This window comes from Pristis pectinata, chromosome 31 (genome assembly GCF_009764475.1).
Source record: "Pristis pectinata isolate sPriPec2 chromosome 31, sPriPec2.1.pri, whole genome shotgun sequence".
Lineage (NCBI taxonomy): Eukaryota > Metazoa > Chordata > Chondrichthyes > Rhinopristiformes > Pristidae > Pristis > Pristis pectinata.
This window is the reverse complement of record NC_067435.1, coordinates 408,526-552,704: the sequence shown is the minus strand read 5'-3', so window position 1 is coordinate 552,704 and position 144,179 is coordinate 408,526. Positions and strand designations below refer to the sequence as shown.

The window sequence follows — 144,179 nt, the reverse complement described above, 5'->3', positions numbered from 1 at the left end:
ATCTCCTGAGGCTCCACACAGATGACCACTCTGATCTTCTAGGGGACCAATTTTGTTCCTTACTATCCTTTTACTCTTAATATACTTGTGGAAACCCTTCAGGTTTACCTTCACATTATCTGCCAGAGCAACCTCACATCTTAGTTGTCTTCCTGATTTCCTTCTTTAGTATTTTCTTCATTTTCTATACTTGTTAAGTACCTCATTTGTTCCTAGTTGCCTATACCTGCTATACACCTCTAACCAAATTGCCAATATCCCTTGAAAACCAAGGTTCCCTACGCCTGTTAACTTTGCCTTTAATCCTGGCAGGAACATAAACGCTGCACTCTCCAAATTTCACCTTTGAAGGCCTTCCACTTACTGAACACATCCTTGCCAGAAAACAACTTATCCCAATCCACTCTTCCTAGATCCTTTCTCATTTCCACAAAATTGGCCTTTCTCCAATTCAGAACCTCAACTCGAGGACCAGACCTATACATACCCATGATTAACATGAAACTAATGACATTATGGTCACTGGACCCAAAACATTTGCCTACACACTTGTCACCTGACCTGTCTGGTTCCCTATAGGAGATAAAGTATTGCATTCTGTCCCATTGGTACCTCTATTGATTTAGGAAACTTTCTTGAACACATTTGACAAATTCCAAGTCAGCCAGCCCTTCCAGTGTGGGAGTCCCAGTCAATGTGGAAAGTTAAAATCCCCTATAACCTTCTGTTTCTTACATCGGTCTATCTCTTTACAGATATGCTCCTCCAATTCTCTAACTATTGGGTGGTCTATAATACAACCCTATTAGTGCGGTCACATCTTTCCCATTCCTCAGCTCCACCCATATGGAGTCTGTAGACAAGCACTCCGGGCTGTCCTGTCTACGCACAGCTGTGATATTTTCCCTGACCAGTAATGCCACTCCTCCCCCTCTATCACCTCTGAAACAACAGAACCCCAGAACATTAAGCTGCCAGTCCTGCCCCTCCTGCAACCAAGTCTCATTAATAGCAGTAATGAGATAATCCCACATGCTAATCCACACCTTAAACTCATTTGCCTTACCTACAATACTCCTTGCATTGAGAACATTTCTATCATGTACAAACCTTTGACTTCTGTCGATACCTGCAGTCCTTGCATGACCTTTCCTCCTCCACCTCACTATCTGCTCTAACACTCTGGTTCCCCTCCCCCTGCAAATCTCATTTAAACCCCCGGAGCAGCACCAGCAAACCTACCCAGAAGTAGGTTAGTCCCACTCCAGTTCAGGTGCAAACCATCCTGTCAGAACAGGTCCCACCTTCCCTGGAAGGAAGTCCAATTGTCCAGAAACATGAAGCCCTCCCTCCTGCACAATGTCCTTAGCCACATAATCTTCCTATTTCTAGCCTCACTAGCTCATGGCACAGGTAGCAATCTTGAGATTGCAACCCTGGCAGTCCCATCCTTCAATTTTGCACTTAACTCTAAACTCTTCACAGGACCTCCTTCTCATCCACATCATTGGTCCCTACATGGACCATGACATCTGGCTACTCACCCTCCCTCCTGAGGATACTGAGAACTCAATCCAAGATATCATGGACCCTGGCACCAGGGAGACAACAGACCATAACAGATTCTCAATCTTTCCTACAGAACCTCTTATCTGTCCCCCTAACTATCAAATACCTCATCATTACTGGTCTCCTCTTTTCCCTCCTTCCTCTGAGAGGAGGGTCAGAAAGGAAGGAAGGAAAAGACCTCTCTACAACTTGTCCCTGGTAGGTCATCCCCACCAACAGTATACTTATTGTTGATGGGAACAGCCACAGGGGTGCTCTGCTCTTTCTGTCTATACCCCCTTCCCTCTCCTGACAGTCATCCAGCTACCTGCCTCATGACTTTTAGGGGTGACTATCTCCCTGAAACACCTGTCTATTTCTGCCTCACAAATGATCTGAAGTTTATCCAGCTCCAGCTCCCTAACTCAGTTTATCAGGAGCTGCAGCTGGAGGCACCTTTTGCAGGTGTAGTCATCAGAGAAGTGTGCTGTCACTGACTTCCCACATACTGCATATGGAGCACTCAACTGCCCTAACTGCTGCCTTCATTACCTACTCCTAAGATAATTAAACTCATGAAAGGAACTTACCCAGCCTTACCTCAGTGGGAGTGGGAGTGGGAGCGGGAGCAGCCCTCCTACCCTGAGCCACTCACACACTAGCTGCTCCTCTTCAGTTACCCCTCCTTTATATTTGTCCCTGCCAATTATCTCAAGTACTCACTCCCTCGAATCAACCAATCAACACTCTGTTTAACCCTTCAGTTGCCCTCCACGCTCCTTTTAAAGCACACTCACCTCAGCTGCTTCCCAGCAATCAGTGCTCTCCTGAGCCACTCACTCCTGGAAGTTCTTCTAACACTAGTTCATGACCTTCCCCCACATCCGGGAAGGACAGGATGCCAGGGAATTGTGAACAGTTTCATGGAAGAAGACAAGTCTGAACATGATAGTTGCAGAGGGGTGTGAAAGCCTGCAAGGATTCTCCTCAACTGTCTTTTCCCAGTTACCAAGAAGCTTCCTCAGACTCCCAACGTAGATTCTGTCCATAAGGAACAATTATTTTAATTCATGTTTCAGGATCTGAGCATCACTGGCAAGGCCAGCATTGATTCACCATTCCTAAATTCCTTGTGTGGCTGTTAGAACATTTCTAGAAATTATGAATTGCTAGAACATTTCAGAGGACATTGAAGAGTCAAGCACATTGTTTGGTCTGGAGTCACATATAGCCTGGACCAGGTAAAGACCGCAGATTTCTTCCCCGAAAAGCCACTAGAGAACTGGATTTTTTTTTACCCACATTTGGGGAGGTTTCTTTTGTAGCCATTGCTAATAGTATTTTCCAAATTCTTGGTTCTACCACTATTGAAGTGGGGTTTGAACTGAATCCCTGGATTATTCATCCAGGCCTCTGGATTACTAGTTTGATGAGTTAACCTCTGCACTGCCAACATACCTTCAATAATAGACATGATCTTCACCTGAGTAAAAAAAAAGTAGAGTATGTGGGAAAATACAAAGACACCCACACTGGTGCATGAAACAGAAATGCTGTTAAATTGTGGGAGATTGGGGAGTGTTGTTGTTCAAAGGGTCTTGGGTATGTTGGTACAAAAGTCACTGAGGGCTAACATGCAGGTGCATCAAGTGATTGGGGCAATTGAGCCTTTACCCTGAGAGGGTTGACTACAGGATGTCTTAATGTAGTTGTACAGGGCTGTGGTGAGTCTGCACCTGGAGTATTGTGTACAGTTTGGTCTCGGACTGAGTGGACTGGGTTTGTGTTCTTTCAAGTTTAGAAAAGTAAAAGGAAATCTCATTGAGGCTTTCAGATTTCTTAAGGGGCTTGACACGTGGAGAGGATGTTCCCCCTGGATGAGGAATCTACGAGCAAGGGGCACAGTTTGAGAATAAGAGGCAGGCTGCGATGAGGAGAAATCTCTTCACCCAGAGGGTGCTGAATCTTTGGAATTCTTTACCTTGCAGGGCAGTGGAGTTTCAGTCATTGAGTTCATTCAAAAACCTGTCAACATTTGCTTTGGACGTTAATGGAATCAAGAAATATGTAGACAGTGATGGGAGACGGTGCTGGGATGGAGATCAGACATAAGTGGGAGTAGGAGTAGGCCATTCAATCCCTTGAGCCTGCTCTGTCATGCAGTCTGATACTTTCCCACAATTGGATCTTTTTTTTTGTAATCATGACTGATCCCAAATTTCTTCATCCACTTTCCAACCCTTTCCCATAACCCTTGATTCTCAGTTATTAGAAACGCATTTATCCCTGCCTTAAATATACACCAGGACTCCACCTCCCCTCCCAGCTCTCTGTGGCAAGGAATTCCCAAAGACTCACAACCCTCCTAAAGAAGAAATTCTTCCTCCTCTCAGTGTTAAGTGGGCACGCCTTATCCTGTATTGACCCTGTTACCTCTCTAGGGTACGCACTTACATGCCGAACAAAAGACTCTAAACCAAGGTTTAGTACAACTTAATCTTTATTAACACTTGAATTACTGAGCATGTATGTGCACCCCTGATTTCTAACACTGGGAGGGAATGAGGAGATGTTATGTTTGTTCTTTATCAAGAGACAAACTTTGTGTGGGTTTAACATCTGAACATTTTTATTAACCAACACCAGACAGCTTGCTTTCCATCTCTTTTTATAGCCACTTCATGTTTTCCCATGTAACACCTTGCATTGCCCACTGGGAACTGTAGTTCTTTATTATACCTACAGAATAACACATGATAACACAACTAGGAGCATAAGAAATAAGAACATAAAAAATTAGAAAGTGTTGACATTTGATCCCTCAAGTCTGCTCTGACACAATGAGATCACAGTTGATCAGTTATTGGTTTGAGCTCCACTTTCCTGCCCACTTGAGAGATCATATGTAAAGGGACAGTACACTGTTAATGGCAAGAGTCAGAGTTCATGAGTCAGGAAGTTATGTTGCAGCTTTATAAAACTCTAGTTTGGCTGCATCTGGAATATTGCATTCAGTTCTGGTCGCCTCTCTGCAGGAAGGATGTGGAGGCTTTGGAGAGGGTGCAGAAGAGGTTCACCTGGATGCTGCCTGGATTAGAGGGTATGAGCTATAAGAAGAGGTTGGACAGACTTGGGTTGTTTTCTCTGGAGCAGCAGAGGATGAGGGGAGACCTGATAGAAGTGTACAAGATTATGAGAGGCAAAGATAGGGTAGACAATCAGAGTCTGTTTCCCAGGGTGGAAATGTCAAATACTAGAGGCCATGCATTTACGGTGAGAAGGGGAAAGTTTAAAGGAGATGTATGGGGGCAAGTTTTTTTACGCAGAGAGTGGTGGGTGCCTGGAATGTTCTGCCAGGGGTGGTGGTGAAGGCAGATATGATAGAGGCATTTAAGAGGCTCTTAGATAGGCACATGAATGCACAGAGAATGGAAGGATATAGACTTTGTAAAGGCAGAAGGGATTAGTCTAGTTAGGTATTTAATTACGTTTAATTAGTTCAACAGAACATTGTGGGCCGAAGGGCCTGTTCCTGTGCTGTACTGTTCTATGTTCTATCTTCAATGTTCTATTTCCCATTACCCAGGATTCCTCTAAAATCTAAGAATTGGCCGATCTCAGTGCTGAACACATCCACTGACCTCACCTCCTCAACTCTCTGGGGGAGAGATTTCCAACGATCCACAGCCCTCTGAGAGAAGAAATTTCTCCTCATCACCTTCAGTGGGTGACCTCTCATCCCGAGTTTAAGTCCCTTTGTTGTAAATACCCTCACTAGGTGAAACATCATCTTGGCATCCATCCTATTACACCCTCTCAGAATACTGTATGTTTCAATACAGCTGAATAAACTCCAGGAAGAAGAGGCCCAACCTGTTCCTGCATCTCAGGAATAAACCGAATGAAGCATTTCTGAACTGTCTGCCCTGCCAGTACATCCCTGCTTAAATAAGGAGACCAAAACTGTATCATCCAGGTATGGCTTCACCAGCACCCTGTTTGGAGGCTGCCCTACCATAATGCTCCATCCCAGTTCCAATAAGGGCTGACAGTCCATTTCCTTCCCTGATTACCTGCTGTACCTGCACACCGACATTCTGTGTCCCACCTCTGGGGACACCCAGCTCCCTCTGACCATGGCATTCTCTGGCCACTGGCCATTTAAACAACATTCTGCTGGGCTCTGGTGATCTGGAACCACCAACCAAAATGGAGAAGATTCAACAGTAATCTTCAAAATGGCCCTAGAGAACGATTTGGCCTGGAAGACAGATGGGAGCAGGGAGCAATTGGATGGTAAAGCCACAATAGACCAAATAGCTTCCTGTTGTGCTGGAAGTTTCTATTTGGTTGCGATTAGGTTCATTGGGGTGATGTGGAAAGTTGACTAACCAACAGCGACTGGTGACACGGGGTGATATGATCAGTCCACTTTAGTTTGAGAGTTTATGGGACTTGTGGACGAGGTTTACAGATTGCAGAATGTAAATTAGGCCACAGTTCTCAGCAATGGGCTCAGCTAAAATAGGCTGCAGTTAAACCTGATGCACCCTGCTCACATTTCTCACATGGAGACTCATGATGATGATCTAAATATTTGTTCCCAGGACTTGGGTGTTGCTGGTAAGGCCAGCTTTTAGTACCACCCCGAACTGCCCCTGAGAAGTGCTGGGGAGCCTATGCCTTCACCTGCTGCATTCTTTCGGATGGTGGGGCTCCCACAGTGCCTCTGGGCTAGAGCACTGAGGGAGGGATCTCTGGGTTAGAGCACGGGGGAGGGATCTCTGGGTTAGAGCATGGGAAGGGGTCTCTGGTCTGGAGCATGGGGAGGGGTCTCTGGGTTAGAGAATGGGGAGGGGGTCTGGGTTAGAGCACAGGGAGGGGTCTTTGGGTTAGAGCACAGGGAGGGGTCTCTGGGTTAGAGCATGGGGGAGGGGTCTCTGGGTTAGAGCACGGGGGAGGTGTCTCTGGGTTAGAGAACGGGGGAGGTGTCTCTGGGTTAGAGAATGGGGAGGGATCTCTGGGTTAGAGCACGGGGAGGGGTCTCTGGTTGGACCGCTGGGTGGTGTTGGTGAAGCGCTGCTCAGCAACTGGAGCTGTCGATGTAACAAGCCTTTGCCCAATCAGTCTCAGTGAACGCACTTGTACAGAGCACATCAGCTGGAAGAATCTCCCCAAAGCTCAAACATTCTCCCTGTCAGACAGGTGATCGACAGCGCATCAGACATGGCCATGGCTTGTTTGGTGAGGCTTGGTGGCCGGGTGGACTTCTGGGATGTCCCATGGTCCTGTGCATCAGTTTGAGACTGAGGGCCCTCTTGCTATTTGCATTTTAATGCTGCAAAATACCTTATCTCTAGAACCAATAGAAGCCCTGATATCTGTGCCATCTTATCATATCTCTGAATGCTGCAATGATATATAGTCCCACTCATCCTGACCTCATCAGTGCGTTGTGGCTCGGAGTTTCAATGGCTCCTTCAGGGTTTAACTTAGATTCCCGTTGACGTGGCTCGTTGTTGCACCATTCCATGTGGCCTGTGATGTTCCCACACATCTGAACAACTATAGTCTCATGGTGTTGTGTCCCAATATTGGGCAGATATATCATTACACACATTGAGAAACCAACCTTTGTCTGTGTAGGTATGTGGCTTGTTTCCAGGAGTGCGTGAGTCATGTGGCTGGGTGCAGTGTAACATTGCAGCTGCTGTTCTGATAGAGTGATCTCTTTGTCTCCACTGCTGATCGTTGCTGCACCTATCAATAAACTGTAGTTCCCTAATACATTATGGAACTTCAGTGGGAGGCTGGCTCATCCTATGGCTCCTGTATTGACTACATACCCTCTGACTTTGTCTCTTCTCCCCAACAAGGGGTTGGGTGCAGGGATGTGAATCATCGGGAGAGCCAGTGCCAGGGAGTGTGGCTGGGGAATTGCTGAATATTAGGAGCTCTCCTCAGGGAATTGGCCCTCACTTACTCCAACTGAGTGAGAAATGTGGCAAAAGAGGAAATATTATGTTAACCGAAAGTGGGAAACTCCAGGAATGTGCAGGAGTCAAGGGGGAATGGGATGAGCTGGAGAAGGATCAGATGGAATGTTTGGATGGGCTGGGATGGGATGGGCTGGGATGGCATGGCATGGCATGGGATAACATGGCATGGGATGGGATGACATGACGTGGCATGGGATGGGATGGGATGGCATGGCATGGGATAGCATGGCATGGGATGGGATGGGATGGGATTGGATGGGATGGCATAGCATGGTATGGCATCCCTGGGATGAAGTGCCCTCCTGTTGACGTGTCAGACTCTCTTGTTCTCTGCTGTGTTGTGGCTCCACATTTGCTGCAGGAGAAGTGTTTGGTGATGGAAATGTTTCCATTCTTTATCAAAGGTGACATTTCCTCTGTGACCCGAACATCGGTTCCAGTTAATCCACCTACTCCCACCACCAAAACAGACATGTTGCATCTGTCAGCTGATGGAGACAGGTAGTGACAAAGACGTGAATTGAACAATTAACCACAAACAACTCAGCGATGCTTGATGTTGCATTGTGGTGAATATTGAGGTCAGAAAGCGTAGGCAGTTCACTTGCACAATATTTACCTCAAACGTGTATCTTTAATAATTTTCATTATCCTGTAGTTATCAAGATAAGCAGAATTAAAGGTTATGACATCAGAGCCGTCAGTGACACATGAATGTGCTGAACAGACATCTTTCGAGCTTGCTCCATACCTGCTGCTGGTGATGTACACCCCCCTTTCCAGCTCCATCCACTCACCATCTCCTGGGAAAGGTATAAAAGGAGGGGAGCAGCATGGACCCAGAGAGTTTTCAGTTCCCTGGGATAGTACTGACTGTGTATCACACTCTGTTACAGACAATAACTCACCCAGACAAAGGCAAAATCCAGGTCCTGCCACAAAGACACTGACCTTCTACATGATGCAACGTTCCACCGGCCAGCTTCCACCTCAGATTTCACTCACAGTAAAAGTATAACATGGGAGAAGGCCATTCCACCCATTGTGCCTTAAATACGATCTACCTACCTTAACCCCACTTCCCACCACTGGGCTTGCAGGTCATGACCTGCCACACACACACCCAGGTCCTGTCTGAAGGTGATGAGGGTTTCTGCCTCTCTCACACTTTCAGGCAGAGAGTTGCAGACCCCACCACCCTGTGGGTGAAAACTTTGACCTCTAATCCTTCTACGTTTACTGTAAAATTCTATCCCTCAGCGTTCAACCCTCTCCTGAGAGAAATAGATCCCATTTATTCTGTCTGGACCCCTCAGGATATTATATGCCTCAATGTTTTCTCCCCTCAATCTCCTCTGTTCCAAAGTAAACAGTCCCAGCTTGTGCCATCCTTCCCCCGAGCTACAGTTTTCCAGTACAGTTAATCTCGAGTGCAATCACATCTTTCCTGGAGCACCAGTGTTGTACCTTCCTGATTAAATTGTGTGCCTTGGCAAATAAAGAAAGAAACATAGAACAAAACATAGAGAACATAGAACAGTACAGCACAGTACGGGCCCTTCGGCCCACGATGTTGTGCAAACCTCATCCCTATTCTATCTATCCCCCTCTCTCCTTCACCTCCCATAATCCTCTATTTTTCTTTCATCCATGTGCCTATCTAAGAGTCTCTTAAATGTCCCTGTTGTATCAGCCCCTACCTTATAGAGCTGCAATATTATCTCTATGCTCTAGCACTCAATGCCCCGACTAATGAAAGCCAGCACACCATACACCTTTCTTAACCACCCTATGAACTTGTGTGGCATCTTTGAGGGATCTATGTACTAGAACCCCAAGATCTCTCTGTTCCTCCACACTGCTAAGAATCCTGTCATTAACCATGTACTCTGCCTTCAAGTTCGCTCTTCCAAAGTGTATCACTTCACACTTTTCCAGATTGAACCCCATCCACCACTTCTCTGCCTAGCTCTGCATCCTGTCTAAATTCCGTTGTAACCTATGACAACCTTCTGCACTGTTTACTACACCACCAACTTTGTGTCATCTGCAAACTTACCAACCCACCATTCCACTTCTTCATCCAAGTCATTTATAAAAATCACAAAGAGCATGGGTCCCAGAACAGAACTTCTATTTTCTAGATCCCTATGGAACACCACTAGTCACTGATCTCCAGGTCAAATACTCCCCTTCAACAACCACCAGCTGCCTTCTGTGGGCAAGTTAATTCCGAATCCACTTAGTCAAAGTTCCATGGATCCCATACCTAATGCACTTCTGGATAAGCCTACCATGGGGAACCTTGTCAAATGCCTTGCTAAATCCATATACATCACATCCACTGCTCTACCTTCATCAATTTGTCTTGTAACTTCCTTGAAAAACTCTATTAGGCTCGTTAGGCATGACCTGCCCTTCACAAAGTCATGTTTACTATCCCTTATGAGACTATGCATCTCCAAATGCAAAGAAATCTTGGCCCTAAGTATACTCTCCAATAGCTTGCCCACCACTGATGTAAGACTCACAGGTCTATAATTCCCAGGATTATCCCTTTAACCTTTCTTGAACAATGGAACGACATTTGCCAATCCTCCGGTACCACTCCTGTGGACAAGGAGGACTCAAATATCATTGTTAACGCTCCAGCAATCTCTTCCCTTGCTTCCCATAGTACCCTGGGGTACATCCTGTCTGACCCCAGGGACTTATCTATCCTAATGCTTTTTAGTAGCTCCAATGCTGCTTCTTTCTTAACCTCGACATGCTCCAACACATTCGCGTGTTTTACACTAACCTCCTCTTCATCTAAGTCCCTCTCCTCGGTGAACATTTAAGCAAAGTATTCATTCAGGACCTCCGCTGCCTCCTTCACCTCCAGACACATTTTTCCTCCCTTACCCCTGAGCGGTCCTACCCTCACCCTAGTCATCCTCTTGTTCCTCACATATGTGTAGAATGCCTTAAAGTTTTCCTTAACCCTACTTGCCAAGGCCTTCTCATGCTCCCTTCTAGCTCTCCTAAGTCCCTTCTGAAACTCCTTCCTGGCTACCTTATAACTCTCAAAAGCACTGACTGATTTTTGCTTCCTAAACCTCAAATATACTTCCTTCCTTCTCTTGACTAAAGCTTCCACCTCTCTTGTTAACCATGGTTCCTTCACCCTGCCATCCTTTCCTTGTCTCAGTGGAACAAACCAGTCCAGGACCCCATGCAAGTGGTCCCTAAACAATCTCCACATTTCTGCAGTGCATTTACCAAAGAACATCTGTTCCCAGTTTACACTCCCAAGGTCCTGCCTAATACCATCGTAATTTGCTCTCCCCCAATTAAGTACTTTCCCATATTGTCTGCTCCTATCCTTGCCCATGGCTATGCTAAAGGTCAGGGAGTTGTGGTCACTATCCCTGAAATGCTCGCCCACCGAGAGGCCTTTCACCTGACCAGGTTCATTGCCCAGTACTAGATCCAGCATGGCTTCTCCTCTAGTCGGCCTGTCCACACACTGTGTCAGGAATCCTTCCTTCCTTTCTTTCTTTCTTTCCTTTTTCAATCTTTTTATTAAATTTCAAATTAATACACATAACAATAGTGATTATACCCGTGGTGCGAGGAGATCGGATTACAATAGTAACAATTGACATATACAAACACAGGGAGTAAAATATATAACCTGAACCTCCCAATCTCTTACTAAGTGAACATGATACAAAAGAATTTGAAAAGAAATTTAATTATATGTAAAGAGAACCCCAAAATTAAAAAAAAATAAACAAAAGCAAACCAAAAACTTCAAAAAAAAAAGCTTGACTGTTATTTCTTCGGTTGAAAAACATCATTATGTCGTTAGCTCCGCTCCTCGATATTCAAATAGAAGGTTATTGAAAGGGATTCAAAAAAGGCAGGGATCCTTCATGTACACACCTAACAAATTCTGCCCCATCTAAACCTTCTGCATTAAGGAGGTGCCAATCAATATTTAGGGAAGTTGAAGTCACCCATGATACCAACTCTTTTTTTGCACCTTTCCAAAATCTGCCAACTTATCTGCTCCTCAGTGTCCTGGTGGCTATTTGGGGGCCTGTAGAATACTCCCAATAGAGTGATCGCTCCCTTCCTGTTTCTGACTTCCACCCACACTGACTCAGTAGTGGATCCCTCTATGATGTCCTCCCTACAGCTGTGATACTATCCCTAATTAGCAATACCACTCCCCCACCCCTTCTACCTCCCTCCCTATCTCCTTTGAAACATCTAAACCCTGGAACTTCAAGCAGCCACTCCTGCCCTTGCGACAGCCAACTCTCTGTAATGGCCACAACATTGTAATTCCATGTACTGATCCATGCCCTAAGTTCATCACCCTTATTCTTAACCCTTCTCGCATTAAAGTAAACACATTTCATCCCATCTAACTGACTGCATTTATGCCCTATCCCCTGGCTATCCTTTCTCACCTTCTCTGTACACATTGCATCTACTTCATCTTATCCATCAACTAGTCTCTCTGGTTCCAATCCCCCTGCCAACCTAGCTTAAACCTTCCCCAACAGCTTGAGCAAACCTGCCTGCAAGGACATTGGTCCCTTTCGAGTTCAGGTGTAACCCATCCCTTCTGTACAGATCACATCTACCCCAGAAGAGATCCCAATGATCCACAAATCTGAACCCCTGACCCCTGCACCAACTCTTCAGCCACTCATTAGTCTGCCTTATCTTCCTATTCTTTCCCTCCCTGGCACGTGGCACAAGCAGCAATCCATGATTACTACCCTTCAGGTCCTGCTTTTTAACCCTTCCTAACTCCCAAAACTCGCTCTTCAGGACCTCATCCCTTATGTTATCCATGTTGTTGGTGCCAATGTGCACCATGACTTCTGGCTGCTTACCCTCCCCCTTAAGAATGCTGTGCACTCAATCTGAGACATCCCTGACCCTGGTATCTGAGAGGCAACGTACCATCTGGGAATCTCATTCTTGTCCACAGAATCTCCTGTCTGTCCCCCTAACCAATGAATTCTCTATCATTATCGCACTCCTCTTCCCCCCCCCCCCACCCCCCACTGCTGTGACCCGGCTGCTGTGGCTCTCCACCGGTGATTCATCCTCCCCCAACAAGATCCAAAATTATATACTTGTTATCGAGGGAAATTGTCACCGGGATATCCTGCACCGACTGCCTGTTCCCTTTTCCCTCCCCTGCTGGTCACCCAACCACCTACATCCCGCACCCGACGTGTAACTGCCTCCTGTTAACTCCCATCTATCATCTCCTCAGCTTCCCGAATGATCTGGAGTTCATCCAGCTGCAGCTCCAGCTCCCTAATGCGGTCTGTAAGGAGCTGCAGCTGGATGCCCTTCCTGCAGGTCTCCCTGATTTCCCACATCCTGCAGGAGGTGCAGACTCCTGTCCTGACTGCCATTCCCACTGTTCTATACAAAGAAAATTACCAATAACAAAGAAAGAAAGAGAACCTTCCAGAAGAAACCTCCGCTCACCTATTCCGCCTCTTTAGCCAAAGCCTCTTTAGCCAAAGCCTCAGCTCCCCACTCCAACACTGACCACTCCCATAATGGCTGCTCCACAATGGCCGCTCTGCTTGACCCTGACCTCTTTGCCTTGGCAGCTGCTGCCTAATTATCCTATTAGCTAATCATCGGGCCTATCAACTCACCACAGCGACAAGAACTACAAAAACTGGCCTACCTTTTTAAACTGCTTCCCGCTCTCATTCTTGCTCTCGCTCTCACTCTAGTTCTCTCGATACTTACCACAGCAAATGAGACTTCCCGCTCCCATGCTCGTATTACTCACCACAGCAACACACTCTGTGTGCCTCTTCAACCTCCTTACTGACCTGTCCTGCTAACTTTGGATCTGAGGTAGCAGGACAAACCACTCCCCCCCATTTCTTCATGTGACTCAATATCCCCCCATTCCTGGATCTTCCTTTGCCTAGCCACCTAGGCAACCTTTCTAGGTTGCGTCCTGCCCCCATGCTCCCTTGACACCACTTACCTGCCACTTGCCACCTTTCTACCCAAGTCCAGACAGTAGACATCCTCCTAAACTACTCCTGAATGGTTCTCCTCCTGAATGGAGCATCAACACACCGACTGGTCTCACCTGTAACCTCTGCAAACCTCCAGGCCTCCAACTCTGACCTCTCATGCACCCCTCTCCTTCACCTCAACACTGGAGGAACATTTTCTTTTCATTGTTCCTTCTAGCATTGCCCCACTAAACCTCATTCCTCTCATTGGTACAGTTGGGCTTCACAGGTGCTATTTTATCCCCATAAGCTCATGGGTTCAAGTCCCATTCCAGAGTCTGGGACAGATAAACCAGGGAGATACTTGGATGCAGGACTGAGGGAGGCCAGCTCTGTCAGAAGGGCTACTTATTGAGTGATGGTAGCTGTAATCTGTCTCTGGCCTATAAGCATCAAAGGCCTTATTGCCTTATTCCGAAAAGCAGGCCACTGTCCCTATTGTTCTGTCCAATACTGACCCTGCCCAACATCAACAACACCACTGAAAGCAGAACGTTCAGCAAGTCAGGCAGCATCTGTCGAAGGAGAAGAACAGTTCATTGACCGTAGGCATTAACTATTTCTCTCTCCACAGATGCTGTCCACTCTGCCAGGATCTTTCCAGCATTTTCTGTTTTTATTTCATTCTTTCCACGTCTGCAGCTTTTTGATTTTTAATTACACATCTGGGGATTTCCTCTGTTGGTTGTGGGATCTTGCTGTGCAAAGATAAGCTGATTTGTTTCCTGCATTACAGGAGTGACGAGACTTTCTTTGGGATAATCTGACAGGAACCATCTGCAAATTATTCCCCTACCTCTGTGCCAGTGTGGAAAATACGAGGCTGCCCACCTTGGCAGATCCAAATAGAAAGGTTGAAAAGTGTGGTGTTCAGAGGGGTGGGGTGACGTTGTCCACACATCACTGAAACTTATCATGCAGGAAAGCGAGCAAGTGGTATACTGGCCTTTACTGGAAGAGGCATATGGGTACACGAGTAGAGACGTCTTGCTCCAATTATATGGGCCCTGGTTTGATGGCACCTAGGAGGTCTAGTCTGGCAGGTCTGGTCTCTGAGGGAGGATGTATTTACAGTGGCAGAAGGTTCATTGGATTGATTCCTTGGTTGGTGGGCTTGTCAGATAAGGCGAAGTTAAGAAGATTGGGTCTGTAATCTTGTTGAGGAGAATGAGAGATGATCTCATGAAACACATAAAATGTCTTCCAGGGACAGTTGCAGAGTTAACGTTTCCCCTCTCTGGTGTATCCAGAAACAAGGGTCACTCTCTCAAGGAATTGCTTCACCCAGAGACTAGTAACTGGAGGCTTGTGGAGGCTCGGTCTGAACATACTGAAGAGAGGTTGATAGATTTTTGGACACTGACAGAATCGGAAGAAGTAGAGTCAGTACATGGCACTGAGGTAGATCAGTCATGACCTTCCTGCTTGGTGGAGCAGCTGAATGACCTCTCTTGCTTTCTCTTGAAGGACTTGGGTAGAGCTTCCTGATGATAAAAACACCAGGTTTTGGCCCTCAGTGGGACATTGCAGAGCAAGAGGCACTCTGAGTGCTGGGATCTGGTACAGAGGGAGCTGCGTCCTGCCCCCATGCTCCCTTGACACCACTTACCTGAAATAGAAACTTTGTTCGGCTTCAGTGAAACAGCAGCCAGCTGAACCACAGAGCAGACGAACTTCAACAAGCCCAGCATGGTATAAGTAAACCTACATCCTAACTTCAACATTAGCAGAGTCTTGCATTTATACACTGCTTCCTCCTACTTCAAAGTGATTTGTCTTCACACGTGAACCTTTTGCAGTTTAGTGACTGTCGTTACTGAGGCATACTTAACCACATGTCAGTCACCTCACTGGGGCAATTCTCCCCTGTCCCATCTTCTCGGTCCTGTCCAGCTCACCCCAGGGGCTGTCTCAGCAATGGCTGACACAGCCCGGTGCTGTCCACCAGTGTTGTCCGGTGATGTCCTCAGGAGGTGGACCAGATATAACTCCTGTATCACCTGCCCCATTCCACCCCTCAGCTGCAGATCCAATAGTTGTCACTGCACAGCAGTTTTGTTCATAAACAGATGCCTGGTCAGAATCATCCATTACCCTCAAACCCAGACACAAACGGGGCTGCAACTGAAGCATAAAACCTCAACTTCTGCAGATCTGAATAATGAAGGTAAAAATTGCTGGAAAAACTCAGCGGGTCAGGCAGGATCCATGGAGGAAGAAACAGAGTTAGCATTTTGGGTCCAGGACCCTTGCAGAGGTCATGGACCTGAAACCTTGACTCTGCTTCTCTCTCCACAGATTGACAGATTGAGGACATCCAGTAGTTTCTGTTTCTGTTACAACATGGGAACCAGTTATTGTCCCTTAAACCCAGCTAGAGTGTGGGGAAGGTCAGTCCCTTCAACCCCATCAAATATTGGTCATCCAGTAACCCTTAAAGGTGAGTAGGAAAGTGTATTGTGAAGAGGAGATCATGAGGCAACCAGGGGAAACAGATAAAGTGAGTGATAGAGTTATGCAGCATGGAAACAGGCCCTTCGGCCCAACTGGTCCATGCCAACCAAGATGCCCATCCAAGCTAGTTCCATTTGCCAGTGTTTGGCCCATAGCCTTCGAAACTCTTCTAATCAAAGTACCTGTCCAACTGTCTTTTAAAAGTTATTATTGCACCTGCTTCAACCCCATCCTCTGGCAGCTCGTTCCCCACAGATACCACGCTTTGTGTAATAAAAGTTGCTTCTCAAGTTCCTCTTAAATCTTTCCTCTCTCACCTTAAACATATGCCCTTTAGTTCTTGATTTCACAACCCTGGGAAAAAGACTGAGTGCACTCACCCTATCTATGCCCCTCATGAGTTTATTCACCTCTATAAGATCACCTCTCAGTCTCCTACGCTCTAAGGAATAAAGTCCCAGCCTGTCCAACCTCTCCCTATAGCTCAGTCCCTCAAGTCCTGGCAGCATCCTTGTAAATCTTTTCTGCACTCTTCCCAGTTTAATAACATCTTTCCTATAGCAGGGTGACCAAAACCGAACACAATACTCGAAGTACGGCCTCACCAGCGTCCTGTACAACCACACCATGACCTCCCAACTTCTATACTCAATGCCCTGACTTACGAAGGCCAGCATGCCTAAAGACTTCTTCACCACCCTGTTTACCTGCGACTCCACTTTCAGTGAACCATGTACTTGTACTCCAAGGTCCCTCTGTTCTACAACACTCCCCAGAGCCCTGCCTTTCACTGTGAAAGTCCTATCTGGATTTGACTTACCAAAATGCAACACCTCGCACTTATCCAAATTAAACTCCATTTGCCATTCCTCAGCCCATTTACTCAGCTGATCAAGACCCCTTGTAAGTTTTGATAAGCTTCTTCATTGTCCACTATACCACCTATATGAGCAAAGTGAGCAAAGCTCTGTCAGATGGAAGTAACGTGGGAACATGGGAAACTGTCAGTTTTGCCAGGAAAAATAAAAACCATATTTTCTAAATGGTAAGAGATCGTAGAGTTGTGAGAAGCAGGGATCTGGGTGTCGTAGTGTATGATTCACAAAAGTGGTGTTTAGCTTAAGTTTAGTTGGAGTTTAATTCAGATAAGTGCGAAGTGTTACATTTTGGAAAGACAAACCAGGGTAGGACTTTCACAGTGAATGGTAGGACCCTGGGGAGTGTTGTAGAACTGAGGGACCTAGGAGTACAAGTACATGGTTTCCTGAAGTGGCATCACAGGTAGACAGGGTGGTGAAGGAGGCTTTCGGCACGCTGGCCTTCATCAGTCAGGGCAGTGAGTATAGAAGTTAGGTTGATATGTTGCAGTTGTACAAGATGTTGGTGAGGCTGCATTTGGAATATTGTGATCAGTTTTGGTCGCCCTGCTATAGGAAAGATGCCATTAAGCTGGAGAGAGTGCAGAGGAGATTTACGAGGATGTTGCCGGGACTCAAGGGACTGAGTTATGGAGAGAGGTTGGGCAGGTTGGGACTTCCTTCATTCAAATGTAGGGGAAAGAGTGGTGATCTTATAGAGGTGTATTAAATCGTGAGGGGCATCGATAGGGTGAATGCACACAGTCTTTTTCCCAGGGCTGGGGAATTAAGAACTAGAGGACATAGGTTTAAGGTGAGAGGGGAGAGATTTAATAGGAACCTGAGGGGCAACTTTTTCACCCAAAGGGTGGTCAGTATATGGAATGAGCTGCCAGAGGAACTGGTTGAGGCAGGTACATTAACAATATTTAATAGGTACTTGGACAGGTGCATGACAGGAAAGGTTTAGAGGGATATGGACCAAACACAGGCAAATGGGACTAGCTTAGATGGGAATCTTGGTTGGCATGGACCAGTTGGGCTGAAGGGCCTGTTTCCGTACTGTATCACTCTATGACTCCAAAACTAATATGGAGAGGAAAAGAGTAATTAAGGAAGCAACAGAATATTATCATTTTCACCAGGGGAACTGAGTACAAAGTAAGGCAGTTAAGCTTTAGTTACATTGAACATTGGTGAGGACACGCCTGAAGTACTGTGGACAACATTGGTCCCGTTATTTAAGGTAAGGTGTTAATGCATTGGAAATATCCATTACCCCTACACCAAGGTAAGATTTGTGGCCATCTGTTAGCCTTGAACTATTAATTCCACCTTGAAGTTAGATACAGTGGATGCAACAAGCATTACCTCCCCAGACCAAGAAATAACATGGGAACAATCCATTACACCTTGATCCCAAATACAATAAGCTGACCACCTATTAACTCTCAAACTCAAATAATATGTGTGGACCTTCCATTGCCCATAGAAGCCAGATACAATGTGGTATATATCCATCATCAGTAAACCCATTTACTGTGTGGGGACAATCCATTATCCCTTGAGCTCGGGAATGATACGAGGACCATCCACCAGCCGTCACTGAACTCAAAAACAATATGGGGACCATTAATTATACCTTGAACCTCGACACATTGGGGAGAATAAACCCCATATGAGGAATATCCATTAAGAAATATATTTGGACACAATGTGGGACCCATCCATTATCACCTGAACCCTGATATTAATTATGGATCATTCTTTACTTCCCAACCCTGGTTATATCATGGGTGCCATCCTTTTCCCCCATGAGCTCAGATACAACAGGTGAGTCTATAAAAGAAGGAGCTGAGCTCTGTACCATCAACATGTCCAGGAGATTGAAAGTGCTGATGGCCAATGAAGCAATTTTGAAGTGTGGTCACTGTGCTGTGGGCACTGTTGACAATTATTTTGTTTCTGAGTTTGTGGTCTTCCTCGCCTTCCAGGAACTTCTTCATTTGTGTAGCCACACAGATGGGGAGGTGAACAGTGGTTTGAATCAGGGCTTGAAATGTTGCACTCTTGCTAGTTGTGAAGTTTGAACCTTTAAAGAAACAGCATGGTGCAAGGTGGCACATAGCTTCAGTTCACAACTTCATACTTAGCCAATGATAAGCAAGACTGGACAAATGGGGTAGAGTTTGCTGGTTCACTTTGCAACAACCAGCAAAAGCCACAGCAAAGGAGATCAGTGTTTGTGATTATATCTAGACCAGAGGAAGAGGTTAAAGAAACTCTCAAATAACCCAATCTTGTCAATCTTTCATCATTCTAAATAGGTCAGACCGTGTTTTAAAATTGAAGGTTCCAGGAAAGTGAAAGATCAAAAATAAATTAACACAGAAAACCAGACTGTCAACTCTCCTGGGCTGGCAGTGGGAAGGATCAGCCAGGAAGAAGTTTGTGGGGGCAACACCTTCGGAAGGGAATGGCACACAGGTCGGAGTGAGGTTCGACTTTCAGCTGAGATGTTACCCCTAGACCCTGACTGCATGTTCAGGTAAATACAAAAGATCCCAGGACATGTTTTTGGGGAACGACTGATTCTTCAGTACTGTCTGTGGCAGCTTGCTGTGCACATTTTGCTGGCTGTGCTTCCTAGATCAACTGAATGTCATTGGCTGAAAAGTACATTGAGCCCATGGAATAACTGCCTTCTGTGTTACTGGTTCCTCCAATGCCAGTAAAGTCCAGAGTGAATGGCCCGAATTCTGTGCCCCCGACCTCTGTCTCCGATCCGAAGATGTTCACCATGCTGACAGGAGGCAGTTTGCTGGGATCTGTTCAGAACTGAGATTCCTTGTCAAGGTCTTTGCTTGAGGTGACTCACCTGGAGAGTGAAACACCGTAACTCCCACTCAGCTGAGCACAGTGTGATATAAACACAGCTACCCCACCTCAACAGCTGGAGTAGACTCAGAACCAGAGACCAGCTGTAGCTCACTGATGGATGGGTGGTGCCCACACAGTACCAAGAGCAGAGTGCACTGAGACAGAATTAGACGGTGTGTTTCTATGATGAACATTGACACCATTGTTCAATCAGTGCCCTTTATCTGTATGTGATGTTGGTAACTTGTCCAGAGTTCCAGATTTTGCCTTGGGATATCCCCAGAAGTAAAGGGCTCCAGTAATGACCCAGAATAAAGTGCATCACGGCCCTGAATGTGTGTGGACATGGCCAACAGGAAGTTAAATTATGAGGAGAATTTGCATCAAATGGAAAAATGTTAAAAATTAATATAAAAATAAAATCATCTGAAATACTTAAAACATTTTTAAAATCATTAAAAGCATTAAACACAAAAATACCAACCCTTCCTCACATGGTAACAACTCCACTCACAAGCTGGGCTCCCTGAGTGAAGAAGCAGGAATTTTGCCAGATTTTTCTGGCCGTGTGGAGATTCCAGTGGATCTCTCAGCAAACGTGAGTGGAAGTGGTAAACATGCAGACAGACTCCTGGTGAATTGTGGAGTTGGAAGAATTGCCTGAGGATACCCGAGCCCAGCACGAGACAGCTGTTCCCACCGGGAGGAAGATAAGAGTTGGGGAAGTTGCATTTTTAATTACTTGTGTTTACAGTAATGCCTTAAATTATTTTAAATGTTTTGAGCATTTCGGGTGATATCAGTTTGTATTTTTTAAACAACTTTACGTATTATATAATTTTTAATAGCTTTCAAAGCTTCTGCAGTATTGTGGTTGAAATCTGGAAGGTGCTGCCTGAGAAGATGCAGGTGAGAGGAACACTCACAACACTTACGGAATATCTCGAAGAGACTTGAGTCACCAAGTGTAGAAAGCTATGGATCAAATTCAGGTAGGTGGTACCAGTAGAGACAGTGGTCGGCATGGACATGCTGGGCCGAAGGGCCTGTTTCTGTGCGGTACAACTGTCTGACTCCATTAAAAAACCTCAACAGCTTTCACAGATGACAAAGGTAGGGACATGGCTTTACCTGTGGATGACAGGACTTGTGGGTGTGGTGTTTTTTGCCCCAACTACGTGTCCCGATTATGTCACATGAGGCTCTGACCTCACCGATTCAGTCCTGGAGGCAAGCGAGGAACAGGAGAACCCAAGAGGGGTGGGGGGGGGGAGGGTGGTGGGGGGAAGAAGAGCAACAAGACCTTCGCAAGCAGTGCCATTGGACAGTGAGTTCCTCATGGAGCAATGCCATTGGCCAGTGATCCCCTCAGTGAGCAGTGCCATTGAGCAGTCAGCTCCTCACTGAGCAATGCCATTGGACAGTGAGTCCCTCACTAAGCAGTGCCATTGGACAGTGAGTCCCTCACTAAGCAGTGCCATTGGACAGTGAGTCCCTCACTAAGCAGTGTCATTGGACAATTGTCTAATCTGTGTGTTTAAAATACTTATAGGGTTTGAATGGGTAGATATGAAGAAATAAATTATTTTGAGGGATAATCAACACAAGTTTTAAGATTCCAAAATGCTGGAAACACTCAGCAGCTCAGACAACATCCATGGGGATACAAGCAGTTGACATTTCAGGTCATGGACTATTCACTGCATGTTTTATGTTGCAGAGAGGGGGAGGGGGAGAGAATGTGGGCAATGTCTGTGGTATGGAGCAGACCAGAGTTGTCAAGTGACAATCTGTAAATAATTGGCAGCTGGTAACAGAAAAGAAAAACGAAACAGATTGGCAGTTATTCTGTGGAGATAGAGATAGATAGCTAGATAGTGAGAGAGAGAGAGAGAGAGACAGAGACAGACAGAGAGACAGATGGAGGGAGGGAGGGAGATGGAGAAAAGGAGAGAGAGGGAGAGAGGAAGAGAGAGAGAAAGAGAGAGGGAGAGAGGGAGTGTGAAAGAGAGGGAGGGAAAGGGAGGGAGAGGGAGGGGGAAGCATTGTACTGAAATTGTTAAATTCAGTAGTGAGTGGGAGAGCTGCAATGCAGCCAGACAGGAGAGGAGGTGAAATTCCTCCAGCTTGCACTGGACATTGCTGGAGCAATGCAGAAGGCTGAAGTGAGAGAGGTGAGTGTGGGTGTAGGACTCTGCTGGACAACACTGGAAGACAGCACTGAACCCTCCTTCCAGATGCTTTGGACAAAGATCTGGAAGCTGGTTCTGTTTCCAGTCGGACACACTGAGGGCTGATCTCTAGACCATACAGAGGATGCCCTGATCTGGGAAAACCCTGCAGATGGGACAGTGTCCATCGCTCAGGTCAGCCCTCAGAGCAGAGGACTGGAGCTTTGGTCTGGTGAAGTGACCTCATTGCAACTAGCTGTGAGTCATAGAGCCATACAGCACAGAGACAGGACCTTCAGCCCAAATGGTCCATGCTGACCAAGATTCCCATCTAAGCTAGTCCCTCTTGTCCGTGCTTGGCCCATATCGCTCTATTCCTTTCCTATTCATGTACCTTTCCAAATACCTTTTAAATATTGTCAATGTACCTGCCTCAACCACTTCCTCTGACAGCTCGTTCCATATACGGACCACCCTCTGGGTAAAAAAGTTGCCCCTTAGGTTCTTATTAAATCTCTCCCCCCCTCACCTTAAATCTGTGCCCTCTAGATCTCGATTCCTCAACAGTGAGGAAAAGACTGTGACCATTCACTGTATCTATGCCCTTCATGATTTTATACACTTCTATCAGATTACCCGTCAGTCTCCTACGCTCTCGTGGTAAAGTCCCAAACTGCTCAACCTCTCTCCATAACTCAGTCCTTTGAGTCCTGGCAACATCCTCGTAAATCTCCTCTGCACTCTTTCCAGCTTAATGGCATCTTTCCTACAGCAGGGCAACCAAAACGGAACACAATGTTCCAAATGCAGCCTCACCAATATCTTGTATATCTGCAACATAACCTCCCAACTTCTATACTCACTGCCCTGACTGATGAAGGCCAGTGTGCCGAAAGCCTTCTTCACCACCCTGTCTACCTGTGATCTACTTTTGGAGAACCATGTACTTGTACTCCAAGGTCCATCTGTTCTACAGCACTCCCCAGGGCCCTACTGTTCACTGTGAATATCCTACACTGATTTCTCTTCCCAAAATGCAACACCTCGCACTTATCCGAATTAAACTCCATTTGCCACTCCTCGGCCCACTTACCCAGCTGATCGAGATCCCTCTGCAATTCCTGATAGCCATCTTCACTGTCTATGATACCACATATTTTAGTGTCATCTGCAAACTTACTAACCATGCCTTGTACATTCTCATCCAAATCATTGACATAGATGACGAACAACAATGGCTCCAGCACTGACCTCTGGGGAAACACCACCCAGGCCTCCAGTCCGAGAAACAACCTTCCACCATCATCCTCCTTTTCCTACCATCCAGCCAGTTGTGTATCCAGTTAGTCAGCTCTCCCTGGATCCCACGTGATCCAGAGCCGCCTACCATGCAAAATCTTATCAAAGGCTTTACTGAAGTATGTCTACTGCCCTGCCCTCATCAACCTTCTTGGTTCTTCTTCAAAAAACAGTCAAAATCATGGTACATGATCTCCCAAACACAAAGCCGTGCTGACTCCCTAATCAACCGTTGTCTTTCCAGATACTTGTACATCTTATCTCTCAGAATCCCCTCCAATAAATTACCCACCACACTTGTTAGACTTACTAGTCTATAGTTCCCAGTTTTTTCTTTGCAGCCCTTCTTAAATAAAGGCACAACATTTGCCACCCTCCAGCCCATCGGTACCTCAACCATAGATAACGATGATGCAAATATCTCAGCCAGGGCTCTCGTAATCCCGAGTCACGAAAGCCCCGTTGTGGTGATGAAGATGTGGGAGGTGAAACAGTTGACGACTCAGGAAAGTCAGGATCAGAGGCCCCACTAAGTGGGCAGCCTGGTCAGTGGGCATGTTTAAGAGGCAACAGTGGGAGGCAGCCAGAGCCAGGGACTCTTGGGGACAGTGGGTGGGGTGAAGAGTGGGAGGTAAGGGAGTCCATGAACAGAAGGAGAGTGGACAGAGAGTGGGGAGAGCCCTTGATGGGGAGGGGGGAGGGAAAGGGAGGCTCTGATCATTGGGTGGATGGAGATGGGACACTGGGCTGTGGGGAGGATGACAATCAGGTTGGGAGAACCAAAGGCAACCTGTGGGGAGGTGAGGGAACTCTACTCTTGCTCTGGCTCAGAAGGTGCTGAAACATGCTGACCACCCCACCTCCCTGTCTCACCTCACCCTATTCCAGCCTGGAAATCAAACATCACGTTAGTTACAGAGTTCGGCCCGACTTGTCCATGCTGACAGAGATGCCCATTTACACTCATCCCATTTTCCTGCATTTGGTCCATCTATTCCTTTCCTATCCATGTAGCTGTCCAAACACTTCTAAATGCTGTGAATGTACCTGTCTCTACTACCTCCTCCATATACCCACCACCCTCTGAGTGAAAAACTTCCCCCTCAGATCTCCTACAAATATCTCCTGTCTCACATTGAACCCAAGTCCTCTACTTTTAGACTCCCCTATCCTTGGAAAAAGAGTGTGACAACCTACTCTAATCGATGTCCCTCATAATTTTATAAACCTCTGTAAGGTCACCCCTCAGCCTCCTGTGCTCCGGTGAGAACAATCCCAGCCTATCCAGTCTCTCCCTGTAACTAAACCTCTATTCCAGGCAACAGCCCAGTGAATCTCCTCTGCACTCTCTCTACCACCACCACGTCCTCCCTGTAGTGTGGTGACCAGAACTGCACAATATTCCAAGTGTGGCTTCACCAATGTCCTGTACAGCTGCAACATGATGTCTCAACTCCTCTACTCAGTTCCCCTGCCTGTGAAGGCAAGAAAGCTACAGCTTCTCCACTACCCTATCCACCTGTGTCACCATTTTTAGGGAGCTATGAACCTGCACCCCAAGGTCCCTCTGTACACCACACTTCCTGCCATTTACTGTACATGTCCGGCCAGTATTAGATGACCCAAAGTGCATCACCTCACACTGGTCTGGATTAAGTTCCATCTGCCACTGGTCTGCCCAACTTTCCAGCTGATCCACGTCCCTCTGTATCCTTCGACAACAACCCTTGCCAGCTCCAACCCCACCAATTTTTACGTAATCAGGAAACTTACTTATCAGACCACAGACCTTCTCATCCAAGCCATTTAGTGTTACCTATATATATATATATACAGCACCATTCCCTGTGGAACACCATTGGTTACAGTCTGTTACTCAGAAAACCCTCCACCACTCCCTCTGCCTCCTATCACCAACATGTCCCCGATCCCTTGTGCCTTAACCTTCTGCACACCCTTGTCAAAAGCCTTGCTAAAGTCCACGTAAACCACCTCTACTGCTCTGCCTTCATCAATTTTCTTAGTAACTCCCTCAAAAAGTTCCATCTATTTGTGAATGCCCAGCTCCTCCACAATGGCCCAGTCTAAATACTTTAATCTCTCCCCAAACTGGCCCTGTTTGTCCAGGTCAGATGTGGGTGTTAATGTTAGATTAAGGGCTAGAATGAGTTGGAAGCTACACCTGATCATTCTCTGCAGGGATCTAACTGATACGTGTGCTCCCAGTCAGTAAATGGGGCCACCAGACAAAAGCAGAAACTAGGAACACACCACCAGCAGAATGGGCCAAATAGCCTCCTGTAAGTTTCTGGGGTAAGAAAGGACAGTGCTGGTTCTGCTGTGCTGAGATCCAGGATAAATATTTGAAATGAAAAGCAGTGCTTGATTGTTTTTTATCTTCCATCTGTGTTGAGGCCTTGCAGGAAATAACTGATTTTGTAGATATTGTTAGATGAGCTTTTATCAGACTGTTTCATTAACACATTTACAGATAATAATCTTAATTGAAAGGGGAAGTGCAGTTACTTTTTGAACACCTTCATGCCCAACATTGTATCTGCCAGTCACGGGAGGAAATGCATATTTATTAGTGAAGATGGTGAGACCTGACTTACTTACGAGGAGACAGGAGGGCATTCGGTCCACCCAGTTCACACCAGTCCCAGCAGAACAATCCCATCAGTCCCAAGCCTTTGGTCATTGATTGGGACTTGTGTGAGTTGGTCACCATGGGTGTTAAATTGACTTCGGTAACTCCAAGACAACTGTTGTTGCAGACTGGGATTGACAGTATGGAGAGAGTGATTTACCACGTTTCTGGCTCCCGTTCGGAAACTTGTCTCCTTGTCTTCTAGAACATTTTCAGTCTCCTTCATATCTTCGTTCTGCAGTAAAACTTTCCAAATGACACCAGCGCTGTCCTGGAGTGAGAACTTTATCCATAGGGCTAAGCATATGAGACTTTTTATTTCCTCACAGAACAACCACAAGGATCAGTGCTGGGACGTCTATTGTTTGTGATATATATCAATGATTTGGATGAAAATCTTGATGGGTGGATTAGCAAGTTTGCAGATGACACCAAGGTTGGCAGAGTTGTGGACAGTGTGAAGGACTATCAAAGAATACAGCGGGATATAGATCCGTTACAGATATGGGCAGAGAAGTGGCAGATGGAGTTTAATCCGGGCAAGTGTGAGGTGTTGCACTTTGGGAGGTCAAATGAAAGAAGGAAGTATACAGTTAATGGTAGGCCTTTAATAGCAATGAGGTACAGAGGGATCTTGGGATCCAGGTCCATAGTTCACTGAAAGTGGCTACGCAAGAGGATAAGGTGGTAAAATGGTGTATGGAATGCTTGCCTTCATTGGTAGGGGTGTTGAGTATAAGAGTAAGGTAGTCATGCTGCAGCTGTGTATCACATCAGTCAGACCGCACTTGAGTATTGTGTGCAGTTCCGGTCACCCTATTATAGGAAGAATGTGGAGACTGTGGAAAGGGTGCAGAAGAGGTTCACCAGGATGCTGCCTGCATTAGAGGATATGAGCTATAAGGAAGGTTGGACAAACTTTGGTTGTTCTCCCTAAAGCATCGGAGGTTGAGGGGAGACACGACAGAGGTTTTTAAAATTATGAGCGACATAGATAGTAGACAGTCAGAATCTTATCCCCAAGGTAGAAATGTCAAACACCAGAGGACCTGCATTTAAGGTTAGAGGGGGGAAGTTTAAAGGCAACATGAGGGGCAAGTTTTTTTTTACGCAGCGAGTGTTCGGTGCCTGGAATGGGTTACCAGGGGTAGTAGTGGAAGCAGGCAGTTTGGTGGAGTTTAAGAGGCTTTTAGATAGACACATGAATATGAAGGGAATGGAGGGATATGGATGATACACAGGAGGAGGACATTTAGTATAAGTTGGCATCAAGATCGGCTCAACATAGTGGGCCGAATGGCCTGTCCAGTGCTATACTGTTCTATGTTCCAGAGCCAAGTTCCAACCTCTTTTCCCTGAACCCATGCTGTTTAAAAGGGCCATGTCAGACAGCAATTTTGTCCTCGCTGAAATCTGTGACCTCCTGCAACCACAAAAATAACTTTACACATGCTGGGGTTGCTTTAAAGCAGGTAGCAAACTGTCATCAACAGGCTATAGAGAGTGTTGGATTCAGCCAGTTCCATCACAGGTACAGCTCTCCCCACCATCGAGGACATCTCAGGAAGGCGACCTCCATCATCAGGGACCACCACCATCCGGGCCATGCCCTCTTCTCGATGCTGCCGTCAGGCAGGAGGTACAGGAGCCTGAAGACCCACACCTCAAGGTCCAACAACAGCTTCTCCTCCACTGCCGTCAGGTTCTTGAATCCACCTGAAAAACCCCAACACTGCCTCGGACTGTATTTGTTTTTCTCTCCCTCAACTTGCACTGATATAGTTATGTTTATTTTGTTGTGTAAGTTGTGTATAATTGTTAATTTAAGTTTATGTTAACTTATGTCTGTAATGCACTGTTCTGCTGCTGAAACAAGCTATCTTTCATGGCATTTATACCCTGGGGATGTACACCTGTGACAATAAACTGGAACTTATAGGAAATTTCAGACTTGGAATAAACAGTCATGTGTGCTGTTGTGATGTACAGTACAGGAACAGGCCCTTCTGACCATCAAGTCCATGCTGACCATCAAACACCTATTTATGCTCACCCCATTTTTATTCTCCCCACATTCCCATCAATTTGCACCCCTCCCCACCCCCCCAGATTCCACTCCTCACTCCAACACTAGGGCAATTTACAGTGGCCAATTAACCTGCCAACAAACACATCTTTGAGATGTGGGAGGAAACTGGAGCACCCGGGGGAAACCCACATGGGAAAAGAGAGAACGTGCAAACTCCGCACAGACAGCACCTGCAATCAGGATGAACGCGAGTCGTTGGAGCTGTGAGGCAGCAGCTCTACCAGATGTACCACTGTGCCCCCAGTGTGGGAGACCCTGAGCTTGTTCACCACTGCAGTCTGAGAACCCAATCCCACACTGCTGTGTGTTACAGAGGGAGAGGAGATGGACAATTGAACAGCCAACAGGTTCCCAGTATATTTGTGGAGTTGGAAGCAGATCATCCCAGCACCACTGCAGGGGTTGCCCAGGGGAAGTATTAAGGGTCAGGGTGATGAATGAAATGGAACTATGATATTTTGGCCATTACAGGGACTTGATTGAGAGAGGGACAGGATTGGATGCTTAAAGGGGGGGAGGGGGGGATGTTGTCAATAATTAATCAGGAACAACATCACAGCTGCACTCAGAGGGGACATAATGGAGGGCTCATCCACTGAGTCTATATGGGTAGAATTCAAAAATAAGAAAGGTGCAATCACTCTGATGGGATTATACTACAAACCCTGTAATAGCCACCAGGATATTGAGAACAGATATGCAGGCAGATTAGGGAAAAGTGGAAGAACAGGGTGATGTCGTGGGTGACTTCAACTTCCCCAATATAGACTGGAACCTCCTTACTGCAAGAGGTTTAGACAAGGCAAAATTTGATAGGTGCATCCAGGAGGGTTTCTTAAATCAGTATTTAGATAGTCCAACAAAAGGAGGGGTCGTACTGGACCTGGTGTTGGGTAATGGGCCTGGCCAGGTGACCGATCTTTCAGTGGGAGAACAGTTAGGGAACAGAGACCACAACTCCTTCAGTTTTAAGGTAGCTAAAGATAAGGATAAGTATAGAGCTTGCAGGGGAGTATTAAAATGGAGCAGGGCAAACAACGAGACCATTAGGCAGGAACTAGGGAGAATTAATTGGGACCAGCTGTTTTTGGGCAAGTCCACATCTGAAGTGTGGAGGGTGTTTAAAGACCAACTGCACAGAGTACAGGGCACAGATGTCCCAGTGAGAAGGACGGACAAGGATGGCAAGGTAAAAGAATCATGGGTGATGAGAAGGTGGTGAATTTAGTCAAGAAGAAAAAGAGAGCATATGTGAGGTTTAGGAAGCTAAAATCAAACAGAGCCCTTAAGGATTTTAAAGAAGCTTGAAAAGAACTCAAGAAGAGAATTAGGAGAGCCAGGAGGGGCCAGGAAAAGTCCTTTGCAAGCGGGATTAAAGAAAATCCCAAGGTATTCTATACATACATCAAGAGCAAGAAGACAATTAGGGAGAGGGTAGGGTCCTTGACCAAGATCTTTGTGTCCTCTCTTGCCACAGGTGAGGTCCCAGAAGACTGTTGAATGGCTAATGTTGTTGCATTTTTCAAGAAGGGAAATAGGGATAATCCTGGAACTATAGACTGGTGAGTCTCACCTTATTGGTAAGAAAGCTATTTGAGAGGATGGCTTTGCGTGGGGCAAATCGTGTTTTACTAACTTAATTGAGTTTTTTGAGGAGGTGACAAAGGTAATTGATGAAGGTGGAGCTGTGGATGTTGTCCATATGAATTTTAGTAAGGTGTTTGACAAGGTCCCTCACGGGAGGGTCTTCCAGAAAATTAAGATGCATGAGATCCCATAGGGCAGTGATCGATGGGACTTATTTTGGCTGGAGGTCTGTGATCAGTGGTGTTCTGCAGGGATCTGTACTGGAATCTCTGCTGTTTGTGATATATATATAAATGACTTGGATGAAAGTATAGATGGGCGGGTTAGTAAGTTTGTTGATGATACAAAGATTGGTGGTGTTGTGGATAGTGTAGAAGATTGCCAAAGGACGCAGCGGGATATAGATCAGTTGCAGATATGGTCAGAGAAATGGCAGATGGAGTTTAATCTGGCCAAATGTAAGGTGCTGCATTTTGGGAGATCAAATGTAATGGGACATACACTGTTAATAGCAAGACCCTTAACAGTGTTGATGTGCAGAGGGATCTTGGTGGCCAAGTCTATAGCTCCCTGAAAGTGGCTGAATCATGATAGGGTGATAAAAGAAGGCATACGGCATTCTTGCCTTTATTAGTCAAGCAACTGAGTTCAAGAGTCAGGAAGTTATGCTGCAGCTTTACAAAACTCTATTTTGGCCATATCTGGAAAATTGCATTCATTTCTGGTTGGTCCGCTACAGGAAGGATGTGGAGGCTTTGGAGAGGGTGCAGAAGAGTTTCACCAGGATGCTGCCTGGATTAGAGGGCATGTGCTATAAGGAGAGGTTGGACGGACTTAGGTTGTTTTCTCTGGAGCGGCGGAGGCTGAGGGGAGACCTGATAGAAGTTTATAAGATTATGAGAGGCATATTAAGAGTAAACAGCCAGTATCTTTTTTTTCCCAGGGTCGAAATGTCCGATACCAGGGGGCATGCATTTAAGGTGAGGGGGGTAGGTTTTTTTTCACAGAGAGGTGGGTGCCTGGAATGCATTGCTAGAGGTGGGAGTGGTGGCAAGAATGACCGAGAGGCATTCAATAAGAAGCTCTTAGATAGGCACATGAATGTGCAGAGAATGGAGGACATGGACCTTGTGTGGGCAGAAGGAATTAGTTTAGTTAGGTGTTTAATTACTAGTTTAAGTAGTTTGGCACAACATGGTGGGCCAAAGGGCCTGTTCCTGTGCTGTACTGTTCTATATTCTATACTGTCCAAGAGAAGCAGGCTGCAAGGCTAATCCTATCATCTCTGACCCAATGTGTGACCTGAGGTGGAGGGAATGAGGAATGTATAAATTTAGACTCTTCTGCGGATGAATGAAAGGTTGGTGGATCTGCCATCAGATCCACATCCACCCATGGATGAGAGGGTGATGGGTCTACCATCAGATCCACATCCACCCATGGATGAAAGGGTGATGGGTCTACCATCAGATCCACACCCACCCACGGGTGAGAGGTTGGTGGAACTACCCTTCAGATCCATATCCACCCGCAGATGAGAGGGTGATGGCTCTACCATCAGATCCACATCCACCCAGGAAGTGAAGGGAACAGCTGTAGAGATGAAGACTCTGTGCTGTGCCAGCCTTGCCACCCAGCTCGGTCTGGGAAACCACCTGCCCATTACAGCATTCATTTCTCTTTGTGTAACTTGTGTAGTTGTTTATCAGGTCACTGAGGTTACATTTAAAACACAACAGCAGGGACTTGCCAGTAATGTTGTAAACCCAACACCCTAGCACTGTTTCTGAGAACAGGGGAGCTCCCTGCTGCCCTGGGGATGGGTACCTCCAACCAGCACCACAGAAAGTAATCAGCTCTGCCACAGTGGTGTGTGTGGGATCTTACTTTGCAAATCCTGCACTCTAACACTGAAAGCTCCTCCAGCAATGAAATGCAAGCTCTTCCTTTGACAAATTCTACTTGCTCTCTCTGCCCCACATTTGAGGGTTTCTCGTCTGCTGAAAATGATCGGAGTCAGCTGCATGGATTCATTGAACCTCTCCCCTGTTCCTGCTCAATACCCACCCCATTCAGACAGGTGTGAAGCAGGCAGCCATGGTCTCAGGAAGGCACGAGTCAACTGAAAACCCGGATCTTGGTATTCACACTTCTTATTTAAAGTGTTTTCAGCTTTGCCTTCTCCCAGACATGAATGATGAGCAATAAATCCTTCATAAAACTCCAAAGCATCACAGGTGGCCAGGAAAGACCCTCACTGGAACACGGGAATTTTGATCAGTGGATTGACAGTGTGGGATGGAGCAGAAGCTGGACTGAGACACTCACATCCTTGATCTCGAGACCAAAGCCATCCTTCCAGGGTGACTAACAGGGTCCAGCAGCTGCATTGGGTCTTTGAAACTTCCCAGTGAACAATGACACTGCTGAACCAACCAGCCAGCCAACAGAATATTTGTTCAGGAACAGGTGGGTCAGTGTGAGCTCAGGACCAGGGTTCAACATCTCAAACCCATGAATAGGGCTGAGAATCAGGTTGTACACAGCAGCAGGCAGTGTCTCAGAGAGAAGAGGGTAAAAGCCCCCAGGAAACACAACCCACTGAGGCAGGCTATGGGCACATTGGAAATGTTCATCTCTCTGCTTCTCACAACACACAGTCCGTAGGGGTTAAATCTTCCTGGTGAAAACCAGCTAATGGCAGAGCTGTGTGAACTGTTAAAGGCAACGAGGAATCAGGAATCCAAAAGTAAAATAGTGCAGCTGCTGGAAACCTGAAATAAAACCACAAATGCTGGATATACCCAGCAGGTCAGTCAGTATCTGTGGAGAGATGCAGAGTGTGGTCATTTTTTGTTATTCTCAAGCATTGACCACACGGCCAGTATCTCCCACCTCCACCCAATGACACACGCTCTCTGACCAATGACACACGCTCTCTGACCAACGACACACGCTCTCTGCCTTCTCTTCAAGTTGTTCCCTTTCTATATTTTCCAGTTCTAATGAAAGATCTTCAACCTGAAACCTTCCTCCACACAGACCCTCGGCCAGTGAACTGGCAGCTTGGACCAAAGATGCAGAGCCAAGTTCAAATCCCACCGTGCCAGATTTAAATTCGGTTTATAACTTGGAATTGGTTTCCTCTTGAACGAGGAGCAGCAAACTGCTGCTAGTGTGTCATTGGGTGGAGGTGGGAGAGATTGGAAGTGTGGTCAATGCTTACCTCTGTTAAGGGGAACAGTTTTCTACTACCTGCCCAACTATGCCCCTCACTATTTTGTACACCCTGGTGAATCTCCTCTGCATCTCCTCCAGAGCAAGCACATCCTTGTTATCCACTCCACCACCCATCAGGAAGGTCTGAGGCTTGCCTTTTCTTCCTTGAACAAAGGCCCAACCAGTTCCCCTTCAACACACACATTCCATTGGTGGAACTTGTCCTTGTGCTCAACAACCTCTCTTTTGATTCCACTCAGTGGCACAGTAGTGTAGCGGTTAGCGTAACGCTTTACAGCGCCAGTGACCCGGGTTCAAATCCAGCCACTGTCTGTAAGGAGTTTGTACGTTCTCCCCATGTCTGTGTGGGTTTCCTTCGGGTGCTCCGGTTTCCTCCCACATTCCAAAGACATACAGGTTAGGAAGTTGTGGACATGCTACGTTGGTGCCAGAAGGGTGGCGACACTTGCGGGCTGCCCCCAGAACACTCTACGCAAAAGCTGCATTTCACTGTGTGTTTCGTTGTACATGTGACTAGTAAAGAAATCTTATCTTAGATCAGAGGTGCAGCTAAAGGAACACACATGGGCCAAGCAGCACCTACCTTTTTGTTTGGATATGTGGACCATCATTGTTCCAGCTGTATCTGGGACCACTCCCCAACTCCCTCTCCAACATATTGATGACTGCATTAGCGTCACGTCCTGCACCCACACAGGGTGCTGACTGATGCCAACTTCCACCCTGCTCTCACATTTACATAGTCCACCTTTGGTGATTCCCTTACCTTCCTGGATCTCTCTGCTTCCACCTCAGGAGATACACTAGTTACTCCCATCTTTTACAAGCCAACAGACTCCCACAGCTACACTGACTTTCCATCCTCTTACCCTGCTTCCAAAGGACACCATTCCCTTTGCCATTTAACGTCATCTCCGTGAAAATGAGTGAAGTTCAGAGGGATTGAGCTGTTCCACAAAAGGTGAATCACAAAGGGTTAGCAGACAGGTCCAACAAGGCGGCAAACAGCTGTTGGCCTTTATTGCAAATGGACTGGAGTTTAAGAGGGAGGTTGTGTTCCCGTTCCACAGGGTGTTGATGAGGCCTGTGTACAGTTCTGGTCCCTTACTTAAAATAAAGATACAGTGACGTTGGATGCCATCCATTCACCAGGCTAATTAGTGGGATGGGAGAGTTGTCCCCTTCACAGGTGGGCAGCACCACACCTGGACGTCCCCTTCACAGGTGGGCAGCACCACACCTGGACGTCCCCTCCACAGGTGGGCAGTACCACACCTAGACGTCCCCTCCACAGGTGGGCAGCACCACACCTGGACGTCCCCTCCACAGGTGGGCAGCACCACACCTGGACGTCCCCTCCACAGGTGGGCAGTACCACACCTGGACCTCCCTCCTCCACAGGTGGGCAAATCACGCGGTGTTGACAGGAACCAGTACGGTAATCCTGAGAAACAAACACACCCCAACAACACACGATTGGTGGGAGACGCCAGCCCCAGCATTAGTAGGTGGTTCCTGTCACTGGGTCACATGATCTGAAGATGAATCTCCTGACCTTGGCAACAAGCCTGGGGCACACAGGGAAACTACCTCAATAGAGGAGTGTGGGGAATGGGGGAATGGTATCGATGTGAATGTTATGTGGATGGGGGGAAAGGCAGATGGGATGTGAACTGGAATCTGAACATGAGGTAGTGGTGGTAATGAAATTCCCAGACTGTAGGTTCTGGGTGAGTGACTCACCCGACTGAGATCCACCTCCTCAAACACCTCGACACATCCCAGCTGTTCTGTAGTTCCGTTTTTGGCTCTTTGGGAAAAGCCAGGACTTCAGCAGCCGTGGGAAAACCACTTTCCCCACACTCCAGGAGCAACAGAGAGAAACACATGTTTTTACATCCCAGGTGAAAGCTCCCTGACACAGAACCAAGGTGGGAAGGTGAACATATTCACAAAGGTGCTGTGGAAAGGGTGCCGTGGGAAGGATTGGGAGAATTAACCAAAGCAACACTTGTATCCAAGGGAGGTAAAAATCTCATGGAAGTGCAAAGAATATAGACCCAGAGATTTGAGAAGAGTTGGACAAACAGGGAGATGCTTAGGGCTATTTAGGATCTGCAGTGGGAAGAAAGGAAGGGATATTTAAGGATGTAAAGTGGTGGTGAGGCAGTACAGAGCAGGATCCCACTGTATGAGAATTGGGAGAGAGAGTGAGTCGGGTGGAGCATTGGCTTCATCATCTGACGGGCTGTGGAAGGTTTCTGTTGGATCTGTGAACTCACATAGGAGGAAGGCAGCTGGGACAGGCATCAGTGCACAGTACCAAGGTCCCAAAGACCCAACCAGTACCATGGCCGAGATTAAACCCACCAACACCATCGCCAGAGCAGTCTGTCTGACTGTGGCCAGTGCATCCTACTACCTTTGGAGACCCTTCAGTGGCTGAAAGTCCCTCTTTGAGACGTCACTGAGTTGTGAAATGAACGATCTCTGCCCATTTTGCTTTCGTTACTCACAGGAGCTGATCACTGGGTGAACAACAAGAGACTTCCCACCTGATGGTGAGACTTTCAAGTTTTCTGCTGTGGCCTTCGCACCACTTGTGGTTTCATGAGCTGATTTTGTGGATTTTGGGTTTTTTTCCCCTCTTTGAAACAGCTCCATGTGGTTTCCTTGTGCTTTTAAACTCAGTCAAAACTCTGTTTCTGGGGCTTTGCAACGAACAATAGAACAGCTGCCGTAAAATTCGTCAGGACAGGGTTTGCCTTTGAACTGGAGGCAGGACTGTCCAGTGATCATCCTTCACACAGCGGCTGTGAGAGGAAAACTGGGAGAGACACACAGCAGTGTTGGGGAGAGGGAAAAATTGTTTACCTGGAAAAGTAGAGGGACTGGGGAGAGGGGGAGGGAGGGACTGGAGAGAGGGGGAGGGAGGGACTGGGGAGAGGGGGAGGGAGGGAGGGACAGGAGAAACGGAGTGAGGGACTGCAGAGAGGGGGAATGAGAGACTGGAGACAGAGGGAGTGAGGGACTGGAGACAGAGGGAGGGACTGGGGAGAGGGGGAGTGAGGGACTGGGGAGAGGGGGAGTGAGGGACTGGAGACAGAGTGAGGGACTGGAAAGAGGGGGAGTGAGGGACTGGGGAGAGGGAGATGGGAAGAACCAGTTGGAAGGTAGAGGCTGGGGGCAAGCACAAGACAGACGATAGGCTTCAGGGAGAGCAGGCAGATGGGAATGTGGTGGTGTCATGTGTCAGAAAGCTGTGACAGAGAAGAGAGAGGAGAGGGAAGAGAAGCTGGAACTGGGATTGGTTTATTATTGTCACATGTACTGAGGTGCGGTGAAAAACTTTCTTGCATACCGTTCATACAGATCAATTCATTACACAGTGCATTGAGGTAGTACAGGGTAAAACAATATGGAATGCAGTGTCACAGCTACAGAGAAAGTGCAGTGCAGCCAGACAATAAGGTGCAAGGTTATAACAAGGTAGATTGTGAGGTCAAGAATCCATCTTATTGCACTAGAGAACCATTCAATAGTCTTATAACAGTGTGATGGAAGCTGCCCTTGATCCTGGTGCTATATGCTTTCAGGCCAACTCTTCGAATGCCAGTGAGTGTGTGGGGAGGTTGTCCATCCCTGATGGTGGCAGGAAGGGTGGGGTAGGCAAAGGAATGTCAGTGATGGGGTGGAGACCCTCCAGTCAGTCCTCTGGGATGATCCTGAGCTTCTTGTTACCTGTCACTTTACTTCTCCATCTGAGTCCCACACTGACCTCTGGCTGTCATCAGCTGCAGTGCACAGATGCAGCTCGATGTAGGTTCAAGGCACAGGGCCTCATCTTCTGACTGGGGATGTTGCAGCCCTCAGTAACCAACAACTTCAGATAACCAGGCATTCATGTGTGTCAGAACTGGCCGGTTCAGCTTAGCAACCTGAAACCTTCTCTGTTCTTCTCTCTCCACAGATGCTACCTGACCTGCTGAGTATTTTCTGCATTTTATTTTAGATTTCCAGCAACTGCTCCGTTCTATACCTCACTGTTTCAGCCACGAATTTTTGCCTCAATCATCTGTCTAATGCCCACCTCTTGCACACAGCTCTATTGCAACTAATGTCGTCACTGCCCTCCCTCAGCTAGAACCATCACCACTTGCTTCATTTGGTGGCACAGTGCTGCAGCTGGTGGTGCTGCTGTCTTGCAGCTGCAGTGATCCAGGTTCAGTCCTGACCTCACTCACCGCCTGTGTGCAGTCTGCATGTTCTCTCTGTTTCCTCCCATGGCACAGAGAAGTGGACGACGGTACGTTATGTGTTTACTATGTGGGTGGGTGGTGGGAAAATTGGAGGGGAGCTGAACACGTGTGAGAGGAAGTGTTATAGGGGAATAGATGGGGGAATGGGGCAAATGAGGGTGATCTGAGAACCAGCATAGACTTGATGGACCAAATGGCCTCCTCCTCTGTCAAGATAACATATAGATAATACTAAACTGTAATCACATGACAGTGATTCAGTCTCTCCCCTTCTCTGCAATTTACAAAGTTCGATTTTGAACTTTTCCCATGTCTGAGGTCAGTATCAGACACATTCACCTTTCTCCTTCAACAGATGCTGACTGACCCACTGAGTAATTCCAGCATGCTCTGTGACTACCTTTTGCTCCCTGCCACAAAGGCAATTCTGCAACAAATTTGTTCCTTGCCTTGGATCCCATGGACTTTAACTTTTGTACAAATCAGACCAAGCTTTTTGAGGTTATTAAGAAAATTGATGAAGGTGAGGGGGTAGACATAGTTTACCTGGATTTCAGCAAAGCTTTTCACAAGGTCCCGCACGGTAGGATAGCCAAGAAAGTTGGGCACATGATGTTCCAGATATTTTGGCAAACTGGATCCAAACTTGGCTTGGTGATAGGAGGCAGAGGGCAGTGGTGGAGGGTGTTTTCTGCCTGGAAGTTTGTAACGAGTGGTGTACCCCAGGGGTCCGTGCTGGACCTTTGTCGTTCGTCATAGATATAAGTGACTTGGATGAGAATGTCTGTGGTCTGATAAGTAAGTTTGCTGATAACACAAAGATCGATAGCGAGAATGGTTGAACTAAGGACACAGAGAGACATAGATCAGCTGGAAACTTGGGCAGACCAGTGTGAGGTGATGCACTTTGGGTCACCTAATACTGTCCAAACATATACAGTAAACAGCAGGAAGTGTGGTGTACAGAGGGACCTTGGGGTGCAGGTTCATAGCTCCCTGAAAATGGTGACACAGGTGGATAGGGTAGTGGAGAAGCTGTAGCTTCCTTGCCTTCACAGGTAGGGGAACTGAGTAGAGGAGTTGAGACATCATGTTGCAGCTGTACAGGACATTGGTGAGGCCACACTTGGAATATTGTGTGCAGTTCTGGTCACCACACTACAGGGAGGATATGGTAGTGGTAGAGAGAGTGCAGAAGAGAGTCACCAGGCTGTTGCCTGGAATAGAGGATTTAGATACAGGGAGAGACTGGATAGGCTGGGATTGTTCTCACTGGAGCACTGAGGGGTGACCTTATAGAGGTTTATAAAATTGAGGGGCATCATGCTACAGCTGTGCAAGGCATTGGTGAGGCCACACTTGGATTATTAGAGTCATAGTGTTAGAGCACAGGAACAGGCTCTTTGGACCAACTCGTCCATGCTGACCAAGCCATCCACCTAAGCCAGTCCCACTTGCCTGTGTTTGGCCCATATCCCTCTAACCCTTTCCTATCCATGTACCTGATCAAGTTTACCTCAAGCCCTTCAGTCCCAGTAACATCCCCATGAATCTTTTCTGCACCCTTTCCAGTTTAATAACAATCTTCCTATAGCTGGGCGACCAGAACTGCAAACAATACTCCAAGTGTGGTCTCACCAATGACTTGTACAGCTGTAACATAACGTCCCAACTCCTGTACTCAGTGCCCTGACCAATGAAGGCAAGTGTGCCAAATGCCTTCTTCACCACCATCTACTTGTGTCGCCACTTTCAAGGAGCTACATAGCTGTACCCCTCGATCTCTCTGCTCTACAACACTTTCCAAGGCTGGACCATTTATTGTGCAAGTCCTGCCCTTGTTTAACTGACCAAAATGCAACACCTCGCACTTGACCGAGTTAAGTTCCATCTGCCATTCCTCGGCCCACTTCCCCAGTCGATCTGGATCCTGTTGTAACCTTGGATAACCTTCTTCACTGTCCAACACACCACCAAGTTTGGAGTCATCCCACCGCATTGTGTGCAGTTCTGGTCACCACACTACGGGAGGGATGTTGTAGCGCTAGAGAGAGTGTAGAAGAGATTGACCAGGATGTTGCCTGGAATGGAGGGCTGTAGCTACAGGGAGGGATTGGATAGGCAGGTTTGTTCTCACTGAAGCACAGATTTAAGGTGAGAGTGACCATTTAGAGGTTCATAGAATTATGAGCAGCATAAATCAGGTGGTTAGTCACAGTTCAAGGTTAGGGGAATCTATAACTAGAGGATGTGGGTTTAAGATGAGAGGGGAAATATTTAAGGGAGATCTGAGGGGCAAGTTTTCCCATACAGAGGGTGGTGGGTACAGGAAAAGAGCTGTCAGAGGAAGTGGGAGAGGCAGGTGCAGTTTCAATGTTTAAGAAAGCATTTGGACCGGTTCATGGATAGGAAAGGAATAGAGGGAGATGGGCCAAATGCAGGATGGTGGGTTTAAAGTAGAGTGATATCTCGGTCGGCATGGACATGTGGGGTTGGTTTCCATGGTGTGCCAGTCTGTGACCAGGTAGAGACAGAGCTCAGCAGGAAGTCCGGCCCTGTTCCCCGGGAACTGGATACAGTCACCAAGGGAGGAGCAATATAAACACACCCACATTGTTTTGTTTAGGCCCAATGATCAAACACTGATCACCTTTCCTTCCTATTTAAGATAAGATAGCTTTATTAGTCACATGTACATCGAAACACACAGTGAAATGCATCTTTTGCGTAGAGCGTTCTGGGGGCAGCCCACAAGTGTCGCCACGCTTCCGGCGCCAACACAGCATGCCCACAACTTCCTAACCTGTACGTCTTTGGAATGTGGGAGGAAACCGGAGCACCCGGAGGAAACCCACGCAGACATGGGGAGAAGGTACAAACTCCTTACAGAGAGCGGCCGGAATTGAACCTGGGTTGCTGGCGCTGTAAAGCGTTATGCTAACCGCTACAACAAATGCCCCTTTGTTTAGTTTGGAATAATTACTGGAGTTTGCCTCATTCACTAGTTTTTATTCTGCTGAATGGTAATCTCAACAAGCTCTTTAACAGATTGTGCATTTCCTTTCTAATAGTATCTTTGCTCATTAGTCATGGTGCTCACCGTCTACCCTTCAACGTACATCCCTTTAGTAATCGGAAATGAACACAATAATCTGCCTTAGACATCCTTACTGTACTTCAACTTGACTTTTACTTTCACAGTTGGCTTGCCCTTTTCAGAAGTCCAATGTTCTCAGCTCTCAGTCTCATGGTTTGGGAGGTGGTTTTCAGTGGAACTGACACTGTGGTTCCCAGACAACAGGAGCAGGCAGCTGTTGATGTGAGACCCTGGGGCTGAATAACTGAAGGAAGCTGCACCTGGGCTGAGGCACGGTTCTCACACTCCTCCTTCTGCTCACTGGGCACAGGCTGCAACCGACTGCACTGAGAAGCACTACTCGGTGCCTGCAGTCACCAGGGATGGTGAACCCTACAACAAGCTTCACAGTTCAAAAAGCCACGACAGGAAATCCCACGTACCACAACACAGCTCCACATCTTCTCTGTTTCCCTCTCCACAAGCTCTGTGAACCTTGCGTCAGTGGTAGGGAAGTTGTTGGAGATTCTGAGGGTCAGGATTTATGTTCACGTGGAAAGGCAGGGACTGATTGGGACTCAGCAGAGTTTTGTGCAGGGAAGATCATGAGTTTGTTTGAGGAGATATCCAAGGATGAGGGCAGGGCAGTAGACGTTGTCTCTATGGACTTACTAAGGTGTTCGATGAAGTTGCACATGGCAGGCTGTTGCACCACTTGAACTTGACTGGAAATCTGTAACGAGTTTAAGTTTGTCATCTCCCCGTTTCCAAGAATGAAATGGGGCAGGTTGCTGGGACATTTGTTGTTTGGAATATATACAAATGACTTGGTCTGAGAACAAAATTAGTAAAATTAGTGGAGTCATAAAAAAAAATGAAGAATGTTGTTTAAGGATACAGCAGGATGTAGATCAGCTGGAATGTTGGGCGCAGCAGTGGCTGATGGAACTTAATCCAGACAAGGTACCTTGGGAGGTCAAATTCTGTCAGGACATCTAAGACTATTAGGGACGTACAGAGAGACCTTGGGGTATAAGTCCATAGCTCCCAGTAAGTGGCAATATAGGTGGATAGGGTACGGAAGGCAGCATTTGGTATGCTTACCTTCATAGGCAGAGGCATTGTGTATAAGAGTTGGGACATCATGAACAAAACATTGGTTAGACTGCACTTATAGCGCTGTGGACGGTTCTGGTCTCTACACCACAGGAAGGATGTCACAGCAATAGAGAGAGTGCCGGAGAGATTCACTGGGATGTTGCCTGGAATGGAGGGCTGTAGTGATGAGGAGAGATTGGAAAGGCTGGGTTTATTCTCACTGGGATGTAGGAGGTGGAGGAAGTTTATAGGAACCTTATGGAAGTTAACAAAATTATGAGGTGCATAGGAAGGCTAGATAATGAGAATCTATTTCCCAGGGCAGGGGAGACTAGAATTATAGGACATAGGTTTAAGGTGAGAGGGGAGAAATTTAAACGAGATCTGAGAGGCAAGTTTTCCCACACAGAGGGTGGTGAACATTTGCAAAGACCTGTCAGAGGAGGAAGTGGAGGCAGATACTATTACAATATTTAAAAAGCATTTGGACAAGTACTTAGATCGGAAAGGTGTAGAGGGATACGGGCCCAGTGCAGGCCAATGGGATTAGGCATCACGGTCGGCGTGGACGCTGTGGGTTGGAAGGGCCCATCACTGCTGTACAATCCTCTGACTCTGTACCAAGTCCCACCTCACACCAAGTTCTCTTCACCTACTGGCCTCAGATCTGCCAACTCGCACTGGATTCAGTTCAAGCATACCTCAATCTTAACCACTCATCTTTGTTCACGAACACTTCCATGCTGTAAACTCTCCCAGTACCACAACCCTCTGAGACCAGATTTCAACCCCCTATCAGTGGCGGTGCTGCAAGTACCCGCTCCCTGCTCTGGAACCCCTTTGCCTCACCTTCCTTTCACTTCTTAAAAACCTTGCTCTTTGAAAAGCTTTTAGTCATCTTGTCTGGGCATGTTGCATCCTGCTGACCTCAGTACTCATTCCTCCTTCAGTAGCTTATTTCCTTGGTATGTATTGGAACTGTTCATTTCCGCTACCATCTATCCGTGTATTGGCTCAGGCTTTCTCTATTAGTCTATCCTGACCAGTGGGTGTGTCCCAACACACACACACACACACACACACACACACACACACACACACACACACACACACACACACACACACACACACACACACACACACACACACACACACGGAAAACCACGCTGCCCCACTAAATCACTTGACCAGACTGATGCACTCCCTTGGCAACACTGGCCTTGCCCAATCACAGGTACTCCCCTTGCCCCAACCATCTCTCCCACTGGCTTCTCTGCAACGTAAAACTACCATTTTTATTTCTTTCCCCAGTTCTGTAAAAGGGCCTTCAACCTGTGAAGTAACTTGGGACATTTTACAATTCTAAATATATATAAATGTAAGTTGTTATTGCACCCAACTCCTCATGTGTGTGTGAGAGTTTGGAAATATCCCTTCACTTTCTCTAACTCTGGCATAGGTTCGTACCATCAACTGCCTGGATAATTGGTGATGAGGAAAGTGCTGTGTAGATCACCATCCAATGTTATGACCAACCACAGTGCATTTTAAAAGGCATTTGTATGTTCTGTGGTTTACCTGAAGACACAAGATCTCCCCATTTCCAAGAATGAAATGGGGCAGGTTGAATTTTGACATCTGCTGTAATTATCTTCAGCTCGTATTTAGATCAAGGGTTTTTCTTGAAATAAAGTGCACACTCTTTTTGGATTCACTTGTGGAGACCTGGACATCAGCAGCAAGGGCAGAATTTATTGTCCACCCCTAACTGCCTTTGAGACGCTGGTGGCAAAATTTTCAATCATATTCCTGACCATGCCTTGCAGATGGCGGAAAGGCCTTGAGATGGCAGAAGGTGAGTCACTCAGCACAGGATCCCCAGTCTCTACCTTGCTCTCGTGGCCGCGGTTTTTGTGTGGCTGGTCCAGTTGAGTTTCTGATCAAAGATGGCCCTGATGATGTAGATGCTGGGGGTCTCAGCAGTGGTAATGCAGGGAAGTGAGGGCTGCAAAGACACATGTGGTTAAACAATGGAGGCACCTTACAGGGGTCTCCACATTGAATTGTCATACTTGAAGCAGTAATTAGTGGCAGTGCAGGTGGGGTAGTGACACACTTCACCCTGACACCTGCTGCTGTGGCTCTAACGACTTTACTCAGCAGCGAACCAGTCATGTTTCTGGGGGTCTGCAGCTTGCTGTGGGGAGGGGACCCAAGAGTCAGCTCAAACCAAGAGGTCCATTGCATTATGTACAATACACACCTTCATGGGGTGTGGTTATCACTGGAATGGCAGTGTTTATTGCCCATCCCTAACTGACCAGAGGTGAGTGGGTTTCTGGGCCATTTCAGAGGGTCTGTGGTCACCAGTCAGGGTGAGAACAACAGATTCCCTCTCCTGAAGGACATTAGTAGGACCCAGCCAGTTAGGATCACCAACAGTGATTCCACATTTATTTAATTTCACTTTATATTCCACTGACTTCCTTTGACAATCATCACAGCTGGTCACGATTTAATGTCCCTGATATTCACAGATATTTCAAAGCTAGTAAACTTCAAATATATGTAGAAATAAATTTTAAAAAGTTAATTAAAACACATAAATAATTAAAATATTACACTGAAGAAAAGTCATTAATGAAGTCCTCAGCTTCCCCTGGCCACCCGACCCACAGGCAGCCAATCTCCAGTGAAAGTGGGGGCCTCAGGTTCTGCACCAGATCTCAGCACAGCAGTGGGACTGGAGGCAAGTTACCCCCCTCCATCCCTAGCCCACGTCTGGCCTCAGTGCAACCCCTTCCGCATTCCTACAGCCTGCTCCATGATCTGCCAACCCCCACTCACCCATCCCCAACAACATGCAGACAATCTCCCTGACCAGCAACACCCTAGCCCAAAAAATGAATAAACACATGTGTCCACTGGATTGAAGATAGATCCTGGAGCTGAAGAACTGGGAAGTTGGGAAGAATGCTGGGCTGTGTCTTGTTTAATGAGCTCCACCAACGATTCCTAAGCATGCCCCGATTCCTAATTGCCAATAGTTAAAAGATGTGATTGATTGCATGTTTAATGACTTTTATTTATAAAACAGATGTGTGTTTTGAACAGTGTTGGTGTTACACTGGGATCATTGACCGGCTGTGTTGGTTCCACAGCTGGATGTGTCCCTCCCACTTCCAGAAGGAGCAGATAGCTTCCAGTGACGGGGTCTGGGGTGTGAACGGTGAAACTCGGGCACCCCTTTCGGCCCATCTGTGGGAGAGACTGCCACCCAAGGACTGGGCCAGATCTGGCCCTTGACCTTCCAGCACTGGATACTGGTCAAGAGCAGATCCCATTGGCTGATCTCCATGTACTGTCAATACTGCAAGGTAATTGGCTGATCCCCACAATGACAGGAGTGCTTCACTTTTACCGGTTCCGCTGTGGATGCAAAGCTGGGATAAGCAGCGCCAGAAACTAAACACAAAAGGTCAGGAGAACATCGGTAACACAGCCAACAGCACTGAACTCGCTGGGTAGAAGCAATTAGGTGTTGCTGACTTCTTGGAAAAGCCATTAACCTTTTGTTGGCTCTTGAACCATTACTGTACAACATCTGACTGTTCGGTGACCTGGAGAACAGCAGCAGAAAGTCCTTGAGGAAGGTGCTTTAAGGCACTGGTACGGGCCTCTGGGTTTGACCGACGCCTTGTGTGTGCATCATCTTCTTATCATTTCAATCTACCTCAATCCATCCTGCAGTTCTTCTTGCGAGCCCACCGTCCAGTGTATGCACTGTTCCTGGTCACTAGGAACAATCAAGAAACAGTCTCTGGAAGTTTCCAGCCAAGGTTCCTCACAATGTCCATGACGATTTATGCTGTGATCCAGGCACAACGATCACAATAAAGTGCAGCAGCCCATATCCTGATCTGTCGGAAGGTGCTCAGTGTTCTGTGGCAAGGCTGTTGTTTGGCTTTGAAAGAAGTGAGAGCTGGGAGTTAGAGACACAATCAGGGCCTTCAGCTCAAACTCTCTGATCCTTGTTTCAAACTTAAATCACTATCACAACCAATACAGTGGGGGGGGGGGGGGGTGGGAGGGGTGATGTGAGGGGGTGGGGGGGATGTGAGGGGTGTAGGGGTGGGCAGGGGGGTGATGTGAGGGGGGTGGGGTGTGGACTGTAGAGAGATGTGCAACACGTACTCGTCAAGAAACTGGATTCAAGTTGAATCCACAAATGGCGCGGGGCACGTGGGGGGGGGGGCGGGCGAGGGGCGCGGGGTGGTGTGGGGGGGCGGGGGGGTGGGCGAGAGGGGCGCGGGGGGGGCGGGGGGTGGGCGAGGGGGGCACGCGAGGGGCGGGGGGGCGCGGGGTGGTGCGGGGGGGCGCAGGGGGGCGGGGGGGGTCTGTGCCACTGTAATGTTATTATTCGGTGTCCTGCAGACAACTCCCACCAGTTATTTTTTCCCTTTGCTGTTCCTCATCTCCACCCAGATGGACTCAACATTCTGCTCCCTAGATCTTGTATCGTCCCTCACTGTCGCCCTGATCTCATCCTTAATTAAGAGGCTACCCCACCTCCCTCACCTGCCTGCCTGTCCTTCCGTATCACCTGATATCCTTGGATATTCAATTCCCACTCATCTCCACCCTGCAACCACGTTCCTGTCAGCCACTAAATCACACCCCTTTGTACTGATTTATGCCAGAATTTCACTGACCTCGTTTTGAATACTATGGGCATTCAGATAAAGTGCTCTACACTCATTGTCCTTTTGTAATCTTTGTGTCCTTTGCATTTGACTTTTCTGTACTCCACTCTTGCCTTCCTCTTTTCTAATGTTTGCTCTGGTCTCTGCATTGCTTCCCTCTGTCTTTCTGCATGAATTCCCAAACCCCTGCCGTATTAGTTTAAACCCTCCCCAACAGCACCAGCAAACAATCCCCCGAGGACATTGATCCTGGTCCTACTCAGGTGGAGTTGCAGAGTTATACAGCATGGAAGCAGGTCCCTTGGCCCAACTTGTCCATGCTGACCAAAGTGCCTTCCTGAGCTCGGCCCATTTCCCTCCAAACCTTTCTTATCTGTGTACCTTTCCAAATGTCTTTTAAGCACTGTAATTATACCCACTTTTACCACTTCCTCTGGTAACTTGTTCCCTGATGACTGCATGAGTGCATCTCCCAAAATATGCCATGGCTCTGGTAGCAAAAACTCCAGCCCTGATTTGTACCCCAGTGAACCCAAACTCCACTACTGTACATTCCCCTGCCCCAATGCATGCCCCAAATGCTTTACCAAATTCATAAGGAGAACCTTATCTTCAATCTACCTCAGCTACTGGTGCACACTGGAAGCACCATGAGCAGGATTCACGACTGTGGGAATGCGTCCTCAAATGAGAGGAACCTCTTGGTTGGTGACATTTTGGGGGATGTCTGACACTGCAATTACTCACCAGCAGGAGATTCCAAGCAGTGCCGCTCGTCACAAGCAGCAAAAGTAAACTCAAAGCAAGCTCACATTTGCCCAGTAGATGTCACTGACACACTAAGGAACTACATGGTTAACTCCTGACATTCAAAACGGGTTTCTGGGACTGGATCTGGATTCACTCCTGGTGCTGGATTCTGATCCAGGTATGAACTGGTATGGTCAATATCCAAACTTTAGCCTCCAGGACCCATCAGCAGGTCCCTGGGACATCAACTGACTGACAGTCACTAGCGAAAGATTTTGCATTTCTGTAGCACCTTTCATCCCAATGAAACAGTTTTGAAGAATGACTACTACGGTGAGAGAAATGGGAAGTCCCACATACGATTTTGGCTGGAGCAACCTTTCCAAATATTACTAAGGAATTTTTTATCTTCATCTGGCAATGCAGATGAGATTTAACACACTATCCAAAAACAGCACCTCAGAACCTGCAGCACTCCCTCAGTTCTGCACCAGAACATCAGCCTAAATTTGGTGCACGAGTCTCTGGAGTGTGAAAACTGAACGTCCAATTTTCCATTCAACGACCAAGGCAAGGCTAACATTAAGGATTGGTTTGGAACACCAGGTTAAGCAATGCCCCATGCTCCAGAGCTTGGTGCGCCCTCCAAGGCAGAGAGTGCTGTGTGGGACCATTTCTTAAACGTGTACTATGGACCTGTCAGAATGAGGAAACAAACCTGCTTGGAGGAGATGTGCCTCTGTTGTAGACTGGTCATTGGCACCGAGGAACTGGCAGCGAACTCTGAGTATCCTGGGCCCTTTAAGCTGAAGGTTCCGGTGAAACATTTCCAATATTCCTCCCTCACCTTTAAAAACAAAATGCAAAGTTTGTGATGTGGTAAAAGGTCAGGATTTGCATTTTCCTTCCTTCCTTCCTCTTGTGTAGGGAAGTGCCTGAAATAATGTGAGGTCAGTTCACAAACAGGACCCACAGCATGAAGGACATTCAGCCCATCAGCCTGCATGCTGGCACTCTCAGAGCTTCCCAATGAATCCCATTCCCTGATCCTTGCTCCAAACCTCTGGATTTTTTCCTTTGAAAAGTTATGACAGAAACTGTATCTGAATTCCAGATCACAACTCTGACACCCTCCAAATGATTGATGGGCAGAATCTCTTCCCTCAATGTCAAAAGGAAATGTGAAAATAAACACAAGGGTGTGGGTCAACAGATGGGTCAGAGCGGGAAACTGAAGCCATTGGCAAAGATTTCAAAACCAGGGAAGGGGAAAGGCTGAGGGTATTGGAGGACAGTTCCCAGGACAGACTTTCTGAATGAGAAAATAAAATTCACTGGTGGAGGAGGGGAGGGAGAGGCAGGATAGGAGGGCAGGGAAGAGTGTTAGGTAAGATAAGATCTTTATTAGTCACATGTACATCGAGACACACAGTGAAATGCAACTTTGTGTAGAGTGTGCTGGGAGCAGCCAGCAAGTGTTGTCAGGCTTCCGGCACCAACATGGCATGTCCACAACTTCCTAACCCGTATGGCTTTGGAATGTGGGAGGAAACTGGAGCACCCAGAGGAAACCCACGCAGACACGGGGAGAACTTACAAACTCCTTACAGACAGCGGTGGGAATTGAACCCAGGTCGCTGGCGCTGTAGTAGCGTTATGCTAACTGCTACACTACCATGCAGGGGAGGGCAGGGGAGAGTGTTAGGGGAGGGAAGCTCAGACAAAGGCATTAGACTAGTCAGACAAACTGGGTCCTGCTCTTCAGTTGAGTTGATCACACGTATCACTGAGCACGTTTGGAACAGCACCAAACAAGACACCACGGCCAATGGATGGAAATGGAAGAACCACTGAAACTTCGCTGGTCGATCACACTGATATATCAGAGTCTCACAGTGCAGCACATGTCAGCGTCACAGTGAAGGGTGTATCACAGAGTTACAGTGAGGGGTGTGGGGGTGTATAAGAGAGTTACAGTGAGGGGTGTGGGGTGTATCTGTGTTACAGTGAGGGGTGTATAAGAGAGTTACAGTGAGGGGTATATCAGTATTACAGTGAGGGGTGTATCACAGTTACAGTGAAGGGTGTGGGGTATATCACAAGAGTTACAGTGAGGGGTGTGGGGTGTATCACAGAGTTACAGTGAGGGGTGTGGGGTGTATCTGTGTTACAGTGAGGGGTGTATCACAGAGTTACAGTGAGGGGTATATCAGTATTACAGTGAGGGGTGTATCACAGTTACAGTGAAGGGTGTGGGGTATATCACAGAGTTACAGTGTGGGGAGTGGGGTGTATCACAGAGTTACAGTGGGGGGTGTATCATTATTACAGTGAGGGGTGTATCACAGTTACAGTGAAGGGTGTGGGGTATATCACAAGAGTTACAGTGAGGGGTGTGGGGTGTATCACAGAGTTACAGTGAGGGGTGTGGGGTGTATCTGTGTTACAGTGAGGGGTGTATCACAGAGTTACAGTGAGGGGTATATCAGTATTACAGTGAGGGGTGTATCACAGTTACAGTGAAGGGTGTGGGGTATATCACAGAGTTACAGTGAGGGGAGTGGGGTGTATCACAGAGTTACAGTGGGGGGTGTATCATTATTACAGTGAGGGGTGTATCACAGTTACAGTGAAGGATGTGGGGTATATCACAGAGTTACAGTGAGGGGTGTGGGGTGTATCACAGAGTTACAGTGAGGGGTGTGGGGTGTATCAGAGAGTTATAGTGAGCGGTGTATGTAGCCCATACCTGTTTGTTCAGGAGACAATGCAGGATAAAGATGAACATTCCCTGAAAGCTGTTAATGACGGTGAATATATAAGCCATGGCGATGGTTTCTTTCCGAAAATGGAAAATCCCAAATATCCACGTACAGCCCAGGAGGAAAAGTTGAGCAATTGCTGCCAAGGTGAACGATCTGGTAGTGCAAAGGAAAAGTCAAATGTTTGTGAACAAGCCTGAATGTAGCAGACAATGCAACAATGGAGAGCTGACAGGTAGAGTTGATGAGGATCAATACAGTCATTGTGGTTACGTGGACTTCATGTAGTTTCCAGTAACGTATCTAACAGGGTTACCAGCTCACAGAAAGAAAGGGACACCGAGAGTGTGGACGTCTAAGGAATGGAGGGTTATGGTGAATGCTTGTTTTCCCCGATTAGAGGAAGGTGAATAGGGGGCACTCCCCAGGGATCAGTGTTGGGGCCATTGCTTTTATTGATCCATGTTAACGACCTGGGCTTGGTGTGAACGCCATAATTTCTAAATTGGCAGATGACAAAGTCTGGCAGTACTGTGAAGTACAAGGGAACAGTGATAGATTGCACCAGGATACAAACAGGCCAGTGGAATGGGCACATGCACAGGAGACAACACGACACAGATGTGAGCTGAAGCATTTGGGTAGGAAAAAAGAAAAAGACAATAGGGAATAAAGGATAGTGTTCAAAAAGGATTTCAGGAGCAGATGGGCCTGGGGCTATCGGCACACCTGTCAGTGGAAGTGGCAGGGTAGTTTGAGAAAGTAGTTATTCTGAGCTGTATCAACGAGTACAAAGATAGGGAAGTTATGCTAAACCTTTATAAAACACTGGTCCCACCTCAACCTGAGTATTGTGTTCAGTTCTAGTCACCAATTATAGGAAGGATTTGAAGGCATCAGAGAGAGTGTGAGGTTGATGAGGGAGAACATGAGAAGGATGGATCAGAGAGGCTGGGTCTGTGGGGAAGGTCTGATTAAAGTAAATAAAACAAAGGGTCTGGACAAAGTGGAGAGTGGGAAGCTGTTCCTGTCGATGGAGGCATCAAGGATTAGGGGTCACGGGTATAAAACAAAAGGGAAGAGAATCAAACCATTTAAGCCATTTGTGGGTAGAATCTGGAATGCACTGTCTTCTGGTGCAGTGGAGGCAGGTTCCATTGTGACCTTCAAAAGGGAATTAGATATATATATGTTGAGGAAAAATTTTCAAGATTACAGAGAAACAGCCAGGGATGAAACATTCGGATTGCTCTGGTGGAGAGCTGCTGTGCATGTGGGCTGAATGGCCTGTGATTCTACGAGAGGAGAATGCAGCGTTCCCTGCCGGCAGCCCATGTACCTGATCTTCTTCAGTGCAGGCTTATCTTTCTTCAGAGTTGACATCCTCTTTGCCAGCTTGCTCAGAGTTATACAATAAAACACGATGTTGATCTGAAAGTGGAGAGGTCCAGTTACATTCAGTCAGGGAATAAATCATCTTGTTTGATGCATCAGGAACCTGGTGCACAATGCATGAATATTTTATGGCTCCCAGGCCAAACACATTGCAGAATAGACACAGAGTATAGCTTCCCAGATCAGATGCAGCTTAACATTGATTGGAAGCAACCTTCATTGGGCTGTGTCTCTACTCTGTGTAGACTTGTACTTTGTCTGAGTCTATTAGCTTTTCAACAAACATTGTTTTAATTCTCCTGCGCTCCAGGGAATAAAGTCCTAACCTATTCAACCTTTCTCTATAACTCAGGTCTACAAGTCCCAGCAACATCCTTGTAAATTTTCTCTGCACTCTTTCACGCTTATTGATATCTTTCCTGTAGATGGGTGACCAGAACTGCACACAATACTCCAAATTCGGTCTCACCAACGTCTTGTACAACTTCAACATAGCATCCCAACTCCTGTATTCAGTGCCCTGATTTACGAAGGTCAAAGTGCCAAAAACTCTCTTTATGACCCGATCTATCTGTGATGCCACTTTCAAGGAACTATGGATCTGTATTCCCAGGTCCCTTTGTTCTACTACACACCTCAGAGCCCTACCATTCACTGTGCAAGTCTTGCCCTGGGGTTTGTCCTCCCAAAGTACATCACCTCACACTTGTCTGCATTAAATTCCATCAGCCATTTTCAGCCCATTTTCTGGCTGCTCACCCTCCCCCTTGAAAATGCCATGGACTCGATCCAAGACATCTCTGACCCTGGCACCTGGGAGGAAACATAACTTGCACACTTTAGCCTTACCTATCCATGATGAATTTCAAGCCCTAATGGCAATTATCGTCCATAATCTTTTATTTTAGTCCCATTCTCCCATCTCCCCAAAACCTATTGGACGCTGTTGAAATATTTTGTCAATTCCACTCATTTTTAATTTATGATTCCCATAAATTCAGCATCTCAATACCAAATAATTGGCCTGCACCCAGCTCTTTCCCACCAGCATGATCCTCACCAGTATAATGGCACACACCGGCCCCAGGAAACTCCATAGGAAGTGGTTTTCCAGAGAGAGCCAGCAACTGCAAATGGAAGGAGACAGACTGTTAGTAGGCACTTGTTCAGAAAGCCAGGTCTCACTGTGTCTGATGCAGAGATGGCTCCGATGGGGAGTTTGGCAAGAACACGTCTATAGACGTTGAGTGGCAAAGTGGGCACAAGGGGCTGAATAGCTGATTCATACTTTTGTAGCTATGTAACCACACCTGAACGTGTGGTCCCAGTGTTTACCACTGCTTCTGGTAGCTGAGTGTGTGTTGGAAGAGTGTGGAGATACACTCAAACCTTTATCTCTCAACAAAGATACACAGACAAGTCAGATGCTTGAGTTCTAGAGGCCAGGAAGCAGTCTAGGAATCCGCTCAGTTCTCACATAGTTAACCACCATTACGTGTGTACCACTCGATCCCACTGCGGGCACAGAATGAGCTTCTCTTACTTACTCTATCAGTGAGACTTCTATTCCTTTCTCCTGTCCAGATCTGGTGAGTTTGCAATTACTTCCAGCTAAAGGTATCCCACTGAAGAGGAGAGATTCTGAGGGGCAGTGGGAGGTGAACAAACCAACATTGGCTAACCAAGGGAGTTAAGGAGAGCTTTACGTTGGAGAAAGTACAAAAGGTGAGAACACAGTGGTGGCCCCGAAGGCTGGGAGAGATACAGAATCAACAAAAGAGAACTAAAAAATAATAAAGAAGGGAAAAACAAACTACGAGGCAACATTGAGAAACACAGAAACTGATAACAAGATTGTCTTTCTGTACATAAAACGTAAAATAGGTTAGGTGAACATGTCCCTCAGAGAATGAGGCTGAGGAACAAGGACATTAAAAAATGTTAGAATCAATTATTCAGGAGACAATAGTGGATCATTTGCAAAGTTATAATCTGATCAGGCAGAGTCAGTATGGCTCATGAAGGGGAAATCCCGTCTGACAAAATGATTGGAGCTCCTTAGACCACAGAACAGTACAGCACAGGAACAGGCCCTTCGGCCCACCACATCTATGTTGACCATGATGCCAATCTAACTATTCCCATCTGCCTGTACTTGGCCCGTATCCCTCTATTCTCTGCCTGTTCATGTGCCTGTCTGAATGGTTCTTAAACATTGCTATCGTATCTCCTTCTACCACCTCACCTGGCAGCATATTCCAGGCACCTACCATTCTGTAAAAAAATAATTCGCTTTGCAAATCTCCTCTAAACTTTCCCCCCTCACCATAAAACTATATCCTCTAATATTTGACATTTTCACCCTGGGAAAAAGATAGACTATCTACCCTATGTGTCTTATTATTTTATACACTTTTATCAGGTCGCCCTTAGCCTCTGATACTCCAGTAAAAACAATACAAATCTGTCCAACCTCTCCTTATAGCTAATACTCTCCAATCCTGTCAATATCTAGGTGAACCTCTTCTGTACCCTCTCCGAAGTCTCCACATCCTTCCTATAGTGTGGTGACCAGAAGTGCACACAATACTCCAAATGTGGCCTCACTAAAGTTTTATACAGCTGCAATGTGACTTGCCAACTTTTATACTCAATGTCCCAACCAGTGAAGGCAAGCTCATCGTATGCCTTAATTACCACGCTATCCACTTGTGTTGCTACTCTTAGGGAGTTATGGACTTGCACCCCAAGATCCCTCTGTACATCAATGCTCCCGAGGGTCCTGCCATTTACTGTATACTTTCGTCTTGCATTTGACCTCCCAAAGTGCAGCACCTCACACTTGTCCAGATTAAACACCATCTGCCATTTCTCTGCCCACATTTCCAACCGCTCTATATCCTGCTGCATCCTTTGACAACCCTCCTCACTATCCACAGCTCCACCAATGTTTGTGTCACCTGAAACTTACTAATAAGACCACCTACATTTTCATCCAAATCATTAATATATACAACAAACAGAGGTCCCGGCACTGATCCCTGTGGAACACCACTGGTCTCAGACCCACAATCAGAAAAACATCCCTCTACTACTAACCTCTATTTTCTATGGCCAAGCCAATTTTGAATCCAATTTACCAACTCACCATTGATCCTTTGACTCAATAATGTAATCTTCTGGACCATTGTCAACTGCTTTATAAAAGTCAATGTAAACAACATCCACTGTCCTACCCTCATCGATCATCATCGTCACTTCCCCCAAAAAACTCAGTCGAGTTTGTAAGACATGACCTCCCTCACACAAAGCCATGCTGACTGTCCCTAATAAGTCCAAGCTTTTCCATTTGAGAGTAAATCCTGTCCCCAAGAGTCTTCTCCAATAATTTCCCCACCACGGATGTAAGGCTCACCAGCCTATAATTTCTTGGTTTGTCCCTGTTGCCATTTTTAAAACAAAAGGAACCAATTTAGCTATTCTCCAATCTTCTGGGACCTCACCTGTGGCTACAAAGATCTCTGTGAAATTCCCAGCAACCTCCTGCCTTGCTTCCCTTGGTATCCTGTCATAGATTCTATCAGGCCCTGGAGAACTATCCATCTTAATGTTTTTCAAGATACCTAACACCTTTTCCTCCTTAATATCAACAGGCCCTAGAATATCATCACATCCCTCCATAACCTCACCATCATCCACGTCCTTCTCCTTGGTGAATACTGATGTGAAGTACTCAGTAAGGACCTCACCCACTTCCTTTGACTCCATGCATAAATTCCCTCCTTTGTCATTGAGTGAACTGACCCTTCCCTAGCTACCCTCTTGCTCCTAATATACAGAAAATGCCTTGGTTCTCCTTAATGCTACTTGCCAAGGACTTTTCATGGCCCCATTAAGCCCCCTTTATTCCTTGTTTACGTTTTTTTCTCAAGGGACTTGTCTGATTTCACCTTGCCAAGCTTTACATATACTTCCTTTTCCTTTTTGACTAGATTTTCAATGTCTCTTGTCAGCCAAGGTTGCCAATCTTTGCCATCCTTGTCTTTTATAATCACAGGAACATGTTGGTCCTGAAATCTAACCAGATGGCCTTCAAAAGACTCCCACTAAAATAGGTGGTGTCGTAGACAGTGAAGAGGACTATCAAGAACTCCAGGGGAATTTTGATCAGGTGGGTGGGCTGAGGAATGGCAACTGAACTTAATTCAGAGAAGTGCAAAGTGTTACATTTTGGAAGGTCAAATCAAGGCAGGACCTTCACATTGATCAGAAGCGCCCTGGGTACTGTTGTAGAACAGAGGGACCTTAGAGTACATGTGCACAGTTCCCTTAAAGTGGAGTCACAGGTAGACTGGGCAGTGAAGAAGACTTTTGGCATGTTGGCCTTCCTTAGCCAGGACACTGAGTATAGAAGTTGGGAGGTTATGTTGCGATTGTACAAGATGTTGGTGAGGCCACACTTGGAATATTGTGCTCAGTTTTGGTCACCTTGTTATAGTGCAGCAAGGATCTACAAGGATGTTGCCAGGACTTGAGGACTGAGTTATAGGGAGAGGTTGGACAAGCTGTGCCTTTATTCCTTGGAGCGTAGGAGACAGAGGGGAGATCTCAACGAGGTATATAGAATCATGAGGGGCACAGATAGGGTAAGTGGTCTTTTTTTCCAGGGTTGGGGAATTGAAAACTAGAGGACATAGTTTTATGGTTAGAGGTGAAAGGTTTAATAAGAACCTGAGGGACAACTTTTTGTTCACACAGAGGTGGTAGATGTATGGAACCAGCTGCCAGAGGAAGTGGTTGAGGCAGGTATATTAGATACATTTAAGAAGTATGCGGACAGGTATATGGATGACAAGAGTCTAGAGGGATATGGGCCAAGTGCTGGGAAATGGGGGTAGCTTGAATATACTCTATATCTTGGTCAGCATGGATACGTATGGGCCGAAGGGCCTTTTTCCTTGCTGTAGAACTTTATGCCTATGCCAGATTCTTTGAGGAAGTATCAGCTGGAATGGACAGAGGGGAAACAGTAGATGTAACAAATTTAGATTTTCAAAAGGCATTCAACAAAATGCCAGACACAAGGTCATTTTGTGAGATGACAGCTCATGGTACTGGAGGAGATACATGAGCACATACAGAGGACTGGCTAAGTAGCAGGAAGCAGTGAGAAGGGATAAGGGGTAGGGTTCAGGTTGGGATGCTAAAGGGATGAGTGGGATGCAGCTGTTAACAATACACACTAAGAGGAAGTAAATGAATGTACTGTAGCCAGAACTGTAAATGTTACAAACTGTGAGGAAGTTCCAACGTTTCAGACAGATATTGCTAGCTTCAGTAAATGGGCATATAGTTGGCAGATGGAGTATAAATGGGAAAGTTGAAGCTCTTCACTTTGGAAATAACAATAAAAGAGATTATTATTTAAATGAAGACTGCAGAAAACTGCCGGCAGAGGTGGTGGGGGCAGATACATCAGGGACATTTAAGAGACTCTTAGATAGACACATGAATGATAGAAAAATAGGGGGCTATGTAGGAGGGAAGGGTTAGAGAGATCTTAGACCAGGATAAAATGTTGGCACAACATTGTGGGCCGAAGGGCCTGGACTGTGCTGTAGTGTTCGCTGATCTATGTACTGTGCACAGATTGGGTTAAATGACCTACTGTGGTCCCGTGCATTGATGTTCTACACTTCACCCTCCCTTTGGGATCCTGATTCCACATCATAACCACACCCTGTATGAAGAACTTTCTCCAGAACACCCTACTGGCCTGAGAATAACTGGTTTTGAGCAATCATGTTGGTAGCAGCCTCCTTCTACAAATAACCTGGTGAAAGGAACAGCAAATAATAAAACTGCAGTTCCTGGACATCTGAAAGGAAACCAGAAAATGCTGGAAACACTCAGTGGGTCAGGCAGCATCTGTGGAGACAGAAGCACAGTTAATATTTCAGGTCAGAACTGGGAAAGAAAGATATCGTCAGCTCTAAATTACAGAGAAGGTGGATGAGGAAAACTAATTTATTTGCCCTATTTCCCAGTTCCGATGAAGGGTCTCAGTACTGAAACGTCAACCATTTCCCTCTCCACAGACACTGCCTGACCTGTTGAGTGTTTCCATTTTCTGTTTCTATTTCAAACAATTGTTCTTGTACAGAACCTTTCACCTTTGAGGACACCCAAAACACTTTATAGTCAATAACATAGGAACACAGCAAGATCCTATAAGCTGCAAGGTAAAAATGACCAGACAATTTGTTTTCAGTCAATAGTTAAGTCAACATGAGAACTGGGACACCTGGGTGATTTCTCCTGCTCTTTGAAATAGAGTCAGAGTTGTACAATGTAGAAACAGGCCCTTCGGCCCCTCACGTCTACGCTGACCATCATGCCTATCTGTACTAATCCCATGTTCAAATTTATTCCATCTCCCTCTATGTCCTGTTTATTCAAGTACCTGTATAGATACCTTTAAACGTTGTTACTGTTCCTACCTCCACCACCCCCTCTGGCAGCTTGTTCCAGATGCCTTTACCCCTCAGATCAGTGAATGTGAAACATTTACCCCTCTGGTCCCCTTTAAACCTCCTCCCTCTAGTTTTAGACAATGGGAATCAAACTCTGGATATCTACCCTATCTATGCCTCTTGTAACTTTATATACCTCTAACATAGTGCCATGGAATCTTACACAGTTACTTGAGAGGACAGAGAGGGCCTTGCTTTAATGTTTTGACTGAAAGGTGGCACCTCCCATAGTGCAGTTTTCCTTCAGTACTGAGTGCGAATTGAACCCATGATCCTTCAGCTCAGAGGCAGGAGTGTTAATGGTCGAGCCCCACTGACACTCTCCCCGACAGGAAGGTGGGCAGGAAGCAGCAAAGCTCCATCAACCATGATCACTGCTTCTCGTCTGTGCCGCCGTGTGTGTTCTTTCACGGAGTCTATCCAACTGCTCCAATAAACAGAAAGGAGAGGGAATGCAGAGAAGGCCACGGCAGAAATTTCAGGCAATCAAAGAGGAAGGATTCACTTCCCGGAGTTTCACCCTCACTGCATTGCTGTGAAGTCCAGTCATCAGTGCAGGACAAAACTTAGCCAATCAAGCAACAGCATCTGGACACACCTCTGTTTATTCTATGACACAACAGAGAACGATATCTTAAATTGGAATAAACTAACTTCCTCCCTAACTTTAACATTCTGACGCTCACTTGGTGTTACAACATTGGATGGACTTCAAGGTGGCTGATTATAAATAAAATCGTTTAGAACATCCTGAGGCCACGAAAGCTGCTTTCAATTTCTGGCAAAACTTCATTTGTCACTAAAAGTAAATACTCATATAAACAAGGCCATTAAAAAATAAACAAAGCTCCAGATTTAAATTCTTGATCAACTGAATTCAAAAATAGCTAAGATGTGTTATCTTTATAGAGACTTCGGTTAGACACACCATGGACAGTCCCAAAGTGACAGGAAGGACACATAGGCAATTTAATAAATGCACCAACAATTTACAGAGACAAAATTAGATACGATTCCAATCACCAGAAAAGAACAGCCCAGGGCTACATCATGGGGTGGCCTGACATCAAGGTTGCTCAGGGCCTGAGAAAGGGCCTTCAAATGGAGGAAGCATCTCGCAGTCACATCAGAAAGTCACACCTAATTCCAGTAAAGAATTCAGGAGAAATTTTATGAAGAGAGCAGGAGGAACAAGGAGTCATTCCCCCTGGAAATGGTTGAAGTGAAACACAAAAGTGGAGTGAAGGAGAACATGGTGAAGACCTGAGGAAGAATGGGATCTGGTAGTGGGGTGGAGGACACAGTGTCTGGAGGAAGCTGGGGTGGAGGCTGAATCACAGAACATATTCAAGGTTCAGAGAGACAGATTTTCAGATTACAGGAGCATTGGGAGTCATGGGGAACAGATAGGAAGTGAAGCCAAGACCTCACCAGCCCTGAACTGAGTGAATGGTGGAGCAGGATTGAGGGGTGGTGGGGCCAACTCCAACTGCTGTTCGTCCTGTTGTTAGAAACACCGGTACTGGTCTGTCAGCCTGACTCGGTGTTAAACGTGTTACATTTCTACCTCATATAAATGGAATGATACAAGTCACCAGGCCCATAAACTGAGCACACAGCCGAGAGATGAGTGAGCTGGGTTTGCTATGTCTGAATGAATGACCCAATCAAAGCCACAAGCTTCACTGTGCTGGTCGGGGCTGCGTGTCTCAGCACAGGAACAGCCATCAGTGGCCTGTGCATCGGTGGCTGTGTGGTTGACTTACAACCTGCCAGGAAGGAAGTGATGGAAGTGAGGAGTGCAGGCTGTCAGGCAGTGAACAAGGATGTAAGTCAGTTCTAGTCATGTGTGGTTTCTCCCTCAGGTTTTGCTGTCTGCAGTTTCAATCAAACCGCAAGAGAAGTTCTGCTGCGAGTTTTCTTTCACTGACATGGCAAAGGCATGGTTACCATGCTGTTACTTGATTACTGGTTACTTGGTTACTTAGTTACTGGGCTGTTCTCTGTATTTCCTTTTCAACCCTCTGCAGGATATCATATAATTTACAAAAGACGGGAAACTTGGAGACAGTGATGGGAATCGGCGTGGGTGATCTTGGGGTAAAGTAAAAGTACTCAGAGAACTCGCTCCTCCCTCCACCAACTGTTGCAAAATAAATGACTGGTTTACTGGGTCTTCATTAATAATTGGTATAAACTTTAAGCAGTGAACAGCAGTTCAGCAGTGCAAGGAAACAAAACAGCATCGTACGGACAAAGCTCATGCTAACATAGAGTGAACCAATTTTGCCCATGTTTCTGGGAGAGTTAATACTACCATTCAGGTTCACAGGTGTCCACATCACCCAAGTAGTGTCAATAGTATAACGTCCAAAATTCGTCTCCAGTCAGATTTTCAACATTGGTTTGAATCACGATGCACACTATTCATTACATAACACTCTGCTAAACAAACCTCAAGCAACCTGGGCCAAACCAAGATGCCAGTCACTACACTGCCAGGTGGCTTGGGCTGGTGCCCCACAAACCTTAGGGTCAGAAATGCCAGAAAAACTCTACAGAGAAATGGTTGTACGCTTGTCAAACCAAGGATGAGCAAAAAAGCCAGAGGAAGACAAAGACCTGGAACCAGAAACCTTCCCTCACAGCTCAGACCCAGGAAACAACCAGCCTTTCAAACCCCAACGATGAGCATTGTTGGGTCTTGGGACTTATTGCCTTTCAATTCTCCAATACTGAATTATCATTAAACTTCTCAGCTCCCCATTCACACTGTAAAGAGGCTGCAGAGGGTTGTAGACTCAGCTGGCTCCATCACGAGCACAACCCGCCCCACCATCGAGGACATCTTCAAGAGGCGGTACCTCAAGCAGGCGGCGCCTCAAGAAGGCGGCATCCATCATGAAGGACCCTCACCATCCGGGTCATGCCCTCTTCTCGTTACTGCCATCAAGGGAGAAGGTACAGGAGCCTGAAGACCCACACTCAATGACTTAGGAAGCTTATTCGCCTCTGCCATCAGATTTTTGAACGTTCCGTGAACACTACCTTGTTATTCCTTTTTTTGCATTATTTATTTATTTTGTAATTTATAGTAAGTTTTAAGTCTTGCCTTGTACTGCTGCCACAAAACAACAAGTTTCACAACATATGTCAGAGATAATATGCGATTCTGACTGCAGTTCTCCATTGTTTCTGGAGTTCTGAATTCTGTGCAAAAACAAGATATTTTAAAATTTACCTTCCATTTCCTTATTCCCCAACATAATTTTGCCTTTTGTTGTCTGCAAAGGGAGCCACAATAACATTCAATGGTATTTTCCCTTTTACGCACCTAACAAAGAATGTTTTCCAGCCGGTTTTATGTTTCTTGCTGGATTACTCTTGTATTCTACCTTCCTTCCCTGATAGGTGCCTTGCTCCTCCTTTGTTGGTTCTGAAATGTTCCCAGTCCTCGTGCCTACTGTTCTTTGATGATGTTACACAGCAGACCTTTCCTTTCACCTGATGCTATCTTTAACTTTTTCCAATAGCCACTACTTAACCACTTTTCCTGTTTTTCTTGTTGAAAATACTCAGCAGTACAGGTCACATCTGTGGGGAGAGTAACAGAGTGAACATTTCAGGTTGAAGGCCCTTTGTCAGAACTGAGAATAAGACAAGGAAGCTTGTAAAGAGAGGGTAGGGGAGGAGCACGGTGACCATGGGGGAGAAGCTGTAAACAAGGTTATCTGGTCACTGAGAGCAGTTAGAGAGTGAGAACACAGACAAAAGAATGCAGGAGTGTGAAATACAGAGCAGGAGCACATGCCTGGCGGGTCAGGTTGGGCACATCCTCCACTCCCAGAGAAAAAATAACAGAAAAAAGGCAGAAAACAAACACACGAGCTGAGCCAATATCACAGACAGAAATCACGTTACCTGAAGCTGTAGAATTCAAGCTTTTGAGAAGGCTGAAACGTGCCCAGGTGGAAGATGACGTGCTGTTCCTCAAGCTTGTGTTGGGCTTCCTCAGGCCTTCCGAACTTAATAGTGAATGCTACAACTTCAGGTAACTTGATTTCGGTCTGTATTAGTTGTCTGTCTATGATCGTGGCTCAGCTTGTTCTTTGTTTTATTTTCTCTGTGGGAGGAGGTGCCCAGCCAGGTCTACCAGGCATTTTGCAACTCCTACACCCCCCTGTCTTAGTTCTAACTCTGTAACTCCTCCCACTCACAAGGTGCAGGTTCTGCACCTGAAACGTTGACATACACTTTTTGCCTCCACGGATGCGGCTTGACCCACTGAGTTCTTCTTAGCGTTGTTTTTTAATTCGAGATTCCAGCATCTGTAGTCTCTTTTGTCTTCGGATAACCTTGTTTACAGCTTATCCCCATGGTCACCCTGGTTTTACTCTATCAGAAACCTTCCCTTTTGTCTCCTTCCCAGTTCTGATGGAGGATTATTGACCTGAAACACTGACTCCTATCTCCCCACAGATGCTGCCCAACCTGCTGAGGATTTCCAGCATTTCCTGGCTTTATTTTAGATTTCCAGCATCTGCAATGCTTTTTTTCATATATACTCATTATATGTGTATTAATTCTTTAAGTGCTGGACACTACTTGTTTACTGTCATCATTTTTAATGCAGTTTCCCAATCCACCAGTGTGCACAAAGCTTGTGCAATGAGCATTCATCAGTTTGCCCCAATCATTTATTTCACACCTTCCACTTTGCTGGTAACTGCCTCTGAAGTGCAGTCACTGGAGGGGAGGAATGAGGCAGCCTTGTCTGTACTCAGTGAGATCAGGGTAACTGGATTGTGTGATGTCAGGAACTAACACCATGAGGTTTGTAGGGAGAAGCTGATGTCTTGTTTAAAGTCACTCCAACGGTGCCATGTGTCCTCAGCACCACACAGGGGCTGGCCGTGGGTTCTGACACAATTCCCTGCTGTGGGACTTGCCTCAGGCAAGAGTGCCACCCACAGAACCCTGGCGGATTGCTCCTGACAGCTGACATAAACAAGGAACAGCTTAAGGAAATAAAGCTGGTGGGGGTTTGTATCTGGGGGGAGGGGGTGGGGGGGGGTGAGGGCAGAACTATCCGTGATGTGCTGCTAGTCAATCACACTTGCAAACACTTTTGCTCAGCCTTTGACAGTCCTGTAGTACTCACTGTTCAGGTGTCCCGTAGCCCTTCCTGAACACAGCGGCTGAGATCCCAACAACAAGAAGTGGAAGGCCATAGCCAACTGGGAACATGTGGCGCTTCCCCAGGCACCCAGCGTTAAAAACTTTCACCACCATGAGGTAGAGTTGGATGCCCTCTAGACACATCCAGGCAAACACGGTCAGGAAGAAGTAATGCAGGAACCCAGCAATGACGGCACAAACAACCTGGAACACAGAGCATCACAGTAAATGGAATGCCACCTCCCACCAAAAGGACAGGAGCAATGACATCATTGGCTGTCAGGCTGCCGGTGTGTTTGAGCAACACACAAAAGGCTGGAGGAACTCAGCGGGTCAGGCAACATCTATGGAGGGATGGACTTCACTTACCTATGGACTTTACCCTGGTGTGCTCAGTTGGGATGAGGACATTCCTTTGGAATGCATCTCAGCCCCACTCTCAGAAGTGTGTAAGCACCAATTCACGTGCACGGATACGGAAACACTCCCAGCAAAAGTGGCAGACCAGCACGCTCCTCGAACCTCTGCAGCATTCAGTCAGACAGTTCTGCACCACATCCTGACTTGAACTACTTGGTCCTGTAACCACAGAACCCTGGTCTGACAAACAACTGCTGAAACACTTAACTGACCCAGCCTGCCAGCTCTGGGGAAGAGAGGTACAGACTTCACTGCCCTTTGTGTGGGAAGGCTCCCTGAATAACCTGGCTGGAATTTTAAGGCTAGTCCTTCTCATCCTTCTCTTGAGCTGGTTCATCATACAAACATCCAAATTAGGAAAAGCAGACCACTTTGGTCACTTGAGCTGGCTCTGCTGTTTAATAAAGACTACTGCTGACTGCAATCTCAGCTCCATGTTCCCAAGTACCTGTGATAACCCTTCAGTTCTGATGAAGGGTCTCAACCTGTAACATCGACTGTTTATTTCCCTCCACGGATGCTGCCTGACCTGCTGAGTTCCTCCAGCAGTTTGTGTGTTGCTTCAGATTCCAGCATCTGCAGGATCTCTTGTGTCTCTGATAACCTTTCACCTTCCAATTATCAAAAAGCTATCTAGTGCTGTAAAAACCCCAAAGACTCTTCCTTCACTGCCCTTACAGGAAGTGTTTCCAATGAATCACCAACCTTTGAGAACAATTTTTGTCTCATCCGTCTTGAACAATGTCTCTGTTTTTAGACAGTGACTCCTCGCTCTAGATTCTCCAAGTGGAAACATCCTCCCACATCCACCCTAACAAAAATCCTCACAATCTTACACGTTTAATCAAGTCCCCTCTCACTCTTCTAAACTCAAGCAGATACAAGCTTAGCCTGTCCAACCTTTCCTCATGACAACCTACTCTTTCCATGCATTAGTCTAATAAACCTTCCCTGAATAACTTCCCATGTATTTACATCCTTCCAGAAATCAGGAGATCAATACTGTTCACAGAACTCCAGATGTAGTCTAACTAATGCTCTATGTAACTGAAGCAAACCCCTCTACTTTTGTGTTCAATTCACCCCTTAAGAAACAATAATTTTACAGAATCATCAAATCACAGGATAGTACAGTACAGTACAAGGCCCTTTCAGCCCACCGTGTCCATTCCGGAGGTGATGCCTATCTACACTAATCCCATTTGCCCTCAGTAGGCCCATGTCCCTCTACTCCTTCCTTATCCAATTACCTGTCCAAATGCCTTGTAACTGTATCTGCCTCCACCACCTCCTCTGGCAGCTCGTTCCATGGACCCATCACCCTCTGTGGGAAAAACTTGCCTCTCACCTTAAACCTTGCCCTAATCCTAGATTTCCCCAACCTTAGACTCTATCATATCTACACCCCTCATGATTTTATAAACCTCTGTAAGGTCACCCCTCAGCCTCCTACTCTCCAGGGAAAAAAAGTCCCAGCTTGTTCAGTCTCCCCTTATATCTCAAGCCATCCAGTCCCGTTAACATCCTCTTGAATCTTTCCTGCACCCTCTCCAGTTTAATCACACTCTTCCTACAGCTGGGTGACCAAAAAGGCACACAATACTCAGTGTAGTCTCACCAATGACTTGTACCATTGCAACATGACATCTCAACTCCTGTCCTCATGCCCTGACCGATGAAGGCAAATGTGCCAAAAGCCTTCTTCACCACCCTATCTACATGTGTCGCCATTTTCAGTGAATGATGTACCTGTATCCCTCAATCTCTCTGTTCTACAACACTCTCCAGAGCCCTGCCATTTACTGTGCAAATCCTGCCCTGGTTTAACTTACCAAAATGCAACACCTCGTACTTGTCCAAGTTAAATTCCATCTACCATTCCTTAGCCCATGTCCCCAGTCAATCTAGATCCTATTGTAATCTTCGAGAACCTTCTTCACTGTCCACTACACCAGCAACTTTGGTGTCATCCGCAAACTTACTAACCATGCTAACAGCATTGTCACCCAAATTGTTAATATTGATGACAAACAACAGGAGACCCAGTACCGATCCCTGCAGCACACCACTGGTCACAGGTCTCCAGTCTGAAAAACACCCTCCACTCCCACCCTCTGATTCCTTCCAGCCAATTTTGTAACCAATTGGCTAGCTCACCCTGGGTCATGTGATTTAACCTTCCTGACCAGCGTACCCTGTGATACCTTGTCAAAAGTCTTGCTAATGTCCATGCAGACAATATCTAGCACCCTGCCCTTGTCAATCTTCTTCGTTATCTCTTCAAACAACTCAAATTTCTGAGACACGACTTCCCACGCATAAAGCCATGCTGACTAAACTTTATCAGTCCTTTGCCTTTCCAAATGCTGGTAAATCCTGTCCCTCAGAATCCCCTCCAGTAACTTTCCCACCACTGAGGTTTGGCTCACCGGCCTGTGGTTCCCTGGCTTGTTCTTGCAACATCTGCCTGGTCTTTGCCCAGAAACTCTGCCTTACCATTGCTGGACAAAGTACAGTGACATTGGTTCTGACACTCTGCCTGCTTTTTATCCACACATCTTACAACTCAAATGAGACAGTTAATCAGTGCAACAGCTTACCTTGTTACTGGTCTGAGAAATGCCAATGAGGAACAAGAGCTCTGCAAGGAACAAGCAGAGGCACAAGTGGGCATGGATGGTGGTCCTGGTGCCTTGAATCGCCCGACACACCAAAAAGGTGACAAACGAAACAAAGAGACACACCAGTGAGATGCTGATTCCAATGTATGAAATTAGGCTGAGGTTCAGTAGATGCCAGGGATCCTGGAGGAGGAGTAAGTGAAGATCTTAACCACTGATATCATTACATTTCCACAATGAATTCACACATCTACAGTTTGTTTATTTTCAGAGGTTTGAAGATGCTGGAAACCTGAAATTAAAACAGGAAATGCTAGAAGAGCAGGTCAGAAAACATCTGTGGAAACAGAAACAGAAATGAAGTTTCAGGATGAAGACCTTTTGTCCGAACAATTCTGATAAAGGGTCTTTGACTTAAAACATTAACTCTGATTCTCTTTGTACGGGGACTGCCTGCTCTGTGGGGGCTTCCAGCACTTCTGTTTTTATAAAAATAGGTAATGCTGGAAATACTCAGAGGTCAGGCCGCACCTGTGGGAAAAGAGACAGGGTTAATGTTTCAGGCTGAAGAACCTTTGTTGCTCCGTTTTGACAAGGCGTCCCTGACCTGAAAGGTTAACTTGGTTTCTCTTCCCACACATGCGGCCTAACCTGCTGAGTATTTCCAGCACTTTCTGCTTTTATTTCAGCTCATTCCATACACCCACCACACTCAGGTCCCCTTTAAATCTTTCCCCTCTCACCTTAAACCTGTGCCCTCTAGTTTTAGGCTCCCCTACCCTGGAGAAAAGACTGTGACCATTCACCCCTCATGATTTTATGAACCTTTATAAGGTCACCCCTCAGCCTCCTTCACTCCAGGGAAACAACCCCAGCCTATCCATTCTCTCTTTATAACTCAAGCTCTCCAGTCCAGGCAACATCCTTATGAATCTTTTCAGTATCCTCCTTAGCTTAATCACATCCTTCCTAGAGTATGGCAACCACAAATGCACACAATATTCCAGACATGGTCTCACCAACCACTTGTACAGCTGTAACATGATGTCCCAACTCCTGTACTCAATGCCCCATCTGACGAAGGCCAGCGTGCCGTACGCCTTCTTCACCACCCTGTCTCTCGGTGTCACCACTTTCAGGGAACTATGTACCTGTAGCCCTGGGTCTCTATGTTCTACACCACTCCCCAGGGCCCTGTCATTCACTGTGTAAGTCCTGCCCTGGTCTAACTCCCCAAAATGCATCACGTCACATTTGTCTGAGTAAATTCCATGTGCCGTTCCTCCATCCACTTCCCCAGTTGATCTGGATCCTGTTCTAACTTTAGACAACATTCCTCATTGTCCACCAACTTTTGTGTCATCTGCAAACTTAATATTCATGCAAATCTTTAATATATATCACAAACAAAGGGGACCAGCACCGATCCCTACTGTCCTGTTCTATGAAGAGATCAAGTGTAATATATCCAGGTCTGCAGTTGATAGTAAGTTAGGTGCCAGTGTGGGCACAAAGAGGGGGAGAGAGGCAGGACAGATCAATGAGCGTGGAATCAGCAGACGGAACATGATGCAGAAAATATGAGGTTATTCACTTTGGTAAAGCACTTTGAAGGTCAGAGTATCATTTAAATGGTGATAGATTGAAGAGTGTTAGTGCTCCGAGGTGAATCTGAATACATCGAACTGAAAGTTAACATGCAGGTACAGTGAGGAAGGTGAATGGTATGATGGCTTGTGGTACAAGAGGATTTGAATACAGGAGAAGCCTTTCTCTAATTACATTGGGCCCTGGCAAGATTGCTTCGGGACTATTGTGTTTAGGTCAGGTCTCCCTACCCAAGGAAGGAAATAATTGTGACAGAGGGAGTACAGCGAAGGTTGATCCCTGGGACAACGGGTTTGTTGATTGAAGAGAGTTTAAGAAGACTAAGCCTGTACTCAACAAGTAGAAGAATGATACAGGATCTCAATGAAGTGCACAACATTCTGGAGGGCAACAAGGTAGATGCAGGGAATGTCCTGGTTGGAATATCTAGAACCAGTAGTCAGAACCTCAAAGTAAAGTTGACCGTTCAGGACTGAGATATGAAGAAATTTCTTCATCCATGCAGTGAATCTTTGGAACTCTCTCTTCAAGAGGACCGTGAAGGTTCAATTGCTGAATATATTCAAGATAGAGATCAATAGATTTTTAGATATGAATGGAATCGAAGGATTCATATGCAGGAAGTGACACTGCAGTTAAAGATCAGCCATAGCCTTGATGAATAAAAGAGAAGGTACAATGTGCTGAGCAACCTCCTCCTTCCATCACACCAACACATTATTACCAATTAACATGAATATGCACAGATTTCTGCCAGATTTCTGGTCACAGTTTTACATGTGAACATGCAACATTGCACATGTTCATACGTACTCGAATGGAGATTCTGTGGGTGAACAGTTGCTGCAAGTGTGGTTACATGTTCTGCTCACTACAGGGCATGTGGAGTCTCCAATGCAGCTCCCTCCCTCCCACACCCACCAGACCTCCTCCCACACAAGGACCTGTTGGTGTTCAGCTGTTGACCACATTCAGAGCTGTGACAAAGGGCCTGTTGCTCAGTTGGGATCTCACTGAACGAGCTGGCTCATGGAGCTAAATGGTGGACCTGCTTCTAACGCTCTTCATTCGTGCTCAGATATAAAACGGGAGGTGTATCAACAGACGAGAGCAATGCCCCAGGCAGCTTATTCACTTTGACGATAAGCAGAGCTGAACCCTGCTGACGCAGCACACCATACCTGGGTTTCGTATAGTGCCATTAGCACAGCAAAGCTGGTTAGGCGTTTACACTGGCACACAGTGTGCGTAATGTTAGCCTTCATCAGCCTGCAGCCCTGACGTGACCAGTGGCTTCTGCCCACCGTGTGGTTTAAAGCGACACACACCACCTGGACCCGGGGGTTCTTTGCCTGGATAAAGAGACAAGACCAACCGTTACTGCCTGGTTTTAAACCGAGAACTTCCACATTCTCCCACTCTTACAAGAAGATGCTGTGCAATGGAATAATCTCCCCAAACCACTCCCTTACGATCCAAAAGCCAATCACCCTTTTAGTTACTGAGGTCAGCAGAAGGCACAAGTGGTGTCATACAGCAGTGCAGGGCCACGCAGCAGTGCAGTGCCACACAGCGGTGCAGCGATGAGTGTGGTGCCATGCAGCGGTGCTGTGCAGTGCAGTGGTGCCGTGCAGTGGTACAGCATTGTGGTGCCATACAGCGGTGCGGTGTCATGCAGTGCAGTGGTGCCGTGCTGTGCAGCGGTGCCATGCGGTGGTGCGGTGCCCTTCAGCAGTACGGTGCCATGAAGCGGTGTGGTGCCATGAAACGGTGTGGTGTCACACAGTGGTGCAGCGGTGTGGTGCCAATGCAGCAGTGCGGTGCTGTGCAGCAGTGTGGTTCTGTGCAGTGCCATGTGGTGCCACGCAGCGGTGCAGTGCTATGCAGCAGTGTGGTGCTGTGCACTGGTGTGGTGCCTTGCAGTGGTGCCATGAAGCAGTGCAGTGCCATGCAGCCGTGCAGTGTCACACAGTGGTGCAGTACCGTGTGGTGCCCTCCAGCGGTGTGGTGCCATGCAGCGGTGTTGTGTAGCAGTGCAGTGCCGTGCAATGGTGCAGCGCAGCGGGCTGAAGACCAACCCACACTTTGTTAAACTCTGGCCCTGCTAACCGGTTTCACCAACACTGTGGGCTACATGGATGTGGTGAACTGGAGAGGGAGTCACCTCATGTCGAGGAGGGGAGGGTCATTCTGTGGGGGAGGGAGTTTAACACGTCAGGGATAATGTGTGGCTGGAATTCTCTCAGTGCCTTGGTGTCCAGCTCAGCCGACAATTGCTGGGTGACCGTGGTCTCCTTACAGACCAACCAGAGGACTGCAAGGTTGGCCAGTTTGACTCCTGGCAGCTGACGGTTGTCTGATGAAGAGAGATCAGGCAGAGTGGCCTGTATATTGCCGGAGTTCAGAGAACCTAAGGTTCTGCAACAGATAAACAGGGTGTGAGAGGCTGTTCCCGAGGTTGAAGACTCCAGAGCCAGGAGACAAACTGAAGGATGTTCAGAGGACGCCCCTCCCACTGCCATCTCTCCCCCCACGCAGTGACCTCACTGCACCGACTGCTCTGCCCCCCCCCCAACTGCACCGACCGCTCTGCACCTCCCCCCCCACACTGACCGCTCTGCACCTCCCGCCACACCTGGTCCGAGGTCGAGTACAACCTCCGGAGGGGTGGGCGGGGGCCGGCCTGCGATGAGCTCCCAGGGACAGGCTCCTGTTCAGGATGCTTCACTCACCTTCTCATTGTGGAAGGTGAGGTTGACTGGCTGATCCAGGGCCTCGTTGCTTTTACGGGTCGATGCTGCGGTGAGAACGTGCGAGTTTAGCTGCAGCTTCTCCTCTTGATCCAAGGAGGCATTCAGCACAGAGTCCATCTGGGAGAAGGCGATCAGAGCCACGCCAACAAACCCTGCCAAGGCAAACCTGCAGGTCAGCACTGAGCAGCGCCGCAGCCTGCTCGAGTCTCAGCTTCCTCGAAACCCGCAGTCCCAGGGAAACACAAACCTCCTGTGCTGCATTGTCTCAGGGAGATTGTAAACATGCCACAGCCACTATTTCTCAAAGAGAAAGGACATTGGACAGTGTCTTTACCAACATTGATCTCTCCATCAATATAACTATAACACAGAACAGTACAGCAACAAACAGTCCGCTGGAGGAACTCAGGGATTGAGCAGCACCTGTGGGAGGAAAGGAACTGTTGATGTTTCAGGTCAAAACCCTACATCAGGACTCCTGATTCGAGCATCTGCATTCCCTTGTGTCTCCATACAACAGCACAGGAACAGGCCCTTCGGCCCACCATGTCTGTGCTTACCATGATGCCAAATTAAACTCCCATCTGCATGTACGTGATCCATTGGCTGCATGTTCACGTGCCTATCCAAAAGTCATTGCCATATGACTGCTTTCTATGGGAGCTTGCTGTGCACATATTGGCTGCCCTCATTTCTTACATTCCAGCAGTGATCACGCTTTAAAAGTACTCTCTTTGTCTGTAAATTTCTTTGGGGCATCCAGGGCTTCGAAAGGCAGTTCTCTCTTTTTATTCCGAAGATCAAAGAGAAGAAGTCGGGGAGGTGCACTCACTTTATGGCCGGGAATCCTTCCTCGACCAACGTCACTCAGAGAGATTCGTTGGCATCCACCAGATTTCCTGTCACAGGGAATGCTGTGTAGATGCACTGAATGGGAAAGGACATGGCCGATGGAATATGATGTGGATAAACATCAGGTCACTATTTAGGTAGCAAAAATAGACATGCAAGTTTTTTTTTAAAGACTGAGAGACTGAAAGATGTTGGTGTTCAGGGTGACCTGGGTGGCCTTTGTACATTAATCACTGAAAGTTAACATGCAGGTTCAGCAGAGAATTGGGAAGGCAAACAAAATATTGGTCTTTATTATAAGAAGAACTGAGAACATGAGTTGAGATGTTTTGTTCAGAGAGAGCATCCTGGTGAGCTGCACCTGGAATATTTTGTACAGGCTGGTCTCCCTCCTCAAGGAAGGAGACTGAGCCAATGTTATCTCGAGTTTAGAACTGAGCTCACACAATATTCTAATGGGAGGCAACAGGGTAGGAACGAGGAGGGTGCTTCCCCTGGCTGGAAGGTCCAGAACCAGGCCTCACAGTCTCAAAACAAGGGATCAGAGATAACAAGAAACAGATTGGAGAACCTTTAGATAACTGTGGAAGCTCAGTAATTGGATGCATTCAAGAAAAAGGTCAATAGATTTTAAACATTAAGGAAATCAAAGGGTGCAAGTTTCCTGTGGGGAAGTGGTGCTGAGGTAAAAGATCAGCCTTGATCTTCATGAATGGTGAAGCAGGAATGAGTGAATGGAGTATTTCAGCTTCTTGCTCTTGTTCCTCTGACAATCAGCTTTAACTACGTGTTCAAGGAGGCATAATTATTAATGGTAAATGGAGGAGAAAGCACATGGAGGTGCAGTGACTTGCGGTAACAGTGGAAGTAGATGCCGGAGGGTAGAACAAATGGGACTTAAAAACCAGAACAGGACTAGCTTCCTGAGGGAGGAGCAAGTTGTGGGAATAACTTGCCACCATTGTCACAGAGCTGGCACAGGGCATAGGCCAAATGGTCTTTTGTACTGTCAGTTCTGTGAAACTGGCAGCTCTTCACAAATCCAGGGTCTTGGCTGAGGAAGGATGGAGGCTGAGGAGGGAGGGAGGCTGAGGAAGGAGGCTGCTCCGATGATTGGCATTAGCTGTCAATTGCCTGACCTTGGCCTCAGACTGTGTGGGTCTTACCAGGGTCTCCTCTGTCAGTGACTGCCCGCCAGTGAACATCCAGCTGGTTCCCCTTTGCTGACAGCGTTGCAGTTTCTGCAGCCGAAATGTTGCGATCCCGCAGAACTTCCATTTCAACTTCTGGTGAAATAAGACAACAGATGGTAAAGATGGGGGCAGCGGAGGGGTCACAGGACTGGGTGCCGTGTGTAGATGCCAAGCGAGGCAGGGGATACGGTGTGGCAGTGACTCTGAGGATCTGGTACCTCCCTGTCTGAGACCGCCGGCTCTTTATGCTGGTGTTTGAGAGAAATACTGTTATTTCAATTGCGTTTTCCAGCTTTCTGCAGCCTGAGTTGGCCTTCAGCAACGTGAAACGGTTGCTCAGTAACTTGCGACCTGTAGAGATCTGATCAGGTGTGAAATTAAAACATTACCCGATTCTCATCTCATCTGGACCTAACATAGTGGGTCTCCAGCGGACACAGGGTGGGTGGACAGGCTTGAGTGGCCTGTTTCTAATTTCATTTATCAAGTCTGATCCTAAGTCTAGTAACTTCTGCTTGGAAGTTTCCCCTTGACCCCCTGCCTTGACACATATTTGGGGGGAATATTTGTAATTTTTAATGGTCTTGTGTGGAGAACTATTCACATTTCCCTGGTGGCCAGGGAACCTTTAATTTAACCCTATGCCCCCAGTTTCAGACTCTCTACCAAAGAAAATAATTGCTCTATCAACTCAATTGGTGTAAGAACTCAGCCAGTCAAGCAGCATCTGTAGAGAGAGAAATCTGTTAACATGGCACTTTGAAGACCCTTCATCAGACTGAGAAAGGGAGAAAGAAAGTAACAGAAGGTGGGGAGGATGGTGGGTGGAACAAGGGGGATGTCAGTAGCCATTGAATGGACAGTTCAGCTCCTCAGTCTGTGGGACGTGTCGCTAATGTTGTGAAGTCAGGGTAATGTATAGTCTGTCCCCTTTCACTGTGGCCCCCTTAGCGCCCGAAGCCAGTGTTGCCCACTCTCCCACACTCATTACCTATGTTGCCGAAGGACATGTTCTTCTTTTGCTGATCCATCAGCGTGAACACCACGGCCATCACCGAGTTCTCCACCATCTGCAGAGACAATGCCAGTGCTTCTTGAAGTGCCTGAGGCTCCATGTTCTTCAGCAGTGAATGGTTTCCCAGCAGCTGATTTGTAAACGTTGAGATACTCTGCAGGATTTAAACAGTCCCATCAGTGCACCCACTAGAGACTCTCCTGCCTTTCCTGTCCACTCTAAGATTAATTCACTCACTGAATCACATTTATGAGGTGAAGTGAAGGTGATGTCTCCATCGGAAGGAACAGATATCAGGGTACCTGCAATGGTAGGTTGGGGGCGGGGATTGCAGGAGTTAAACATTTGTACCCTCAGGCCTGCTCTATTATTTAGTTAGATTGGCTGAACCAAACCTGGCCTGACCCAACAATAAGCAGTTCAAGCCCAGCACCCACAGCCATGCCAGATTTCTGCCACTCAGTGTGAGATAGCCTCTGCTGATTTCCTTCCTGCTTTAACCTGAAGATTGTTCCCCAGTTTCTCTGCTCCGCCCCAATGGAAGGAGTGGTTTAACCACACCGACACTGTCATCCAGCACTTTAAGCACCTCCATCAGATCACCCACTGACTTTCTCTTCTTGCGGTGAGCTCAGACCAAGTTCCTCATGGTTTAACTCTCTCAGCCTCAGGGCCATTCTGTGAATCTCTGTTGCACCCTCTCAGACCGACGTAGGCTGCCTGAGCTGTCATGTTAAACCCACCCAATACTCCAAGCTCAGTACAGCTGAAGCGAAGTTCCCAACCCTCAGCATTCAGTCCAACATTTCACTCGTCCCTTTCACTGATCCACCAGGGACTTAACAGACAGCAAAGGATTGTGAGCTCAGACCTTCAAGCACTTCAAACATCTCCTTTGTTTTGAGTCCCATTGGCATGGTGATGCAGTCCCAAAACTCACCAACACGCAGCAGCTGGCTGACTTTCTTTTGTAAGGAAGTCACAACTTCTGCAACTTTTTCTTGACGTCAACATTGCCCTGAAGCCTCACCATCTGTGAACGGCTTGACAGACTGCTGTGGGTGTACTGACCACAAGCGATCGACACCTGGTTGTAAAACTACAATGGAAAATACAACACAAACCCTGATGTGTTGGTACCGAGGACGTGACAGACATTTCACCTCATTGCCAGTGGCTGCTCTAGCTTTGTGGTGGTGGTCTCACCTCAGGGGCTGCAGACTTGTTCCACTTCTGGTGCAGCACATAGACCATGCTGCTCACCCAGGGCACTGCCAGAAGAGGCTGCATCTTTTGGGTGAGAAGGTATATCAAAACTTTGTCTTGTCAGGATGAGATAAGTGAGCCCACAGTGCAAGTCTGAGGATCAGGGGAGTGCTACTCAGTGCCATGGCCAGGGTTTAATCTCTACAAACATTTATCTCAGAGTGGGATCTTGCTATGTAACATGGGCTGCTGCACTCCCTGAATACAGCAGTGATTACAGTTGGAAATACTCCACCAGCTGTGATGGGCTGTGGGACATCCTGAGGTGACAAAGGCTTCATTGGAAACACACCCAATGCTCCAGCGCATGCAGTTTCTCTAAATCCCCACGCCCACCTCCTGCTGGCTGTTGGCTGGATGGAGCCTGTGGTGCACGAGGTCCCCAATCTGTACTGACCCAAGGGCACCTGTCAGCCAGTGCTTGTGAAAGGACAGTTTCAGCAGATCCGGTTAGAAAGTCCACTGGGAACATGAACACAATCGAGATGAAGTTCAGTGTGCAGCAATGCTTGAGCTCAAACGTGGGAACGGAGGCTGATTAATGGAGAGACCTGAGGAATTTATGCAATTATGAGAGGTGAACATTGCGAAGACCATTCCTTTTGTGGGTGAGATAGTTACTAATAAAACCAAACCAAAAAACTGCTGGAAATCTGAAATAATATCAAAAAATGTAGGAATCATTCAGCAGGTCAGTTGCATCAGCAGAGTCAGCATCCCAATTGTTAAATCTTTTGTTGGAGCTGGGAAAGAAGGAAAATAAATCCGTTTCAAGCTGCAGAGAAGGCGCAGGAGAGAGGGATAGGATGAAGAGAACATCTCTGACAGGTAAGGCCAGCGTTACTGTGGGGATAGGTTAAAAGGTCATCGAGTTAGTAGGCGTGGGTAGAGGGAGAAAAAGGAGTGAAAGCAATGAGATGAGTGCAGCTGGAATAAGAATACAAAGGAACACAAGGTGTTGCAAACTGCAGAGCTGTAGGAAATGCCCAACAGGGCAGTCAGGCTGTGCTGATGGAGAGAAAACCCCAACCAATATCAGATAAACATCAGTGGTGGTTGACCATAAATATAGGAGCAGAATTAGGCCATTCGGCTCAGCAGTTTTGCTCCCCCATTCAAATATGGGTGATTTTTTTCAACCCCATTCTCCCGCCTTCTCTTCGTAACACTTCCCCCTTACCAATAAAGAACCTATCAGTCTCTGAGGAGAAGAACGTAGGAAGAAAGAACTGACGGCACTGCGGCCAAGTTTGCAGATGATACAAAGACGGGTGGCAGGACAGATAGTGTTGCAGAGGCAAGGAGTCTGAAGAATGACTTGGACAGGTTGAGAGAGTGGGCAAAGAAGTGGCAGATAGAATATAGCATAGGGAAGTGTGTGTTTATGCACTTTGGTAGGAAGAATAAAGGTGTAGGCTATTCTCTCCCATTCAGAAAATTCAGAAATCGGAGATGCAAAGGGACTTGGGAGTCCTATTTCAGGATTCCCTTCAGGTTAACTTGCAGGTTGAGTCAGTAGTAAGGAAGGCAAATACAATGTTAGCATTCATTCTGAGAGGACAGGCACAGTAGTGTAGCGGTTAGCGTAACACTATGATAGTGCCAGCACCCCAGGTTCAATTCCGGTCACCGTCTGTAAGGAGTTTGTACGTTCTCCCTGTGTCTGCATGGGTTTCCTCCGGATGCTCTGGTTTCCACCCACATTCCAAAGACATATGGGTTAGGAAGTTGTGGGCATGCTATGTTAGCAACGGAAGCGTGGTGACACTTGCGGGCTGCCCCCAGAACACTCTGCGCAGAAAATGCATTTCACTGTGTGTTTCAATTTACATGTGACTAATAAAGATATCTTATCTCTTAGAATATAAACGCAAGGATGTACTGCTGAGGTTTTATAAGGTGTTGGTCAGACCATATTTGGAATATTGTGAGCAACTTTGGGCCCCATATCCAAGGAAGGATGTGCTGGTCTGGAGAGGGTCCAGAGGAGGTTCACAAGAATGAAAGGCTTACCATACAAGGAGCATTTGATGGCTCTGGACCTGTACTCGATGGAGTTCAGAGGGATGAGGGGGTATCTCATTGAAACCTACCAAATACTGAAAGGACTGGACAGAGATGGATGTGGAGAGGATGCTTCCATCAGTGGGAGAGTCTAGGATCTGAAGGCACAGCCTCAGAATAAAGGGATGTCCCTTTAAAACTGAGATGAGGAGGAATTTCTTCAGCCAGAGGGTGGTGCCACAGACGGCTGTGGAGACCAAGTCATTGGGTACATTTAGGCAAAAATTGATAGGTTCTTGATTGGTGAAGGGGTTAAGGATTAGGGGGAGAAGGTAGGAGAATGGGGTTGAGAAAATAAAATCAGCCACGTTTGAATGGTGGAGCAGACTCGAAGGTCCAAATGGCTTAATTCTGCTCCTCTATCATATGGTCTAACATGCAGGGACAAGTTAATGAACACGATAGGAATGATGGTCTGAAGTGTATTTATTTTAATGCATGAAGTATAACAGGCAAGGCAAATGAGCTTAGGCCTGGATTGGTACATGGAACCAAGATGTTGTAGCCATCACAGTAACTTGGTTGAGAGAAGAGCAGGATGGAAGCTTAGTGTTCTAATGTACAAATGTTTCAGACGTGACAAAGGGGGATGTAAAAGAGGAGGGGCAGTTGCATTCCTGATCAGGGAGAATATCACAGTAGCACTTGGGCAGCTCATCCAGTGAGACTGTATGGGTAGAACTCAGGAATAAGAATGACATATTCACTATGATGGGATTATACTTTGGGCTCCCCAAAAGGCAGTGGGAGATCGAGGAACTGATATGCAGGCAGATCATAGAAAGTTATAAAAACAATAAGGTTGTTGTAGTGGGTGATTTTAACTTCCCCAACAATGGCTGGGACCCCTTAGTGCCAAGAGCTTAGATGGGGCAGAATTTATTGGGTACATACAGGAGGGTTTCTTGAAACAATATGTAGATAGTCCAACGAGGGATGGTGCCGTACTAGACCTTGTATTGAGAAATAAGCCTGGCCAGGTGATCAAAGTTTCAGTGGGGGAGATCCTCGGGTGAAATGCTAAACTGGGGCAAGGCAAATTACAACAGTATCAGGCAGGAGCAGGGGGAAGTATATTGGGAGAGGCTGTTGGAGGATAAATCCACATCTGACATGTGGGAGTCTTGTAAAGGCCAGCTAGTCAGAGATTGGGACCAGCATGTTCATGTGATGATAAAAGGTAATGATGGTAAGGTTCAGGAACCTTGGATGACAAAAGATATTGTAGGTTCAGGAAAGTGAAAACAGACAAGGTCCTTGGGGAATATCAAGGAAGCAGGAAAGAACTAGACACTTTAGGGAGGTGGTGGGGAAGTGAAAAGTCAGAGAAGGGTGAGAGTTTCTGTGGGCTGGTTGGAACAGATGACATGTCCCTGTGCTACATATACAGTGTAATACCTAATGGTGACCAGGTGTCATCAATGTGTTGGAACAGAAGATAAAATTAGTAGAAAGGGATCAAGCTGTCCAGGGCTCGAGCCCAACTGCACGTGATGCACGTGATGAAGCCATTTCTCCCTCAGCTACACTCATTCAATGTGGCTCACACTGCTCACCTGGAGGTGCTGCTCAGGGTCAAAGTTCTCTTTGGTGCGCAACATTTTACACACGTCGTGGAGATGGAGAAAGTCCATGATGGAGCAAAATGGATCAACTGTCCCCTGCCCAGTGTCAGCGCCAGAGCCACCGACCTGCAGAGAAAAGTTCAAACCCGTCACCCTTCTTCTATAGATTGTGGCTACGCCTGACAGACATCTACAGCAACGTTACAGGCACCAGGCACAACATTTCTGTCACGTGTAATAGTGAAGAACATTGCAGCATGTGAGATAATCAGGGGCATCTGCACAATGTGAACGTTGAGGGGTCAGGGACAGACCTGCATCTTTACAATACAATCATTTCAATACGGGTGATGTTCGGTGGCCTTGTCGATCCTGAGGTGGGGATGGGCTGGTAGGATGAGGTGGTGGTCAGGGGCGAAGAGGTGGGAGGTGGTTACACCGCTGCAAGGAGTGAGTACGGAAGGAGCAGGCTTGCTGAGAAGTTTTGGAAAGACATTAGTGAGGGATGAGTTTCTGGATAACAAATTAATACAAGAATCGTGTTGTGTTTATTCTAATTAGACAGGGAGGTCTGTCGGTAATATTTTAATAAAAATCCTGTATAGAATGAGCTTGGTATGCAAGTGCTACAACTACTTCCTGCAGTTAAACTTTCCTGATGAAACAGTATCCTTCATTGAAAAGGCAAATGTTGTGAGAGAACGTGAGCCCCGGTGTCCATACCCAGTGTACGACTCCCATTTACCAGCACTTGCTCTGCAGCCTTGTGTTCCGTAGCAATTCAACTGCTTGTCCAGATACTTAAGTGTTGAGAGAGTTTAAGCCTCCACTATCTCCCCAGGCAGTGTGTTCCAAATACCAAGCACTCCCTTTTAGCTAAAGAGTTCTTCAGCAGATCCCCTCTGAATCTTTTACCTCTTACACTAGACCCATGCCCTATAGTTTTAGACAACTAGGCTATGGGGAAAAGTTTCTACCTATCTACCTGATGCCCCTAGTTTGGTATACCTCTATCTGGTCCCCCCTCAGCCTCCTCCACTTCAACAAAAACAAACTCAGCCGATCCAATCTCTCCTCATAACTGAAACACTCCACCCCATGCAACTTCTTCACCACCTTATCTCCCTATGCTGCCAACTTCAGGGATCCTTAGATTTGTACCCCTGTTCCGCAATATCCTCCCCAAGACCCTATGTCCATGTCCTGTCCTTATTAGCCTTCTCAATGTGAATGACCTTGCACTTATTAGGATTAAATTCCATCTGCTATTGCTTTGCCCATCTTATAACTAATCATTCTATATTTATCTAAATATCACTCTATAGTATCCAACTATCCTCCCATCAACAACACTCGAAATTTTGTGTCATCTGCAAACTTACTAATTATACTTTGGACATTTACATTCACGTCTGAAAAGTATATGACAAACGTGTCCCAGTGGTACACCACTGGCCACGAGTTTCCCATCAAAACAGCCCTCCTGTTAGAAAGCCAATTTGCCATGTACTCTTGGACCAGTTTCCTACATGGGACCTTGTCAACTACCTTACTGAAGTCCACATAGATTACATCAACTCCACTGCCCTCATCAATATATTTTGTTATCTTTTTGAAAAATTCAGGCAAATTGATCAGACAGGACCTGTCCCTAGCAAATACATGATGACTTTCTTAGATTTTCCAAGTGCAGACTAATCCTGTCCCTCATAATTTTTTCCAATAACTTCTCTACCTTCTTGGGATTGCCCAGAACTGTCAGACATTTATTGGCCAGTCACTAACTGACCTGGGTCAATCATTTAGGGCGGCACTGGAATCCCAGGGGACTTGACAGAACCTCTTCCTTGAAGAACACTGATAAACCCGTTGGCCTTTGAGAGAACAAAGTAATAGCCTTGAGCGTGGGTTTCATTTCCTGTATGACACGCTGCCTGTTGGAGGTTGGGTGCTGGCCTGCACCCCGAACCTGGCTGTAACATGGGGCCTAGTCACCCTCGTAATTACAGCTCAGATCGGGTCAGCACACAAAGAAAATCTCATACAGCAGTGGTGGATTTCTCGAACAAGCCGGTGTGTTCAGGCCCTGTTACAGTGCACCCCAGTGTACACTTTGAGTGAGAGCTTAAAGATACTCCACTGACGTAAAACACATCCAGAAATTTATAATATTTGTGTTACAATAGTTACGTGTGGATTTTACAAATTCAGACTAATTCATCAGGAACCTACTTTTCTTTGCAGGGAGTTACTTCTCTCTGCCGGACAGCCATTTCTCCCATTCTCTCTGCAACTGGTTGCTCTAATTTATGGTCTTGTTTTTCTGTCATGACTCTGTTAATCTTATGATCAACTCTCCTGCATTTAGTCTGAATTCCAACCCCCATTTGTTTATCCCTGCTCCTGCCAGCTATGCCTTGCTGTCTAAACATTTCCCTATCTAATGACCATTCTGCTCTTCTAACGTGACCTTCTAACTACTTCCACTATTGGCCAATTTCCCAAAGTCCATTCCCACTTTGTACTGCCCTTAGGTTGACCATATTACAAACTTTCCCAATGTTTTTCTGATTCCCCAGAGATTCCGTCTTCACCACCTTCTTCCCGTCACTCTCCTTGATTTTGGTACGATGTCACTACTGTTATAAAACAGCACCTCCTCGATTCCTCCATCACCTATGTCACAGGTATTATTTGGTTAAATACTTCAGTGTTCAGGATGTTGAGCCTTTGAAGGAATGGCGATGTATTTCCCAGTCAGCATGGTGTGTGGGTTGGAGGGAATCTCGGAATGGCTGGTCATGCCCTGTATCTTTGGTCCTTGTCCTTCCATTTGGTAGCATTTGTCAGTTTTGGAACTGTCGTGGAAGAATTTCCACAATGCATCTTGCAGTCATGGCATGCCAGCAGTGAGGAGGGAATGGTTGGGAGACTGAGGGAGGAAGGGGATTTGTTTTATCCAGCAATACATGCTGCTCTCCTGCTATGAGGAAAACCAAAGGGCCGTTTCAAGACTCACTCACAGTGGACAACAGTGTCACCTCCTCAGGGTGAATGAGAGGAGAGCAATAAATGATACCCTTAGCTGCAAATGGATCAAAATAAAGAAGTGTTAATGTGTAAGGGCCTACCTGCACTGACCCCATCTCCACAGTTACAGGTGGACACTTGTTAATGACAGCACTTGGGCAGTCAAATTCTAGGGAGAAACACAGTGGATTCACATTCACAGAACATTCACATTTTTCTGCAGTAAACTCTCAGATTCAAAGAAATTCAAAAAGCTATCAGAAAATTCATACCAGAATTACATACCCCAATAATAGTAATGTGGGGGTTAGAACTAATCTGGGAAGTAGAGATGCATGTAACAATGGTAATATAATAATGGTAGCTCTTAATCTGGGCAACCAAAACGGCAGTAATATTGTGGAGGATGAACTCATGGACTGTGAGAGAGGTGGTTTTCTAGATCAGTACGTCAAGGAACCAACAAGGGGATAGGCTACTGTGTAATGATGCCAAAAATCAACAGGTCTGAGGACAAGGACAATTTCAGAGTCAGCAAGGCACTAATAAGGCAAGGAAGGTGGAGTACAAGAGTAATCCAGCAAGAAAGGTAAAGGAGGATGAAAAATCTGCTACAGGGGTTTAAAAGGAAGACCAGCCAAGTTATTGTGGGTCTCCTTCAGATGGAAATAGAAGCAATAATATCAGGGAAAGGGGACATGGAAGAGAAATGAAACCAATAGACCGTGCCTGTCTTTGTGGTAGAGGGAGTAGAAAGAGAAAAGTACAGATTCAGGAGGAATAAACTGTAAAGCACTTACTGAGGCAGACATCTCCGCGCTGCAGTCTGCTGCCCCCAGATGATGAAATGAAGCCAGAGTTACAGACGCAGGTATAACTTCCCATCGTGTTGTTACAGGTTGCATTGGAGCCACAGGGGTTCAAAAGGCATTCGTCAACATCTGCAGCAAAGAGTTGAAGCTGATTACACTCAGCACTGACACCCATTACAGCTGGTTCTGCAGTACGCTGAACCACATGGGCTCCTAATGAACAATCCCATAAACACATGTGTTTCAATCTCAATCTTTGCTTCCAATCACTGGTTTTCTTCCTTAGTTTTTGACCAATCTCTATCTCTTTTGCACCCTGGAAGACACAGAGTCACCAACAGGTCTGGTGGTAAATTGGGTAGATTTCAGTTTTCAAAGACCAACCAGGTGAGTACATCAGCGAGAGAAACCTGCTCCACACTCCAACCCAAAATCCAGGCTGACACTTCAGTGCAGTGTAGAAGGAGCTCTTCACTGTCAGAGGGGTAGTACAGAGGGAGTGTCACACTGTGGGAGGGGTGGTACTGGGGGAGGGTCTCACTGTGGGAGGGGTGGTACTGGGGGACTGTCACACTGTGGGAGGGGTAGTATTGAAGGAAGGTGACACTGTGGGACGGGTGGTACTGATGGAGCATCACACTGTGGGAGGGGCAGTACTGGGGAGGGGCAGAGCTACTCTACCCCCAGGAGGGTCACTGATCTCTGTCACCTGTGACAGGAACTCTTTGCCTCTGAATACATTACTCGGAGCAGGGCTGGAGGTACCTTGATTCCCAGTGCACTCTTGGGGGAGGATGTCATGAAGCCAAGACCTCTTCTCCCTCCTCCCAAGCTCCGAAGCCAGTCTGTCTGCTTTTGCTGTCTGTCCTCATACCCCCACAACAGTGCCCATCCGAGGAGGTGTGGAGAAATGGCTGTGTCCTTCACACCAGATTTCCGTCCTCTCTGCTCTGAAGGCTCACTCCGAGGCACTGCACAGCACACTGCAGAAGCACCAATTGCTGAGTGGATGCTAGAGGTTTCAGGGGCAATATGGACGGGGTATGTGAATGGGCAAGAACACAGCAGATGGAACATAATGTGGAAAAGTATGAGGTCATCCAGAAAAGGTAGAAAGCTGGATGGTTTATAAATGGTTAGAGCTTGAAATGTGTTGTTGTTTGGGGGAGCTGGGTGTCCTTGTACATGAACCACTGCACATTCGTGTGCAGGCTACAGCAAGAACTCAGAGGAGGAACACCACGTTAACCTTAATTGTAAGAGGATTGAATGCAAGAATAAAGATGTCTCACTTCAATTATGCAGGACCTTGGTGAGACTGCACCTGGAATATTTTGTACAAGTAGTCTTCCTGCCAAAGGGTACACTTGTGAGACAGGGAGAGCAATCTCTTCAAACCCACGGACTGGGTCTACTCTTCATTGGGAGCAGCACCGTGATGTATTGGGAGCCCCTGATTCGATCCTGACCCCTGGCGCTAAATGTGTAGAGTGTCACTTTCTCCCCGTGACTACGAGGGTTTCCTTTCACATCCCAAAGACATGCTGTCTACTGTAAATGACTCTCCTGAAGGTGGATGGGAGGAGAATCGGGGTGTTGAGGGGCTTGGGAGAGAGAATAGGCTACAGGGAGATAAGGAGGTGAATAGGACTGATGGGATTGCCTCGAGTGCTGGTATAACCTTGGGCCACAGACCCTCCCTCAATGTGTGGCAAATAGGAGAAAAAAGATGAAATATGAGGGTTTAAGAGAGGTTAACGCTGAAACACACAATATTGTTACATGGTCTGCCAGGATAGATGCAACAGTGACGGTTCTCCACGCTGGCCATCTACAAACAGGTCACTGTCTCAAAATAAGGACTTGGCCAATCTAAACTTCTCAAACTAACTGCTTCACACAGAGTGACTCCCTTTTCACAACTTAAGTCTAAAATTCAATTGCACGCTGCTAAGGCAACACAATGCTATGCAAACGATACCTTATTAGTCAATCTTTCCAAACAGGATTCACCTAAAGGAGATTTTTAGCTGACACCAATTTTTAAAGCAGCATTCTTTCACTGTGGCGTGTTGTCGATATCAGTTAAAGCACTCTGCAGGGTTTGTGGGGACAATTTGTCAATTATTTAGCAACATTGCATGTCAGCCGTGACCCAGTGGTTGCATGTTGCTCCTGAGTCAGAAGGTTGTGGCTTTGAGTTCCACTCTATAGATAAACACAAGCTGCCTTGCTGCTGGGCCAGTTGTTCTCTGCACAAGATGCAAACCCGATACATATAGGGTTTTGAAAGTCAAGAACTGCAGATGCCAGAAGTCTGAAATAAAAACAGAAAATACTGGAAACACTCAGCAGGTCAGGCAGCATCTGTGGAGAGGGAAACAGGGTTAATGTTTCAGATCAAAGAAACTTTGTTGGAACTGGGAAGGAGAGTAAACAAGTTAGCTTTAAGCTGACAGGAGTGTGGAGGAGGGATCGATGAGACAAAGGGAATATCTCTGCCAATATTTTGTTGCAGATATGCAAATCTTATCGATGAAGTGTCATTTATTCCCATTTCTCCTGCTCTCAAGCACCTGCTAGTTACAAATGAGCAGTTTATTGGGCCATTTCCAAGGTAGTTTGACATTAATTGCAGCCCTTCAAAGAAAAGGTTGGGGAAATTCAGCAGACTCTTTTCCTTAAAGACACTTAGTGAAACCAGAAGGGTTTTCGCAACAAGTGTGGGTGTCACACTCATCATTACTGAGACCAGATTGCTTTTTGTACTTCAGCTTATTTTCATTAACTAATTCAATGCCATAGTAGAATGAGAACTGATATCATGGGGTCAGTTGCCCAGGAAGCTTTTCCACATCATATCTCCTTGAGGAATCCATGAACCTGCACAGTGCTTCAAGTTATCTACAGAACCATGGCATGTGCCAGACTTCTCTGAAAGGGCTCCCCTCTGGAGCACGCTTGACTGTCTCAACAACACCAGTTGGGGGTGTGGCAGAATGTCACAACATCACCTGCAAAAGAGGCCACCAAGTTAACATGTACGGGAGCAGGGCAAGCTCACCCAACCCCTCACCCACTCTCCGCTCACCAGCCACAACCTAACAGCATTAAAATAGGTTATCTGTCATAATTTCATTGGCAGTGTGTGGAATTTTGTTGTGTGCAGCCATGGTATCTAGATTTCCTACATAATAACCATCACTGTGCATCAAAAGCATTTTTCGACTTACCCAAGCTCTGGCGTTCTGAGGGCATGGGCGGTGCTGCAGGAATGCCCACAACCTGCACTCTGGGAATCCAGTGAGGAGACCACAGGGATGAGGAGAATGAGGAGACCACAGGAGGAAAGAAATGTCACAAAAAGAAAAACGCTGCCTGAAATTCTTCTTTAATTTAAGGCAACACTAGTGCAGTTGGTTGGACACAGGGCAGGTTATAAGTGTTGGACACAGTGCTTCCTGTCAGTTAGGGTTAGGGTTAGGTGGGTCAGTGCAGGACACAATGCAGGACACAGAGCAGGACACAGTGCGAGCCATCAGTGCGGGCAGTCAGTGCGGGACCCGGGCCGTCAGTGCGGGACACGGGCCATCAGTGGGGGCTGTCAGTGCGGACCGCGGGGCCGGGACGTCAGTGCGGGACACAGGCCGCCAGTGCGGGACGCGGGACATGGCTGTCAGTGCAGGACGTTAGCTGTCAGTGTGGGACGTGGGACACGGGCCGTCAGTGCGAGACGCGGGCTGGGCCAGGACACCGCCAGTGCGGGTTTGATCAGATACCAGACAATGATAACATAGAATACCTGCATCACTGAAGTGCTCGTTTACAGTTAAGATCTTGGGGACCCACTTTATTGAAGCACAAACACAGTTCAGATCAAGCTGTCTTCACCTTCCACAACACCTTCCCCTATCACTGTTCATCACCACACTGCCAGAGCAAGACCAGGAATGAGGTACTTACCCTCACATCGACTCCCATAGCCAGTAAAATTCGTCTCACCAGATGGTTGAACAAACCCTTTCTCACACACACAGTAGAAGCTTCCCTTGGTATTGTAGCAGCTGGCATTTTTGCCACAAATTGTTGGGCTGGTATAACACTCATCGTAATCTGTAACAGCAAACAGAGGCAGGAAACAATCTTTGAAGGCTGTTATCATTGAACAGTTTATTGTGTTTGACTATTGGGGTGGCCAAGATTATAACCCGTCAACATGGGAGACTCCAGACAATTTGACAGCACTGATCTCCCAGTGTACAACCCTGCCCCCGAAATCATGAGCTCACTGCCAGCCTGGTTGGTAGAAGTTGCCAGTGCATGACACAGGGTGGGCAGACAGGGCAGGTCAGTGTGGATCACAGGATGGGCAGTCAGGGCAGGTCAGTGTGGGACACAGGGCAGAACACAGGGCGGGTCGGTGTGGGACACAGTGCCGGACACAGGGCAGGAAACAGGGCGGGCAGTCAGGGCAGGACAGTGTGGGACACAGGGCAGGACACAGGGCAGGGCCATCAGCAGCTGAGGGGTTTTGGTTGGACACCCCTGCCTGGCTGTATAACTGAAGTAGGTGAGGGAAGTGTGCACACAATGGTTACTCTTTCTATTTGCTTTAACTGTTAATTGAGGGGGCTTTGGTGTTCTGAAACTGCAACTTTTGTAGTTTTTCTTTTTATTTTATTGCACTTAAGTGATTTTGAATGTTTGTGGATGCCAAACATATTCACATTCAATTTAAATAACAGCTTTGACACCCTGCATACCCGCCCGAGGGGTGTGGGTGCGGGGGGAACACCTCCCACTGTAGCTACACTCAGCGCAGTGCGGCGTACACGGGCTGGTCCTGTGTTGTGCTCCCCGGCCTCTCGGTGGAAGACTGTACCCAGGTGCTCCCACAGCAGAAGACCAATGCCCCCGGGGCTGATGTCTGGTCAGTGGAAGCTCCACCAAATGTTCCTGGGCTGAGGTGTCCTGGAAAATGATAGCAAATGATTTGGGGATTTTTGCCTTCCAGCTCTGTGACAGCAAGGTGAGCCTCCCAGTCCGTCCACCGCTGCACTGAGGCTTGAAGCCTAATGCTTGGCAAAATCCCAAGTGATTCAACATCTTGTGCTCTCTTAACTCAGCCACAGGTGCTGCGTCTGAAGGTGCTGCAAAGCACAGGGTCAGTACATAAGAAGGATTTAGTGCAGTGTTGGAACAGCTGGGCTTGCTTAAGTGGAATCCGTGTCCCAGCAAGATGAGAGGACTAGATGTGGAATCTGGAGGTGACAGATATATCACTGAAGGCTTCTGAGGCAGTTTGGAGGATACTTCAGCTGTGAAGCAGGTGACCTTCCTCAATATTTTGATGGGAATTCAAAGCACAAGTCTTAAGCAGGCAGATGTGATGATGTTCTTAAGGCCCAGTCAGGAAGGGAATGGGATTCTAGGATAGGTGACAAAGGATGCAGTCGGTTGGCAGTGAGTCAGGCGCCCGCACTACATTTCACATGGTGACTTCCAGTGAAAAGAACAGAAGAAAAACTGGAAGATGGAGGATGACAATGTCAACAAAACAAAAGAGCTGGTCATTGACTTCAGGAAAGGGGGCGGTGGAAATGCACCTGTCTACATCAATGGTGCTGAGGTCGAGAGGGTTGACAGCTTCAAGTTCCTGGGAGTGAACATCACCAACAGCCTGTCCTGGTCAAATCACATAGATGCCACAGCCAAGAAAGCTCACCAGCGCATCTACTTCCTCAGGAGGCTAAAAAAATTTGGTTTGTCCCCTTTGACTCTCACCAACTTTTACCGATGCACCATAGAAAGCATCCTGTCTGGATGTATCACGGCTTGGTACAGCAACTGCTCTGCCCAGGACCGCAAGAAACTGCAGAGAGCTGTGGACACAGCCCAGTGCATCACGGACACCAGCCTCCCCTCCTTGGACTCCTTTACCTCTCATTGTCTTGATGAAGCAGCCAGCATAATCAAAGACCCCACCCACCCGGGACATTCTCTCTTCTCTCCTCCTACATCGGGTAGAAGATACAGGAGCCTGAGGGCACGTACCACCAGACTTAAGGACAGCTTCTATCCCACTGTGATAAGACTTGAACGGTTCCCTTATACAATGAGATGGACTATGACCGCACGATCTACCTTGTTGTGACCTTGCACCTTATTGCACTGCACTTACTGTGTAGCTGTGACACTTTACTCTGTACTGTTATTGTTTTTACCTGTACTACATCAATGCGCTCTGTACTGACTCAATGTAACTGCACTGTGTAATGAATTGACCTGTATGATCGGTTTGTAAGACAAGTTTTTCACTGTACCTCGGCACAAGTGACAATAATAAACCAATACCAATACGAGGTCCTCTGACCGAAGGTACATTGTTGATGTCTGCTGTGCCATGCCACAAAATTCCACTTGGGTTACAACAGCTTTTCATTTTACTTCCCAGAGGTTGATAGTGTCATATGGCCAGAAGCAGGCCCTACAGCTCAACAAGCACCCACTTATTAACCATTTAATTGTCCCCATACTCCCATTAACTGCCCGCAGATTCTCCCACTCAGCTGCAGATGAGAGGAGTTTACATTGGCCAATTAACCTACTAACTTGCTCACTTTGGGACGTGGGAGGAAATCAGAGCACCTGGAGGAAACCCACACGGTCACAGGGAGAACATGCAAACTCCACACAGACAGCACCTGAGGTCAAATTGAACCCCTGTCGCTGGAGCTGTGAGGTAGTGGCTCTGCTGGCTGCACCACCCTGCTATCCAGGAAGCTGCTGCATTATACACAACACAACTGTAAATGCACAGCAGCACCCAGAACAGGCACCGCATGTTGGCACGGCACTTCCTCAAAATTCACTCACAGAGACCTGAGGCCTTTCTTGCAGAGGTCTTCCCTCATTACGGCCCTTTAAGTCAGAGACTTCAAGGGGATTTTTCTGACCAGGTCCCAGCCCATAGATTCTGGCACTGGGAAGCAACTTGGTGTCCCTCAGGTTCTCTATCACCAGACCTCAGCCATCACCCCACTACGTCTAGAACTCAACACGTTCCCAAGCATTGCAATCCTGTGCCACTCCCCCAATAGCTGGTCATGCCCCATAATTCCCTCCTCCGGCCCACTCCCACTGACCCACACCACTTCCCTCTCCAAAGTGAATATCCTCTTCATGTTTAGAGAACATAGAACATTACAGCACAGTACAGGCCCTTTGGCCCAGGATGTTGTGCCGACATCTTATCCTGCTCTAAGATCTATCTAACCCTTCCCTCCCACAAAGCCCTCCATTTCTCTATCATCCATGTGGCTATCTAAGAGTTTCTTAAATGTCCTTAATGTATCTGCCCCCACAACCTCTGCCAGCAGTGCGTTCCACGCACCCACCATACAGGTACTCACCTTTACAGGTAGACTCAGTAGGATCAGTGAATCTGTGATCTCCAGATTCTGAGTAAAATCCTTTATCACAACTGCAGTAAAAGCTCCCATTGGTGTTGTGACAGACCCCGTTGGCGCCACATGGATCAGACTGGCACTCATCCTTATCTGCGACACATAAAGAACAATAACCAGTCGGGAGGAATGAGTTCAATACCAGACTGAGTGAGTTCAGTCCTCTCCTCTCACCATTTTGAATGCAACCTCACACTGTGGGGTAAAATTCTTCACGTTTGATAGAATAACGAACTTCAGTAAAAATGAGGGTGCATTCTTAATTGAACCAATAATTGGCAAACAACTACTGAAGGGCACCATTAAAGTGACTCTCGAATACCGAATTAACAGGAACTAAAAACTGTTTAGAGTCAGAAGTTAAAAGAGTCACATTACCAAACTTTAGTGGTTCTTTCTGATTAACTACGTAAATTTAACTTGTGTTAGCTGGAATTAACATTCTCAAAGCACGAAAGTCAGCATCAATAACAATGGTTAGATGTGAACATTATCAGCAAAGCTTTTCATGAGGGTAAGGTGTAAGCAAGGAGGGAAGAGCGCTGGCCAATAATGTGAAGACTCTTGCTGACAGCAAACTGGGAGGAGGACAGGAGCTGGAAGAGAGGAGACGTGGGGCTGGAGATAAAACTAAGGTGCAAAGATTTCGGAAAAGGTGGGAATAGGGATGGTGGTGCAGGTGACTCGGGAGAGGGCACTGGATGAGAAGACTCTGGTCCAGCAGATGCTGTGGGTGAAGTTAAACTAGGGTAGAGCCAGGGAAAACATGCAGAGATTTTACTGAATTAATAATTCCATTTTGGTTAAAGGAAAAAAAAGATGGAGAACGGCCATGAGATTCGTGATCCCTCACTTTAAACTTCCTTAACTCGTCTTGCATCTGGGTATGTTGTCATCTTCTGGACAGAATACTTAATTCTCCACATTTAGGTAACTCACACTGTCTGTATCAGAACTGGCCATTTCTGGCTGTCATCAGTTTCTCCTTCTCCATGAATATAGCCTGGATAGTCCCACAACCCAGTGTGTACCATCCGCAACATGTCTGCAGTTATTCATCTAGGCACCTTGCAACCTCTACCACCAATTAGCACAAGGGCAGCAGATGCAAGAGAAGACCACCATCTGCAGGCTACCCTCTACGTGGCACACCATCCTGCCTTGGAAATAGATCTCTGGTCCTCTTCTTCTCTGGACCAAAACCCTGGAACTCCATCCACTGGGAACACTTTCACCAGAAGGATGGCAATGGCTCAAGAAGGCACCTCATCACCACCTTCACAGGACAATTGTGAACAGGTAATAAATGCTGGCACTGAAGAGATGCCCAAATCCTGAAAAGTGAATAAATAAAAGGGCTCACTTCTAATTTTGTGAATGATCTAGACAAGATAAGTTGAGAGAATTTGCACAGCCCCATTCCTATTCTTCTGTTGCCATTTCACAGGTACAGCTCCAATGTGGTGAGTTGTACAGGAAGTCTGCTACCCACTCCCTATATTTGGCAGCCTCAGGTCAACCTTCTTGTAACCTCATCACCCCAAGTCCAACTGCATCTGTGCAGTGAAATGGCTTCTGCTGTGTAACGGTGAACAAACCGCACAAACTTGTCCATGCATCTTCAATCCCACCGTCAATGGAACTAACAGCAGTGGGAAGCAGCAACAACATTCACCTTTTGGCGAAGAGGAGTTTCCTAACATTTCTCAGAGGGGTGGGGCGTGGGGGGGTGGGAAATCGGTCAAAGAAACCGACCGAGTGTCAGGAGGAGATTGGCCAAAGAGCTGGGGTTTAACCAGCATCTTAAAGGAGAAAGAGGCAGGGAAGAGAGTGATTCATTTCAGGCTTTTCACAAGGGTGAGATTGAGCTGGCCAATAGTTTCTCACCACAGGTTTTAAAGGTAGAATTTCTCAGGAAAGGTTGAAGATAGCAGCTACCACAGAAGCATGAGTGCTGAGATGGGGAAATAGGTGGCCATGTATCACAACCACAATGTTTAAGTGCAACCATCAAGTTCCAGGAGATGCATTGAGATAAACAGATGAAGTGGTGAGACTCACTGAGCAAATGCAGTAGACAAGGTCCAAGATGCTGATAAAGAAGAAAATGGATTGTGAGACCAGCAATCAGTCAGGGGGTGGAGGACAAAGAGAAAAGTATTCCAATGAGACCAATGGCCAAGGGTGTATTTGCACTCACCTCTACAGTAGGACTCAGTGAAGCCAGCAAATTTATAATCTCCGGAATGTGAATAAAATCCTTTACTACAAGTGCAGTAAAAACTGCCCTGAGTGTTGTGGCAGACGGCATTGGGCCCACATGGGTTAGAGACACATTCGTTTGCATCTGTAGAATAAGAGTGATAAACTGGGGAGAGCGGCTGGTGCTCAGAGTTAATACTGGCCCTTCATATCTCCGAGCAAATGATAGGGCCTTGCCTTATGATCCAGAAAGTTACAAGTTCAAATCCCACCTGGGAATTTAAATTTAATTCAATAAATACCAAAATAAAAAGCTGATGATATAAAATGTGAGATTGTCATAAAATGCTTCAATTCACTGATGTGTTCAAGAGGGATGTGCTGTCCTTCTTGGTCTGGTGTACTCAGACCCACGCCTATCAACTGACTCTCAGATGAAGGGTCATTAGGAAGGGGCAGTTGGTGCTGGTCTCCTCAGACACACTTGCATCCTGTGACTGCATATAATCCACCTGCTACCCTCCCTTCCAGCAGATCTACTTTATTTCAGGACTCCAAGGATCTTGTGCTCCATGTCCTTACCAACATGGCTTGCGATGTAGCAGTTATGCACAGTTCCTACCTGACTAAGAAACAGTGAGGTTGGTAATTCTACTGACCTACACAGAAGGTTACTGTCTTATTATTGAGCATCTGATTGGATATCAAGTCAAATCCTTCATTGCAATTACAGCGAAACCCTCCTTGTGTGTTTTTGCAGACTGCATAGGGGCCACACAGATTGGCAAGGCATTCATCCTCATCTGAAACAGAGAAAAAAATGTCATGAGCAGGGGAACAGGGTGCTGTGGTCTTGTAGAATTTACTTATACACAGCGTTTAAGTTAATATAACCTAACCCTAACAAAAGTGCTTGCCCGATGATCAAATTTAGTAAACCAAGTCTTGGAATTCAAAGTTAGGCAGAGACTAAAGCAGCACAGACCATTCAGCCCATTGTGTCCATGCTGATGACGACATACTCATCTATCATGACTCCATTTACCAGCGTTTGGTCCATTGCCTTCCATGCCTTGGTGATCCAAGTGCTCACCCAGGTACTGTTCAAATGGTGTGAGAGTTCCTACCTCCACCACCTTCTCAGGTAGCACGATCCAGATTGCAAGCAGGACTCTGGGGGAAAGAAACTTCTTCCTCAGATCCCCTCTAACTCCTCGCCTTCAACCTATGCCCTCTGGTTTTAGACACCTCCATTCTGGGACAAAGTTCCTTACTATTCATCCTATCTATGCCTCACTCTACCAATTCTCCCTCAGCTGAATCCAATCTGATTCACAGATATCCTTTAGGGAAGGGAATCTGCTGCTCCAAGGGAAAGGCTTTCCATTCTCCACCATTCTTTCCAATCCACACACTGTATTTGGTAGTTGAACACTTGTTAACAGGAAATGACTTTCCTAAATCAGCTTTGTCAAAGATCTTTATCTATTTACTGGGTCCACCTCAAACTCTCCTTCCTATCAAAAACTAAACACCACCTTCCACACTTTTTTCTTTATAACTCATTCTCACCCTGTTCCTGACTGCCATCTTTCTGTCTCCTTTTGGAGTTTCCATCCCACTATCCCTATAATTCTAGTTGTGTCTTTGTTCTACTTTGGAACAGTGTGATGATTGACACAGGAATCTGAATTTCCTTGCGGCCATAATGAGATCAGCAAGTATTGTTTTCCAGGAAACACCCAATTCCAGAGGTAAGCAACCATCAAGTTTGCAACTGAACCCTCCATGGCAGGGAAGCAATAGAGTTAAGTGAGGCTACAGGTGGTGGATTCAGGACAACTGGATGGTTGATGAGACTAATCTATGACAAAGATCAATCACATCTGGATTGCCTCCATCTGCACCCAATACCTTTCTCCTGTGTCCATGGGATCAGCAGGGACCATTTCTTGATCAACCAGAGATGCATCAGAAGCTTGAACAAAGAGTTGTGGCTTTGGAGTTCGAGAGAGGTCTAGCTAGTTTCTAGTAAGGTTATGTTATTTTGAATTAAAAGTTCAAGTCTAGAGCTCAGGTCAAACAGAGGTTAACAACAAAAGACCAAATTGGGACAAGGAGAGAAAGACTTCAAATCCAAAACGTTAATATTAAACTTAGAACAAAGTTAAATTTTAGGATATCATATATCTCTAAAAATGCTTATAACTCACCAACACATGTCCCATTGTCATGCAGTATGTACCCATGTGCACATGTCAAACAAGTGACGTATTGATCCCAAGTGGAACAGATATAAAGCACTAGGGAGCAAAACAAACAATCAGATTTGATAGATGATTATTGCAAGCTTTTCACAACTGTATTACGAGAGAACAAATTCCTCTGAATAGGAAGTTGCCAGCAGGTCAAGATGAGCGTTATGTGGAATGTGAACCATGACGTGGACCGGGTGGTTTTTGCTGTTGCACACACCAAGTAATTAAGTGTCCAATCAAATGCAACTCCTACAGTGTAGTACACAATTTATTTTTCCCTTGTGAGGTTCTTTGCCACCCTATTTTGAGCAGCTCTGTTGAGCCAGAGGTGGAATCCGCATCCATGACCCTCACTGAACCAGCAGGTCAGGTGAAAGGTCTTCAACCTGAAACATTGACTCTGTTCCTTTCTCCACAGATGCCACACAACTTGAGTGCTTCTGGCACTTTCTGCTTCATCCCAGTGAAACACCTCATTTCTACTGAATGTCCCTCAGGCAGGCATTAAATAATCTGGAGATCAATCTGCCTGTAGAGCTCAGTAAGCAAAAAGGGCACACCTAGGGAAGCGGCACAGGAGACCATTCAACCTTCTATCATCCTACAACACTGAATTAGATCATGGTCAATCTACCACTTACTCTTTTACCCATATAAGCTCTAGGTCACTTGATATCTAACAAAACTCTCCCAATCCCACTTCTGAAAGTTCCAACTGTCCCGTGGTATTCAGTGGTTCAAAGGACAATGCCAGATCTCCACCATTCTCTATGTGAAAATGTTTCCTTGATTTCAGCTCCGCCAAAAACACAGGATCACATCTCTGTTCTTGATTCCCCCAGCAAGTTGCCCGTCTTGTGTCTGTCCCATCAATTCCTTTCAATGTTTCAAACATCTGGATTAGTTCATCCTCAATTCTCTGCACTTCATTAAATCCAAGCCCAGGTATACAACTTGTTGTAAGGCACCTTGTGGAGGTCAGCCTGCTCAATGTCCCTGGTGCACATAGTTAATAACAGGTATCACGTCCCAACAGAGAAACATCTGCATCTTACAAATAACACTGATGACAAAATTAACCTCTCTGAAATGAAAGATAGCATCTCTGAGACATCTTACCTCACTTATGGACTGGACTTGTGTCTGAGTTTCATTCTGATAGTATTACCAGCTGTGACATATGATGGGATGTATGCTGGTGTCACGACCTCTGCTGAGTTTTGAATGCTGGTCCCGAGTTTGTTCAGTTCCTCTGAACAAAACATTAGCTAATGTGCAATGTGCTGAGGGATACTGACTCATAGACCTCACACTACATGCTGATCATCAGACAGATGCGAGATGGAAGAGTCCTTTAGATTAAAAACATAAATTCATATAGCCTCTCCACAATTTGAACCAAAAATATATTCACGTGTAGATATTGCCATAACAAAACCAGAGAATGACAGAAATACTCAGCAGGCCAGGGAGCAACAGAGTCAACGCTTCACATCAAAGACTTGGGGAAGTTTAAACTTGCGGAGAGAAAGAGAGGAGGAACAGAAAGGAAGAAGGGAATGTTGTAGATAAGGCGAGGCCAGAGTTGCTCAATGTACTCCAGAGTTTAGAGAGCTGCTCGCTTAATAGATTGAGGGAATTAGAGAGCGAGAGAAAGAAAGGCTGTGTATTAAAGTTGTGAAATGCAGGTCAGAGCTGTTACCTGGACCTGAAACCAAATGGAGGATGCTGGAAATGGCAGGGCCAGCGGAGGGAGGGAAGCTGATATCACAGATGGATAAATGACTAGTTCTGATAAAAAGGTGATTTCAAATTGCTGAACTTAATCAAGTCCGGGAGGCAGCAATGCACCCGGACAAAAGATGCTCCTTAAGCTCACGTTGGAACTCACTGTGGAGTAGTGGTAAAGGCCAGAGCAGGATGGAGAGTTAATGTAACAGGATGGTCAGGGTCACCCCTGCGGACTGAACGCAAGTTTTTTGAAACAGTCTCATCCTCAATGTTAGTTCTGTGAGCAGGGAAGTCAAAGGGCAGGAACCAACCCCCAACCCCGACATCAAACCAGGCCTACAATCCCAAACCTCCCCCACCCCCAACCCCCCAGCCCCACAATCCCCAGCACCCCCCCAAATCCCCCCCAGCCCCACAATCCCCAGCACCCCCCCAAATCCCCCCCAGCCCCACACCCTCACCTCAGCCCCAAAACGTTCAACCCCTCCCCCCCTCCCCCATATCCCACCCCAGTAGACACCCTCTGCCCTCAGTGACCCTGCCCGGAGCGGCTCCGTTCCCGCAGGTCGGAGGGCGCCGGTCCGGGGCGGGACGCGGGACCCGCCACCGGCCCCATCCCGGGTAGTTCACGGCAGCCCGGTGCGGGGGTAGCGGGGAGATCAGACCCGGGGAGGATGCGGTGGGGCCCGGCCACACCGACCTGCTGCCAGCGGTGTCCCGCAGCGAGAACATTGGCCCGGCTGCTTAGCCACGGATCGCGGCTGAGAACCGGGGAAACACCGCGGACTCCGGGCGGCCCCCGCAAAGTCTCTAAGGTGCCTTCTGTTCCCCCCCCCCCCATGTCCCCGTCCCCCCCCCCCACCATGTCCCTGTCCCCGTCCCCAACCCCCCCATGTCCCCGTCCCCACCATGTCCCCGTCCCCAACCCCCCCATGTCCCTGTCCCCCCCATGTCCCTGTCCCTGCCCCCCCATGTCCCTGTCCCTGCCCCCCCATGTCCCTGTCCCCCCCCCATGTCCCTGTCCCTGTCCCCCCCCCCCATGTCCCTGTCCCTGTCCCCCCCCCCCCATGTCCCTGTCCCCCCCCCCCCATGTCCCTGTCCCTGTCCCCGATCCCCGACCTCCGTCCCCCGGGTCCCCGTCCAGTTCGTCATCAGTATCATCGTCAACACTAGAGAAACCAAGGGCTGACAGACCCTTGTTTGGACGTCCTGCACCCCAGGATCCTATCGAAAGTGACTCCTGAGATGGTGGATGCAAATCTTCCAAAAATTGTTACATTCTGGAGAAGTGCCAGAGGGTTGGGAAAGTGCCAGAGGGAAACCCTGATCCAACAGGGAGGGAGGAATAAAGTCGGTAACGATTGGCTGATTAGTGTAACGTCTACTGTAGGACGAATGCTAGAGTAAGTTATTAAGGGAGTACATGGAGGGAAATTGTGTTTGACGAACTTATTGGAGTTTCTTTGCAGGAAAATTCCACCAGAGTGGATGTTGTATATTTGGACTTCCAGAATCATTCGACAAGCATCTTCACAAAAGGTTAGGCGATAATCCCGGAGTCCATGGTGTTGGAGGTCACCTACTGGCATGGGTAGAGAATTGGCTAATTCGCAAGAAACAGCAAGTTGGGATAAAGGTGTCACCTTCAGGGTGGAATCCTGTGACTGGCGGGTGACCACGGGGGTCAGAGCTGGGAACACAACTGTGTATTTTCATGTGCACAAGTACGGTGAGTTCCAGGTACAATGAAAAACTTGCAGTGACAACACAGTCACACAGGTTCGGACAACACTCAGAATATAACGTATACATTAAATTATACAAAACCGTGAAGCCAGTTTCACAGTTGACTCAAAAATAGATGGGAAGGCAAGTTGGGAGAAGAATATAAACAGTTTACAGAGAGATGTGGATGAGTTAGGTGAGTGGACATAAAGTCATCAAATGGACTATAATCTGTAAAAATGTGAAGTTGTTCAATTAGGAAAGAAGAACAAAAGAACAGTATTGTTTAAATGGGGAAACACTGCAGAAAGTTGAGAGTCTTTGGAACTCTTTGCCACAAAGAGCTGGGGGTGGGGGAGGGTGGGGTGGGGAGAGTCCTTGGGTATATTTAAGGCTGAGATTGATTACAAATCAATAAGGAAGTCGAGTGTTATGGAGGAAGGGCAGGAAGGTAGACGAGAAATGTCAGATCAGCCACAAGCCTATTGAATAGCAGAACAGGCTCGAGGGGGCTGAACAACCTACTCTTGCTCCTACTTATGCTCTTAAGGTTTGCCCTCAAACATTCACACAACCTGTCTTTATTCCCCTGAAGCCCCTCTGCATCCTCCTCCACACTGGCAAGTGTACTCACCCCACTACTTCCTCTGGCAGCTCGTTCCATAGACCCACCACCCTCTGTGTGAAAAACTTGCCCCTCAGATCGCCTTTAACTCTTTCCCCTCTCGTCTTAAACCTATGCCCACTAGTTTGAGACTCCCCTGCTTTTGTACAAAGACTGTGGCTATCAGAATCAGACATTATCACTGACATATCTATGTATCATTTCAGTATATGATGATTAACTTTTAATGGGCACCAAGTCGCCATGTTGTGGTATGGAAATCCCCTTTTAAGTTGGTGACATTACTCAGAAAAGCTCACTATGTAGTTTCACTGATGAGATGTGGGAAATTCCAGTCGTAATGCAACAAGAGTGCTATATGGAGAAAGCTGGTTTATCTGATTGAACAGATAGTTGACTTTCAGAGAAACACACTGATGCTGCTTGATTAGACTTGGAAAGCTCAACACAGTACAGCATTTGTAACCTGGGTATATCTCTCCCGAGTGATCCAGTCCAACGTTGGCCCATAGAGCAATTCGTAGACTAATTGAGTTATACAACATGGAAACAGGCCCCTAGGCCCAACTTGTCCATGCTGACCAAGATGTCTATCTAAGCTGATCCCATTTGCCTGTGTTTGGCCCTTATCCCTCTCAACCTTTCCAATCCACAAACCTGTCCAGGTGATTTATTTTTAAAGGTTGTAATTATACCCACCCCACCACTCCGTCTGGCAGCTCGTTCCAGATACCCACCACCCTCTGTATGAAAAACTTGCACCTCAGATGTACTTTAACTCTTTCCCCTCTCATCTTAAACCTATGCTCTCTAGTTTTAGACTCCCCTGCCTTTGTACAAAGACTGTGGCTATCAGAATCAGATTTATTATCACTGACATATCTACCCTATCAATGCTCCTCATAATTTTATAAATCTCTGTAAGGTCACCTCTCAGTCTCATTCACTCAGAATTAGTCAATCAGTTTCATTGACACAGTTGTGTGTAATGTATGTAACAAGCTGCAGTGTGAGATTTGTACATGAACAAACCCAGGGCTATTCTGTGTAAATTGTCTATTCTGCTTTCAGCTGATGGTCTCTTCTATTTCCAGCCGAGCACTCACACTCTGAAGAGCAGAATCTGAAACCCATGAAGACAAAAGTTACAACACAGCATTCGCTTGACAGGGACCAATATTGCTTCCATTCCATGCCACTGGCACTGGTCAGTTGCACGGACCCTCAAGCCTGTTCTGCCATTTAGTAAGATCCTGACTGATCTGAATTTGGCCTCACTCCACTTTCCTGCCTGTTCCCATAACCCTTTGCTCCCTTATATAGGCCAAAAATTAGTCAGTCTTGGCCTTGAATTTGTTCAGTGATGAAGTCTCCACAGTTCTGGGGTAAAGAGATTGAAAGAATTAGAGAGTCATGGAGCACTACAGCATGGATACAGGCCCTTCGGCCCAACCAATCCATGCCGACCACAGTGCCACCCAACTAGTCCCAACTTCCTGCGTTCGGCCCGTATTCCTCCAAGCCCCACCCCTCCATGTACCTATCCACGTGCTTCTTAAATGATACTATTGTACCTACCTCACCCGCTTCCTCTGGCAGCTCGTTCCATATACTCACCACCCTCTGTGTGAAAAAGTTGCCTCAGGTCCCTTTTAAATATTTCTCCTCTCACCCTAAACCCATGCCCCCTAGTTTTGGACTCCCCTACCCTGGGGAAAAGACTGTTACCGTCCACCTTATCTATGCCTCTCATAATTTTAAACACTTCCAAAGTTATGACCCACTGAGAGAGGAATTTCCTCCTCAGCTTCACTTCAAATGCCCCACCCCTTATTCCAAAACTGCCTCTTAGTTCTAGATCACCCTATGAGGGGAACCTTCCTCCCAGCATTCCTCCTGCCAATTTAAGTTACCTTTAACATACTCAATACAAATAGAGCACAGTGACAGCAGCCCATCCTGGTCTTTGCTTTTCAATTGGCATTACACTCAGGCATTTTGGCCCCTTCTCAGGCAACCAGCAAGTCAGGAAAACTGTAAGGCCTGGGCAGACTGCAAGGCCTGGGCAGACAATAAAGTTTTGACTGACTATAGGTTTGAATAACTTGTAGATCCTGGGCAGCAATGAGGTTCCATGGTGAAGCTATTTATTGTGAGGCTGAAAGGAAACAATATTCTGCATTTTAATCCTCTTGCCCAAGGGTTTCTTCTTCTTGGCCTTTTTAATAGCACCAGCTTGTCTTACAGTTCAGTTCTCAGTCTCACAGGACCAGCCATTAAGAAGTTCAGGACTATCACATTCATTGGGTTGGAATCCAAACTTAAACTGGAGCAATCTGTTCCAAGCCCATGGCCCTATCATTTCCTACAGCATTTATATTATTCCTTTACAATTCTCTGCCTTGAACTGATCCCATTTCCCTATTCCAGTTGGACTTTGTGATAAAATATGTCATGCTGACTATTTTTATGCATGTTGGGGACTGTGTTCAGTAGACATAAGTGCTTGCCGAATTTACCCATAAATGGAAAGATAATTGGAAAGCATTTTGCTTTTCCCAGGACCAAAGCCGCGCACTGCTGGGAAGAGCTGGTGAACTCATGCTGTTTCTTTAGTACGGGTTGCTATTTCACTGTGCAGGGCACTGAGGACACTGATTTACAAATGGCAATGTGAAATTCCACAGGAAGTGAAGTGGCGCCTGTGGTTAGTTTGGTGTTCTCATGGTATGCAAAGTTCTACAAAAAACAAGTGTGATATGAATATAAGACAACTTCCATCCAACCAGTCTGGTTTAACATTAATGCTCACATATGTCACTCCTTGGAGGAGTTTCTAATATATTTTGACATTGTCAACTAGACCTGTCAGCAACCCACGTCGTATTCCAGAACCAGTTTGTTGTGTCCAGTGTCGTAGAATCATAGAAGGTCTTTGATGCGGAAGGAGGCCACTTGGCCCATCATCTCTGTGCTGACCAAAAAAGAGCCATGAAGCCTCATCGCTTAACTAGGTCTGTAGCCCCGAAGGTCACGGCTCTTCATGTACCCACCCAAGTACTGTTCAAGTATGACGAAGGTTTCTGCCTCTTTCACCCTTCCAGGCAGTACGTACGAGACCCCATGATGCTGTCATCCTTCTGCCAGTTAAATCTCTGCCCTGTTCTTTTTAAGGAAGAAAGGTCCTTCCTACTTACTATATATAGCTTTATAATTTATCCTCCTCAGCCCAGTGTCCTCTTGGCATCTGCTTTTGTATAGAAATGAACCCAAGCTAATCCAGTCCTTTCCACCTTTCAAATTCCAGCAAATATTTGTAAATCTTATCTGCACCATCTCCAGTGCAGCTGCAACTTTCCTGTAATGCGGTAACCAGAACTGTATGCAGTACGTAAGCTGTGGTCTAACTAGTGTTGTATGTGGTTTAAGTACAATCTGCTGCTCTTATATTCATAGTATCATAGAATTGTACAGCATGGAGACAGGCCATTCAGCCCAACTCATCCAAGCTAACCAGTTTGCACCCTTTGTATTAATCTCGTCACTCAGCACTTGGTCCACAGCTCTCTATGCCTAAGCAATTAAAGTGCTTGTCTGGACACTTCTTAAACACTGTCAGTGATTCCACTCTCTCAAGCAGTGCACTCCAGGTACTCGCCACTCTCTGGGTGAAAAAGGTCCCTCTCATATCCCCTGAAAACCTCATCCCCCTTTTCCAAAATCTATGTTCCCTCGTCTTACCTACCTCTGATATGGGGAAAGGTTTCCTGCAGTCTACCCTCATAATTTTATATACCTCAACCATGTCCCCTCTTAACCTCCTTCACTCCAGGGGAAACAGACCCGGCTTCTCCAGGCTCTCCTCATAACTGAACTGCTGCATCCCAGGCAGCATCCTGGTGCATCTCCTCCGCACCCTCTCCAGTGCTGTCACATCCTTCCTATAGCACGGTGACCAGAGCTGTATACAGTTCTCCAGCTGAGGTCTGGCCAGGGTTTTATCAAGTTGAAGCATAACCTCCCTACTTTGGTATTCATTGCCTCAACTAATGAAGGCCGGTATTCCACACGCCTTCCCAACCATGTTATCTATCTGCCATGCTACCTTCAAGGATCTACAGATTTGTACTGCAAAGTCCCTCTGTTCCTCAAAACTCCCTAAGACTCGACGTTCACTGTTTATGTCCTTGCCTCATTAGTGCTTCCAAAATGCATCATCTCACATTTGTCTGGATTAAATTCTGTCTGCCAATTTTTAGCGTATTTCACTAACACCTCGTTACCTCTCTGCAGCTTATGACTGCCTTCTACAGTATCAGCAACTTCACCAATCTTCGTATCATCTGAGAACTTACTGATCTTACCTCCCATATCCACATATTTTACAAATAACAAGGGTCTCAGCACCAATGCTTGTGGGATACCACTGGTCATAGCATCTAATCACAAAATCAACCCTCTACTACCACTGCCTGTCTTCTATTGTCAAGCCAATTTTGTATCCAGTTTCCCAACTTGCCCTGGATTCAATGGGTCCTAACCTTTTGAACTAGTATCCCATGTGGGATCTTGTCAAAAGCCTTACTAAAGTCAATATAAATCACATCTACTGCCCTGCGCTCATCAATACACTTTGTCACGTCTCCAAAGAGTTCAATCAAATTGGTTGGACAGGATCTGCCTTTGACAAAGCCAAGTTGCCTCTCTTTGATTAGTCCCTGCCTTTCCAAGTTATCATTAATCCTCTCCCTCAGTTTTCTCCAGTATTTTCCCTACCACTGATGTTAAGCTCAGAGGTCTGTAGTTACCAGCTTTTTCTTGCTGTCTTTCTTGAAAAGGGTGACAATGTTTTCTGTCCTCTAGTTATCTGGTATCTCATTTGTGTCCAATGAAGATTTGAAAATCTCAACCGGAGCCTCAGCAATCTGTTCCTTTGCCTCCCAGAGTAGACTGGGACAAATCCCATCGGTTCTGGGGATTTATCCACATTTAAGCCCTCTGAAGCATCGAGTATCGCCCCTTTATTTATGGAGACTTGCACTAGACTTTCACCTTCCATATCACTGAATTCTCCAACTACAAAGTCTGTTCACTTTGAATACTGATGAAATTATTCACTTAGGACCTCACCTATACCTTCTGACTCCACAGATTGCCCCTCTTTCCCTAACAGGCCCTACTTTATCCTTGGTTATTCTTTTATCCTTAATATACTTATAGAACACTTCCAGATTTACCTTAATCTGGTCTGCCAGTGATTTCTCGTCACCCCTCTTAATTTCCTTTTTAAGCACCTCCCTACACTTTTTATGCTCATAACATGCCTCCTTCATCATTATTCCTGTCATATGCTTCTTTTTTTTATCTAACCTGCAATATCCTCCATCTAGGGTTCCCTATACTTGTTAGCCATGGCTTTTTCCCTTACAGGAACATGTTGGCCTTGAACTCTCATTATTTCTCCTTAGGATGCTTCCCACTGTGCAGGCATAGACTTAACTGTAAGTAGATGCTCCTCATCTATATTTGCTAGGTCCTTCCTTATGTTAATGAAATTGGCCTCCCCCCAATTTAAGTCCTTTATTACTGGTCTATCTCTATCTTTATCCATAACTACTTTAAAAGTTTTGGTCACCATCTCCAAAATGATCCACCACTGATACTCCCTCACTTGACCGGATACATTTCCCAAGGCCCAGTAATGCTCCTTCCCTCGTTGGTCTATCTACCTACTGCATCAAAAAGCTCTCAGGAACACACCTCAAAAATTCTACCCCCTTTGAGCCTTTAACACTATGGCAATCCCAGTTAATGTTTGGGAAGTTGAAATCCCCCAGTGCGATAACCATCTCGCTGATATCTGCCGGCATATCTCCTGTTGATTGTTGGGAGGTCTGTAATACACACCCAGCAAAGTGACAACACACCCTTTTTGTTTCTTTTCTCTACCCATATGGCCTCGTTTGAGGAGTCTTCTGGGATATCCTTCCTCAGTTTGGGTCAGACACAGGCAAATGGGACTAGCTTAGATGGGCATCTTGGATGACATGGACCACTTGGGCTGTTTCCATGCTGTATGACTCTAAGACTCTAATGCAATCTTTGACTAACAGTGCAGTGCCTCCTCCCATTTGCTCCTCCCCCCCCCCATCATGCCTGAAAATTCTGTACCCGAGGATATTGAGTAACCAGTTCTGCCCATCCTTCCGCTTTGCCTCAGTGATGGCCCAATATCATAGACGCCACCTAATTTACTAGTTATACTTCTTGCATTAAAACAGATGGAATTTAGTGTTGAATTCTCTTGATGCTACTTGCTTGATCTGGCTCCTGCACTTACCAACTATTTCTCCTCTAGATGCTTGTCCATCTCCTTCTGACCAACCGCTCTGAAACCCCTTCCCCTGCCAACTCAGTTTAAACTTTCCCTAACAGCACTAGCAAATCTCCCAGCAAGGATGTTGGTCCCACTCTGGTTAAGGTGCAATCCATCCCACTTGTACAGGTCCCACCTTTCCTGGAAATGGTCTCAATGATCCAAGAACATAAAGCCCATCCTTCCGCACCATCCCTTCATCAATGCATTCACCTGCCCTTTCCTATTCATATACTAACTAGCTTGTGGCACTGGAAGCAATCCAGAGATTACAACCATTGAGGTCTTGCTCTTTATACAGCTACCTGGCACCCTCAACTCATAGTCCATGCCTTGTCAAATTAAAGGCAATCATCCTGCGTGCCTCTGTACTGCTGCTTTTAAGGATCTGTGACATACACTCCAAGGACTCTGTTCTTTCACACCACTCGATATTCTCCCAATTATTGCACATTTTCTTGCTAGTTGACACCCAATAAATGCATGACCTCACACTTCTATAGATTAAATTCTATTCCTCTTTTTTCTAGATCTTCCCACAGGGTACTGCCTTCCTCCTCACCATCAATTTTTGGATCACCTGCAAACTTCTTTATCATGTTCCTGAGAGATGTTGAGATCATTAATGTATATTACAGAAAGCCAAGGTATCGCATACTGAGCCCTGTGTATCAGTCCTCCAGACACAGTCTTTCATCAACTGATACTCTTTGCTTCCTGCCACTTAGCCAGTTTTGGCTCCATTTTGCCTCTCTCTGGTTGGATCCTATAGGGTTTTACATTTTTGACTGAAGGTTTATATTCTATCTCAGAATTGAATGGTCTACCACCAAAGGTAAGCAAGCTAGCTGTCACTATTTGGTCCATCTCTTCCTGTTTTTATTTAAACAATGCCTGCCACTCCTGGAGGCAGGGAGCATTGAAAAATGATGGTCAGAAACTCTGTAATCTTTTCCATTGCTACTTTTAACAAGTTGGGAGACATTTAGAGTTGTAGAGTCATTCAGCAGGGAAATAGGCCCTTCAGCCCAACTCATCATGCCAACCAAGATGCCCACCTAAGCAAGCCCCATTTGCCCATTCTTGGCCCATATTCCTCTAACCCTTTCCCATCCATGTACCTGTCCAAATGTCTTTTAAATGTTGTTATTGTACCTGCCTCAACCACTTCCTCTGGCAGCTTGTTCCATATCATGACCACCCTCCACATGAAGAAGTTGCCCCTCATATCCCTTTTAAATCTTTCACCTCAAACCTATACCCTCTGGTTTTTGATTCCCTTTCCCTGGGAAGAAGTCTATGTGCATTCACCTTACGTATGCCCCTCATGATTTTATACACCTCTGGAATGTGCAGTCACTGAGTGATATCACCATCGGAACAAGAGAGGTGATACACCATCCCAGAGTCACAGCTATAATACAAAATCACCTGCAGTTCTTCTGACAATGGAATCTCTTGTTAATATTGTGTCCTGTCCATTCTACTCCCTCACTTTACAGCTGAGCCACCCATGGTGCTATGGACTTGGCTTTGACTGTATTCACTCACCTCCGTGTACTCGGAACCACATATTGCTCAGAGAACTTGATGCACTCAGGAATCTCTCCACCTGTACTTTTAGCTGTCCAGAAGCCACTTAGCCTGCAATCTCGAGTTGTTGAGTGACCACATCCTGAACTATGCCATCCACGAAACACTCAGCCTCCAGAATAGACCACAAGATGTCACCTGTCGCTCAAGTTCCAAAACCCAGAGCTCGAGCTCACCCAGCTGACAACACTTCCTCCACCTCTGCTGACCAGAAGTTCCCACATGGCATGGGGCATGCATTCGACATTTGTGGTGTCTCGCCGTGCTTCTATTTATTAGAATACCTCATTACATAAAAATAGAGTATCAGAGTGCCCTGATTTTGCTACTTCACCTAATTCCACCATGCACCAAGAGGCCACGATAATTCTCTGTAGGAGTAGTTCTCCATGGAACTGGACTTTGTGCTGCCTACTCATACCCCAATTCCCTGGAACAAACATGGTGGAAGCCCAATTTGCTGGAGTCAGTTATCTGGCAGACAACAGATTCTTCCATGAGCAATTTTTTTTTTAGAAATTTTTATTCCCCAATAGCTTGACCTCCTCTAAAATACCAGCATCCTATCACTGTGTGTCCATTTATTGATACACTCTGACTCCAGCTCTGTCAACACTTCTCATTTACAATCCTTGTCTTGTATGTAAACTCCTTGCCCTTTGTATTCTTTACAACTTCCTCCTTCCCTATAACCCTCCAAGGTCTAGGCACTACTTCATTGCAGTAATGGGGTGGTGTTGCATTCCTGGAAAATGGTCTGTATCACAATTTTCTCAGTGTGTCAAGAAGCACAAGTTGAACAAAGAATTGTTTATATATTTTTGCACATTCGTGTTTATTCCATATCTCAAATTTTTGGGTAGTGATTTGTGAATTTTGTTTAGGGTGAATTTCCATAACCTGAGTGGCCGTAATGCAGAGGCCATCTGCATTGCCCTCTTCCCATTCCCTGTTTCCTGCACCATTGTCACCTGAACTCAGGAGTTTTCTTTCTTAAACTCCTGTCTCCTTACTTCTGTCTCCTGCTTAAAAATAAACCTTTAAAATCCACATCTTTGACCAAGATCATCGTCATTTGTCATTCTATCTTGTGTAGCTTATTCAAGTGATGCTGGATAATATTCCTGTGAAACTCCTTGTGGTGTTTTACTTTGTGGAAGACTCTTTATAAAACTTAAAACGCTGTGGCCACCCAGCTTGATCAAACCCCAAGTTACTGGAAAATCATCCTCCTGTAAGTTCCAACACCGTGACTGGAACTGGACATGGTGGAGAAGTGGAAACACCAAGATAATCAAACCATCTAGCAGAGGAAGGCCTGTTCTCCTGACATGTTGCTAGTCAGGTTTACTCAGCTGCACTGACCTGATGAAATCGGGTGGCCAGTATGTCTTCTGAAAGTTGTAGAAATTCAATCAACTTTTTAGCACAGAGTGCAGTGTCCACAGATTTGAGTCAGTGTGGGAGTAGCTTCATTTTAAATATTTAATTGTTTAATTTAGTGTAATTGTAAATTTTCTTAAGCTTGTAGTTTGTATTTCCAGTGTTAAACAAGTAGCATAAAATGATAAACAGTGGGGCTGTAGCCTGCCAAGTAATTAGATAACGGTCTTCACCGTGGAGGACATCAGCAATGTGCCGGTTAGTCAGGAGTCTCACGAAATGGAACTGAGTTCAGTTAAGATTACTAGGGAGAAGGTGCTAGGAAAACTAAATGGGCTAAAGACTGATAAGTCTCCCGGACCGGATGAGGTGCATCCCCGGGTTCTGAAGGAGGTGGCTTTAGAGATAGCGGAGGCATTGGCGATAATTTTCCAGAAATCGATAGATTCCGGCATGGTTCTGGAGGACTGGAGGGTCGCAAATGTAGTTCCGTTGTATAAGAAAGGTGGGAGGCAGCATAAAGGAAATTACAGACCTATTAATGTGACGTCAATGGTGGGAAAATTATTGGAATCTATCCTCAAGGATGGGGTTACGGAATACCTAGAGGCGCAAGGCAAGATAGGTCCTAGCCAACATGGTTTTGTGAAGGAAGATCCTGCCTGACCAACCTATTGGAGTTTTTTGAAGAAATCACAGGTAGGGTGGATAAGGGAGAGGCGGTAGATGTTGTGTATTTAGACTTTCAAAAGGCCTTTGATAAGGTGCCTCACAAGATACTGATTAATAAGATGAGAGGTCATGGAATTACGGGTAGTATAACAGAATGGGTGGAGCATTGGCTGGTTGGCAGGAAGCAAAGAGTGGAAATAAAAGGATCTCATTCTGGTTGGTTACCGGTTACTAGTGGTGTACCGCAGGGGTTGGTGTTGGGACCGCTCCTTTTTACCTTGTACATTAACGATTTGGATAATGGAATAAATGGTTTTGTGGCTAAGTTTGCAGATGACATCAAGATAGGTGGAGGAGTAGGGAGTGTTGAAGAGATAGGAAGGTTGCAGAGGGACCTAGACAGTTTAGGAGAATGGGCAAGGAAATGGCAGATGAGATTCAATGTTGAGAAATGTGCAGTTGTACACTTTGGAAGCAGAAATAAGTGGGCAAATTATTATCTAGAAGGAGAGAAAATTCAAAGTACGGAAGTACAAAGGGACTTGGGGGTACTCGTGCAGGATACCTTAAAGGTTAACCACCAGGTCGGATCGGTGGTAAAGAAAGCGAATGCTATGTTGGCATTCATTTTGAGAGGTATAGTGTATAAAAGTAAGGAAGTGTTGATGAGGCTCTACGGGGCACTAGTGAGGCCTCATTTGGAATATTGTGCGCAGTTTTGGGCCCCACATGTTAGGAAGGATGTGCTGACATTGGAGAGGGTTCAAAGGAGATTTACAAGGATGATTCCAAGAATGAAAGGGCTTACATATGAGGAGCGTTTGTCGGCTCTTGGACTGTACTCACTGGAGTACAGAAGAATGAGAGGGGACCTCATAGCGACATTCAAAATATTGATAGGAAAGGACAAAGTAAATGTGGCTAGGCTGTTTCCCTCGGTGGGTGAGTCCAGGACCAGAGGGCACAATCTTAGAATTAGAGGGTACAGTTTCAAAACAGAGATGAGGAGAAATTTCTTTAGCCAGAGGGTGGTGAATTTGTGGAACTCTTTGCCATGTACAGCAGTAGAGGCCAGATCAGTGGGGGCGTTCAAGGAGGAGATAGATAGATATCTAAATAGTCAGGATATCAAGGGATATGGGGATAAGGCCGGTAATTGGGATTAGAATAGGTTTTTTTTCCCATTCCCCATTTCTCATTTCTATTTCCCTTTCCTTGGAGCAGACTCGATGGGCCGAATGGCCTGCTTCTGCTCCCTTGTCTTGTGATCTTGTGGTAACCAGCTGGAACTGAAAGTGGCATCGCAGGTAGACGGGGTGGTGAAGAAGGCGTTTGGCACGATGGCCTTCATCAGTCAGGGCAGTGAGTAGAGAAGTTGGGGTGTTATGTTGCAGATGTACAGGACGCTGGTGAGGCAGCATTTGGAATATTGTCTTTCATTTTGGTCACCCTGCTAATAGGAAAGATGCCATTAAGCTGGAAAGAGTGCAGAGGAAATTTGCAAGGATGTAGGCAGGACTCAAGGGACTGAGTTATAGAGAAAAATTGAGCAGTTTGGGACTTTATTCATTGGACCGTGGGAGAATGGGGGATGATATTATCGAGGTGTATAAAATCATGAAGGTATAGTTAGGGTAAATACACACACAGTCTTTTTTACAGGGTTGGGGAATCAAGAACTAGAGGACATTGGTTTAGGGTGAGAGAGGAGAGAGTTAATAGGAACCTGAGGGGCAACTTTTACCACCCGGAGGGTGGTTCGTATATGGAACGAGCTGCCAGAAGAAGTGGTGAGGCAGGTACATTAACAACATTTAAAAGACACTTGGAGAGGTACATGGATAGGAAAGGTTTAGAGAGATATGGGCTAAACGCGGGCAAATGGGACTGGCTTAGATGGGGGTCGGCATGGACCAGTTGGGCCAAAGGGCCTGTTTCCCTGCTGTATGACTCTGACTGGTTAACCAAAGTCAGCTGGCTCAGAACATGTGGACTCTGGGAATAAAAGTCCCTGGGTTCTGCCAAGGGACTGCTTAATTTTAGCACGGTGTATAAGTGCCCACCAAGTTCAGACTGCAGTGAAGTAAGGACAATGGTGTAACTTTCCATTTAAAGAATTAAAAAAATGAAATTATTTACACAAACAAATTAAATTTAGACAGACAAAGCAGGGCATAATGTATTGCAGCTATAGTACATGGAACTGATGGAACTATTGCGATCCATGGCATCCACATCTACAATATGCTATGTCTGCAGCTCAAGGAACTTTGATTCAAATTTGATGAACTGGAGTCTGAGATTTGGACACTATAATATAGGAGTCGGGGGGATCAGGGGGATCATCTAGACACTTTGTTCCATGAGGCAGTCACACCCTTTACTGTAGAATTGGTCAGTCAAGAGGGACAGAAAGGCGTGTGGCTACAAGTAAAGCAGCCATGGGGATTCAAACAGTTGTGTTGGAGGAGCTGCAGCTTTTACAGCCAGTGTGGACAGGAGCAGAAACTGTAAGGTGGATGAACAAACTGACCGTAGCACCTAGTACAGGGGTGCATTCAAGATGGAATGTAGAGGAATAGAGTGGTAATAGGGACAGTATAATTTGGGGTGGCTTGAAATTAAATAGTGGGGAGTGGGAGGGTTCTGGTGGAGGGAGGTTTAGAGAGTTCGTGAGAAAAGACAAGTCATAGTTCAGGATAGAAAAATGGGTTAGGAAGGATGGAGTGTAGAAATACACCTCCAAAAGCAGGACTAAACAGTGGTAAGAGAAAACTGAAGGCTCTTTATCTGAACGCACACATCACTAATGATAATAGATGAATTAATGACACAAATAGAATTAAATGAATTTAATCTAATAGCTATTAAACACAGAACTGCACACAATACTGTGTGCTCTCACCAACAACTTGTACAGTTGTAACATGACATCCCAACTCCTGTACTCATTGCCTTGTCTGATGAAGGCAAGCGTGCCAAATGCCTTTTTCACCATCCTGTCTACCTGTGTCGCCATTTTCAAGGAAATATGTACTCCCATCCTCATCAATCTTCCACGTCACCTCTTCAAAAAACTCAATCACATTTTTGAGACACAATTTCCCTCACAGAAAGCAATGCCAAAACTACCTCCAGTCAGCCCTTGCCTTTCCAAATGCAGATAGATCCTGTCTCTCAGAATCCCCTCCAGTAACTCTCCAACCATTGATGTCAGATTCACCAGCCTCTAGTCCCCTGGTTTGTCCTTGCAGCCCATCTTAAGTAAAGGCACCACATTAGCCACCCTCTGGTCTTCCAGTACCTCACCTGTGCTAACAAAGATACAAAAATTACTGCCGGGGCCCCAGTAATTTCTTCCCTTGCTTCCCAAGGTCACACTTGGTCAGGCCCCTGGGGATTTGTCCACCTTTATGTACCTCAAGGCTGCCAACACCTACTCCTTTGTTATGTCGAGATGTTGCAGTGCATCACCTTTTCCCTAGCTTCCGCGACCTTCTCCACAGTAAATACAAATGAGGAGTAATCATTTAAAACCTCACTCATCTCCTGTGGCTGCTCACATAGACAATCACCTGGATCCTTAAGAGGACCTATTCTTTCCCTAGTTACCCTTTTGCTCTTAATATACTTACAGAATCTCATAATATTCTCCTTTACTTTATCTGCAAAGGATATCTCATATCTCCTTTTTGCAGCTTCCTGATTTCCTTAAGTTTAGTCCCACGTCCCTCATACTCCTCAAGGAATTTGTTTGATCCCAGATGCCTACACCTGAATGTCCTGCTTCTGTAGGTATATTCCATGTACTGCTACAAAATCACAATCACAGCGAGCATGGTCTTACTACCAACAGTTACTGCTGCTTGAAAGGCTAAAGATCCCACAAGCAAGCATTAGGGAAGATGGTTCCTTTACCATTCAGACATAATGGAACAAATTTTTCATTAACAGAGGTATTCAGACCCCTGCTTTGTAATGAAATTATTCCTGGATTAACAGTATTTAGAATTCACACGGGCTTTATGTCTGCAACAGTCTTAGTGGGCTTCACTGGATCAAAACTAAACTGTGGGGGATAGATAATCACTGGCTTCCTATTAAATTCTGTCATATTCCATGATTATTCCCAGTTTAAACAACTCCACTATTGGTGGCTGAGCCTTGAGCTACTTGGGGTTTCCACTCTGGAATTCTCTGACTCTATGATTCTTCTCTTGTTCTCTTTAAAACATTTGGTCAAACTGTCTCTTTATGTGGTTCAGTGGTTAACCTTATCTGACCATTGATTACAGGTCTATAAAGTATCTTGTGATCAAGAAAGTTATCTGATTATAAATTGTAGTTAATCACAAGTTCTCCATCAGACAGTCGCTGGGACTCCATTAGATATTGCTTATTGTATGAAAGACGAGACAAAAAAAATTCCCTTATTGCTAGGTGTCATCTCATATCATGCAAGAGGCACTGTGGTGTGATTAAGTTACTGGACCAGCAGCTGGGGTTCTGGACCATTGATCTGCACAAACTCACCATGGCAGCTGGGGAATTGAATTCAAATAAATACATCTGGCATTTTAAAGCAAAACTAGTTTCAGATGACCATGAAGCTGGTTTACTCATGTCCTAATTGTATTCCTGTGTATTTTATAAGTAAATTATTTTCAATAAAATCTCTCCAATCTTCCTAAGTGCCTCTGGGTTAAGGACGAGGAGAAATAACAGATTTTTCCCATGCCCAATGTTACAGAGTGACTTCTTCACTTGATAGTCTGACTGACATCTTCATAGCTCTTCATATTTCACAAGATTCCCATGGGAACCAAGACTTGCTCCTGTATATTCACCAGTTTATTGCCACAGGAAAGCCTCCCAGCCTCATTGATTTATTGATGTTTCTTACACAATTGCACAGGAAGATATCAGTCATTATGTTGTCTGTTTTTTTGTGACTCTTTGCTTCCTTTCTGGTGTTATCGTTTTCATTTCCTTGTTAGTTATTCATTGCTCTTTTGGCTTTTACCACTTTATACCAAGGCTGCTGGGCATGAAGCTTAGCACAAGGAACAAGGGAACAGGAGGACATTCAGTCCCTTTAGCCTAACATGCTGTTCAATTACGTCAAAGCTGATCTGCATCATAGCTCCTTTAGCGTGCATTTGCTTCATGCTCCTTGACATCTTTACTCAACAAGCATCTTCCCATCAGAGACTTGAAAGTTCCAGTTGTTCTGATGACCCTGCCTGTTTGTGGAGCAATTCTAGATTGCCACATCTGTGGGATTTTACATCCTCATTTTGATCCTAAGCAACCTAATTTTAATTTGAGGTTAATGTCCTGTGATCTATCCCATTTCCCATTTAAGGAAATAGTTACTCTGTTTCTACACAACTGAATCCTTTTAAACATTAAAATACTTTGAAATTCTAAGTTTTCTAAAGATGAAAGCAAAACTCAGAATAAAATAGAAGTGACAAAGTTAGAAATTTCAGATGGGATAAAAATTGAGAAACTGATTTAAGGAAAGAACTATCTCCCTTGGAGAAGAAACTAATCCAAGGCCATGTCAATCGTATTACAAAAATTAAATAAATCCCAAGGAACAATTCACAGAAGAACAGCACGGTTCTTCTTTGTTGAAGCACTGAGACTGTGGCCTTCCTTTGGGATGAACAAGATTCAGGCTATGTGCTTGTTGCCGGCTCCCTGGGTAGATCATGTGTTGGGCCCCTTGATGTGCATCTTATGATCACCCTCTCCTGGACCCACTGTACACTCAGGACCAGGACCACCACCTGCCTGCATTGCCATTTCAGCTCCTGTTTCCATTCTGCTGTCACTACTGTATTTTTGATTTTTATTTAGTATCTGCAGATTTTTGATTGAATTCCCTGATCATTAGCTATAGATTGGAGTAATTTTGTGATAGTCAAAATCCCCAGGAGGCAGGGAGTGGGAAAGAACATGAGTGCATTACTGGAAGACTTTGATCAGTAACTCCCTAAGGACTGCTGGAGCGAGCCCAGCATAAACAGGAAGAAACTCAGACCCTGACATATTAAATTTCATTTATTAAGGCTTCAAATGGGAATTGAGCCAATGCCAATAGAGTTTGTCTGACTTCTTTAAGGTTTAGTTGAGACTTTTACACTCCAGCCATTTAACTCTCAAGTCAAGACTTTCATGAATTCATCGCACAAGCAATCTGCTGGAGGAACTCAGTGGGTCAAGCCACATCTGCGGGGGGAAAAGAAATTGTTGACTGGTGCAGAGTTTCAACCCGAAATGTCGACAATTCCTGTCGTCCAACAGATGCTGCTCCACCCGCTAAGTTTCTCCAGTAGATTGTTTGTTGCTCCAGATTCCTGCATTTGCAGTCTCATGCCTTCATGAATTCATGCTTCACTCTCTGTGCATAATCCAGCTGAGGGAGATTTCTACAGTCCAGTTTACTGTCACCTGGATGAGATATTACCCCAAGGCCACATCTGCCTCTTAACTGGACATAAAAGATCCCACTGCAACATTTTGAAGAGCAGGGAGGTACTAGGCGGTGTCCTGACCAATGTTTAACCCTTACTTATTTTGCTGCTGTTTCTTGCATCTTGATGTGTGTAAATTGGCTGAAGCAATTCCTACATTAACAATAGTGACTATACTTTAAGACAAACTGTGATACTTTAGACTGGGTGATATGTAATTACAAGGTGTCTCACGTAGGCACATTGACCCTCCTGACTGGCATCACTTCAGACAGCCCAGCAGTTTTCGTGTTCTATTCCCAGGCCCTTGCAGCATCATTTTGCTGTATTCGGGATAATAGACAGTACAAGTATGTAGCTTGCTTCATCGGAACTCACCTGTTAAATATACAGAGTTGGCTGCCTCCAGAAGATGCCATCACCACCCCATCTGATTCTGATCCACCCTCCCCAGCAGGAAGTCTCTGTGTGTGGGCATTGGGTGGGGAATTGCAGTGCCTGTTGTCATGTGGGAATTATTTCCCACTGCAATGAAGGCCCAGCACAGGAGAAGATGAGCAATGGAGAAACAAGTGGGAAAAACAAGCAACGGTCCAGAGGAGAAAGAAGCCTTTTGTGACTTCCCAAGGAGTTTCACAATCTGGGAAGTATTTTTGATGTGTAGTCACAATTGCAGTAAAGTTAACATGGATCCAATCTGTGCACAGCAAGCTCCCATTGATGGGATGTTAATGCCAGCTGCAATGACTGATCCAGCCCAGGAAAATTCTTCTGCTCTTCCAATAGCTGCTCATGTCTTTGGAACGGAGTTTGAACCCACAATCTTCTGATTTAAGAGACTGGTGTGATCTTGGTGAATCACAGGTCAAATTTGCAGGATCTCCCTCCTGCCTTTGGATAAAATGAACTGTCAGTTTCCTGTTGCCCTGCTGTTCACATCATCCAGTGTCTGCAAAGACGATGGATATCATTTTTCATGATGTAGTTGGAAAATTTTAGAGAAATTCCTTAACAAGAAGCATTAATCATCCTAATGAAAATTGGAAATGTTGTTAAATTGGGAACAGTGTAAATCACTTGTATGCATTTGACCTCTGAGTGTCCAGTCAAAGTCAATATTCCAAACCTTCAATCATTCATATTCAGAATATAGATGTCGTGGTCGTACCAGTCCAGCATAGTAGGAGGGCACTTAGCTGTGTGCTAACCTTTTGCGAGAGCAGTCCAGGTAATGCCATTAGTAAAGAATAGAGTGACTCCATCGCTCTCTAACCTTGTATGACAGTCAATAAGACCTTGTTTTGTTCAGCTTCACTTTCATTGATAGTTTTACCAAACAAAACCTTATCAATCTCACTCTTGATCGTGCCAATCGACCCCCAATATCTGCTGAAGATTTGGGCTAAAGATTTAAGAATCCTACTTTCCATTGTTTGTAGAAATGCTTTCTGACTTCCTTTCGAAAAGACCTACTCCATTTGGCGGGTTATGCCTCTTGACCTGTATTACTCCTTAGGAGGAAATAGTATCTCTGTATTCCCTAATTAAAGTGATCACATTTCAAAAGTAGAGAGCGATAGATGTTTGGAGGGATATGTGGATAGTGCAGGAAATTGATGCTGTGGTAAAGGATCAGCAATTGTGTTGTAGAACGGTGCAGCAGGCACAAGGATCAAATGGCATATCCTTGCTTCTGTTGATATGCTGTAAACTCCTCACTGCTTGTAAACCAATTGGTGTATATTGAAGCCTTTGGAAGCAAATTTTCTGAGATAAAGTCACTGAAGATTTTTGGTGTTTAAACAGCAATCACTCTTTGTGTAGGGGCAGGTGGTGGAGCCTCTGCCTCACTGCGCCAGTGACCCGGGTACAATCCTGACCTTGGGCGCTGTCTGGGTGGAGTTTAAAGTTATCGGCTCATACAGCACAGAAACCAGCCCTCTGGCCCATCGAGCCTGCACTGACCATTTACACCAATCCTACATTAATCCCATTTTATTCTCCCCACATTCCCATTAAATTCCCCAAAATTCTACCATCCACTGACACACTCGGGGTCATTTACGTTGGCCAAGTAACCTACCAATCTGCAGGTCTTTGAAATGTAGAAGGAAACCGGAGCACCCAAGGGAAACCCATGCAGTCATAGGGAGAACGTGTAAACTCCACACAGACAGCGCCCGAGGTCAGTATTGTACCCAGGTCACTGGCGCAGTGAGGCAGAGGCTAACACCTGCCCCACTGTGCTGCTCACCATTCTATCACAGAGCACAATATTCTAAGAGTGATTGTTGTTTAAATACCAAAAAGCTTCAGGGACATTTACAAAGGAATTTGGTTTCCTTTGGATGACATGTATGCTGAAATGGTAATTAAGTTCTTAGACAAATTTGAAATGACAAGTGAGAAGTATTTGTGGATAGTGGCTTTATTTAATGATTGTTGAGTCTGGTTTACATGGGCACAGTGAGGGGAACCAGCAGTGAGGAGGGATAGTCTTAGAGGAGCATGTGAAAAAATAAACATTTTTATCCCTATGTGGCTCAGGGACTAAATAAAATGCTGAGTTATGGGAATACCACATGTCGAGCATGATAATAAAACCAAGGGAGACAGAAGGAGGAGCCATGGTTGGGAAGAACAGACAAGAAAAGAGCAATGCTCAGGATACTGAGCTGCAGGTCAGGTACAGCTCAATGATCCAGAGTTTGTATTTCACTGCTGTATATCCACACCACCGAACATTGCACAGAGAACAGGTTCCAGGAGGTGGTGTCAGCACAAGCTTAACCATATGCAGGCAGATGGGGGGTGTGCAGCAGCTGAGGAAGTCCAGGCAGGTGGAGGAGACCCAGGTCCACCAGGGTCTGTAACTGGTACTTCCTCTGAGCCCTGGAGGGGACTGGGTCCTCTGAGAGTACAGCCAGAGCCATCCATGGCACTGTGCAGGGCTCAGACGCAAGGGGTTTGGGTAGAAATCGCAGGAGTGCTACTGTGAGAGGGGATTCAATAGCGAGGAGGGCAGACAAGTATTTCTGTGATTTTAGGATGGCTTATTTTCTGCCACCATGTCCCTCCTTCCCCAGGGGTCAAGGCCGCTGAGCTGCTGCAGAACACTGAGGGGGAGGTGAACAGCCAGAGGTCAGGGCAGCAGTGACTTAGTTAGAAGGAAGAATGAGGTTCTGCAGGCAGACCACAAGGAGCTTGCCAGGAGATTGAAGAGCAGAATCCAGGCTTACTACCTGTCAGTGCAGAATTAGCAGGACACCACAAATGAACACATGAATGGTGCAGGAGGAAGGGCTTGGGACAGGTTTTAGGGAAGGTTTCCTTGACAAGCTGGATGGATGGGTTATTTTTCAACAGGGCCAGGGCCAATATTCCTGCAGGGAAGTTGGCTTGGACTCAAGGGTTTAAGCCAGCTTGGTAGGGAAAGAGACCTGGAAGCAGTTTTGGGAGAGAGCCAAAATTGAACAATCGGGGTTTGGAAATGAGACTGGAAGACAGTGGGTACATTTGGAAGTAGAAGGACCAAAGACTTGGAAAGAAGAAGCAACATTTTTGGAATTGCTTAATTGTTTATAGTTTTATACAAGGAATTCTGGGAAGAAAGGGAGGGAACTGAGGGCACAAACAACAGGGGAAGTAGGGCACGGTCATCATTGCTGACACATGGATTAAAGTGGGCAGCTGAACATTGCTGGTTACAGAGTCTAGAGACGAAGTAGACACAGACTAAAATAGGAGAAAGTGTAGCAATATTGGTAAAGCACAAATTACATTTGCTTTGGTCTCTTTACCTATGAAACAATACAGTACCATTGGAGGCAGTTCCACAGAGATTCACCAGGCCAAGTCCTGGAATGAGAGGGTTGTCCTATCAAGAGAAGCTCAACAAGTAGGGTCCATATTCTACGAGGTTAGAAGGATGAGGGGTGATTTCATTCAAACACATGAGATTCTAAGATGGCTTGACAGGATAGATGTTGAGATGTTTCCAGTAGCGGGAGTGTCATGAACAAAGGGATATAGTTATGGGGAAAGGGGCCAGTCATTTAAAACACGCTGCATAGAAATTTCTTTTCATAGAGGAATCTCTGGAATTCTGTGCCCAAGAGGGCTGTGGAGGCTTGATCACTAAGAGTATTTAAGGTGGAGGTAGATACATTTTTGAAAGCTTGAGGAATGGAGGGATATGGGGAACTGGCACAGAAGAGGAGTTGAAGCCAGCGTAGATCAGTCATGATCATATTTAATGGTGGGGCAGGCTTGATGGACCTGGTGACCTACTCCTGCTCCCATTTTCTAGTGTTCTTTTGAGAAGGAATAATTTCTCAATATTTTTCATTTTTCTCATGACATTGAATGAGGCCATTTGGCTCTCAGGGAAATTTCATCGATCCTATCCCCCACTTGTCCCTGTAACTTATTCTCTCTCGTGTCCATCAACTCCACTCTGATTCTCCCACCATCCACCTACACTGGCCAATTCACCAGGCAATCAGCACATCTTTGGGAATATAGGAGGAAACTGGAGCATTTGGGGAAACCCATGAAGTCATAAGGGGAATGTGGAAACTACACACAGCACTTGAGATCAGGATCAAACCCAGACTGGTGGAGTGGTGAGACCTCTGCACTACCTGAAGCACCACTAGTGATCACACAGAAAGATCAACAAAATGAGGCCAAATAACCAAAGCAGCGCCATCCCCCTCTCCTTGCGTTATGTGATGACTGGAATGTAGGACCATAAAAAGGGGACAGATTTTGACCAAGTCATTATTGGAAACTGGCCTTTGTTGGTTCATTTGACCATTGACTCTGATGGAAAGGAACTTGGGAAGGTATCTATTGTGGGTAAGGTGCTGGAGAGCTCTATGTTTGGTACCATTGGTCAAAGTCAATTTTACTGCCAATAAATCGAGCATTGGTTTCAAATTTGTCAGAAGCCTGTCCCCTCTGATGGCATCTGCTGGTGTTCTTGTCTATTTCACCAGGACCACCTCAGCTGCTCCTCCTGGTTGTAGCCAGTAAGGGGCGCCCACATACAGGAGAGGAATCAGCAGGGTTCCAGGTGACAGATAAGATAAGATCTCTTTATTAGTGACATGTACATCGAAACACACAGTGAAATACATCTTTTTGCGTAGAATGTTCTGGGGGCAGCCCGTAAGTGTCGCCAAGTTTCTGGCGCCAACATAGCATGCTTATAACTTCCTAACCCGTACATCTTTGGAATGTGGGAGGAAACCGGAGCACCCAGAGGAAACCCATGCAGACTCGGGGAAAATGTACAAACTCCTTACAGACAGTGACCAGATTTGAACCCCGGTTGCTGGCGCTGTAAAGCGTTACGCTAACCACTACACTATGACACACAGTCCCAACCATTACCATTAAAACAATTCTTTTTCCCTTCCTCCCTCTCCCCTCTGCTTGTGAAGGCACTGACATGCTGGGATGAAACTCCCCTCACAAAATTAGACTTTCCTTTAAATTATTCATACATGGGATTTGAGTGTCGTTGGATATGCCAATCAAGTGGGCTGCTTTGTGTGGAACATTGTCAAACTTCTCAGTAGTTGGAGCTGCACTTGGCCTGATCTGTAGCTGTAGACACTGTTTTCAGGAGTCGGGAAGTGAACCACTTGCCACAGAAGACCCACCCTCTGACCTGCTCTTGTATGCACAGTACTTGTGAGAGCTTAATGTTCCCAGATAACAAACAGGCATTTAACCTGATAGAGTCTTTCCTAGCCCTGGGATGGTGGCAACGAGGCCCTTGAGACCACTTGGAGTGATCCAACATGCGGTGTTTGAGCTCAGCTAACTCAGAGCAGACTGGAAATTGAATTTTCAACATTGTAGTTTGATCCTACAGGTGTTGATGCATTGATTCATTGAACTGTCTGATCACTCACACCTGGCCTGGGATCACTGGGGCTGCAGTGTTTTCACAGAACATCCCTGCAGTAGTTTCCCAGCCATATCATCTTTGTTAATCTCTGATCACATCCACGCACGCCATCCAAATCCATTCATTGGTGTGTGGTTTAACCCTGCAAACCTCATCCGAGATTAGAGAACAAACCTGCAGCCCTTGCTGTTACCTTGAAAGCTTAGTTTTGATGGCTGGTTTTCTTGGTAAACTACCACAAGTCACCACATGTAATCCATGCCATAATTTTACTCCAACACAATGGGAATTATTCAGTCAAACCAGCACCTTGCTATTCTGGAAAAAGGATAAGTCTGCATTTTATATAAAGCTGCTTAATTCAAGTTACTTCAGTAATTGAATTTTTTCTACCAGATTCTCGTTTTTCAAGTGTTATTTATTTTATGTCAGATTATTGGTTCATTTTTTTTTTACTTTTTGAGAGATGAGAAATGATAAGTTGTCAGGAAAATGACAACAGTACTTTGGAGACTACAAGTTCATTACAGTAAACATTCATAATCACAGCAAACACAAGACATGTTAGTAGCACACTGAAGTGCCCTTCTACATCTCAGCGGATGTAACGAAACAGAGCACAACGCCTGTGAAATGTTTCACCACAGTACCTTATGATATAGAAGCAATCTACAGCCCCATTCTGAAAGAGCTGCCAAATTAGCCCCCTCCCTTTTCTTTCCCTTCAGCCTTTGTTTTGCCTTGTATTAATTTCCCTTTGGAATCAGTTCCCACCACCCTTCAGACAATGAATTCCAGATCTTAACAACCTGCTGCACTACAACCAGATAAAGTCTCCACTCCTGCCCAAATTCTTTAGCCAATTATCCTAAATCTGTGTAGTCTGGTTACTGACCCTCAGCCACCAGAAACCTTCTCTCTCTCTATCTATCTATCTATCTATAATATCAAAGCAGCAACGCTGTTTTGAGCATTAACTCAGTTGGTCTGATTTGGAAACAGATTGCAGTTCCTTTAAATACTTAACTATTTAAAATAACTGCAATCTATTTCCAAATTAGAGCAGCTGTTAATGCTTAAAATTGTGAAGTAGCTTTGATATGGTAATATAATGATGAGAAAGAGGAGCAAATAAAGCATTTAATCAAAGATCCTCAGTGGAACTTGTTAAAATAAGGGTTGAATACAGGAAAAAATCTCTTTCAGAAGGAGCAATGAATTACAGTTAATCTTATTGTTAGTAAAATAAATGTCACCACGGTGTACTTACCCAGTAAGAACCTTCCAAGTGCCATGTTGCTCACAGTGTAAAACCGTGCTGAGTGAGAATGCTGCTCACCACATCCTCTCATTATAACCATGACAAAACCAGGAAGCTGCTTGTAGCAAGGACAGAGTTTGAAGATTTTTTTAAAAGCATCCCTTGAATCATGGCTTGTGATCAAGTAATGAATAATTGATGTGATATCATTGCAGATATTCTCTGCAGACATTAGGGATTAATGATCGGTGTTTAGGAGGAGACAAAGACTCCACATTTGGTCCAGCTGTGTGTAGATTGGTTCAGTGCCCCGGTCACTTGCTCCAAACAACTGACTTGTTTGAGAAAACTAACAATTGATCTTTTCGTGTGTAATTGAGTTTATGTTTTTGATGGGCATCATGATTGGATTATGACAATTTTAAACAATTTTGTGTTCAGCAGCTGACTAAAGGATTTCAACACTCAGCTCTAGAGAGAAACTTAACTAGTTAGTTACCCACGTATGGGACTTCCCCCATTACAGGGAACTTTTAACTGAACCCACTCCTCAAAGACTGACAGGTTGGGTGCAGTGCCAGACTTGCATTTAGCCCAGTTTTTACCCTCAGTGAGTTAGGTTAAAATAACTCAAAGAGTTTATAAACACCAAACCTACTCAGGCGGGGCAGAAGCCTTAGTCAGCCACGTCATTTCATAACTCACAGGACACGAGCAAGATGTTTGATATTACATTTCCAATGTAAATCAGCAAATGGCAGAGAGACTCTCCTTGGAAGAAGTCTTGCCCAACTTCTGGTTAACCCTGTGCACAGTATAAAATCAGGTGGGTCCTCCATATACACTACTGAAGGAACGTGAGGGAACGCTGCACAGTCCTGTACAGGGTTCCCAGTGACCAGAAGCTGAGCTAGAGTGACTCTATACACAATGTGGCTACAAGGGCAGGTCAGAGGCTAGGAATCCCGTGGTGAGTAACTCAACTCTGAACTCCCCACAGCCTGTCCACCATCTACACGGCTCAGGTCAGGAGTGTGAGGGGACACTCCCCACTGGCCTGGGTGAGTGCAGCTTCAACAACACTCGAGGAGCTCGACACCACACAGGACATAGCAGACCACTTGACAGGCACCCCACGCACAACCATTCACTCACTTCACCACTGACGCACAGTAGCAGCAGTTTGTACCATCTACAGGGAGCACTGCAGCAACTCACCAAGACTCCTCAGGCAGCACCTTCCAAACCCACCACCTCTACCAGTCAAAGGACAAGGGCAGCAAAAGCACGGGGAACACCACCCCCTGGAAGTTGCCCTCCAAGCCTCACACCGTCCTGACTTGGAAATATATCGCCGTTCCTTCACCGTCGCTGGGTCACAATCCTGAAACTCCCTCCCGAACAGCGTTGTGGGTACACCCACACCTCAGGGACTACAGAGGTTCAGGAAGGCAGCTCACCACCACCTTCTCAAGGGCAACTAGGGACAGGCAATTAAATGCTGGCTCAGCCTGCGAAGCCCACATCCCTTGAAGTTAAGTCAGTTGTGCCATCTGTCACACGAAGCTTGAACACAAAGCCCTGTGTGGCCTCTCAGGCAGCTGTAGGGACCCCCAAGGCACTCTGGTGGCTGCAGTCTGGAAAACCGGACATGTTACATCTTTATTCAGAAAAAGTGTTGGGATAAATATAATAACTGCAGATTAGTCGGTTTAATTCTGGGTTGTGGAAAGTTCTAGAAACAATAATCAGGGACAGAATTAGTAGTTGTTTAGGCAAGTGTGAATTGATCAGAGAAAGCCCGCATGGAGATATCAAGAACAAATTGTGCCTAAATAACCAGTCCACATTTGACCAAGTGTCTGGTTATTCTGTCCCAGATAATGGTTTGTTTGACTAACAATGAGATTTACTGTAACCTTTCATGATGAATTGATGAGGAAATTGTCTCTGGTGTACATATAAATTTCCAAAAGGAGCTTGGCTGAGTGCAGCGTAATGGACTTGGCATCAAGATTGGAGACCGTCAATAAAAGGGGCTGTAGCAGCACGAATAGAAAGTTGACTCAGTAAAGAAAACAGTCGGCAGTAGCAAAAGGTTCTTTGGAATGGAGGGAAATGTATAATGGTGTTCCCCAGGGATCAGCAAAAATAACCCCAAGCTTACTTTAAATATATGTTAATGACTTGGACATGTGTAGGGGGCGGGTGGCAGAGCATCTGGAAGTGTGATTGATGGTAATAGACAACAAGATATTGTGGGTAGGCTGGTGGAGTGAGAAGGTAACCCAAGATCTGCAGTGTTATGTTTAGAGGTAAGAATGAGGATGCGATATAAATGAGACGCCACAGTTCTATAGGAGTATGTGGGGGCATGTTTGCATCAATTGTTGAAGGTGGCTTACAGGTGGAGAAGGCAGTGGAAAAATATCTAAATACAAGCATAAAAAACAAGAATAAGAAAGTTATGATGAGTCTTTATAAAACGCATGATCATCCATAAGGAAAGTAAAAAGGCTTTAGAGAGGTTGCACTAGAGATTTACAAAATGATCCCTGGGATCAACAGACTGGAGAAACTGGAGGTTGGTTACCTGGCAACAGAGGGAGTTGCAAGGAGATTTGACAAAGGTATTTAAAGTCATGGATGATATGTACAGACGAACGATAGGACTGGCATGATTGCACTGGAGATGGCGCAGAGGAGATTTACCAGGATGTTGCCTGGAACGGAATATTTCAGTTATGAGGAGAGACAGGATGGGCTGGGGTTATTTTCCTTGGAGCGGAGTCTTTAGGCTCCTGTACCTCCTCCCTGATGGTAGTAATGAGAAGAAGGCATGTCCCGGGTGGTGAGGGTCCTTAATAATGGATGCTGCCCTCTTGAGGCACCGCCTCTTGAAGATGTCCTCGATGGTGGGGAGGGTTGTGCCCATGATGGAGCTGGCTGAGTCTACAACCCTCTGCAGCCACTTGCGATCCTGTGCATTGGAGCCTCCATACCAGGCAGTGATGCAACCAGTCAGAATGCTCTCCACCGTACATCTGTAGACATTTGCAAGAGTCTTCGGTGACATACCAAATCTCCTCAAACTCTTAATGAAGTAGAGCCACTGGCGTGCCTTCTTCATGATTGTATCAATGTGCTGGGCCCGGTATAGATCCTCTGAGATGTTGACACCCAGGAACTTGAAGCTGCTCACCCTTTCCACCGCCGACCCCTCAGTGAGGACTGGTGTGTGTTTTCCTGACTTCCCCTTCCTGAAGTCCACAATCAATTCCTTGGTCTTGCTGATGCTGAGTGTGAGGTTGTTGTTGTGACACCACTCAACCAGCTGATCTAGCTCACTCCTGTACACCTCCTCATCGCCATCTGAGATTCTGCCAACAACAGTGGTGTCATCGGTGAATTTACAGATGGTATTTGAGCTGTGCCTAGCCAAACAGTCATGAATGTAGAGAGAGTAGAGCAGTGGGCTAAGCACGCATCCTTGAGGTGCGCCTGTGTTGATTGTCAGCGAGAAGGAGATGTTACTACTGATCCGCACTGACTGTGGTCTCCCGATAAGGAACTCAAGGATCCATTTGCAGAGGGAGGTACAGAGGCCCAGGTTTTGAAGCTTGTTGATTAGTACTGAGGGGGCAATGTTGTTGAACGCCGAGCTGTAATCGATAAACATCAGCCTGATGTATGTTTTGCTGTTGTCCAGGTGCTCCAAAGCAGAGTGGAGAGTCAGTGAGATTGCGTCCACTGTCAACCTGTTGTGGCAGTAGATGGTAGGAAACTTTTCCCCAGAGCAGAGGAGCATATAACCAGAAGGCATAGGTTTGGGGTAAAGGGTAAGAGATTTAGAGGGATGTGAGGAGGAATTGTTTCACCTAACCTCACTGCCTGACTGTGCAGTGGAGCCAATTACTCCCGCAAGATTTCAGAAGTATCTGGTTTAGCACTTGAATCGCTAAGATGTTGAAGGCTACAGAACAAGTGCTGGTACATGGGATTTGTACAGGTGGGTGCTTGATGGTCAGTATGGACAAGGTGGGCCAAAGGGCCTGTTTCTGTGCTGTGTGACTCTAGAAAGAGTAGAGAGAAACTGTTCATAATCTAGGGAAGATGGAATGAGGGCAACTGGCAAAAGAACTAAATATGTTATGAGGGAAGTGTTTTTACGTGGTGATGCTCAGGGTCTGGAATGCATTGCCAGGGGAACTAGTGGAGAAGCTGGATAAGAGGAGCTGGATAAGGATCTGAAAGGAAGGAATTTGCAGACTGTGTGCAGAAGGGAGTGAGGGAACTGACTTGCTCGTACAAAGAGCATGCACGGACTTGCTGGGGCAAATGGCTTCCATCTTCTCTGTAATCATTCTGTGATTTTAAAGAAGAGATGAGAGATCTCCATGGTCTATTGGCCAATCAACATCACCAAACAAAAATCTAGTCCATTTCATGTTGCCTTTTATGGGGATCTTGCTGTGTGCAAAATTTCAATAAAATGTGTAACATAAATGATCCTTCCTTCCTCCCTTTTCTCAGTGAACATGATTGGCTGGTGGCATTCCCGTAGTTTAATCCTGCCAGTAGGAATGACTGGCAATTCTTCAGCATTATTAGGCATCCTCTGATTCCGAAACTTTGTGCCTTCTCCACTGGAGGCCAGATATAATCTCCAAATGACCAAGGTGCACAGGAAAGTTCCAGAATAAGTGGGGGCATGGAAATTTTGAGAAGATAAATTCTGTTCGGAAGTGCATACAAACATAACTCTTTTGATACTTGTTAAATAAATCCTAAATGTGATTGAATGCAGTCTAAATTCACCTTTTCTCAAATTTCCTCACAGCAGAGAAGGAGGCCATTCAGCCCTTTCTCAGGGCAGTCCTGTTCCTCCAGTTAGTTCCCTGTAAACTATCTTTCTGACATGCCCATTAACTCTTCCCAGTTCTCCTTCCAACCCCCTACATTAGAGGCAATTTACAGTAGCCAATTAATCTACTGACCAGCATGTCTTTTGGATGTAGGAGGAAACTGAGATCCTGGGGGATCCCCATGTGGTCACGGGAGAACATGCAAACTCCATACAGGCATTGCTGGAGGTCAGGATCAAACCCAAGCCTCTAAAACTGTGAGACAGCAGAACATGTGTTGTGCCAATGTGCTGCCTAAAATGAGAGTGATTATTTTTTGTTCTAATAATCATTCCAACTGCTGAGTAATTGTACATTGTTCCAGCTTCATCACAGAGTCATAGAGAGATAGCACAGAAATTTGCCCTTCAGCCCACCGAGTCTGTGCCAACCCATCAACCACCCATTGTTACACTAATCCTACTTGAACCCATTTTATTCCTGTATGTTCCTATCAACTCCTACAAGATGCTGCCACTCACCTACACACTAGGGACAACTTACAGTGGCCAATTAATCGACCAATCTGCAAATTGTTGGATGCGAGGGGAAACCGGAGCACAGTAGGAAACCCGTCAAGTTACAGGGAGAACGTGAAAACTGCACACATACAGCGGCGAGGGCAGGATTGAACTCAAGTGGCTGGAGCCGTGGGGAAACAGCTCTACTTAACTGCGCCACTTGACTGCCCCAAGCTCTGTGGTGACTGGACCGCACTGCAGCTACTCCCAGTTGTGACATTCACTACAACAAGTTTAAATGCAGTGAAACACAGAAGAGTTGTGTCTTCATAACTAATGGATAGGAAAGGTTTAGAGGGATATGGGCAAATGGAACTATCTTAGGTGGGAATCTTGGTCGGCATGGACCAGTTGGGCCGAAGGGCCTGTTTCCATGCTGTATGACTCTATAACTCTAATTTCACGTGGGTTAATGTTTCTTTTCATATCAATAAAGCTCTGCATTATTCCCAGACGTGTCCACTACTTTGGAATTCCACTCCAAAGATGGATCACATGGACTCAAAACAATGCATCGTATTCCCACATTTGCCATTGGGAGAGTGGATATTCCTCATTATCTGTTGATAAAAAGCTGGAATGACCAGATTGTCCATCTGCTCCGGAAATATCCTTCCTATTGTTGTCCAGTCCAGTGGCGGATATGTGTAAGGTACTGAGAATGCACCAACTAAAGTGAACTCGACAAATCAGATTAGTCTATCAAGAATCAGTGGCTCATTTACAGGGATCTTTCAGCTTACACAGAATGGATACATTCCAACAGAAGGAAAGATTCCAGGGAGAGGAGCCAACATCTGTGGTTAACTAAAAGAAGTTAAAAATAATATCAAATAAAGAAACAAAACATGTAATTGAACAAAAACGAATATAAGAACACCAAGGAACTTCTGAAACACTAATAAGGAAGGAAGAACTAGAGCACAGAACAAAGTTGGCTGGGAATATAAAAGCAGATAGTAGGAAGTTCTACAGATATTTAACAAAATGAGCATTGGTCTTACAAACATATGAATATATGAATTTATAAATTAAGAGCAGGAGTGGGCTACTTGCCCCCTCCAGCCTGCTCTCCCATTCAATAATATCATGACTGGTCCGATTATAACCTCAACTTCGCAATTCTGTTTACACCCAGTAGCCTTGCACCCTTTGTATTTACCTCAATCTTAGACATGTTGAAAGCCTCTGATTCCACCGCCAGGGAGAAAAGAGAGTTCTAATGAAGAAAAATATGCTTTGGCATTTAGACAGAGAGCCATGCTCTGGAACGGCTCCCATTCAATTCAAGCGGAGCTGCAGAGCTGCAACTGCAGTGTCATTGCTGGGCTGACCATTGGGAAGTGACTCAGCACACCTTCCCGTGGCAGCTGCAGAACAGCAGCAGGAAAGAAAACCAAAAATCTGAAATAAAAATGCTGGAAACGCTCAACAGTCAGGAATCAAGGAAGGTAAAAATTAATAAACTAGATATCAACCTGCCCTAGAATATCAGCATATCCCTCCCTGATTTGGGTATCCTCCATACCCCTCTCCTAGGTGACTGAAAGACCAATGCAAAGTACTCATTTTGTACCTCACCCACTTCTTCTGACTCCAGACATAAATTCCCTCTTTTGTCTTTGAGTGATCCTACCCTCACCCTCGTTACCCTCTTGTTTTTAATGTATGTACCCAATGCCTTAGGATTCTCTTTAATCCCACTCACCAACGACATTCCAGACTTACAGAGTTATGATCACTGTTCCCAACATGCTCTCCCACTGAAACTCTGATCACATGGCCAGGCTCATTTCCCAATACAAGATATAGTATGGCCCCTTCCCTCATTGGATTATCTACATATTGTGTCAAGAAACCCTTCAGGATGTACTTAACAAACTCTGCCCCATCTATGCCTCTGGCACTAAGGGAGTCCCAGTCAATTCTGAGGAAATTTGTCACCCATTACAACTACCCTGTTGTTTTAACATCTTTCCATTATACATATCTGTTTCTACATATCTGTTCCTCTATCCTGTTGGCTATTAGGAGGCCTATAGCATAACTCCATCACAGTGATTGCATCTTTCTTCTTCCTGAGCTCTACCCATATGACGTCAGTGGATAAGCTCTCCAGGATGTTCTCTCTGAGTGCAGCTGTGACCTTCCCCCTGATCAGTAGTGCAACTCCCCCACCTCTCTATCGACGTCTGAAACATCTGAATCCTGGGACATTGAGCTGCAAGTTCTGGGATTCTCTCAATCAAGTCTCTGTAGTGTCTACAACATCATAGTTCCATGTACTGATCCAGGCCCCTGCCTGACCCATAATACTCCTTGTATTGAAACAAACACACTTCAGTCCCACCATGTTCACTTACCTGGCCCTGCCTGTCCTTCCTTTCAGCCTCACTTGACCTAACCTCTATCTTCCCTCAATCCCTCCACCTGCTGCTCTGGCTCCTACCCTCACCACTCTATTTTAAACCCTCTCGAGCAGCAACAGTGAACCTCCCTGCGGGGATATTGATGCCCCTCTAGTTTAGGTGCAACCCGTCCTTCATGTACTTGTCCCACCGGCCCTGGAAGAGAGCCCAGTGATCCCTGTGCCTGAAACCCTCCCTCCTGCTCCAGTTCCTTAGCCACACATTTAACTGTATTATCTCCCTACTCCTGCCTCACTAGCTCATAGCCCAGTGTGTAATCGTGATATTACAACCTGCGAGGTCCCATGTTTTAACTCCCTGAACTCACTTTGCAGGACTTCATCTCCCTTCCTGCCTATGTCATTAGTACCAATATAGACCACGACTTCTGGCTTCTCACCCTCCCCTTTCAGAATGTCCAGTGCCCTCTCAAAGACATCCTTGACCCTGGCATCAGGGAGGCAACACACCATCCTGGAGACCTTTCTTTGCCCCTGACTAAACAGTTCCCAGTTTCCCGTCACTAGTGCTTGCCTAGTCCTTGATCTATCCTGCTGTATAATAGAGCCTGTCATGTTGCCACCGATCTGGCTGCTGCTGTGATTCTCCCAAGAGAGGCCATCCCCCTCAACAGAATCCAAAGTGATAAACTTGTTTGAGAGGGAAACAGCCACAGGAGACTCCTGCACTCCCTGCCTGCCCCTCCTGGAGGTCACCCATCTATCTGTCTGAACCTTTAGTGTGACCACCTCTCTGAAATTCCTACCCTCTGCCTCCTGCCTGCTCCTCAGTGAGTCCAAAAGCCACTCCAACTGATCCATGCAGTCAGAGAGAAGCTGCAGCTGGACATACTTCCTGAAGACAATCATCAGGGACACCTAAATTGTCCCTGATCTCCCACATCTCACAGGAGGAGCAAAACACTTCACTGACCACCATCACTGCCCCTTTTAACAACCAGTGGAATCAGGAAAAGCAAGTGACTAAAAACTCTTACCTTGCCTCACCTTGTTGCCGCTCGCCCTCCTCACTGAAGCCTGGCATTCACCAAAGCCCACACTTTGACCTCAACACTTTCACCTCAGGGATGCCCTTCTCAAAATGGCCACTCAATTGATTGTGCCTCCCCCTTATTCACTGCTGGGCATCACAGTGAGCGATCCAACATCTCCTCACCTGATACACACGTCTTCAATGGTTGCTGCTGCTCCTCCGCCTTCCTAGGCCCCACAGCAAGCAATTCACAGGAACAATATCAAACACGTTTGACTTAAATAAGAAGAAATTTGGAAAAGTGATAAAAATCAAAGCTCTCTCTACACAGTCTCACTACACACTCCCAGGGCAGAGACAGCAGGGGTTAGGCACAGGGTAAAGCTCATTCTACACTGTCCTGTCACACACTCCCAGGGCAGAGACAGCAGGGGTTAGGCACAGGGTAAAGCTCATTCTACACTGTCCTGTCACACACTCCCAGGGCAGAGACAGCAGGGGTTGGATCCATGGACTCCACTCGAAGATCACGGACTCTATGGGTTAGACTCATGGTCTTCACTCCCCAGAGCAGGGACAGTATGGGTTGGATACATGGTCTTCTGGGTCCAAAGATTCAACATTTGAGTCCCTGTCGAGGTTTAGAATTGGATTCTGATGATTTAAGTCATCTTTGCTGAATCAAAAGACCAGAGATTGCAATCCCTGCAGAAGGCAGATGATGATTAAATAAACAGAAACTAGACAGGAAACAGACTTCGTAAATACAGAGCCAGAATGAGTAAAGAGAAAATCTCAGACAGGATGAATACGCAGTGTTGGAAGATAAGGGGAGATAATGGTGAAATTTGAATGTCTAAACTCCAATTTGGATACATCATTAAAGCTGTCCTGTACTTTTGTTACCAAATAGCCGAAGATAATTACTTCTCCTTTCATTCCAATGTGCTCTTGTTCTCTTCTCTGGTTGGAATTAACTCTGAGTAACCTGCAACTGGTCACCTCGTCTAAGCTGGGGATGAAAATCACCCTGGTGGAACCTCATACTGTTTGCTTTCTTCTGCTCATTTTGTCAAGATTTATAGAAGTAAAAGCCAATGCTTCCAGGTTGGGGGAGATGAAGGAGACAATAATCAAACAACAACTCTAAATAAGCATTCTACTGTCAAATGAACTAGTTCAGCTTCACCCTTAGAGTATCAAATTATCTTTGGAACTTGCACAATTATAATGAATTGTTCCTTAAATTCTTGAAGAAGTTATGGTAATATAGATGGATATTAGAGCAGGATAAAATGTCGGCACAACATTGTGGGCTGAAGGTCCTGTACTGTGCTGTAATGTTTATGTTCTGTGTTTTGTCTTAGTAGTGAGATTTGAATCTACAGCTATAGATAGTGCAACAGATAGAATACACTGTGAAAAAATGTGATAACGTCTTTTTCAGTGCAGCAAAAAGTAAAGGCAATTTTTTTTTAAAAGGTGACAAACTGGGAAATGTTGATATTCAAATCTCTCACCTTTTCAGTAATATGCTTCAATTTATCTTTCCTGAAACCACTAATTCTCCCAGCAAAACTTCTCCTGAGCTTGTGATCAATAGACTAACTGCTTCAGTGACATTCATTGATGGACCACTATTGGCCAGGGCAATGGAAGAACCAGCCTGATCCATACACGAAGGAGAACTGACAATGCAGCACTCCCTCAGTCCGACACTGAGACAGCACCTCCAACAGTGCAGCACTCCCTCAGTCCGACACTGGACCATGAGGTTAATTCCTGAAATGGGACTCCAGTGTGGGTGTGAACCATTAAACCAGACCTGGTAGAACTTCAATTAGCAGTATTTTTAGTCTTAATTTTTAGCCACAAAAAGAAAAAAGTATTGAGTTCTAAACTGAAAATGTTTCTCAGGTTTGAAGGCTGAGTTTCAACCACAGTGTTAGAGCTTTGCACATCTGTGGGTGGAGAATCTTGGGTCTTATTAACATTAGTGGACCCTAGTTTGCCTGAGCACATCTCCCATTTGACACAAGAAAGGAGCTTTGTGAAAGAAATGAATCAGAAGTGTTTGATGGGCCCAGCAGAAAGGAAACCAGTCAGCTGGAGAGCTGTTCATTTTCCTCCACTGGTGTGAACTTCTTGTTAACACAACACTCACCCTCAGAATGCTCATTTCATCATCTGAGTTACAAGCACCTCAATACAGCAGCCTGACCAGAGAGCCATGTATCCAGAAACCACCGAACCGTGCAGCTCACAACACAGCAGTCCCCAGTCAGCTACCTCCTGTCCTACGTACACCCCTCACAGTGCTCAATACAGGCACCAGCAGTGGAACAGCCACGAGGTCAAAAAAGGTTGGGTGGCCTGTTTCTGGTGGTTCAGTGTGAAATTCCTGCCCATTGAGATCACACAGCAGACTGTGGATTGTTGGCACAGTCTGCCCAGCAGTACATGGGTCCAAGCCAGGGCCCAACTCTGACAAGCAGCCACACGCACACCTGTCTGAAAATTAACCCCGCGATCACAACCAACCACCATCACGTTTGCCGTTACATTCACTCCCAATCATATTTGTGGTACTCATTCACACTTACAATGAGAACAGAAGAACAGGAGGAGGAGGCTGTTCAGCCCAATGTGCCTGCTCCACCATTCACAAGGTTTTTACTCAGTGAATGGGCCTCCACAGCCTTCTTGAGAGAATATTCCAAAGATTCACCACTCAGGATAAAGACATTTCTCTTTATCTCTGTCCTAGAAGGCTGACTCTTTATTTTGAAGATGTGACTCATGGTTTTAGACACCCCATCCAGGGGCAACATCATCCCTGCTTCAACGCAGTCCAGCACTGTAAACTCCTGTGAAATCACCTCTCATTGTTCCAAGTTCTGGAGAGATAAACCGTCACTAGTTACTTAACTAGTGTAACGGTTAGCATAACGCTATTACAGTGCCAGCGACCCGGGTTCAATTCCCGCTGCTGTCTGTAAGGAGTTTGTACATTCTCCCCGTGTCTGTGTGGGTTTCTTCTGGGTGCTCCGGTTTCCTCCCACATTCCAAAAGACGTACGGGTTAGGAAGTTGTGGGCATGCTATGTTGGCGCCAGAAGCATGGCGACACTTGCGGGCTGCTCCCAGAACATTCCGTGAAAAAAGATGCATTTCACTGTGTGTTTCCATGTACATGTGATTAATATATCTAAAAACGTATTCTTCCCAAACTCCACCTCCTGGTGGGAGAGGACTTCCCAGTGGATCCACAAGGACTGGTTTTCCTTTTCACGTCTATTGTGAAAGTGTTTTATTGAAGAGTAGGACTTCACCTTTTTCTACCCTTAGACTTAGTTTTCTTCAACACCCTGTGTACGAAGCGTTACAACTTAGTCTGTGCAGTTATGACCATCGAGTTTTCCGCCATTCAAAATGTTTTTACTCACAGATGCTGGTCACTCCTCTCTAGGGTGTTAGTTAAGGAGATCTCCATCACCTCCAGCCTAAACCTCCTCAGATGATGTTGCTCCAGATCTGACTCCGTATGCACCCCCCATTTCCTTCAGTCCAGACGCTGCTATGTCTTCAGTTGTCTCCTCTCTCAGCTCCGGGTGCAGGGGATCAGGATGCTGGTTAGGGTGCGACAGGTGGTAGGGAATAATTTATTCCAGCAGCACAATTTCACATTGTGTGTGGTAAGTAGATCAGGCTGCTCCAGCCAAATAACATTTCCTACATTTCCTTATCCTTGACTTGTATCTCCCTTTGTGATTATGATCGGTGCAGGAGAAAGCTAAAGCAATCTATGAAAGCATTGAACCGTACTCGACAGCTGTTCTTGGGGATGGATTCATCCCTGCTGTCTATTTTGGGTTTGCTGCTAATATGATCCACCTTCCTCTTGCTTTTGTTTAAAAGTGCTTAAAAAAGCCAAGCTCATAGATGTCATGAAAGGTAACAACAAAGTAAGTGAGGCATATTCTCTGACAAATGCTTCCTTTAATTCATGCTCCAGGATTGACGGAGATTGTGAGTTAGATCATGCCCTTTTATCTTTAGCACAGATAGAAAGGACACAGGTCTGAGGAAGGAACAATGAGCCAGAAGAATTTCCCTTTATTCAGCCCCTCACTTGGTTGCTAAGGAGATACATTTGAAACCATTCTAGGGTCGAGGGGTGGATTTGCTGGATCAGGTTTGGAATCAGGAAGACCAGGGAAAGGTATTCTGTACTCAAAGACCGGATCTTGGTGTGGCAGTGGAAAATTGGGCCAAAATCCACAAAGTAGGGTGAAGGTTTACACATGCAATCCAGCTGGAGTCCAATTGTGATGTGTGGGTGAGTGGAAGGGTTCGACGCACAATTGGGCATCCAAGCAACATTGGCAGGAAAGGGAGGAGAAGATGGAGGTAGGAACAAAGACCAACCTCAGATCCTAAAGCAGGACCTGATAGAAGATGAAGGCCTCTGACAACATTAGAGTCTGGTCACCTTACACTGGTACCAAAGTGGTCTCCAGTCTCTTTCAGTGCGAGTAGCAGTTGTTCACTTGGAAGGCAAATTAATCTGATGCAAGTGACAATGAAACCTGAGTGACCCCTCATCTAACATTTCAGCACATTCTGGAGAGATCTGTGCAGACACCACCCATGCACAAACCCACACAAGAAATTTTCAAAACTATCTGAGGAGTATAGCATTTAATGATCAAGTTTTAGATTAAATCCTTTCAGATATTACTGCAAAGAAGTATTACACTACAAAGGATCTCCAGTGTATTATTTATTTTATATGTACAATAATACAATACCATTACAGTTATCATTAGTAGGGTCAGCTCTTTAGTTCCTGAATTCTTTTAAAAATCCTAAATAGATGGATTTGAATGTATATCACTCAGGTGAGACTTTTGGACAGACACGTGAATATGCAGGGACTGGAGGGATATGGATTCTGTTTAATTTGGCATTGTGTTCAGCACAGACATTGTGGGCTGAAGGGCCTGTCCCTGTGTTGTACTGTTCTGTGCTCTATTGCAGATGATGTAATCAGTGGGTCAGGCAGCATCTGTGGAGGCAGAGGGATGGTGGACATTTTGGGTCGAGACCCTGCATCAGACGCTTCCTGATCTGCTGATTTCCTCCAACAGTTGGTTTTTTGCTCTTTAAGTATCAGTCCCTCATACAGTCAGCACTAGACTATAACCCTCTGATGTACTGCAGAGCACCAGTGTAACCCTCTGATCTGTGCCACCATACTCTCACCATCACAATAAAAGTAACTCTACACCCCTCACTGTAACACCACGATAAACCCCACACCTCCCACTGTTACACTGACGCACCCCACACCCCTCACTGTAACACTGATACACCCCACACCCCTCATTGTAACACTGATACAACCCCACACCCTTCACTGTAACACTGAGACACCCTACACCTCTCACTGTAACACTTTTATATACCCCACTCCCATTACAGTGATATCTGATAATTCCCACCCACCTCATCTGTACCATACAGTTGATTGGTTGTGTTGTGGTGGGTGCTCTGCTGAACATGTGGGAAGCAGATGTTTTACAAAGCTGGATTCATGCAGAGAAAGGAGGAAGTTCCATGATGATGTTTCTGTCTGTTTGGAAGCAGTAAGCAGTTCATCCTGACCACAGAGTTGCCAGGAGAACGGCGCTGAGACACAAAAATTTCAGATAACTATGTGTGTCAGACTCTGTTCCTGGCTGTGCCAGTAACATGCTTTGTGGTGGGGATGCCCATTTTGTGAAGGGAGTAGAGTTCAGCATGAGTTACATACACAAGTGATTGGAGATCGGCTTCCATTCCCCTTCAAAGCCCTGGAGTTTACCTGATGAATGCTTTCAGTTCTGGATGCACATGGTTTCAACTGACTGCTGTAGATAAAAGAGAGAAAGGGCTGGTGATAAGGAAGGGCAAGAGAAGGAAGTTGGAACTGAGAGGTGACGGATGATCAGAAATTGTCTTCATTGCTGTGTTGTGTGGGGCTCTGGGATTTCTGTGCTGTGTTGTGTGGGGCTCTGGGATTTCTGTGCTGTGTTGTGTGGGGCTCTGGGATTTCAGTGCTGTGTTGTGTGGGGCTCTGGGATTTCTGTGCTGTGTTGTGTGGGGCTCTGGGATTTCTGAAATGAAAATCAATGGGAACAAATTGTGTGGTGTTCCAAAGGCTCAGGGAGCACTTTTGATGTGTAGTCACTGCTGCAATAGGGGAAGCAGGAAGCTCCCACATAACAACACAAAAGACAGTCAGATGTTTACGGATGTTGGTTGAGGGATAGATTTTGATCAGGATACTGAGGCGACCTCTATTGTTCTTTGCTGAAAGAGACCTTCTTCTGTGTAACATTTCTCCCAAGATAAATACTTCCTCAGTCGGGCAGCAAGACTACTGGCAATAAATCCCCAGCCTCCTGAGTGAGGGGTAAGTGTTGATACAAAAATTGTTCAAGGATACGTCTGGGTCTGATGTGTGTTATCGATACTGAGAGCAGATCCAATATGCTTCTAGTATAGATTCGTTTGGTCTCTCTGTTTATTTAAAAGAAAACTGCATCATTGGCTGGCCTTTGTGGTTCAGCTTTAGTAAGCTCACAGTTGAAGGCAGTCACAGGATTTATTTGCCAGGGGAACTCTCAGTAAGTAAGGAGACTCCAAGTGCCGTGGCTGCACTTGCAGAATCTCCAACCAGCAGGACTCTTCGCACAAACACACAAAGCAGTGACAGCTTGTGCCAGCATTGATGGCCAGACACGTCCTCACACATCACACCCCCAGCAGGTCTTTGATCTCCGAAGATGCAACAACATCTGTGCCCTGGGTGGTGAACAGTGGCATGGTCCCTGATGAATTATTCTATCAGGACCTTCGGGAAGTACAAAACTGACCAGAGCTGTCACCATGGTAAACTGCAGAGAATTCTAAACTTCTCATCAAATCCCTCCATCACCTTGCTGCTCCTGTTTTCTGTAAACTCCTCTGGCCGGACACTCTTTGTTCTCCATCTCTGGTCTCTTGATCAACCTTGAGGTCAATCACTCTGCCACTGGCACCTTGGCTTCAGCTGTCTGGGCCCTGAGCCCTGGAATTCCCACTTGGAATCTCTCTGCCCTTCCATGTTTTCTCTTACAGTGCTTCTTAGAACATTCATTAGTGTCTGAGCTTTCTGTCATCTGATCTAAGATTGCTTTCTGTGGCCTGGGGTTAACGTTTATTTGATAATGCTTCTGTGACACATCTTATGATGTTTTGCAATGTTAAAGCTACTACAAAAATAAAAGTTTTTGCTGTTGTGATGTTAACTGTGTTGGCAGGTACATGACATGGGTGTTGGGTTTCTTTCTTGTTCCAGGTGCTTTCAGGGTGACAAACCAGTTGATGACAGATTGGAAACAGGCAACAATACTCTGACTCAATCAATGTTCGTACATAAAATCAAGAAGTATGAGCACTGGGTCCACAGCCCTCGATGTCTCAGTGATTCAAGTGTTCATCTGGACACCTCTTAAATGCAGTCAGGGACCCAGCTTCATTCAGGTTCTCAGAATTTAATCACATTGGTCAGACAGGATCTGCCCTCGACAAAACCATGTTGCCTCTTTCTGATCTCATTAATCCTCTCCCTCAGGATTTTCTCCAGCATTTTTCCCACCACTGATGTTAGGTTCATGGTTCTATAGTTACCAGGATATTCCCTACTGCCTTTTAGGGGGACCATATTTACTGTCCTCCAGTCATCTGCTACCTCACTTATGTCAAACTAAGTTTTAAAAATCTCATCCAAAGCCCCAGCAAACTCTTCCCTTGTCTCCTGTAGTAGCCTGGGATAAATCCCATCTGACCCTGGGGATTTATCCACCTTTAACCCCCCCCCCCCCAACCAAGGCATTGAGTACCTCCTCATTATTTATGGAGACCTGCACTAGAATTTCATCTTCCTCTTTGCTGAATTCTCCAACAACAAAGCCTGTTCCATTTGTGAATACCAATGAAAAATATTCACCTAAATCCTCACCGGTACATTCACTGGTATATTCACCGTACATTCTGGCAATCTCCACACACAGTTTGCCCTTGACCCCTAATAAGCTCCACACTTTCCCCCGTTATTATTTTATTCTGCCCTCTCTGAGCCTTTAATGCTACAACAATCCCAGTTAATATTTGAGAAATTGAAATCCCCTAGTACGATAACCCTACTTAGATTGCATCTCACTGATATCTGCCTGCATATCTCCTGTTGACTGCTGAGGGGTCTGTAATTCCCCTCCATATATCCCTAGGATATGTTCCCTCAGTACTGAATAATGCAATCTTTGAACAGTGCAATACCTCTCCCCTTTAACTCCACTTTCCCCACCACCATCTGAAACACCTGTACCCTGAGATAGCGAATTGCTGATCATGCTCCTGCTTCAGCCATGTATCAGTGATGGCAACAATATCATGGACCCATGTTAGGTAAAGCTTTGAGTTCATCTACATTACTCATTAAACTCCTTGCAGTAAAATAGTGAAATATCAAAATTATGGAACTTAGCTATTGTAATCAAGGTCTGTTTCCAACTCCACCTTGATACAGCATTCCTGAGACCAGTGAGATATGATGTTGAGGACAACATAAAGGTCTCAAGCAGTTTCTATTGGTCAAAACAGAAGAGCCCGGTGGAAGATTTTGCTTCAAGTCTTTCTTCAGCAGTGGCCACATCACAGCACTGCTGACAGGAGGAAACTGGATTATGTTTTCCAATTGTGGAATGAAGACATTGAAATATTCGGCGTTGTAGAGAGAGAGAAACAGGTAATGTGTCAAATCAGTGACCCTTGTGGACCACCAGTGGACCAACATTTCAAATATCCAGAAGTCCAACCATTAAAGCTATCTGAACAATAAATCTGCAGGTCAGAGCAGTAGGGAAGTCCAGTGATTAATCTAAACGGGATCACACACAAAAATAAAAGCAGGATGAAAAACACGATGATGCTGGAGGAACTCAGCAGGCTAGGCAGCATCCATGGAGAAAAGCAGGTGGTCAACGTTTCGGGTCAGGACCCTTCTTCAGGACATCCCATCTTGCACTTCCAACAGCCCACTCCCAGCCCCCCTTATCCCCTCCCCCTACCCTGACCTCTCCTCCTGATCCCCCTCTTGTTCTCTCCCCTCCATCACCTCCTATCCTACATCACACCCTTCACCCCTTTACCACTCCCAACCCCTCTCACCCCTTTCCTCACCAGCCCAGCCCCCCAATTCCCTCTCCCCCCACCCTTCCTCCTCTAGCCCCAACTCTAACCCCCGCTGAGCCTTTACCATCCCCCCTGACCTCCCCCTCTCTTAGGCTGAGGGGTCTGCTCTCAGCAAATGCCTCACCTTCGTACTTCTACGCCCCTACCTCAATGAATTCCGTGCCCGGCACGATGCTGAGCTCTTTTCCGCCGACTCCACCTCCGTGCCTTCTTCTTCGATAAGGAGTCCTCTCCCCCTCCTAATGACCGGTTCTCCTGCCTCCAGCCCTCTTCCACTTGGAATCCCCCACCTGACCTTTTACCTTCCCTGGACCTATTCATAGCCGAATGTCGGCTTGTCTTGACTTTTCTGCCCCCCTCACCCACTTCAACCTCACCCCTTCTGATACTCTGCTCTCCACTCCCTCTGCACCAACCCTGACATTGTCATCAAACCACCTGACAAAGGTGGTGCCGTGGTAGTCTGCCATACTGACCTCTACCTGGCCAGATATCAACTCTCCTACCTACCCCTGAACCATGACCCCATCAAGGACCACCAGGATATTATCTCCTGCAGCATCACCGACCTCATCACCTTGGGAGGTCTCCCCCCCACAGCTACCAAAATGGTAGTCCTGCAACCTAGGACTGCCCACTTCTATCTCCTCCCCAAAATCCACAAGGAGGACTGCCCTAGCAGACCTATTGTCTCCGCATGCTCTTGCCCCACAGATCTCGTATCCTCATACCTGGGCACTATCCTGTCCCCCCCGGTCCAATCCCTTCCCACCTACATCCTTGACACATCACACACTCTCCAACTCTTCCATAGCTTTAAGTTCTCCAGCATGCACAACCTCATCTTCACCATGGACGTCCAGTCCCTATATGCCTCCATTCCCCATCATGACGGCCTCACCACCCTCCACTTATTTCTTGACCAGAGACAGGACCAGTCCCCTTCAACTAACACTCTCCTCCACCTGGCTGAACTTGTCCTCACCCTTAACAACTTCACTTTCGATTCCTCTCACTTTCTACAATCCAGCATCATAGTGTTTTTCATCTAGATTCCGGCATCTGCAGTCCTTTGTTTCCCTAAAATAAAAACAGGAGTTTGCTGAGAAGAAAAAAATTACAAGCACTCATAAAATTCATTGGTAAGGGAGGTGATTAGACTGTGTGACAGCACAAACTTCACTCCAGATGGAATGTGAGGTACCGCTGAATGATGGAACAGGTGGTTGGTATGACATCGATAGCCCTGGATCTGACAGAAGAAACATAGACTCGAGACAGCTTCCTCTGTCAGTGTAATTTAATAGAACTTGTTCAGCCAGGGGGTGGGTTTGACCAGGGGTGGATTTGACCAGGGGGTGAGTTTGACTGGATCCCTAGACTCATGTCCCATGAGGTCAGCCTATCAAGAGAAGGGAGAGTACTGTGTGATCACCTTGCACCAGGAATACACCAAAGGGAACACTGTTTCCCGTTGCATTGGGAACTTTTGTTCCACCCCATCCAATCTGTAAGACTCAGAACATGGATTTTATTAACCCCAGGTTCACAAATAGATAAATGTAATGGCAGGAGAACAGTTACATCACTGTTTACTGCAATTCGCATATCATGTTCAACTGTGACTGGAGCACTTGGTAGAGGTGATGAAACATGAACCAGCCAGTAGAGCACTATTACACCCAAACCAAAGTAATAAAGAAACTAAGGAGAGATCCCTCAAGTGGGGATGATTCATCCTTGTGGGATACCAGCAGGGATATTAAAATCCTTCCTTGGATTAGGATTCTGTTCCTACCCTGGTCATGACACAACTGCTCACTGGATTAACTAAAGATGATCTCTGCTGAAAATGGAGGTAGAAACATTTGGCCAGATCATGGCGAAAGTGACAGCTAAGGGAGGTTAACTCGATGTAAAGAGTGTGTTAAACTGGGAGGGTCAACAAACATAAATTTTGTTTCATTATATTGGAATTCTTGATGCATCTGAAAGGGGAGATGGCTGTACAACTGTAAAATTTTTCACCGATGAAAATAGTCATACACTCAATCTTTTGTACTGTGCCCACTCACCTAGTATCATTAGAACATAAAATCCCACAACTCCGACTCCAAGAAAAAGAAACAAATATTGATATATCTGATCAATTACCTAATTTAAACCTGGAGGAATATGTTAACAAATTCAGGTATGATGTTGACCTGCTTGAACCTGAAATAACCAAACTATTAAATAATCTCAATGTCACACATCACAGATTGTGGGAACTAAAAGAGAGACAGAATGAGGTGGGATGAGTTATACAAAGCATCAGAATTATTCCATGATGCCAGCATGTATAGAATTGGTGGACAGTATTCTTTTGTGTTGTTGAGAAACTGATGTTTATGATAATCCACTAATTTTATCAACTGTTTTTTTTAAATTCCAGATTGTTTAATTATGGGAATTCAAGTTCTGCTCCTGCCCTGGTGGGATTTGAACTCTTGTCTCTGGATCACAACATCACAAAGCAAAGGAGCAGAAGTGGGCCATTTGGCCCATCGAGTCTGCTCCGCCACTTCACCATGAGCTAAACTATTCTCCCATCTAGCCCCAATTCCCGGCCTTTTCCCCATATCCCTTGATACCCTGACTAATTAGATACCTATCAGTCTCCTCCTTAAACACCCCCAATGGTGTAGTGGTTAGCGTAACGCTTTACAGCGCCAGTGACCCAGGTTCAATTCTGGCCACTGTCTGCAATGAGTTTGTACGTTCTCCCCATGTCTGTGTGGGTTTCCTCTGGGTGCTCTGGTTTCCTTTCACATTCCAAAGACATACAGGTTCGGAAGTTGTGGGCATACTATGTTGGCGCCGGAAGCATGGTGGCACTTGTGGGCTGCCCCCAGAATACTCTACGCAAAGATGCATTTCACTGTGTGTTTCGATGTCCCTGTGACTAATAAAGAGATCTATCTATCTATCCACAGCTGTATGTGGCAACGAATTCCATAAATCCACAACCCTCTGGCTAAAGAAATTTCTCCTAATTTCTGTTCTAAATGGGTACCCTCTAATTCTAAGGCTGCGCCCTCTTGTCCTGGACTCAAACACCAAGGGAAACAGCTTGGCCTCATTTACTCTGTCCAGTCCTTTCAACGTTCGAAATGTTTCTATGAGGTCCCCTCTCATTCTTCTGTACTCCAATGAATACAGTCCAAGAGCTGACAAACGCTCCTTGTATGTAAGCCCTTTCATGCCGGGTATCATCCTCGTAATTCTTCTCTGAACCCTCTCCAACATCAGTACATCCTTCCTAAGATAAGAGGCCCAAAACTACACACAGTATTCCAAATGAGGTCTCACCAGTGCCCCATAGAGCCTCATCAACACATCCTTACTTTTATACGTTATTCCTCTCGAAATGAATGCCAACATGGCATTCGCTTTCCTTACTGCTGATCCAACCTGGTGGTTAATCTTTAGGTTATCCTGCACGAGGACACCCAAGTCCCTTTGCACTTCTGAATTTTGAATTTTCTCCCCATCTAGATAATAATCTGCCCATTTATTTCTTCTTCCAAAGTGTACAACCGCACATTTCTCAACATTGTATCTCAACTGCCATTTCTTTGCCCATTCTCCTAAACTGTCTAAGTCTCTCTGCAACCTTTTCTGTTTCTTCAACACTGCCTGCTCCTCCAACTATCTTGGTGTCATCTGCAAACTTAGCCACAAAACCATTTATTCCATAATCTGCAAATTTAGCCACAAAACCATTTAATTTATTCTATAATCTGCAAATTTAGCCACAAAACATTATTCCATAATCATTAATCTGAACCTTGGGTTTATCTTTCCTGATGGACATGTGAGAGGGAATAGATTATAGGGATATAAGTGGAGCAATGGCTCTGAAGTTTTCATAGACTTCTTTGGTTGAATGACCTCTGTCTATATTGTAAGGGAATATGAGAATTCCCGAGACATAGCCACCAAATTACTTCAGGTACTGCAGAGATTGTGAGTCAATTGAAAATGCTAAAACCAATAATTTTGTTGAGCAAGGGTGTTAAGGGACCTGCAGCCAAGGTGGGCAGGTGGAGTTTAGAATCACCAGAACCATAAGGGTACTGAATGTCAGTCAGGCTGAAGAGGATGAATGGTCTATTCTTCTGCCTCTCTTCAAAGGGTTGAAACTGCATTTTGTTCTGTGTTGAGATCTGTTTTACCAATGTATGTAATTTGAAATGTTTTCTGGAACAACCAAATTAATCATCAGTGTTGCTACAGCCCTGTGATAAGGTTCCACATGGTAGGCTGCTCTGCAAGGTTAGATCGCATGGAATCCAGGGAGAGCTGGCTAGTTGGATCCACATTTGGCTGGATGGTGGAAAGCAGAGGGGGATGGTGGAAGGTTGCTTCTCGGACTGGAGGCCCGTGACTGGTGGTGTTTCCCCAGGGGTTGGCGCTGGGCCCATTGTTGTTTGTCATCTGTATCATCAATTTGGATAAGAATGTACAAGGCATGGTTAGTAAGTTTGCAGATGACACTAAAATAGGTGGTATAGTGGACAGTGAAGAAGGTCATCAAAAATTACAGGGGGATCTTG

The 144,179-nt window shown here is 46.0% G+C and overlaps 1 protein-coding gene across 1 annotated transcript; it reads right to left on the bottom strand.

Annotated features, from left to right (window-relative positions):
- Positions 1-44,339: 44,339 nt before the first annotated feature.
- LOC127584947 (adhesion G protein-coupled receptor E1-like) lies at positions 44,340-121,512 on the bottom strand. Its single transcript, XM_052041985.1, has 20 exons — positions 121,487-121,512; positions 93,665-93,754; positions 92,111-92,254; positions 91,450-91,596; positions 89,196-89,342; positions 85,747-85,896; positions 81,772-81,912; positions 81,073-81,140; positions 77,933-78,067; positions 73,023-73,200; positions 72,005-72,124; positions 69,966-70,138; positions 68,415-68,585; positions 65,605-65,808; positions 62,568-62,788; positions 51,934-52,000; positions 50,818-50,909; positions 49,466-49,634; positions 47,435-47,563; positions 44,340-45,227 (listed from the first exon to the last, which is right to left on the bottom strand). Exons 1-20 carry the CDS (start codon positions 121,509-121,511, stop codon positions 45,198-45,200), a joined length of 2,601 nt encoding a protein of 866 aa, XP_051897945.1. The 5' UTR covers position 121,512; the 3' UTR covers positions 44,340-45,197.
- Positions 121,513-144,179: the final 22,667 nt, after the last annotated feature.

Coding starts and splice junctions, on each gene's coding strand:
- LOC127584947 (XM_052041985.1), bottom strand. CDS start 121,511: ATGGCACTTGGAAGGTTCTTACTGG. Junction 50,910..51,933: donor CGGTGTGTGCCATTATACTG/GTGAGGATCATG, acceptor CTCCACTTTCAG/ATCAACATCGTGTTTTATTG. Junction 49,635..50,817: donor CCTGCACTGAAGAAGATCAG/GTACATGGGCTG, acceptor TTGCACTACCAG/ATCGTTCACCTTGGCAGCAA.